At 46.1% G+C, this 144,179-nt stretch overlaps 2 protein-coding genes and 1 pseudogene across 2 annotated transcripts; 2 read left to right on the top strand and 1 right to left on the bottom strand.

The window, feature by feature from the left end:
* Positions 1-50,739: 50,739 nt before the first annotated feature.
* LOC125537014 (L-type lectin-domain containing receptor kinase SIT2 pseudogene) lies at positions 50,740-52,965 on the top strand (annotated as a pseudogene).
* Positions 52,966-63,423: 10,458 nt separating this feature from the next.
* On the top strand, positions 63,424-66,361 carry LOC125537013 (L-type lectin-domain containing receptor kinase SIT2). The gene has a single exon (XM_048700296.2). It carries the CDS (start codon positions 63,626-63,628, stop codon positions 65,669-65,671), a length of 2,046 nt encoding a protein of 681 aa, XP_048556253.2. The 5' UTR covers positions 63,424-63,625; the 3' UTR covers positions 65,672-66,361.
* A 399-nt stretch (positions 66,362-66,760) lies between these two features.
* On the bottom strand, positions 66,761-87,907 carry LOC147984554 (uncharacterized). The gene is made up of 3 exons (XM_087541153.1): positions 87,755-87,907; positions 67,515-68,161; positions 66,761-66,779 (listed from the first exon to the last, which is right to left on the bottom strand). The coding sequence occupies exons 1-3, from the start codon at positions 87,905-87,907 to the stop codon at positions 66,761-66,763; spliced, it is 819 nt and encodes a 272-aa protein (XP_087397279.1).
* Positions 87,908-144,179: the final 56,272 nt, after the last annotated feature.

Below are 144,179 nucleotides of genomic sequence, written 5' to 3'. Positions count from 1 at the left end.
GAAAATAGCTTATTGAAGGGAATTATAGAGAAAGGAGTGTACAAAAGCCTTGCCGAGAGTAAGCAATTCGAGGAAATTGTGCGCAAGCAAGGAATGCACCGGAAGAATCAAGGTGTTGGTTTTGAACGAAATTTCAATGCCAATGGAGTTGAGTGGGAAGAAGATCAATACCCCAAGACAAAGTTTGTTCCTCAACAAGAGAAGTATGATACTTCTTTCAAGGGGACACAAGCTCAAGATGATCTTCCACCACAAGACTACAAGCAAAAAGGAAAGGACAAGCTTCAAGAGGAAATTGATGCATTTGAAGAAGCTCCTAAGACCTTAGTCAAGTGGATTCCCAAGACTACTTCAAGTTCCACTTCATCAAGTACGACTACAACTCCAAGGATTCCCATCAAGATGGTGTGGATCCAAAAGAAGAAGAACTAGAGAGTTCTTGAGGGTGACTCCGCCAACATACTTCACTCTTATCATTTTGGCAAGAACAAGTGCAATCAACTTCCACATCTTGCACTAGTTCAATGAGTCACAAACCCTCTTGTTGGTAAGACAAGGGACAAGGTAACCTAAAAGTTTTCATGGACATCATCTTGTGTGTGCATCACTCTATGTCTATGGATATCCTTGTTTGTTCCTTGTGGGACTAACCCATGTAGGTATTGAAAGTGCAATTCACTCAAATGGATAGCTCCAAGTGATCTACATCAACATTGAGCATCCACATCTTCAACATCTACATGAAGTCATCATCGACAAAACCCGAGGTTAGTTCATCCCTCTAAGGGGGGATATCACATCTAGGGGGAGCTTTACTCTAAGACTTGAGCTAAAGCAACTCTAAAGATGTGAACACAACAATGCTTTATGTAAAAGTGGTAACCCCACTTGAGCTTAAACGATGAGTATGACCTATGATCAAGTGTTCTCACTTGACTCCTAAGTCAATATACTCATATATAGATGACCTTGTCATCGCAAATTGCTTGATAGATGCTAGAATTGGTTGTGCATGCCTTGTCACATATTTCATTTGCCATCTTATTGTGTGAGCATGCTGGTTGCATATTTTACTCATTCGAGGACATCCACTTGTTGTTTTGATTGTTTGGTTTTATTTCCTTTTGCCAAGTGGATGGACAAGAATGCCTAAGAACCTCCTCTAGCTATCTATGATTTTCTTGTCTCAAACTCTATTCATGCTACATCACAAAATTTGATCAAGTCAGATTCGAACCACTCTGTGTGAGGAGCGCTCGGAGTCCCCGATTCGTCATAGACTTAAACTTCCAAAACCTCTTTATGATTCTCGGTCTGACCGATACCCCACTTTCGGTCCTACCGAGATCATTAAGTTGATCTAGGTTTTCGATCTCGGTGCAACCGATTTGAACCATTCGGTCACACCGAGTTGCAACAACTATATACAGTTTTGCATCTCGGTGCCACTGAGTTGTTCCACTCGGTCACACCGACAGGGTCGGGCTATATATAGTCACGAGCAAAAATTTGGAAATTTCTCCGAACCCCTTCGCCCGCGCGATAGCCTGCTCTGCCAACTTGGTCTCTGGATCGTCTCCTCACCGCCAGCCGCCTCCAGTCGCTGGTCTCCGTCGCCGTCAACGGAAATTCAACCCCGCCGTTGCCACCGTAGCGAGTCTCCGCCGAACTAGGGTATGGACTCGATCACAGTGCTATTCCCCGTCCGATTCCTAGCACATTGTGTTCTTAATGATTCTTGCCACGATTGAAACACTCCTATCCAGTCAATGCGTTCGTAGATTAGTTTTGATTCGAAAATTTTAGGGTTAGGTTTCCGCCGAAACCATCTCGGACCCACCGAGTTCAAAAACTCGGTCCCACCGATTTGGCTTATGCCATTGCACAAGTGAGACTCGGTCTGACCAAGAATTACTTATCGGTATGACCGATTTTGGAACTTTGTGAAACCCTAGCAGTCTCGGTGCCTCCGAACCGTGACTCGGTCTGACCGGATTCACTAGTTTAGGTTCCAAAACTGCTTCGGTATCACCGAGTTTAAAAATCGGTAGATCCGAGATGATTTCAGTGGGAAACTAAAACTAAGTTTTTGGATCATTCTTTTGCAAAAATCTCTGCATTTTGTGATGCTCATCCACTCTATCTCATCTATAACCAATTCACAGGGTCAGCAGTCAGAGTTTGCAACATGTCTGATTAGAGTGACAGCCAGAACATGTCAGAACAGCAAGTGCAGATGAGTGAGGGCACTAGTCCCTCAAGTTCTTCAGATGATGGCAGCAGAAGTACTCCTAGCAATCTGCCTAAAGCTGCCACCAGACAGAGAAAGAAGAGAACCTCAAAATCAGAGGATGAGGACTATGTGGCAGAAGAGGAAGCAACTTCCAAGAGAGTTGAGCCAGCACAGGGCATAAAGCCAGGGTTAAAAATCAAAAGGCCAGCAGGCAGGCAGCCTATGTCAAAGGCCAGAGCTTCAACTGAGAAGCCCACTCCCATAGAGCCAGTTGCTGCTGAAGGCAAGAAAAGAAAGGAAAGGGTGAAGAAAACCGTAGCCAGAGTGCTTGGCAAGGCTTCCATCATGGAAGATGAGGAGGAAGAAGAAGAGGTAGCTGCACCAGCACCTAAGGCACCCAAGCTGATGGGTGATGCCATAAGATCAGGGGCAGCTGCTTCGAGGGCCAAGCCACCTCCAAAGCCAAAGCCAAAGAGAAATACAAGAAGCATCCCAGCTGCTGAGAAGAACAAGGCCCCAGTGCCTGACATTGCTGAAGAAGATGAGGAAGAGCAAGTACTTAGAAAACTCAAGCCCAAGATCCCAGACCATAATGATGCTCATCCTGTGGCTGAGGATATGAAGCTCAGGAGAGACTCAGGGCTGAGGAAGTGGAGAGAAGCAGATCCGTATGCTTCAAGGAGGAGGACTGTTGTTGACTACAGATTTCACACCAAGGAACAGCAGGACTTCTATGAGACAGTGCTGCTTGATAAGAAGCCAATAGTCTATGATATGAGATGGGTCGACTGGGAATACATCAAGGAAAACGAAGAGTACTACCCTGGAGTGCAGGACAGCTTCAAGGCATGTGGAGTAGAGGACTTTGTTGGGCAGAAGCTCACAAAGTGGAATGAGGAGCTTATCATGCAGTTCTACTCCACAACACATTTTTATCCAGATGGTAGGATAACATGGATGTCTGAAGGTACGAGGTACCAATCTACAGTTGCTGAATGGGCTCAGCTGATTAATGCCCCAGAAGAGCAGGAAGATGACTTGGATGTATATGCCAAGAAGAAGATGAATCATAACTCAATGTCAAACATGTACAAGGAAATTCCAAATGAAGCACTTGACACTTTCAAGTTTGGCTCAGTACACTATCTTCTGTTAGGGCTGCCAACCATCAATTGGATACTGAGGCACACCTTGTTGCCCAAGTCAGGTGATCACAAGATGATTAGAGGCCATGCGATCAATTTGCTTCATATATTTGATGTGCCACAGAAGTTCAAGGTGATGAGCCTCATGGTAGAGACCATTAAGAGGACAGCAGCTGATCAGAAGAGGAGTTGTGGATATGCCCCACAAATTCAGGAATTAATCAACTCCAAGATGGGCACGGGCATATACTTATTGGACAAGGAACACCTGCCCATCCGTCCAGATTTTGAAGATAATCAAGTTGTCATGACTGAGAATGAACCATCATCTGCACAAGCACGAGCAAAGAAGGAGAAAGCAAGGAAGGAGAAAGCTGCCAAGATGCCAACTCAAGAGGAGGCATCTGAGTATTTCTTGAAAACCAAACAAGAGCAGCTTGGTTACTTGATTGCATCCACCATGCGGATTGAGCAAGGACTAGCCACCCTAACTCAGAACCAGGCAAGCTTAGAGAGGATCATGGAACAAAAGTTCTATGACTTGGATGTCAAAGTAACAGAGATTCAGACTGCAGTGGAGCAGCTCCAGGATGACATGCAGGAGAGGAGAGGCAATACTACAACTGATGCATTTGCCAGAGTGCCAAGAGCTCAGAGATCACATGCAGTGCCAGTTGCTGACACCAGAGCCACCACGTCTGCACCAGCTACAGCCTCAGTTCCACCAGCTCCAGCATCTACTTCAGCCTCAACTCCGACCACGTCTACAGAAGGCTTCGTCCTTGGAGTGCTCCGGACTCCACCACCACCTGAAGATCAAGCCTGAGTGTCGATCTAGCACTATGCATTTTCTAGGAACTTTTTGGTAACTTGTTGCCGAAGGGGGAGAAAAATGTATAGATCATAGGCTTCGAGAGAGAGAGTGTTGCTTTTTTTCTCTCTTGCTTTATTTGGTGGTTTTTCGAACTTTGTTTGCTTTTATGTGAGATACTATGTCATTGCTCTGTGAGACATTGATGATCATGTGTTTGATCATAAGCTACACTTAATGCTTGGTGAATGCTATTATCTTATCTATCTTATGTGATCATTCAATTTTCTTGGTGATGAGTGCATGTATTTCATTCTTATCATTTTAAGTGCTCCACCAAGATGTATGTGACATGGAAGAGTAACCCATGACTCTAACTCTTTGTGCATTTGCAGTCCAAAGCAAATTTTAAATATGCACAAATATAGGGGGAGCTCTTACTTGTCACATACTTCTCAAAGCGACGATATATTTCATGCTTATTATCATTTGTCGAAGCTTTGATCTATATGTTGTCATCAATTACCAAAAAGGGGGAGATTGAAAGTGCAACTATCCCTAGGTGGTTTTGGTAATTCATAACAACATATAGCTCATTGAGCTAATGCTATTCCAAGATGACTATTCCAGGAAAGCTCAATGATTGGCATGGCATGGATGTGAAAGTGGAACCCTCAAAATGCTAAGGACAAAGGATTGGCTCAAGCTCAAAAGCTCAAGACTCTTCATTTTATATTTTAGTGATCCAAGATCACATTGAGTCTTTAGGAAAAGCCAATACTATCAAGGAGGGATGAGGTGTTGCTTAATGAGCCTCTTGCTTCATGTGCTTAGTGATATGCTCCAAAACCCTCAACTACTTTCCCATATCCACATATGACCTAAACCCAAAGCCAAACTCGGTCCTACCGATTCTTTCTATCCGGCACCACTGAGTTTCACTTGTCATAAGCCACTGCCAAACCCTAGCAATTCGGTTCTACCGATAGGGATCTCGGTCTCACCGAGATGGGATTGCAAACTCTCTGTTTCCCTTTTGTAACTTTTCGGTCTCACCGAAAGAGCGAATCGATCCCACCGAGATTGCAATGTAAACTCTATGTTTCCTTTTTGTAACTTTTCGGTCTCACCGAAAGAGCAAATCGGTCCCACCGAGTTTGCCTGACCAACTCTCTGGTTAGCTTATTACCAAACTCGGTCTCACTGAGTTTGTGTAATCGGTCTCACCGAGATTACGTTATGCCCAAACCCTAACCATATCGGTCCTACCGAGTTGCATGTCAGTCCCACCAAAAATCTCTAACGGTCACTAGGTTTACCTTTTCGGTCCGACCGAGTTTGTTGATTCGGTCCCACCGAGATTGGAAAACTGTGTGTAACGGTTGGATTTTGTGTGGAGGCTATATATACCCCTCCACCTCCTATTCATTCATGGAGAGAGCCATCAGAACACATACACAATTCCAACTCATATGTTCTGAGAGAGAACCACCTACTCATGTGTTGAGACCAAGATATTCCATTCCTACCATATGAATCTTGATCTCTAGCCTTCCCCAAGTTGCTTTCCACTCAAATATTCTTTCCACAAAATCCAAATCCTATGAGAGAGAGTTGAGTGTTGGGGAGACTATCATTTGAAGCACAAGAGCAAGGAGTTCATTACCTACACACCATTTGTTACTTCTTGGAGAGTGGTGTCTCCTAGATTGGCTAGGTGTTACTTGGGAGCCTCCGACAAGATTGTGGAGTTGAACCAAGGAGTTTGTAAGGGCAAGGAGATCGCCTACTTCGTGAAGATCTACCGCTAGTGAGGCAAGTCCTTCGTGGGCGATGGCCATGGTGGGATAGACAAGGTTGCTTCTTCGTGGACCCTTCGTGGGTGGTTGCTTCTTCGTGGACCCTTCGTGGATGGAGCCCTCCGTGGACTCGCGCAACCATTACCCTTTGTGGGTGGAGCCCTCCGTGGACTCGCGCAACCGTTACCCTTCGTGGGTTGAAGTCTCCATCAACGTGGATGTAGGATAGCACCACCTATCCGAACCACGGGAAAAACATCCGTGTCTCCAATTGCGTTTGAACTCTCCAAACCCTTCCCTTTACATTCTTGCAAGTTGAATGCTTTACTTTCCGCTGCCAATATACTCTTTGCATGCTTGCTTGAATTGTGTGATGATTGCTTGACTTGTCCTACAATAGCTAAAATCTGCCAAGAACTAAAATTGGGAAAAGGTTAAGTTTTTATTTGGTCAAGTAGTCTAATCACCCCCCCCCCTCTAGACATACTTTCGATCCTACAACCATTCTGGAGTTCCTCGTCATGTCCGTGATCTTATCCGAAACACCGAACAACATTCGGTTACCAACATACATAACTCATAATACTACATCATCAACGAACGTTAAGCGTGCGGACCCTACGGGTTGGAGAACTATGTAGACATGACCGAGACACTTCTCTGGTCAATAACCGATAGCGGAACCTGGATGCCCATATTGGCTCCTACATATTCTACGAACATCTTTATCGGTCGAACCACATAACAGCATACGTTGTTCCCTTTGTCATCGGTATGTTACTTGCCCGAGATTCGATCGTCGGTATCTCAATACCTAGTTCAATCTCGTTACCGACAAGTCTCTTTACTCATTCCGTAATGCATCATCCCTCAACTAACTCATTAGTTACATTGCTTGCAAGGCTTATAGTGATGTGCATTACCGAGAGGGCCCATAGATACCTCTCCGACAATCGGAGTGACAAATCCTAATCTCGATCCATGCCAACTCAACAAGTACCATAGGAGACACCTGTAGAGCATCTTTATAATCACCCAGTTACATTGTGACGTTTGGTAGCACACAAAGTGTTCCTCCAGTACTCGGGAGTTGCATAATCTCATAGTCATAGGAACATGTATAAGTCATGAAGAAAGCAATAGCAACAAACTAAACGATCATCATGCTAAGCTAACGGATGGGTCAAGTCGATCACATCATTCTCTAATTATGTGACCCCGTTAATAAAATGACAACTCATGTCTATGGTTAGGAAACATAACCATCATTGATTCAACGAGCTAGTCAAGTAGAGGCAAACCAGTGACACTCTGTTTGTCTATGTATTCACACATGTACTAAGTTTCCGGTTAATACAATTCTACCATGAATAATAAACATTTATCATGATATAAGGAAATATAAATAACAACTTTATTATTGCCTCTAGGGCATATTTCCTTCAGTCTCCCACTTGCACTAGAGTCAATAATCTAGTTCACATCATCATGTGATTTAACACAAATAGTTCACATCTTTATGTGATTAGTTCACATCTCCATGTGACTAACACCCAAAGGGTTTACTAGAGTCAATAATCTAGTTCACATCTTTATGTGATTAACACCCAAAGATTGATCATGTTTTGCTTGTGAGAGAAGTTTAGTCTACGGGTTTGCAACATTCAGATCAATATGTATTTCAAAAATTTCTATGTCTATAATGCTCTGCACGGAGCTACTCTAGCTAATTGCCCCCACTTTCAATATGTATCCAGATCAAAACTTAGAGCCATCTAGATCGATGTAAAAAGCTTGCATCGACGTAACTCTTTACGATGAACTCTTTTATCACCTCCATAACCGAGAAATATTTCCTTAGTCCTCTAAGGATAATTTTGACCGTTGTCCAGTGATCTACTCCTATATCATTATTGCACTCCCTTGCCAGAATCATGCTAAGGTATACAATAGGACTGGTAAACATCATAGCATACTTTATAGAACCTATGACTGAGGCATAGGGAATGACTTTTCATTCTCTTTCTATTTTCTGTTGTGGTTGGGTTTTGAGTCTTCACTCAACTTCACACCTTGCAACACAGGCAAGAACTTCTTCTTTGACTGTTCCATTTTGAACTACTTCAAAATCTTGTCAAGGTATGTACTCATTGAAAAAACTTATCAAGCGTCTTGATCTATCTCTATAGATCTTGATGCTCAATGTGTAAGTAGCTTCATAGAGGTCTTTGTTTGAAAAAATCTTTTCAAACACTCCTTTATGCTTTCCAGAAAATTCTACATTATTTCCGATTAACAATATTCACATATACTTATCAGAAATGCTGTAGTGCTCCCACTCACTTTCTTGTAAATACAGGCTTCACCGCAAGTCTGTATAAAACCATATACTCCGAGATGCTTGCACCAGTCCATAGATGGATCGCTGGAGATTGCTCGCTTTGTGAGCACCTTTAGGATCGACAAAACCTTCTAGTTGCATCATATACAACTCTTCTTTAAGAAATCCATTAAGGAATACAGTTTTGACATCCATTTACCAGATTTCATAAAATGCGGCAACTGCTAACATGATCCAGACAGACTTTCAAGCATCGAAACGAGTGAGAAAATCTCATCGTAGTCAACACCTTGAACTTGTTGAAAACATTTTGCGACAATTCGAGCTTTTAGATAGTAACACTACTATCAGTGTCCGTCTTCCTCTTGAAGATCCATTTATTCTTAATGACTCACCGATCATCGGGAAAGTCAATCAAAGTCCATACTTTATTCTCATACATGGATCCCATCTCAGATTTCATGGTCTCAAGCCATTTTGCGGAATCTAGGCTCATCATCGCTTCCTCATAGTTCGTAGGTTCATCATGGTCTAGTAACATGACTTCTAGAAAGGATTACCGTACCACTCTGGTGCGGACCATACTCTGGTTGTCCTATGAGGTTCGGTAGCAACTTGATCTGAAGTTTCATAATCATCAGCATTAGCTTCCTCACTAATTGGTGTAGGAATCACTAGAACTGATTTCTGTGATGAACTACTTTCCAATTCTGGAGAAGGTACAATCACCTTATCAAGTTCTACATTCCTCCCACTCACTTCTTTCGAGAGAAACTTCTTCTTTAGAAAGGATCCATTCTTAGCAACGAATAACTTGCCTTCGGATCTGGTAGAGGCAAAGGTGTCCCGTCTTTCGATGAGATGGTGGTTATCGTTTTGGAGGAAATCGACTTTGACGATCCAACTACGAACATGCGAGGACGTCGCGCCTTAGCAGTCGCTAAACCAACTCCGAGAGGTTATTGACCACGCCGGAGCACGATCAACCTGACCACGAAGGTCTGTTTCCTGCAGGCAAATGAAGAACAAGCAAGAAACTGAGATTGCAATCTGGATATTGCGAATATAAGATGAAAGCTTTATTGATCAAGGTGGGGTTCTGTGACGCCTTTGTCTGGTCGTTGAACACAAACGAAGTACGCAAAGTTGCAGCTATGGCGAACTTTAATCTAAACAAAACCCAAAGTCTAAACAATGCCCTAAAGGGTTGTATATATGGAGGAAGAGGGGGGGATTTCGTGGCCCTTGGAGGAGGGGTCTGAAACCAACCCTAACTCTTGTTTCCCCACACATACGGACTCTAAAAACAGCCTATACTTAAGTATTTCGAAAATAGATGGGTCTGGCCCAATAATAAGGTGACGCATCACCTAAAATAGCCTTTGGACAAAATTTATGAAGTGGCATCTTGTATATTTCGTCCAAGGCTTCATACACTCCTTATGGTGGCTTCAAAGTCCTGAAATCATCACTTGAACTCCGTTCTTGATCCCGTTGCGCCTGCCATCATCTCCATGCTTGAACTTGCTCCAAGGTTCATCTTTCTTGTCCAAGCTAGGCCCTTCATTTGTAAGCAAAACAAATGTATCCAATTTAGGCAGCATCATATTATCATGAACATTACAATCGTTACCAAGAAACATAAGTACCTGATAATTCAATTGGCGTGCGCGAGCTCTAGTAATTGGTCCAGTACGTATAGCAGCAGGGGCTGTGGGTGTAACAATGGTATTGATGTCCTCATCAGGATCTGTGATAGAAGGTGTACCCAACAGTTTCCTTTGGGTATCCTATGAAGACGCATTTCTCCGATTTGGGTTCGAGCTTATCAGGTTGAAACTTTTTCACATAAGCATCATAGCCCCAAACTTTAAGAAATGACAGATTAGGTTTCTTACTAAACCATAGTTCATATGGCATTGTCACAACGGATTTAGATGGTGCCCTATTTAACGTGAATGCAGCTGTCTCTAATGCATAACCCCAAAACGATAGTGGTAAATCGGTAAGAGACATCATAGATTGCACCATATCTAATAAAGTACGATTACGATGTTCGGACACACCATTATGCTGTGGTGTTCTAGGTGGCGTGAGTTACGCAATTATTCCACATTGTTTCAAATGAAGACCAAACTCGTAACTCAAATATTCTCCTCCACGATCAGATCGTAGAATGTTTTTTCTTGTTACGATGATTTTCCACTTCACTCTGAAATTATTTGAACTTTTCAAATGTTTCAGATTTATGTTTCATCAAGAAGATATACACATATCTTACTCAAATCATCTGTGAAGGTCAGAAAATAACGATACCTGCCGCGAGCCTCAACACTCATCGGACTGCATACATCAATATGTATTATTTCCAACAAGTCTGTTGCTCGCTCCATTGTTCCGGAGAATGGAGTCTTAGTCATCTTGCCCATGAGGCATGGTTCGCAAGCATCAACTGATTCATAATCAAGTGATTCCAAAAGCCCATCAGCATGGATTTTCTTCATGCGCTTTACACCAATATGACCTAAACGGCAGTGCCACAAATAAGTTGCACTATCATTATTAACTTTGCATCTTTTGGCTTCAATATTATGAATATGTGTATCACTACGATCGAGATTCAATAAACCATTCACCTTGGGTGTATGACCATTGGAAGTTTTATTCATGTAAACAGAACAACAATTATTCTCTGACTTTAACTGAATAACTGTATTATAATAAACATGATCAAATCATATTCATGCTTAACACAAACACCAAATAACATTTATTTAGGTTCAACACTAATCCCGAAAGTATAGGGAGTGTGCGATGATGATCATATCAATCTTGGAACCACTTCCAACACACATCATCACCTCACCCTTAACTAGTCTCTGTTCATTCTGCAACTCCCGTTTCGAGTTACTAATCTTAGCAACTAAACTAGTATCAAATACTGAGGGGTTGCTATAAACACTAGTAAAGTACACATCAATAACATGTATATCAAATATACATTTGTTCACTTTGCCATCCTTCTTATCCGCCAAATACTTGGGTCAGTTCTGCTTCCAGTGACTAGTCCCTTTGCAGTAGAAGCACTTAGTCTCAGGCTTAGGTCTAGACTTGGACTTCTTCACTTGAGCAGAAACTTGCTTGCCGTTCTTCTTGAAGTTCCCCTTCTTCCCTTTGCCCTTTTCTTGAAACTAGCGGTCTTGTCAACCATCAACACTTGATGCTTTTCTTGATTTCTACCTTCGTCGATTTCAGCATCACGAAGAGCTTGGGAATCCTTTCCTTATCCCTTGCATATTATAGTTCATCACGAAGTTCCAGTAACTTGGTGATAGTGACTAGAGAACTCTGTCAATCACTATCTTATCTGGAAGATTAACTCCCACTTGATTCAAGTGATTGTAGTACTCAGACATTCTAAGCACATGCTCACTAGCTGAGCTATTCTCCTCCATCTTGTAGGCAAAGTGCTTGTCAAAGGTCTCATACCTTTCGACATGGGTATGAGTCTGAAATACTAATCTCAACTCTTGGAACATCTGATATGCTCCGTGGCATTCAAAACATCTTTGAAGCCCCGATTCTAAGCCGTAAAGTATGGTGCACTAAACTATCAAGTAGTCATCATATCGAGCTCGCCAGATGTTCATAACGTCTGTATCTGCTCCTGCAATCAGTCTTTCACCTAGCGGTGCATCAAGGACATAATTCTTCTGTGCAACAATGAGGATAATCCTCAGATCACGGATCCAATCCGCATCATTGCTACTAACATCTTTCAACTTAGTTTTTCTCTAGGAACATATCAAAATAAATGGGGAGCTACATCACAAGCTATTTATCTACAACATAGTTATGCAAATACTATCAGAACTAAGTTCATGATAAATTAAAGTTCAATTAATCATATTACTTAAGAACTCCCACTTAGATAGACATCCCTCTAATCATCTAAGTGATCACGTGATCCAAATCAACTAAACCATGTTCGATCATCACGTGAAATGGAGTAGTTTTCAATGGTGAACATCACTATGTTGATCATATCTACTATATGATTCACGCTCGACCTTTCAGTCTCCAGTGTTTTGAGGCCATATATGCATATGCTTGGCTCGTCAAGTTTAACCCGAGTATTCTACATGTGCAAAAACTGGCTTGCACCCGTTGTATAAGAACGTTGAGCTTATCACACCCGATCATCACGTGGTGTCTCGGCACGACGATCTTTTGCAACGGTGCATACTCAGAGAGAACACTTGTACCTTGAATTTTTTTAGTGAGAGATCATCTTATAATGCTACCGTCAATCAAAGCATAATAAGATGCATAAAGGATAAACATCATATGCAATCAATATAAGTGATATGGTATGGCCATCATCATCTTGTGCCTTTGATCTCCATCTCCAAAGCACCGTCATGATCACCATCGTCACCGGCACGACACCTTGATCTCCATTGTAGCATCGTTGTCGTCTCGCCAACTATTGCTTCTATGACTATCGCTACCGCTTAGCGATAAAGTAAAGCAATTACATGGCAATTGCATTTCATACAATAAAGCGACAACCATATGGCTCCTGCCAGTTGCCGATAACTCCGTTACAAAACATGATTGAGGGAGTCCTGGATTAGGGGGTGTCCGGATGGCCAGACTATACCTTCAGCCAGACTCCTAGACTATGAAGATACAAGATTGAAGACTTCGTCCCGTGTCCGGAAGGGACTTTCCTTGGCGTGGAAGGCAAGCTTGGCGATACGGATATATAGATCTCCTACCATTGTAACCGACTTTGTGTAACCCTAACCCTCTCCGGTGTCTATATAAACCGGAGGGTTTTAGTCCGTAGGACAAGATACAGAACAACAATCATACCATAGGCTAGCTTCTAGGGTTTAGCCTCTCCGATCTCGTGGTAGATCTACTCTTGTACTACACATATCATCAATATTAATCAAGCAGGACGTAGGGTTTTACCTCCATCAAGAGGGCCCGAACTTGGGTAAAACTTCGTGTCCCTTGCCTCCTGTTACCATCCGGCCTAGACGCACAGTTCGGGACCCCCTACCCGAGATCCGCCGGTTTTGACACCGACATTGGTGCTTTCATTGAGAGTTCCTCTGTGTCATCGCCGTTAGGCTTGATGGCTCCTACGATCATCAATAGTGATGCAGTCCAGGGTGAGACCTTCCTCCCCGGACAGATCTTCGTCTTCGGCGACTTCAACTGCGGGCCAATTCACTTGGCCATCTGGAGCAGATCGAAAGCTATGCCCCTGGCCGTCAGGTCAGATTTGGAAGTTTAAACTACACGGCTGACATCCGCGGGGACTTGATCCTCGACGGATTCGAGCCACTGCCGAGCGCGCCGCACTGTCACGACGAGCATGATCTAGCTCTGCCGCTAAACAGTGCCCTGGAGGCCGCACCCGCATCGGCTTCGACCCTTAATTCGGAGCCAACTGCGCCGATCGAGGATGGGTGGTTGGACGCCGCCTCGGGGGCTGCGATCCCAACGGCGATCGAGCCGAACGCCAGCCCCACACTCCGCGACACTCATGACTCCAAGGAGCCGGACTCCTCTCCGGACTCCAAACCCTCCGCGCCCCTGCCGATCGATTGGGCGCCGATCATGGAGTTTACTGCCGCAGACATCTTTCATCACTCGCCTTTCGGCGATATTCTGAAGACACTAAAGTCTCTCTCTTTATCAGGAGAGCCCTGGCCGGACTACGGCCAACAAGGTTGGGATATAGACGATGAATAAATTCAAAGCCCACCCACCACCCACTTTGTAGCCATTGTCAACGATTTAACCGACATGCTCGACTTCGACTCCGAAGACATCGACGGTATGGACATCGATGCAGGAGACGATGAAGAACCAGCGCCTATTGGGCCCTGGAAAGCCACCTCGTCGTATGACATATACATGGTGGACACCCCAAAAGAAGGAGATGGCGATGGAACAGCGGGGGATGACCCCTCCAAGAAACAGCCTAAGCGCCGGCGTCAGCGGCGCCGCTCAAAATCCTGCCAAAGCAAATACGGTGATTCCAGCACGGGAGATAATAATACTCCGGAGAGTGCCGAAGAAAACCACCTCCAGCAAGATTCAGCACAGGAGGATGAAGAAGCCAGCCCTCATGAGAGAGCGGCAGACAGAGAGGTCGAGGACGATAATTGTATGCCTCCCTCCGAAGACGAGGCAAGCCTCGACGACGACGAATTCGTCGTGCCAGAGGATCCCGCCGAGCAAGAGCGTTTTCAACGCAGGCTTATGGCTACGGCAAGAAGCCTCAAGAAAAAACAGCAATAGCTTAGAGCTGATCAAGATTTGCTAGTCGACAGATGGACTGAAGTCCTTGCGGCCGAAGAGCATAAACTCGAACGCCCCTCCAAGAGCTACCCAAAGCGCAGGTTGCTACCCCGATTAGAGGAGGAAGCACTTAAACCTACATCACCAGCACTTGATACGGCCGACCGGCCACCTCGTGGCCACGACAGAGAGGCCTCTCGGCCCTCCACTCAAGCCGCACCCCGTACCAAGGCACGGGAAAATGCGCCAGACCTGCGAGATATGTTGGAGGACAAGGCAAGGCAGACAAGATCGATCTATGGATCGCGTGGGCGCCCCATGACTCGAGACGGTAACCGTCACGCCGGACACAAATCCGGTAGGGCCGAACACAGTAGACAAAGCTCATTGGAGCTACGACGTGATATAGCCCAGTACAGAGGCGCCGCACACCCACTATGCTTCACAGACGAAGTAATGGATCATCAAATCCCCGAGGGTTTCAAACCCGTAAACATCGAATCATATGATGGCACAACAGATCCTGCGGTATGGATCGAGGATTATCTCCTTGATATCCACATGGCCCGCGGCGATGATCTCCACGCCATCAAATACCTCCCACTCAAGCTTAAAGGACCAGCTCGGCATTGGCTTAACAGCTTACCAGCAGGATCAATCGGTTGTTGGGAGGACCTAGAAGCCGCATTCCTCGACAATTTCCAGGGCACTTATGTGCGACCACCAGACACCGATGACCTAAGCCACGTAATTCAGCAGCCAGAGGAATCGGCCAGGCAATTCTGGACACGGTTCCTAACAAAGAAAAATCAAATAGTCGATTGTCCGGACGCTGAGGCCCTAGCAGCCTTCAAACACAATATCCGTGACGAGTGGCTTGCCCGGCACCTTGGACAGGAAAAGCCGAAATCTATGGCAGCACTCACGACACTCATGACCCGCTTTTGCACGGGAGAAGACAGCTGGCTTGCTTGTAGCAACAATATGACCAAGAACCCTGGTAATTCGGATACCAGGGACAGTAGTGGCAGGTCGTGTCGCAACAAGCAGAAGCGCCGCACTAACGGCGACAATGCTGAAGATACGACAGTTAATGCTGGATTCAGAGGCTATAAATCCGGTCAGCGGAAAAAGTCATTCAAAAGAAATCCTAGGGGCCCGTCCAGTTTGGACCGAATACTCGACCGCTTGTGCCAGATACATGGCACCCCCGAAAAGCCGGCCAATCACACCAACAGGGATTGTTGGGTGTTCAAGCAGGCAGGCAAGTTAAATGCTAAAAATACAGACAATGGGCTGCATAGCGATGACGACGAAGAGCCCCGGCCGCCGAACAACAGTGGACAGAAGGGTTTTCCCCCACAAGTGCGGACGGTGAACATGATATACGCAACCCACATTCCCCAGAGGGAGCGGAAGCACGCGTTAAGGGACGTATACGCGATAGAGCCAGTCGCCCCAAAGTTCAACCCATGGTCCTCCTGCCCGATCACCTTTGATCGAAGGGACCATCCCACTAGCACCCATCATGGCGGATTCGCCATTGGTTCTAGACCCAATTATTGACGGATTTCATCTCACTAGAGTCCTTATAGACGGCGGCAGTAGCCTGAACCTGCTTTACCAGGATACAGTGCGGAAAATGGGCATAGATCCCTCGAGGATTAAGCCCACCAAAACGACCTTTAAAGGCGTAATACCAGGTGTAGAGGCCAACTGTACAGGCTCAGTCACACTTGAAGTGGTCTTCGGATCTCCGGATAATTTCCGAAGCGAGGAGTTAATCTTCGACATAGTCCCATTCCGCAGTGGCTATCACGCACTGCTCGGACGAACCGCATTCGCCAAGTTCAATGCGGTACCGCACTACGCATACCTTAAGCTCAAGATGCCAGGCCCTCGAGGAGTAATTACGGTCAATGGAAACACCGAACGCTCCCTCCGAATGGAGGAGCACACGGCGGCCCTTGCAGCGGAAGTACAAAGCAGCCTCTCCAGGCAGTTCTCCAGTCCGGCCATTAAACGTCCGGACACTGTCAAGCGCGCCTGGAGTAACCTACAACAAGACCGCCTGGCACGTTCCGAGCAGGCGTAGCAATGCGGCCCCAACCCCAGCCCTCACAAAAATGCGACACCAGTACTTCGCGTACATAACTACGCTCTAGAAATACCATGGGTACAGGGGGAGGGGCACCATCACGGCACGCCCGAAACACGGCTTAAACCACACCAGGAGCTGTCGATTTTTTAATTTTCTCTTACTTTCAGGACTCCATTCTTCGGAAGGCCTGCGCACAAACGATGCAAGAACCAGGGAAGCAGACAAGCCATGCCGCATTACGGAACTCCCAGGTGGTCTCTATCACGAGCAGTATACCTGTTTCGCATACCATTCCGCAGCCTGCCCCTGGAACGGACGTGTTAAATAGTCCAACCTTTTGCTTATCGCATTATTTGTATCATTCTGCTTTGATCGCAGCCCTTTTTAATAAACAATGCATAGCTTTTGTCTATTTTTGCATTACTCTTTTTTACAAATATATGTTCCTTAACGACATGTTGCACCCGTACACTTTGGTACGGCCAAAATATGTCAGGGGCTTTAGTACCCCTCAATATGGTGTGAGAAGTCCGAACACTTTAACAAGTGTGGCGCCCCGAACTTATAGCATTATATGCATCGGCTCTGAATCATGTCTTGGGTCAATAGTTGGGTTTGCCCGGCTCCTATGTTTTGGTGCCTTACGTTCCGCTATATCGGCTAAGGTAGCACTAGGAGAACTACTGCGATGGTGCCCCAGTTGAGCTGGGTCGAGCACCTCAGTAGAGAAAGCTAAAACTGACTGTCATGATGAAGCGAGAGCTGGTCGCTGTTCGAGAGGTTTTTCGAGTCCCTAAAGACTTATGCCGCTTAGAGCGAGGAGTCGGCTCTGTCCAGCCAAGGCGTGGATAGCGCCCCGAACTCGGTCTTCCGAATACCAGGGGCTTCGCCGAAATTTAAAATTATAGAATTCTATGGCTAAGTGAGAGTGTTCAAGTATTATAGTCCGATTGCGTTGTCCGTTGTGCTGAGCGCCTCCCTCAAAGGACCCAAACATGGGAAAAAGAGCGCTCAGGTTTATCCCCGAACACCCCAGCACTAGCGGCACGGGGGCAGAAGCCGACGACTCGCCATCTCTCAGAATTGATAAACAGCCGCACAGAAGGTAATATTTTAAATTCCAAGAGCATTGCTTAGCGCATATGAACAAGTTTTTAGCGCACAGGACAAAACGAGCAAGTTTTACTCAAAAATTACATCCCTAGAACACTCATCCGCCATAAGGCAGGCACCCTTCAGAACATCCTTATAATAATTCTCGGGCTTGCGATGCTCCTTCCCCGGCGGTGGCCCGTCCTTCACAAGCTTCTCAGCATACAGCTTGCCCCAGTGCACCTTAGCACGGGCAAGGGCCCTACGGGCACCTTCAATGCAGACGGAGCGCTTGATGACTTCGAGCCTTGGATAGGCCCCCACCAGCCGCCGCACCAGCCCGAAATAGCTCCCAGGCAGAGCCTCTCCAGGCCACAGCCGAACTATGAGGCCCTTCATGGCCTGTTCGGCCGCCTTGTGGAGCTCGACCAGTTGCTTCAGCTGGTCGCTCAGGGGCACGGGGTGTCCGGCCTCAGCATACTGAGACCAGAACACCTTCTCTGTCGAGCTGCCCTCCTCGGCTTGATAGAATGCGGCGGCATCGGACACGCTACGAGGAAGATCTGCGAATGCTCCTGGAGAGCTCCGGATTCGGGTAAGTAACAAGTAACTTACGTTTATGTGTTTGCTTTGCATAAAGAATGCCTTACCCGCCGCTATCTTTTTCACCTCATCCAACTCCTGGAGGGTCTTTTGGGATTCGGCCTTGGCAGACTTGGCATTTTCAATAGCCACCGCGAGCTCGGACGGTCACGTCTTTGAGTCAAGCTCCAAACTCTCATGTTTTTCCATGAGAGCCTGGAGCTCTTGCCGCACCTTGCCAACCTCGGCCTCATACTTCTCCCGCTCGGTGCACTCCGTGGCCGCCCTCTTCTCGGCCTCGACCAGCGCTTGCTTAAGGGTCGCCACCTCAGACGTGGCCCCTACAATAGCCACGATAATCCTGTCATTTTTTTTGCAATTGCACCTTTTTTATATATATTTAAAACAAGGTATTTCTTACCTTCCTTCTCCTCGAGCTGCTTCTTGGCACGCCCGAGCTCTTGCTCGGACTGCTCGAGGTTTTGCTTTAGCGTGTCCACTTCCGTAGTCAGTATGACGGACGCCAGCAGAGAAGCCTGCATACGCATATTGACTTCTTTTTGTTAGACTCCTGCGAATTTCATTTTGATCCTCTATTCGGCTTTTCTTCCCGAACGCCAAACAGAGCATCAGGGGCTACTGTCTATGCGGTAATATTATTTACACATTCTTTACTTACCTCAAAGCCTGTTAAAAGGCTAGTACAAGCTTCAGTCAGTCCACTCTTGGCAGACTGAACCTTCTGGACCACCGCACTCATAATGGTGCGGTGCTCCTCGTCGATGGAGGCGCCTTTGAGCACCTCCAACAGATTGTCTGGCGCCTCCGGTTGGACGGGGGTCACTGGCACGGTGGGATTGCTCCTCTTGGAAGGAGGTCGCCCGGCGGACTCTAGAACCTTTGAAGGTTTCGGAGCGGTGTCTGGCCTAGGGCCGGACTTGGAGCCCTGGGGGGTCTTGTCCCCTTTACTCCTGGAGTCCCGGAGGTCGCCTTGCGGCGCCTCCAGGACCACCTCCTCCCGGCTTGGAACCTGTTGGGACAATACTTCGGCGTTGTCCGTAGGGCGGGGGGAGGTAGCCGTCGGAAGCGAGTTCACATCCGACGAGTCCAGTGAACCGCTCGACGATGCGTCGAGCGGGTCTTTGGGTGGGCTGCATAATCATATTCGACATAAGGGAAAGCTGTGCAATAAAGAAATACTATGAATTACTCTGGTATCCGGATACTTACGATTTCGCCAGGGGCTTGGCCCTAAGCGGCCACTCGTCTCTGCCGTCGTCGGCGTCGGTGGAGTAGTCCGAAGGAAGGGTTTTCCCCTTCTTGGACCCTCCGGCCTCCCCAGAGAGGACTGCCTTCCTTTTCTTCTCTCCCCCGCTGAAGGGGGAGAGGTCTCCTCTTCCTCCTCCTCGTCCTCACGGGAGGAGGGCGCCTTGGAGCCGTTGGATGATGAACCCGACACCTCCTGGCGCCGGGCACTTTTTTGAGTCCTCGTGGCCTTCTTCGTGACCTTCTTCTCCGGCACCACATAGAGTGCCGGAACCAGCAGCTTCGCCAAGCGGGCATCGGCTGGGTCTTCGGGCAAAGGAGCCGGACAGCCGATCTGTCCGGACTTCGCCTACCAAACCTGTCAAAGGTAAGGGAGCTTAGATCCCGCATAGAGTTAAACTATGAAAAACTAATACCCTGTAAAAGGTACAAACAACTTACCGCGCTAGCGTGACGCTGCACGCTGAATCCGCGATCCTCGGTAGCAGATGCGGGAGCCTCGGCGCCCTTGAAAAGCACCTTCCAGACATCTTCGTACGTCGTGTCGAAGAGCCTGCTCAGAGTTTGGTGCTGCGCCGGGTTGAACTCCCACAGATTGAAGGCACGTTGTTGACACGGGAGGATCCGGCGGATGAGCATAACCTGGACTACGTTGACAAGCCTGAGCTGCTTGTCCACCAGGGTTTGGATGCATGTTTGCAGTCCAGTCACCTCTCCTTTGCTGCCCCACGACAGGCCCGTCTCTTTCCAGGACATGATCCGCGTTGGGGGTCCGGACCGGAACTCGGGGGCTGCGATCCACTCAGGGTCGCGCGGCTCGGTGATGTAAAACCACCCCGATTGCCACCCCTTCGAGGTCTCCACAAAGGAGCCCTCGAGCCATAAGACGTTGGCCATCTTTCCCACCATGGTGCCTCCGCACTCCGCCTGGTTGCCGCGCACCACCTTCGGCTTGACATTGAAAGTCTTGAGCCATAGGCCGAAATGGGGGCGGATGCAGAGGAAAGCATCGCACACGACGATAAACGCCAAGATGTTGAGGATGAAGTTTGGGGCCAGATCATGGAAATCCAGGCCGTAGTAGAACATGAGTCCCCGGACGAATGGGTGGATAGGAAAGCCCAGTCCACGGAGGAAGTGGGGAAGGAACACTACCCTCTCATGGGGCCTTGGGGTGGGGAGGAGCTGCCCCTCTTCGGGAAGCCGGTACGCGATGTCGTTGGATAAGTATCCGGCCTTCCTCAGTTTTTTGATGTGTCCCTCCGTGACGGAGGAGACCATCCACTTGTCTCCCGCTCCGGACATGGCTGGAGAAGGTTGAGGTGGGGAGTGCGGACTTGGGCGCTGGAGCTCGAGTGCGCAAGAATGGATAGGCAAAGGAGGAAGAAGGCGTAGGTGAAAAGGTGGATCCTTATCCCCTTATATGGGTGGACGCAACTATGTGTCCCCACCAGCCTGGTAAAACTCGCTTATCCCCAAGCGCCGTAATCAATGGCGCGGTTGGGTTACCCATGCCTGTATTGATGAGAATCCCGGAATAAGGGGACACGATCTCTGCTTCGTCGAGACGTGCCAAGAAAACCGCCTCGCATAACACGCTGAGGTGGGACAATAAAATGATTCGAATAAAGACTTGGCCGTGGTGCGTCACACTACGGAATACGTCAGCAGATTAGATTTGTGTAAATATTATTCTCTCTATGGCAATATGTGGAAACTTATTTTGCAGAGCTGGACACTACCTTTGTGTTCACAATCTTCTATGAAGTACTTGGAGGAGGAACCCGCCTTGCAATGCCGAAGACAATCTGCGCGCCGGACTCGTCGTCATTGAAGCCTGGTTCAGGGGCTACTGAGAGAGTCCTGGATTAGGGGGTGTCCGGATGGCCGGACTATACCTTCAGCCGGACTCCTGGACTATGAAGATACAAGATTGAAGACTTCGTCCCGTGTCCGGAAGGGACTTTCCTTGGCGTGCAAGGCAAGCTTGGCGATACGGATATATAGATCTCCTACCATTGTAACCAACTTTGTGTAACCCTAACCCTCTCCGGTGTCTATATAAACCGGAGGGTTTTAGTCCGTAGGACAAGATACAGAACAACAATCATACCATAGGCTAGCTTCTAGGGTTTAGCCTCTCCGATCTCATGGTAGATCTACTCTTGTACTACCCATATCATCAATATTAATCAAGCAGGACGTAAGGTTTTACCTCCATCAAGAGGGCCCGAACCTGGGTAAAACTTCGTGTCCCTTGCCTCCTATTACCATATGGCCTAGACGCACAGTTCGGGACCCCCTACCCGAGATCCGCCGGTTTTGACACCGACAATGATCATCTCAAACAATAAAATATAGCATCATGCTTTGACCATATCGCATCACAACATGCCCTACAAAAACAAGTTAGACGTCCTCTACTTTGTTGTTGCAAGTTTTACGTGGCTGCTACGGACTGAGAAAGAACCGTTCTTACCTACGCATCAAAACCACAACGATAGTTTGTCAAGTTAGTATTGTTTTAACCTTCAACAAGGACCGGGCGTAGTCACACTCGGTTCAACTAAAGTTGGAGAAACTGACACCCGCTAGCCACCTGTGTGCAAAGCACGTCGGTAGAACCAGTCTTGCGTAAGCGTACGTGTAATATCGGTCCGGGCCGCTTCATCCAATAATACCGCCGAACCAAAGTATGACATGCCGGTAAGCAGTATGACTTGTATCACCCACAACTCACTTGTGTTCTACTCGTGCATATAACATCTACGCAAAAACCTGGCTCGGATGCCACTGTTGGGGAACGTAGTAATTTCAAAAAAATCTATGCACACGCAAGATCATGGTGATGCATAAAAACGAGAGGGGAGAGTATGTCTACGTATCCTCGTAGACCGAAAGCGGAAGCTTTTATCAACGCGGTTGATGTAGTCGTACACCTTCACGACCCGTCTCGATCAAGTACCGAACATACGGCACCTCCGCATTCAACACACGTTCAGCTAGATGACGTCCTCTCCTTCTTGATCCAGCAAGAGGAGCGAAGTAGTAGATGAGTTCCGGCAGCACGACGGCGTGGTGACGGTGTTGGTGAAGAACAATCTCCGTAGGGCTTCGCCTAAGCACTACGAAAACTATTACGGAGGATAAAATAGAGGAGACGGGGTTGCCGGCACACGACTTGGTGTTTCTTGATGTGTCTTGGGTGCTAGCCCTACCCCTCTATTTATATGTTTAGCCTTGGGGTCGAAACTTGGAGTAAAAGCCTCCACAAAGTCAGTTTCACCCGAAAGGCAAGAGTCCTTCTCAGACTCCAGGGCCAGACGGCAGGGTTCCCGGCGTCTGGACCCAGACGCCAAGGACCCTCGCGTCTGGCCCCTGGACTCCGCAAAACTTCGTTTTGCGCTTTCCAAAAACCTTGTGGGCTTTCTCCTTTGTCCCAAATAAAGTGTTCTCGTACCCAAACATTTTGGGAAACATCCAGAACCCCTTCCGGTGAATTCCGGAACCCTTCCGAAGACCAAACACTATTATCCCATATATCAAACTTTATCTCCGGACCATTCCGGAGTTCCTCGTCATGTCTGTGATCTTATCCAGAACTCCAAACAACATTCGGTCACCAACATACATAACTCATAAATACTATATCGTCAACGAACGTTTAGCGTGCGGACCCTACGGGTTCGAGAACTATGTAGACATGACCGAGACACTTCTCTGGTCAATAACCAATAGCGGAACCTGGATGCCCATATTGGCTCCTACATATTCTACGAAGATCTTTATCGGTCGAACCGCATAACAGCATACGTGTTCCCTTTGTCATTGGTATGTTACTTGCCCGAGATTCGATCGTGGGTATCTCAATACCTAGTTCAATCTCGTTACTGGCAAGTGTCTTTACTCGTTCCGTAATGCATCATCCCGCAACTAACTCATTAGTTACATTGCTTGCAAGGCTTATAGTGATGTGCATTACCGAGAGGGCCCAGAGATACCTCTCCGACAATCGGAGTGACAAATCCTAATCTCGATCCATGCCAACTCAACAAGTACCATCGGAGACACCTGTACAGCACCTTTATAATCACCCAGTTATGCTGTGACGTTTGGTAGCACACAAAGTGTTCCTCCAGTACTCGGGAGTTACATAATCTCAGTCATAGGAACATGTATAAGTCATGAAGAAAGCAATAGCAACAAACTAAACGATCATCGTGCTAAGCTAACGGATGGGTCAAGTCAATCACATATATGTTCAAAAATTTAAAAAGTGTTCGTGAATTTAAAAAATCATGAACCTAAAAAATGATCATGAATCTAGAAAATGTTTCTCAATTCCAAAAAATATTCATGATATTTAATAATGATTGTGAGCAAAGCGAAATAAATTGTGGCAAAAAATGAGAGCCGAGTTAATAGTATAGTTTCTCGGGCCAATTGACAAGAGGGTTCCTAGCTCGGCTGTGACCTCGTAGTCAGCATGTAGGACACGGAAAGGCGACCCAATAAAGGAATAACAAGCTAATGGACATAGGCATTCTCTGCTTTTCCAAGGTTTTGCAGTCACCTTTTTTACTTTGGGTTGATTTCTTATTAAAATACTTTCTAGAAATGTAAAAAGAAACTATCATTTTAGAAAAACACAAAAAATGAATTTTTTTGCCAATTTTAGAAAAAAATGTTCCTGAGTTTAAAATCACGAATCCAAGAAATATACTCGGATTTCCAATTATGATCAGGAACTAAAGAAACTGTGACTTTAAAAATCAATGATGAATTTAAAAAATCTTTCTATTTTTTAATATTCATGATTTTTAGAAATGTTCATGAATTTTAAAATTTTCCTTGAATTTCAAATAATGTTGCGAATTAAAAAATATCTCACTATTACAAAAACGTTAAGGGATTCTAAAACTATGTTCGCAAACTGCAAAAATACATTGAAGAATTGTAAGATAAGTACCCGAAGGAAAAAATATAAAAAATAGGTAAAACCGAAAAGAAAGAAAAAAGAAAAAAATGGTTTAGAAAGCACAATAAAGGCCGTAAATGCACCAACTCATATAGGTCGTATGCCACGGCATGGGCATGCAGAGCCAGCGCCTGAAGGGATGTGTAATGCCCCGAGACTAATGTGAGGTCTCCTCCAATTATTCTCTGTTGTTGCCTTGCCTTTGCTTGCGTGTGATGCATTTTATGTCATGTCATCATGTGCATGGCATCATCATGTTTTCGAAACTTGCATCCGTCCGGGTTTCCTCCAATTCCGTCCGTTGTCCGTTCTGAGCCCAGCCACACTTGCACGCGCCCGCGGCATGTCCGAAATATTATTTTATAAGTGGCCGGAAAATGTTCTCGGAATGTGATGAAATTTGGCGTGTGGTCTTATTATAGTGTAGATAGACCGCCTGTCAAGTTTCATCGCATTCGGAGATCGTCTGATGCCCCAACGGATAACTATAGCGGCAGTATAGCCGGTCTAACGTCGGACGTTTTCGGTCTCCGGAAACAGTTGCCGGGTCTCTCTCTCTTCTCTCTTCTCAGCCCTTTGCCTTCTACACTACATCTCACCACCAGGCCCAGCCTAACGTCTCTCATCAGCCCGCGGCCCTCCTCGCGTGCGTGTCCGAAAAGCTTCCCCGGACGCGACGCGGACAGTCATCACCGTTGGATCCGGATCAACCCCAAACATCTACAAAACGTCTCCGTTTTGTTAATTGGACTTCCTAACATATATTTTTTCCCTTGGGAGTCATGCATCCCGAGGGTCATCTTTATTTTTAAACCCCCGAGCCAGTGCTTGTCTAAGTGTTGGTCCAACCCAGAGCACCATGCGGGGCCGTCCCTGTTGGGTTTCGTAGTAATTTCAAAAAAATTTCCTACGCACACGCAAGATCATGTGATGCATAGCAACGAGAGGGGAGAGTGTTGTCTACGTACCCAACACAGACCGACCGCGGAAGCGATGACACGACGTAGAGGAAGTAGTCGTACATCTTCACGATCCAACCGATCAAGCACCGAAACTACGGCACCTCCGAGTTCGAGCACACGTTCAGCTCGATGACGATCCCCGGACTCCGATCCAGCAAAGTGTCGGGGAAGAGTTCCGTCAGCACGACGGCGTGGTGACGATCTTGATGTACTACAGCAGCAGGGCTTCGCCTAAACTCCGCTACAGTATTATCGAGGAATATGGTGGCAGGGGGCACCGCACACGGCTAAGGAATAGATCACGTGGATCAACTTGTGTGTCTAGAGGTGCCCCCTGCCCCCGTATATAAAGGATCCAAGGGGGAGGGCTGGCTGGCCAAGGAGGAGGGCGCAGGAGAGTCCTACTCCCTCTGGGAGTAGGATTCCCCCCCCCCCAATCCTAGTCGGAATAGGATTCGCGGAGGGGGAAAAGAGGAGGAGGGGGCCGGCCACCTCTCCTAGTCCAATTAGGACTAGGGGAAGGGGGAGGCACACAGCCCATCTAGGGCAGCCCCTTCTCTTTTCCACTAAGGCCCACTATGGCCCATATAGCTCCCGGGGGGTTCCGGTAACCCTCCCGGTATTCCGGTAAAATCCCGATTTCACCCGGAACACTTTCGATATCCAAACATAGGCTTCCAATATATCAATATTTACGTCTCAACCATTTCGAGACTCCTCGTCATGTCCGTGATCACATCCGGGACTCCGAATAACCTTCGGTACATCAAAATGCATAAACTCATAATATAACTGTCATCGTAACCTTAAGCGTGCGGACCCTACGGGTTCGAGAACAATGTAGACATGACCGAGACACGTCTCTGGTCAATAACCAATAGCGGGACCTGGATGCCCATATTGGCTCCTACATATTCTACGAAGATCTTTATCGGTCAGATCGCATAACAACATACGTTGTTCCCTTTGTCATCGGTATGTTACTTGCCCAAGATTCGATCGTCGGTATCCAATACCTAGTTCAATCTCGTTACCGGCAAGTCTCTTTACTCGTTTCGTAATACATCATCTCACAACTAACATATTAGTTGTAATGCTTGCAAGGCTTATGTGATGTGTATTACCGAGAGGGCCCAGAGATACCTCTCCGACAATCGGAGTGACAAATCCTAATCTCGAAATACGCCAACCCAACATCTACCTTTGGAGACACCTGTATTGCTCCTTTATAATCACCCAGTTACGTTGTGACGTTTGGTAGCACCCAAAGTGTTCCTCCGGCAAACGGGAGTTGCATAATCTCATAGTCATAGGAACATGTATAAGTCATGAAGAAAGCAATAGCAACATACTAAACGATCGGGTGCTAAGCTAATGGAATGGGTCATGTCAATCAGATCATTCAACTAATGATGTGACCTCGTTAATCAAATAACAACTCATTGTTCATGGTCAGGAAACATAACCATCTTTGATTAACGAGCTAGTCAAGTAGAGGCATACTAGTGACACTTTGTTTGTCTATGTATTCACACATGTATTATGTTTCCGGTTAATACAATTCTAGCATGAATAATAAATATTTATCATGATTATAAGGAAATAAATAATAACTTTATTATTGCCTCTAGGGCATATTTCCTTCAGTCTCCCACTTGCACTAGAGTCAATAATCTAGATTACACTGTAATGATTCTAACACCCATGGAGCCTTGGTGCTGATCATGTTTTGCTCGTGGAAGAGGCTTAGTCAACGGGTCTGCAACATTCAGATCCATATGTATCTTGCAAATCTCTATGTCTCCCACCTGGACTAGATCCCGGATGGAGTTGAAGCGTCTCTTGATGTGTTTGGTCCTTTTGTGAAATCTGGATTCCTTTGCCAAGGCAATTGCACCAGTATTGTCACAAAAGATTTTCATTGGTCCCGATGCATTAGGTATGACACCTAGATTGGATATGAACTCCTTCATCCAGACTCCTTCGTTCGCTGCTTCCGAAGCAGCTATGTACTCCGCTTCACATGTAGATCCCGCTGCGACGCTTTGTTTAGAACTGCACCAACTGACAGCTCCACCGTTTAATGTAAACACGTATACGGTTTGCGATTTAGAATCGTCCGGATCAGTGTCAAAGCTTGCATCAACGTAACCTTTTACGGTGAGCTCTTTGTCACCTCCATATACGAGAAACATATCCTTAGTCCTTTTCAGGTATTTCAGGATGTTCTTGACCGCTGTCCAGTGATCCACTCCTGGATTACTTTGGTACCTCCCTGCTAAACTTATAGCAAGGCACACATCAGGTCTGGTACACAGCATTGCATACATGATAGATCCTATGGCTGATGCATAGGGAACATCTTTCATATTCTCTCTATCTTCTGCAGTGGTCGGGCATTGAGTCTTACTCAACTTCACACCTTGTAACACAGGCAAAAACGCTTTCTTTGCTTGATCCATTTTGAATTTCTTCAAAATTTTGTCAAGGTATGTGCTTTGTGAAAGTATAATTAAGCGTCTTGATCTATCTCTATAGATCTTAATGCCTAATATGTAAGCAGCTTCACCGAGGTCTTTCATTGAAAAACTTTTATTCAAGTATCCCTTTATGCTATCCAGAAATTCTATATCATTTCCAATCAGCAATATGTCATCCACATATAATATCAGAAATGCTACAGATCTCCCACTCACTTTCTTGTAAATACAGGCTTCTCCGAAAGTCTGTATAAAACCAAATGCTTTGATCACACTATCAAAACGTTTATTCCAACTCCGAGAGGCTTGCACCAGTCCATAAATGGATCGCTGGAGCTTGCACACTTTGTTAGCTCCCTTTGGATCGACAAAACCTTCCGGTTGTATCATATACAACTCTTCTTCCAGAAATCCATTCAGGAATGCAGTTTTGACATCCATCTGCCAAATTTCATAATCATAAAATGCGGCAATCGCTAACATGATTCGGACGGACTTAAGCATCGCTACGGGTGAGAAGGTCTCATCGTAGTCAATCCCTTGAACTTGCCGAAAACCTTTTGCGACAAGTCGAGCTTTGTAGACAGTAACATTACCATCAGCGTCAGTCTTCTTCTTAAAGATCCATTTATTCTCAATTGCTTGCCGATCATCGGGCAAGTCAACCAAAGTCCATACTTTGTTCTCATACATGGATCCCATATCAGATTTCATGGCTTCAAGCCACTTTGCGGAATCTGGGCTCACCATCGCTTCTTCATAGTTCGTAGGTTCATCATGATCTAGTAGCATGACTTCCAGAACAGGATTACCGTACCACTCTGGTGCGGATCTTACTCTGGTTGATCTACGAGGTTCAGCAGTATCTTGATCTGAAGTTTCATGATCATTATCATTGGCTTCCTCACTAACTGGTGTAGGTGTCACTGAAACAGTTTTCTGTGATGTACTACTTTCCAGTAAGGGAGCAGGTACAGTTACCTCGTCAAGTTCTACTTTCCTCCCACTCACTTCTTTCGAGAGAAACTCCTTCTCTAGAAAGGATCCATTCTTAGCAACGAATGTCTTGCCTTCGGATCTGTGATAGAAGGTGTACCCAACAGTCTCCTTTGGGTATCCTATGAAGACACATTTCTCCGATTTGGATTCGAGCTTATCAGGTTGAAGCTTTTTCACATAAGCATCGCAGCCCCAAACTTTAAGAAACGACAACTTTGGTTTCTTGCCAAACCACAGTTCATAAGGCGTCGTCTCAACGGATTTTGATGGTGCCCTATTTAACGTGAATGCGGCCGTCTCTAAAGCATAACCTCAAAATGATAGCGGTAAATCAGTAAGAGACATCATAGATCGCACCATATCTAGTAAAGTACGATTATGACGTTCGGACACACCATTACGCTGTGGTGTTCCGGGTGGCGTGAGTTGCGAAACTATTCCACAGTTTTTCAAATGTACACCAAACTCGTAACTCAAATATTCTCCTCCACGATCAGATCGTAGAAACTTTATTTTCTTGTTACGATGATTTTCAACTTCACTCTGAAATTCTTTGAACTTTTCAAATGTTTCAGATTTATGTTTCATTAAGTAGATATACCCATATCTGCTTAAATCATCTGTGAAGGTGAGAAAATAACGATATCCGCCACGAGCCTCAATATTAATTGGACCACATACATCGGTATGTATGATTTCCAAGAAAATCTGTTGCTCTCTCCATAGTACCGGAGAACGGTGTTTTAGTCATCTTGCCCATGAGGCACGGTTCGCATGTACCAAGTGATTCATAATCAAGTGGTTCCAAAAGTCCATCAGTATGGAGTTTCTTCATGCGCTTTACACCGATATGACCTAAACGACAGTGCCACAAATAAGTTGCACTTTCATTATCAACTCTGCATCTTTTGGTTTCAACATTATGAATATGTGTATTACTACTATCGAGATTCAATAAAAATAGACCACTCTTCAAGGGTGCATGACCATAAAAGATATTACTCATATAAATAGAACAACCATTATTCTCTGATTTAAATGAATAACCGTCTCGCATTAAACAAGATCCAGATATAATGTTCATGCTCAACGCTGGCACCAAATAACAATTATTTAGGTCTAATATTAATCCCGAAGGTAGATGTAGAGGTAGCGTGCCGACCGCGATCACATCGACTTTGGAACCGTTTCCCACGCGCATCGTCACCTCGTCCTTTGCCAGTGCCCGCTTATTCCGTAGTCCCTTTGTTCACCTTGCCATCCTTCTTATCCGCCAAATACTTGGGGCAGTTCCGCTTCCAGTGACCAGTCTGCTTGCAGTAGAAGCACTCAGTTTCAGGCTTAGGTCCAGACTTGGGTTTCTTCTCTTGAGCAGCAACTTGCTTGCCGTTCTTTTTGAAGTTCCCCTTCTTCTTCCCTTTGCCCTTTTTCTTGAAACTAGTGGTCTTGTTAACCATCAACACTTGATGCTCCTTCTTGATTTCTACCTCCGCAGCTTTCAGCATTGCGAAGAGCTCGGGAATAGTCTTGTTCATCCCTTGCATATTATAGTTCATCACGAAGCTCTTGTAGCTCGATGGCAGTGATTGGAGAATTCTGTCAATGACGCAATCATCCGGAAGATTAACTCCCAATTGAATCAAGTGATTATTATACCCAGACATTTTGAGTATATGCTCACTAACAGAACTGTTCTCCTCCATCTTGCAGCTATAGAACTTATTGGATACTTCATATCTCTCAATTCGGGCATTTGCTTGAAATATTAACTTCAACTCCTGGAACATCTCATATGCTCCATGACGTTCAAAACGTCGTTGAAGTCCCGATTCTAAGCCGTAAAGCATGGCACACTGAACTATCGAGTAGTCATCAGCTTTGCTCTGCCAGACGTTCATAACATCTGGTGTTGCTCCAGCAGCAGGCCTGGCACCCAGCGGTACTTCCAGGACGTAATTCTTCTGTGCAGCAATGAGGATAATCCTCAAGTTACGGACCCAGTCCATGTAATTGCTACCATCATCTTTCAACTTTGCTTTCTCAAGGAACGCATTAAAATTCAACGGAACAACAACACGAGCCATCTATCTACAATCAACATAAACAAGCAAGATACTATCAGGTACTAAGTTCATGATAAATTTAAGTTCAATTAATCATATTACTTAAGAACTCCCACTTAGATAGACATCCCTCTAATCTTCTAAGTGATTACGTGATCCAAATCAACTAAACCATAACCGATCATCACGTGAGATGGAGTAGTTTTCAATAGTGAACATCGTTTATGTTGATCATATCTACTATATGATTCACGCTCGACCTTTCGGTCTCCGTGTTCCGAGGCCATATCTGCATATGCTAGGCTCGTCAAGTTTAACCCGAGTATTCTGCGTGTGCAAAACTGGCTTGCACCCGTTGTAGATGGACGTAGAGCTTATCACACCCGATCATCACGTGGTGTCTGGGCACGACGAACTTTGGCAACGGTGCATACTCAGGGAGAACACTTCTTGATAATTTAGTGAGAGATCATCTTATAATGCTACCGTCAATCAAAGCAAGATAAGATGCATAAAAAGATAAACATCACATGCAATCAATATAAGTGATATGATATGGCCATCATCTTGTGCTTGTGATCTCCATCTCCGAAGCACCATCGTCATCGGCGCGACACCTTGATCTCCATCATAGCATCGTTGTCGTCTCGCCAATCTTATGCTTCCACGACTATCACTACCGTTTAGTAATAAAGTAAAGCATTACATCGCGATTGCATTGCATACAATAAAGCGACAACCATATGGCTCCTGCCAGTTGCCAATAACTCGGTTACAAAACATGATCATCTCATACAATAAAATTCAGCATCATGCCTTGACCATATCACATCACAACATGCCCTGCAAAAACAAGTTAGACGTCCTCTACTTTGTTGTTGCAAGTTTTACGTGGCTGCTACGGGCTTAAGTAAGAACCAATCTCACCTACGCATCAAAACCACAACGATAGTTTGTCAAATAGACTCCGTTTTAACCTTCGCAAGGACCGGGCGTAGCCATACTTGGTTCAACTAAAGTTGGAGAGACAGTCGCCCGCAAGCCATCTATGTGCAAAGCACGTCGAGGGAACCGGTCTCGCGTAAGCGTACGCGTAAGGTTGGTCCGGGTCGTCTCGTCCAACAATACCGCCGAACCAAAGTATGACATGCTGGTAGGCAGTATGACTTGTATCGTCCACAACTCACTTGTGTTCTACTCGTGCATATAACATCAACATAAATAACCTAGGCTCGGATACCACTATTGGGTTTCGTAGTAATTTCAAAAAAATTCCTACGCACACGCAAGATCATGTGATGCATAGCAACGAGAGGGGAGAGTGTTGTCTACGTACCCAACGCAGACCGACTGCGGAAGCAATGACACGACTTAGAGGAAGTAGTCGTACATCTTCACGATCCAACCGATCAAGCACCGAAACTACGGCACCTCCGAGTTCGAGCACACGTTCAGCTCGATGACGATCCCCAAACTCCGATCCAGCAAAGTGTCGGGGAAGAGTTCCATCAGCACGACGGCGTGGTGACGATCTTGATGTACTACAGCAGCAGGGCTTCGCCTAAACTCCGCTACAGTATTATCGAGGAATATGGTGGCAGGGGGCACCGCACACGGCTAAGGAATAGATCACATGGATCAACTTGTGTGTCTAGAGGTGCCCCCTGCCCCCGTATATAAAGGATCCAAGGGGGAGGGCTGGCCGGCCAAGGAGGAGGGCGCAGGAGAGTCCTACTCCCTCTGGGAGTAGGATTCCCCCCCCCCCAATCCTAGTCGGAATAGGATTCGCGGAGGGGGAAAAGAGGAGGAGGGGGCCGGCCACCTCTCCTAGTCCTAATAGGACTAGGGGAAGGGGGAGGCGCACAGCCCATCTAGGGCAGCCCCTTCTCTTTTCCACTAAGGCCCACTATGGCCCATATAGCTCCCGGGGGGTTCCGGTAACCCTCCCGGTATTCCGGTAAAATCCCGATTTCACCCGGAACACTTTCGATATCCAAACATAGGCTTCCAATATATCAATCTTTACGTCTCGACCATTTCGAGACTCCTCGTCATGTCCGTGATCACATCCGGGACTCCGAACAACCTTCGGTACATCAAAATGCATAAACTCATAATATAACTGTCATCGTAACCTTAAGCGTGCGGACCCTACGGGTTCGAGAACAATGTAGACATGTGTAACGCCCCGGATATAACTTTCCCTATTTGTATCCAACTCTTGCCATTTCCGGCGTTAAGTTATATTTATTCCTCGGGTTCGGGTCTTTGTCTCCGTGTGTTGTTTTCGTTTTCTTGCATCTCATATCATGTCATCATGTGCATTGCATTTGCATACGTGTTCATCTCATGCATTCGAGCATTTTCCTCGTTGTCCGTTTAGCATTCCGGCGCTTCGTTCTCCTCCGGTGGTCATCTCTAGCTTTCTTTCGTGTGTGGGGATTAAACATTTCCGGATTGGACCGAGACTTGTCATGCGGCCTTGGTTTACTACCGGTAGACCGCCTGTCAAGTTTCGTATCAATTGGACTTCGTTTGATACTCCAACGGTTAACCGAGGGACCGAAAAGGCCTCGTGTGTGTTGCAGCCCAACATCCCCCAAATTTGGCCCAAAACCCACCAAACTCTGCTCCATGTCCTAGAGCGTTCGATCACGATCGCGTGGGCGAGAACCGCACCTCATTTGGACTCTCCTAGCTCCCTCTATGTCTATAAATACCCCCTCCATTCGGATCTCTTCTTCCCCCGTCCGAAACCCTAGTTAAAAAAAAACAGATCAACCCCCGCCACCGACGGACGTGTCCGGATCGGACCGGACAGCGTCCGCCGCCGCCCCTTGTCCACTCACGCGCCGCCACGTGGGCCGCGCCCACATCCCCGCCGCCGGCCCGGGAGGCCCAGGAGGGGCCCCCGCGAGCCCGATCCGCCGCCGCCCTTCGTCCCGCGCCCCGCCGCCGTCCTCTTCCCGGCCGGCCGCCGCCGCCGCCGCGGGCACCGCCACCGCCCCAGCCGGAGGTCGCCGCCGCCCGTGAAGACCGGCGCCGCCATGCCCGGCCCCGCCACGGGCGCCGCCGCCGCATGGCCACGCCGCCGTCGCCGCCCCGGTCCGGCCGGCCCCATCCTCCTCCGCGGCGCCTCCTCCTCTCCGGCGAGACTCCGGCGAGATCCTGGTCATCCTCGGTTCGCGCGCCCGTGAACAGTGCCGAAACCCTAGATCTGGGTTGACTTCCCTCTTCTCCCCCTTAATTTTTATGCAATCTTTGCCTGCCCGTAACTATGCATCCGTAGCTCCGATTTGGACATATGATATATCAAAATCTTCGTCTCGATGAGTACATCATTTCATTCCATCGCATCATTTTCATTTGAGTTCATCTTGATGCCCTAAATGCTGTTAGAAGGAGGCTTCGTGAGTTAATTGTCAGATCTGCTAGTTCATCTTAGACTTTTGTCATTTTTGCCATGATTAATGTGTGCATGCTATGCCTTTGAGTCCTTCATATGTTTTGTTAAGCATTTTGTCTTCTTTCCAGAGGTGCAACCCATACATTTTTAGGATGTGTGTGGTGACTTGTGCAAGCTTTTAGTTCATGATGCCATATGTTCAGCTTGTTTCCTAGTGATCCGTGCCTCTTTTGAGGATGATCAGTAAAGGAGTTTTGTTAATCATTTTATGCTCTATCCATCCATGTCTTTGTTTGCAATTATGGAGCAACATAGCTTGAGTCAATCGAGCTCTACTTTTGCTTCGTGGTGAATCTGGGCAGATCGTCAACTCGTTTGCGATTTTGTCGGCGTTGTCGTAGTTGATCCGTGTATGCTATGCCATTGTTCTTGCCATGTCTAGCTTGTATTTTGTGCCTTCTTAATGGCTGTATGCTTGCCTTGCCATGACTTGCACCGTGGTGAGTGCATCGAGCTCGTTTACATGCCTTCGTGAGTTATATTTCAGCATGTCTCAGTTTTCACTAAGTCTGAAAACTGATTATGTTTTAGCTATGTTCGTGTGCCCGTTAATATATTTTGTGATCCCTTTTGGCCCCAGGTCACTTTGGGACTTTTGTTAAGATTGTTGAGTAGCTCCATGCCATGTTCTTACTTGTCTTAATCAGGTCATGTATCATGTTGTTTTGCTGCTCCGAAGAGGGCTTCGTGATCTGAAATTACAGACTAGTGTTAATTTCACTAAGTCTGGAATCTGTTTTGCATTTGCGTTTTTGCCATGCTTGTTTGAACCTCTTAATGGATGAATTGGCCGTGGCTCAGTGCTAGTATTTTGTTAAGCATCTTGTGTGCATCCCTTCCATGTATTTTGTTGTCATGTTTGGTGGCTGTAGCATGTTCATTTCGTTGCATTTAGATGCCTACTTGCTGTAAATCGCAGACCGGTGTCATATCTTAAAACGCTTGCCATTTCCAAACCGTAACTACGATTCCAATGATCTTTATATCGTTTTCAAGCGATTTCATCCCCTCTATCCAGTGGCACCCTTGGAATTCCAAGTTGGGGCCAGGTTCATGCATTTCCTGTCATATCTTGCATTTTGCATCCCGCATAGCATATCATCTTTTCATCATATTGCTTGGTCTTGCACGTGGTTGATTGTATCCTTGTTGCTTGTTTGTCTTGTTGGGTAGAGCCGGGAGACGAGTTCGCTACCGAGGAGCCCGTTGAGTTTGCTTGTGAGGATCCAGTCAACTCTGACAACTGTGCAGGCAAGATGATCATACCCTCGAAATCACTACTATCTTTGCTATGCTAGTTTGCTCGCTCTTTTGCTATGCCAATGCTACGATGCCTACCACTTGTTTGTCAGCCTCCCAATTGCCATGATTGAACCTCTAACCCACCTTGTCCTAGCAAACCGTTGATTGGCTATGTTACCGCTTTGCTCAGCCCCTCTTATAGCGTTGCTAGTTGCAGGTGTAGTTTGGAGGCTATTCCTTGTTGGAACATCTTTTATTTACTTGTTGGGATATCATTATATTGCTATGTTATCTTAATGCATCTATATACTTGGTAAAGGGTGGAAGGCTCGGCCTCTCGCCTAGTGTTTTGTTCCACTCTTGCCGCCCTAGTTTCCGTCATATCGGTGTTATGTTCCCGGATTTTTGCGTTCCTTACACGGTTGGGTTATAATGGGAACCCCTTGATATTTCGCCTTGATTAAAGCTTTTCCAGCAATGCCCAACCTTGGTTTTTACCATTTGTCACCTAGCCCATTCTTTCCCTTGGGTTCTGCAGACTCAAGGGTCATCTTATTTTAACCCCCCCCCCCCGGGCCAGTGCTCCTCTGAGTGTTGGTCCGACCGAGTAGACTGCGGGGCCACCTCGGGGCAACTTGAGGGTTGGTTTTACTCGTAGGATGTCTCATCTGAGTGTGCCCTGAGAAAGAGATATGTGCAGCTCCTATCGGGATTTGTCGGCACATTCGGGCGGTGTTGCTGGTCTTGTTTTAACCTGTCGAATTGTCTTTTTGTACCGGGTTACCGAGTCTGATCGGTGTGTCTCGGGTGGAGGTCTATTCCTTCGTTGACCGTGAGAGCTTGTCATGGGCTAAGTTGGGACTCCCCTGCAGGGATTGAACTTTCGAAAGCCGTGCCCGCGGTTATGGGCAGATGGGAATTTGTTAATGTCCGGTTGTAGATAACTAAAACCTTAATTAATTAAAATGAATCAACTAAGTGTGTTGCCGTGATGGCCTCTTCTCGGCGGAGTCCGGGAAGTGGACACGGTGTTGGAGTTATGCTTGCGCAGGTTGCTCTTCTAGATTCTCGCTCGCGCTTTGCCCCCTCTTCTCGCTCTCTTTTGCGTATAAGATAGCCACCATATATGCTAGTCGCTTGCTGCAACTCCACATATATTTGCCTTATCCATTCCTATAAGCTTAAATAGTTTTGATCGCGAGGGTGCGAGATTGCTGAGTCCCTGTGGCTCACATATACTATAATTCCAGATGCAGGTCCAGGCGATTCCGCTCCAGGTGACGAGTACGAGATCAAGTGGGAGTTCGACGAGGACTCTCAGCGTTATTATGTTTCCTTTCTCGATGATCAGTAGTGGTGCCTAGTTGGGGATTGATTCAGGGCCTTGTCGCTTGTTGGGTTCTTTTCCATTTTGGCGCCGTAGTCGGGCCATGAGTGTTTGTTTGATGGATGTTATTTATGTACTCTGATGTGACGTGGCGAGTGTAAGCCAACTATGTTATCTCCCCCTTTTATTATGTATTACATGGGATGTTGTAATGATTGCCTGACTTGAGACATTGCTTTCAATGCGGTTATATCTCTAAGTCGTGCCTCGACACGTGGGAGCTATAACCGCATCGAGGGTGTTACAAGTTGGTAATCAGAGCCTTCGCCGACCTTAGGAGCCCCATTGCTTGATCGTTTTTAGCAGCCGAGTTGTGTCTAGAAAAAAATATTTTGACTCCTTAGGAATTATATATCGGAGAGTTTAGGAATTATTTTTACTTCCCAGTCTCCTCATCGCTCTGGTAAGGCATCCTGACGTAGAGTTTTGACTCTTCTCTTCTCAAATTTCACTAAAAAAAATTTAGGATCACGCGAGTATCTTGGATTTGTTCCGATGGCTTATGATGAAAATACTGTCTTGGTGCCTCCTGTCAGGGGTTTAGTGGAAGTGTCCCGGGGTGTTGAGCTCTGAGGTGTTGTCATCATAATTTTATCGTTGCAATTCTAGAATACTTGAGATATGTTCGCCGACATCGAAAATCTCTTTTATGCAGTTCGTTGGTGAGATAACCTCGACGCCACCCAGTACTGGGGCGGGAGTTCGGGAGTATCGCCATAACTTGTATAACGGATGCTTTTCGAAGGTTGAGGTAGATGGTTTCCGAAGTTTTCTTGGTTATGTGTTGAAGGATGGATACAGCTGGATGTAGGATTTGCTAGTTTGGGTGAGATATTATGCTTCCCCTGTATCCCCAACACCTGATTGCATAACCGGAAAGGTTCAGGAATTTCATAGGTGGGAATTCAAGTAGCCTTAGGATATCTTTCCGACAGATGTATGATATGAAATTGGGGTTCGACGTCTAGTGGTTCGTCTATTCACGGTCGATTTTACAGTGATCTCGTTGTGTCTTAAAGAGTCCTTGGCTATGCTGACTCGGGGACGCTTCGTAGGTCATGTGCACTGCCTTGTACATGATGGTGCTATACGATCGAGCCCGTGTAGGTCCCACCACGAAAACTTCGGACGAAATTTCTATCATATGTGTGTTCCGGCTTATTCCGCAAGCCAACCCTTGGTTTTATTTCGAGTTGTGGCTTTCGTTTTGCTTCGACGTCATATGTTGATTCCATCCCCCATTGATGTACCCCTTCTACCTGATTCTTCGTGGCTTCGCAATTTAGGAATATGTGACCACTTCAAGAGAAATGCATTCGTTCATTTTGTTCGGATGTGAAGACTATATGTTGCAATTTTTCATTCCGTTGGATTCAGCTTCAATATTTATATGTCAATGTGCTAATGGTGGTCAACCTCTTCAGGATGGCTCCTCCAACGCGCATGACTCCGAATCCTGATCCGCCACCGCCTCCACCTCCAAGCTTTTGGTGTTTGATCTTATCCTTTCCTCGTTTCAATGCTTTCTCATGCAGGTGCAATTCTTAATCTTTCACTTCTCGCTATTCATTTGTTCCGGCGTGCTCAAGCTATCTCTAAAGGCTCGTCTTGTCATTCAAGGTCCGTTCAACCTATTTCAAGGTTGTTTATCTCATTCAAGCCATTTAATTCAACAGGTGTATTCTCCTTTTCAAATAATCATTTCAACGGTGTTTCTTTTGAGTGGGCCCTAACCCACAGGTCTTTTCCCAGGATCTTACCTGACTCTTCTAATTCTCCCGGAGATATCCTTAAAATTCTTTTCGAAGTTTGACGTAAGAATGAATTATCATCAGTCATATGCCTTTCTCCAAGATCTTTCAAATTTTTTTCCATAGTTGGCTCAACCTCTTCGCTTTTGATTCATTCCGGAGTGTCTCAATAATTCATGGTGGTGTCTCTCATCGTCTTTCATAACGCTTGAAGACTGAAGAAGAGTTTCCCCTTGAATCTTGTTTCGATCTATCAAAGATTCGTGATTCTAGCCTGTTGCCATCCTCTCATAATTGTTCGATTGTGAGAATTCTTTTTATCCATCCGGAGCAATTCAGGAGCCTTTTCAGTTTGTTCATCCAGAGTCCATCATTTCAGATTTATTCATTCTCAGCTTTCAGTAATCATTAAATGATTTTACCGGTGCTTCACTCAAGCGATCTTTAATCAGCATGTGAACTCTTCGTTTCAGTTGTATCTAAATTCTCTCAAGTATATTCGTTCATTTCATATTTCTTTCCAGTGTTTCTTTATCCTTACTTCGTTCATAACCAATTCTTACGGTGGTTTGTGCAAGATTCCTATTCTTTCGTATCATATCAATTCATTCATTGTTTTGATCCTACCGGTGGTTCGTTGAAGACTTTCCCAAGTTTGCGCCATATCTATCCTAATCTCTCTACGAGAATAAGTGGTATGCCAAATCCGTTGCTTGTCATCAATTTAATTGGTGAAGGATACGCATAACGTAATTCTTACTCTTGTTTCATCCTGATGTTAATCTTTTCTTCCGGAGTTTGTTCACGATGATTAAATTCTTGGGTTCAAGTGCTCATCCTTCTTTCCCGGAGTTCCAAGCTCTAATTATCACGGAGATCCATCTAAATCATTACAAGGTTTCACCTTGTGTTTTCAACTTCTCTTTCTTTTCGGTATCTTTTGTTTACTGGAGTTCTTCATGGATGTTCTACAGGACGATTCATCAAGGATTTAATTCCTTCTCAAAGTTTTCATCAAGATTCATTTCTAGGGAGCTCAAGCTTTCTTCATATTGTAATCCGGAGTGCAATTCTTTCTTCCGTATCATTGGAGATGGTATTATGTCATCCTTGATAATTTGAATTCATGTTTCTTGATTCACATGTTGTCATGAATGAGATATTTCAAATCCATCAATCTCGTCTTTGGAGTTATCTTGGGTTATATTTCACCTTAAGCCCTCCCTAAGGATGGTTGTTATTATGGTGCTTATAAATGATCCAAGTTTCTTCTTCTATCCTCCCGGTGATTTAAGTTTCTCGTCTCCTTGTTCATTCCATTCCAATTCTTTTTCCCGTTAGTGGCGGAATTTCACCTCATAATTTTTAGATGTATCCATAAGACCATATCAAGCTTATTCTTTTTGTTGTGGATTGTTCCAACAACTTCGTTCGAACCTTCTTCCAAAGATGCCTTGTCAAGCCTTTTGTGGTAGATGTTGGTATTTTCTTCTCCTCTCTCCTATCTCAATTATCTATATTCTATTCTTTTGTTCCAGAGGCATTTTGATGTTGCTCTTTTCAAGGAAGATCATGCCAAGCATTTGCGTTTGGTTCTCGATAAGCTCAGGGAACATCAGTTCTACGCCAAGTTCTCCAAGTGTGAATTTTGGCTCGATGAGGTTCTTTATCTTGGTCATATCATCTCTGCCAAGGGCATTTCCGTGAATCCCGAGAAGGTATCCGCAATTGTGAATTGGGAACCTCCTCAAAATGTGAAGCAACTCCGCAGTTTTCTCGGTCTCGCAAGTTACTGCCGAAGATTCGTTGAAAACTTTTCCAAGATCGCAAAGCCTCTCTCAAATCTTCTTCAGAAGCACGTCAAGTATGTTTGGTCTCCAGAGTGTGATATTGCTTTCAACACTTTGAAAGAGAAGTTGATCACTGCTCCAGTTCTGACTCCGCCTGATGAATCCAAGCCGTATGAGGTCTTTTGTGATGCCTCTCTCCAAGGTCTTGGCGCAGTTTTGATGCAAGAGAAGAAAGTGGTTGCGTATACATCTCGCCAGTTGAAGCCTAATGAGAAGAACTACCCCACTCATGATCTCGAGTCGGCTGCAGTTGTGCATGCTCTTTTGACTTGGAGACATCTTCTATTGGGAAGAAAAGTGGACATTTTCACTGATCACAAGAGTCTCAAGTACATCTTCACTCAGCCTAATCTCAACCTAAGGCAAACTCGATGGGTCGAGATGATTCAAGAGTATAATCCGAGTATTGGGTATACTCCAGGCAAGGCCAATGTGATTGCTGACGCTTTGAGCAGAAAGGCCTACTGCAACAGTCTGATTCTCAAGCCTTATCAACCCGAGCTTTGTGAAGCTTTCTGCAAGCTGAATCTGCAAGTTGTTTCTCAAGGTTTCCTCGCCAACCTTCAAGTCTCTCCTACCTTAGAAGACCAGATTCGCCAAGCCCAACTTCTTGATGCTATGGTGAAAAAGGTGAAGATTGGGATTGCCAAGAGTCAGTCCAAGTACAAGTGCTACCGCCTTGATGACAAGGACACTCTCTTCTTCGAGGATCGTATTGTTGTGCCCAAAGGTGAACTTCGTAAAGTGATCATGAACGAGGCTCACAATTATCTCCTCTCCATCCACCCTGGGAGCACGAAGATGTATCAGGACCTCAAGCAAGCTTATTGGTGGACTCGAATGAAGCGCGAGATTACTCAATTCGTGAATGAATGTGATGTCTGCAGAAGAGTGAAGGCAGAACACCAAAGGCCAGCTGGTCTCCTCCAACCTCTTGCCATTCCAGAATGGAAGTTTGACCACATTGAAATGGACTTCGTGACTGGGTTTCCAAAGTCCAAGCGTGGCAATGATGCTATATTCGCCGTCATCGACAAGCTCACCAAAGTGGCTCATTTTCTGCCTATCAAAGAGTCAATTACTGCAGCTCAATTGGCGGAACTCTATACCTCTCGCATTGTCTCTCTGCATGGTATTCCTCAAGTGATATCTTCAGACCGTGGCAGCATCTTTACCTCCAAGTTTTGGGATTCTTTTCAGAAGGCCATGGGCACCAACATTCGCTTCAGCACTGCTTTCCATCCTCAAACAAGCGGTCAAGTCGAGCGTGTCAACCAGATTCTTGAAGATATGCTCAGGGCTTGTGTGATCTCCTTCGGCATGAAGTGGGAGGATTGTCTTCCTTATGCTGAATTCTCATACAACAACAGTTTTCAAGCAAGTTCGGGCAAGGCCCCATTTGAAATTCTGTATGGCAGGAAGTGCCGTACCCCTCTCAACTGGTCTGAAACCGGTGAACGTCAGCTGCTGGGTAATGACTTAATCACAGAAGCAGAAGAAATGTGCAAAGTCATTCGTGATAACCTCAAAGCAGCCCAATCCCGCCAAAAGAGCTACTATGATAGTAAGCACCGTGATTTGGCTTTCGAGATCGGAGATCATGTTTACCTCCGTGTCTCTCCTATGAAAGGTACTCGTCGCTTCGGTATCAAAGGGAAGCTTGCCCCTAGATACGTGGGACCTTTCAAGATTGTCAGCAAGAGAGGCGACCTCGCCTATCAACTCGAGCTTCCTTCAAACTTTGCAAATGTTCATGATGTGTTCCACGTCTCTCAACTTCGAAAGTGCTTCAAGACTCCTGACCGCACCGTCAACTTCGAGGACATTGAGCTCCAAGAAGATCTCTCCTATCGTGAGCACCCAGTTGCTATTCTTGAAGAGACTGAACGCAAGACTCGCAACAAGTCAATCAAATTTCTCAAAGTCAAGTGGTCTCACCATTCCGACCGTGAAGCTACCTGGGAACGCGAGGATCACCTCCGTTCTGAGTACCCGGAGTTCTTTCAGTCCTAGATCTCGGGACGAGATCTTTTCGTAGTGGTGGAGTGTTGTAACGCCCCGGATATAACTTTCCCTATTTGTATCCAACTCTTGCTGTTTCCGGCGTTAAGTTATATTTATTCCTCGGGTTCGGGTCTTTGTCTCCGTGTGTTGTTTTCGTTTTCTTGCATCTCATATCATGTCATCATGTGCATTGCATTTGCATACGTGTTCATCTCATGCATTCGAGCATTTTCCCCGTTGTCCGTTTTGCATTCCGGCGCTTCGTTCTCCTCCGGTGGTCATCTCTAGCTTTCTTTCATGTGTGGGTATTAAACATTTCCGGATTGGACCGAGACTTGTCATGCGGCCTTGGTTTACTACCGGTAGACCGCCTGTCAAGTTTCGTATCAATTGGACTTCGTTTGATACTCCAACGGTTAACCGAGGGACCGAAAAGGCCTCGTGTGTGTTGCAGCCCAACATCCCCCAAATTTGGCCCAAAACCCACCAAACTCTGCTCCATGTCCTAGAGCGTTCGATCACGATCGCGTGGGCGAGAACCGCACCTCATTTGGACTCTCCTAGCTCCCTCTATGTCTATAAATACCCCCTCCATTCGGATCTCTTCTTCCCCCGTCCGAAACCCTAGTTAAAAAAAACAGATCAACCCCCGCCACCGACGGACGTGTCCGGATCGGACCAGACAGCGTCCGCCGCTGCCCCTTGTCCACTCACGCGCCGCCATGTGGGTCGCGCCCACATCCCCGCCGCCGGCCCGGGAGGCCCAGGAGGGGCCCCCGCGAGCCCGATCCGCCGCCGCCCTTCGTCCCACGCCCCGCCGCCGTCCTCTTCCCGGCCGGCCGCCGCCGCCGCCGCGGGCACCGCCGCCGCCCCAGCCGGAGGTCGCCGCCGCCCGTGAAGACCGGCGCCGCCACGCCCGGCCCCGCCTCGGGCGCCGCCGCCGCACGGCCACGCCGCCGTCGCCGCCCCGGTTCGGCCGGCCCCCTCCTCCTCCGCGGCGCCTCCTCCTCTTCGGCGAGACTCCGGCGAGATCCCGGCCATCCTCGGTTCGCGCGCCCGTGAACAGTGCCGAAACCCTAGATCTGGGTTGACTTCCCTCTTCTCCCCCTTAATTTTTGTGCAATCTTTGCCTGCTCGTATCTTTGCATCCGTAGATCCGATTTGGACATATGATATATCAAAATCTTCGCCTCGATGAGTACATCATTTCATTCCATTGCATCATTTTCATTTGATTTCATCTTGATGCCCAAAATGCTGTTAGAAGGAGGCTTCGTGAGTTAATTGTCAGATCTGCTAGTTCATCTTAGACTTTTGTCATTTTTGCCATGATTAATGTGTGCATGCTATGCCTGTGAGTCCTTCATATGTTTTATTAAGTATTTTGTCTTCTTTCCAGAGGTGCAACCCATACATTTTTAGGATGTGTGTGGTGACTTGTGCAAGCTCGCAAAGAGAGGCACCCGGGAAATCTGTTTTCAGGGACTTAGTTGTTTTCACTAAGTCTGGAATATTTTAGTTCATGATGCCATATGTTCAGCTTGTTTCCTAGTGATCCGTGCCTCTTTTGAGGATTCTCAGTAAAGGAGTTTTGTTAATCATGTTATGCTCTATCCATCCATGTCTTTGTTTGCAATTATGGAGCACCATAGCTTGAGTCAATCGAGCTCTACTTTTGCTTCGTGGTGAATCTGGGCAGATCGTCAACTCGTTTGCGATTTTGCCGGCGTTGTCGTAGTTGATCCGTGTATGCTATGCCATTTTTCTTGCCATGTCTAGCTTGTATTTTGTGCCTTATTAATGGCTGTATGCTTGCCTTACCATGACTTGCACCGTGGTGAGTGCATCGAGCTCGTTTACATGCCTTCGTGAGTTATATTTCAGCATGTCTCAGTTTTCACTAAGTCTGAAAACTGATTGTGTTTTAGCTATGTTCGTGTGCCCGTTAATATATTTTGTGATCCCTTTTGGCCCCAGGTCACTTTGGGACTTTTGTTAATCTTGTTGAGTAGCTCCATGCCATGTTCTTACTTGTCTTAATCAGGTCATGTATCATGTTGTTTTGCTGCTCCGAAGAGGGCTTCGTGATCTGAAATTACAGACTAGTGTTAATTTCACTAAGTCTGGAATCTGTTTTGCATTTGCGTTTTTGCCATGCTTGTTTGAACCTATTAATGGATGAATTGGCCGTGGCTCAGTGCTAGTATTTTGTTAAGCATCTTGTGTGCATCCCTGCCATGTATTTTGTTGTCATGTTTGGTGGTTGTAGCATGTTCATTTCGTTGCATTTAGATGCCTACTTGCTGTAAATCGCAGACCGGTGTCATATCTTAAAACGCTTGCCATTTCCAAACCGTAACTCCGATTCCAATGATCTTTATATCGTTTTCAAGCGATTTCATTCCCTCTATCCAGTGGCACCCTTGGAATTCCAAGTTGAGGCCAGGTTCATGCATTTCCTGTCATATCTTGCATTTTGCATCCCGCATCGCATCCCGCATAGCATATCATCTTTTCATCATATTGCTTGGTCTTGCACGTGGTTGATTGTATCCTTGTTGCTTGTTTGTCTTTTTGGGTAGAGCCGGGAGACGAGTTCGCTACCGAGGAGCCCGTTGAGTTTGCTTGTGAGGATCCAGTCAACTCTGACAACTGTGCAGGCAAGATGATCATACCCTCGAAATCACTACTATCTTTGCTATGCTAGTTTGCTCGCTCTTTTGCTATGCCAATGCTACGATGCCTACCACTTGTTTGTCAGCCTCCCAATTGCCATGATTGAACCTCTAACCCACCTTGTCCTAGCAAACCGTTGATTGGCTATGTTACCGCTTTGCTCAGCCCCTCTTATAGCGTTGCTAGTTGCAGGTGTAGTTTGGAGGCTATTCCTTGTTGGAACATCTTTTATTTACTTGTTGGGATATCATTATATTGCTATGTTATCTTAATGCATCTATATACTTGGTAAAGGGTGGAAGGCTCGGCCTCTCGCCTAGTGTTTTGTTCCACTCTTGCCGCCCTAGTTTCCGTCATATCGGTGTTATGTTCCCGGATTTTTGCGTTCCTTACACGGTTGGGTTATAATGGTAACCCCTTGATATTTCGCCTTGATTAAAGCTTTTCCAGCAATGCCCAACCTTGGTTTTTACCATTTGTCACCTAGCCTTTTCTTTCCCTTGGGTTCTGCAGACTCAAGGGTCATCTTATTTTAACCCCCCCCCCCCGGGCCAGTGCTCCTCTGAGTGTTGGTCCGACCGAGTAGACTGCGGGGCCACCTCGGGGCAACTTGAGGGTTGGTTTTACTCGTAGGATGTCTCATCTGAGTGTGCCCTGAGAAAGAGATATGTGCAGCTCCTATCGGGATTTGTCGGCACATTCGGGCGGTGTTGCTGGTCTTGTTTTAACCTGTCGAATTGTCTTGTTGTACCGGGTTACCGAGTCTGATCGGTGTGTCTCGGGTGGAGGTCTATTCCTTCGTTGACCGTGAGAGCTTGTCATGGGCTAAGTTGGGACTCCCCTGCAGGGATTGAACTTTCGAAAGCCGTGCCCGCGGTTATGGGCAGATGGGAATTTGTTAATGTCCGGTTGTAGATAACTAAAACCTTAATTAATTAAAATGAATCAACTAAGTGTGTTGCCGTGATGGCCTCTTCTCGGCGGAGTCCGGGAAGTGGACACGGTGTTGGAGTTATGCTTGCGCAGGTTGCTCTTCTAGATTCTCGCTCGCGCTTTGCCCCCTCTTCTCGCTCTCTTTTGCGTATAAGATAGCCACCATATATGCTAGTCGCTTGCTGCAACTCCACATATATTTGCCTTATCCATTCCTATAAGCTTAAATAGTTTTGATCGCGAGGGTGCGAGATTGCTGAGTCCCTGTGGCTCACAGATACTATAATTCCAGATGCAGATCCAGGCGATTCCGCTCCAGGTGACGAGTATGAGCTCAAGTGGGAGTTCGACGAGGACTCTCAGCGTTATTATGTTTCCTTTCCCGATGATCAGTAGTGGTGCCTAGTTGGGGATTGATTCAGGGCCTTGTCGCTTGTTGGGTTCTTTTCCATTTTGGCGCCGTAGTCGGGCCATGAGTGTTTGTTTGATGGATGTTATTTATGTACTCTGATGTGACGTGGCGAGTGTAAGCCAACTATGTTATCTCCCCCTTTTATTATGTATTACATGGGATGTTGTAATGATTGCCTGACTTGCGACATTGCTTTCAATGCGGTTATATCTCTAAGTCGTGCCTCGACACGTGGGAGCTATAACCGCATCGAGGGCGTTACAACATGACCAAGACACGTCTCTGGTCAATAACCAATAGCGGGACCTGGATGCCCATATTGGCTCCTACATATTCTACGAAGATCTTTATCGGTCAGACCGCATAACAACATACGTTGTTCCCTTTGTCATCGGTATGTTACTTGCCCGAGATTCGATCGTCGGTATCCAATATCTAGTTCAATCTCGTTACCGGCAAGTCTCTTTACTCGTTCCGTAATACATCATCTCACAACTAACATATTAGTTGTAATGCTTGCAAGGCTTATGTGATGTGTATTACCGAGAGGGCCCAGAGATACCTCTCCGACAATCGGAGTGACAAATCCTAATCTCGAAATACGCCAACCCAACATCTACCTTTGGAGACACCTGTATTGCTCCTTTATAATCACCCAGTTACGTTGTGACGTTTGGTAGCACCCAAAGTGTTCCTCCGGCAAACGGGAGTTGCATAATCTCATAGTCATAGGAACATGTATAAGTCATGAAGAAAGCAATAGCAACATACTAAACGATCGGGTGCTAAGCTAATGGAATGGGTCATGTCAATCAGATCATTCAACTAATGATGTGACCTCGTTAATCAAATAACAACTCATTGTTCATGGTCAGGAAACATAACCATCTTTGATTAACGAGCTAGTCAAGTAGAGGCATACTAGTGACACTTTGTTTGTCTATGTATTCACACATGTATTATGTTTCCGGTTAATACAATTCTAGCATGAATAATAAATATTTATCATGATTATAAGGAAATAAATAATAACTTTATTATTGCCTCTAGGGCATATTTCCTTCAGTCCCTTGGCAACTTGGGTTACGTTGGCTCCCGTACGCTTAGCTTATCCGGTGTGCCCTGAGAAGGAGATATGTGCAGCTCCTATCGGGATGTCGGCGCATCGGGTGGTTTTGCTGGATTTGTTTTACCATTGTCGAGGATGTCTTGTAACCGGGATTCCGAGTCTGATCGGGTCTTCCCGCCAGAAGGAATATCCTTCATTGACCGTGAGAGCTTGTGATGGGCTAAGTTGGGACACCCCTGCAGGGATTTGAACTTTCGAAAGCCGTGCCCGCGGTTATGGACAGATGGGAATTTGTTAATGTCCGGTTATAGAAAACCTGAAGTTGATCTTAATTAAAATACATCAACCGCCTGTGTTACCGTGATGGTCTCTTCTCGGCGGGGTCCGGGAAGTGAACACGGTGTTGGAGTAATGCTTGACGTAGGTTGTTCTAGGATCACTTCTTGATCATAGTTGTTCGACCGTGCTTTTGCCTTCTCTTCTCGCTCTCATTTGCGTATGTTAGCCACCATATATGATAGTCGCTTGCTGTAGCTCCACCTCATACCTTTTCCCTACCTATAAGCTTAAATAGTCTTGATCGCAAGGGTGTGAGATTGCTGAGTTCCCGTGACTCACAGATACTTTCAAAACCAGCTTGCAGGTGCCGTTGAACCATGCAGATGACGCAACCAAGCTCAAGGAGGAGCTCTATGAAGATCGTGTTCTTTATGTTGTTCCGTTTTCCAGTTGATCAGTAGTGGAGCCCAGTTGGGACGATCGGGGATCTGTGTACCTTTTGGGGTAGTCTTATTTTATTTTGGTTCCGTAGTCGGACCTTGATTGTATCTGGTTGATGTAATGCTTTTTTCATGTATTGTGTGAAGTGGCGATTGTAAGCCAACTATGTATCTTTTTCCCTTATGTAATACATGGGTTATGTGAAGATTACCTCACTTGCGACATTGCTTTCAATGCGGTTATGCCTCTAAGTCGTGCTTCGACACGTGGGAGATATAGCCGCATCGAGGGCGTTACAGGATGGCAATGGATAATTATTCCCCGTGTACCTGGTGGTTAAACAACCTATTAAGGTAAGAACATGAGACAAAATTACGTCAAACTTTATTGTAAGTTCTTTAACTCAAAATGGATAAATGTATGTTGTTGTTTACGTGTAAATGATGTTGTTTATGAGAATGTGGTATTTTTTTATGATATGTTGCTCTTTATAAGTATGCAATGTTGTTATGATGCATTGTTATTTATAAATTATGATTATACATTGTTTTTTGTGACTATGTGATGCTCATGTTGATGTATTGCAAATGTGGATATTTTGCCTACTGGTCCCCCTTTACCGTGTTGAGTGGTGGATATGAAAAAAAAAATATACTCATTGGCCGATATGGGTATGGGTGATGCATATGCTCAGGGCGGAACAGGTAAGGGCTCCACGCATACCCAAACTTAGCGGGTGCCATCCCTTGCCAATGGTGAACTGGTGATGCGCGGATGGGGAGTTTAAATGATTTGACTGTCGCGAAAAATTACTAGATGAACCCGGGTACATTTTCATGACCACACCCACTTCAGAAACACATTTCTAAATGCCATTTTTTGGAAAAAAGTTCCATACGTACATTTCCATGTTATATGTGCACACGCACACACGCAAAGTTTCACCGAAAAACGACTTTTTTTGGCCCGTGCAAAAAGATCAAAAAAATATCGCGACACACTAATTTTCAACACTGAAATTTGTTTTTTTGTGGAGGCAAAATATCTTTTTTGCAAAACTTTATGACATGCGTATGATTTTGAGGAGATGCACGCGTGAAATATTGTTTTAGATTTTTTTTTTATATTTTAAAATATATTTATAATGCATTTTATTAAAATAGGTGCATATGTACCTAGGTTCAAGTCGTCCTTACTCTGTATGTGTCTAGGTTTTAGGGCATCTACAACCACATTGAGCAAATTTGGCCTCTCAAATTTCTGCGGACGCGTCCGGTCAATATCCAAGTATGTCCATTTTAAGCCCTCATTTATGCATGCATTGCAATCATGCATGCGAATGGTGGGGATGTGCAGAGAGAAAATAATGAATAAAAAAAGAGAATATGTGGTACGGAATGGGCTGCATTCTACTTGATAACTGTCTGGACACGCCCGAATATTGTGATCCCTATTTGGCACCCTTAGTGCCAATTATTGGTTTAATCGCAAAAATGGTGCACACCCCCTCCGAGTGACATCGCCAGCCCATTTAAGAGCGCAATAACGTGAATTCTTTGCCATTTTTGGGAAGCTTCCGGAACTTCCTGGGAGGACTCGGGAAGCTTCTGGAACGGTGTTTATTATGTTCTATTTATTTTTTATTTTTTTCCTTTTCTTTATTTTTCTGATTTTGTTCAAATGCACAAACTTCTTTAAAATCCAAACAGTTTTCCCAATTTGTGAACTTTTCTAGATTTTATGAACTTTTACAACTTCGCAATTTTTTTTCAAATTTCGTTAACTCTTTTAAAATCCACGAAGTTTTGTCAGTTTTTGCTAAGTTTTTTCAAACTTTCTTGAACTTTTTCAGTTTGCCAACTTTTTTTAGTGAACTTCTTTCAAATCCATGGATATTTATTCATTATTTCACAAACCTCTTTTAGTGAACTTCTTTCATATTCATTAACTTTTCTAATGTTCACATACAGTTATCCCAATTAATTTCGCAATCACTAATTTTCATCTTGTATGGCTGATGGGTCAAAGAATATATTTGGTCGACCCACCCCTGCCCCCGCATGATTTTCCTGCGTAATTGGTAGAGCAGCTGAGCGGTCAGCAAGTCAGCAGTCAATTCATTCTCAGGCTTCGCCTTTCTCCTCCGCGTACGAGCAAAGCAATACCGGCTATGCCTCAGGCTCACAAGAAGCTCAGCTGCTTCCTCCTCCTCCTTCTCGTCGCTGTTAGCCTTGCTATCTGCAGCGTCGGCCAGCAGTTCGTCTACTCCAGCTTCGCCGGCGCCAACATCACCCTCGGCGGCGCGGCCGCGGTCACTCCAACCGGTCTTCTCGAGCTCACCAACGGCACGCTCCGCCAGAAGGCCCACGCCATCCACCCGGCGCCGTTCCGCTTCCGCGAGCCGGCGGCGCGGAACCGGACGGTGCGGTCGTTCTCGGCCTCCTTCGTGTTCGGCATCCTCTGCCCCGACGCCAACAACTGCGGCCATGGCATCGTCCTGTTCGTCGCCCCTGGGGGCTACAACTTCTCCGCCGCGTTCCCGAGCCAATATCTCGGCCTTGTTAACAACAGCACCAACGGCGCCGCCGCGAACCACATCTTCGGCGTCGAACTCGACACCGACCAGAACAACGAGTTCCGCGACATCGACGGCAACCACGTCGGCATCGACGTCAACGGGCTCACGTCCCTCGCGTCCAGCAGCGCCGGCTACTTCGCCGACGACGGCATCCTCCACAACCTGACGCTCGCAAGCGGCACGGCGATGCAGGTGTGGGTGGACTACGACGGCGAAGAGAAACTGATCACCGTGGCCATGGCTGCCCTGGGAACGGCCAAACCCGTGAAGCCGCTGCTCTCCAAGACCTGCGACCTCTCAACTGTGCTCACGGACACGGCGTACGTGGGCTTCTCGTCGGCCACGGGTTCCTTCAACTCGCAACACTACGTTCTTGGCTGGAGTTTCGCGATGGACGGACCTGCTCCGGCCATCGACATCGCCAAGCTGCCAAAGCTCCCCCGCTTTGGCCCGAAGCGCCATCCCAAGCTCGCACAGATCATCCCACCCGTAGCGACGACAGCGTTCATCTTTGCCGCGGGCACCCTCATCGTCCTCCTAATACGACGGCGGCTCAAGTACAGCGAGCTCCGGGAAGATTGGGAGGTCGAGTTCGGGCCGCACCGGTTCTCCTACAAGGATCTGTTCAGCGCCACCGGCGGGTTCAAGGAGAAGAATCTGCTCGGTGTGGGAGGGTTCGGGAGGGTATACAAAGGGGTGCTACCGGCGCCCAAACTGGAGATCGCCGTCAAGAAGGTGTCACATGACTCAAAACAAGGCATGAAAGAGTTCATCGCCGAGGTTGTGAGCATTGGGCGACTACAACATCGCAATCTCGCTCAGTTACATGGTTATTGCAGGCGTAAAGGTGAACTGCTCTTGGTATACGAGTACATGTCAAATGGGAGCCTTGATAGGCACTTGTATGGCGATGATGAGAAGCCGGTTCTAGATTGGGACAAAAGGTTCCGGATCATCAAGGGAATTGCTTCCGGGTTGCTCTACCTCCACGAGGAGTGTGAGAAAGTAATCATCCATCGGGACATCAAAGCTAGTAATGTCCTCCTCGACAATGAGATGAATGGTCGACTCGGTGACTTTGGGCTGGCAAGGTTGTACGACCGTGGCGCCAACCCACAAACCACACATGTGGTTGGGACCATAGGATACCTAGCTCCAGAGCTCGGTCGCACTAGCAAGGCAACCCCCCTGACCGACGTGTTCGCCTTCGGCATATTCCTTCTTGAGGTCACATGTGGACAAAGGCCCATTAGGCAAAATTTACAAGGCGAACAATTAATGCTGGTCGACTGGGTACTTGAGCATTGGCACGGAGGATCACTGGCTGAAACCGTGGATACCAAGCTTCATAGCTACGATGCCGGTGAGGCTTGCCTAGCATTGAAGCTAGGATTATTATGCTCGCATCCTCTCTCCAATTTAAGGCCAGGAATGCGACAGGTCATGAGGTACCTTAATGGAGACGTGCAACTACCGGAGCTTACGTTGATGAATGAGAGCTTCCAGATTCTTGCGATGATGCAGAACGAAGGGTTTGACTCGTACGTCATGTCTTACCCTTCATCGATGGAAAGTGTGACCACCTTGTCCAGCCTTGTAGAGGAAACATGACATCGGTTGTGATGTGTGTGATTTTCCCTATGTACTAATCTGTTTCTCTATGCTCGAGCAAATGCACAAAATTATATGGCTGCTATTCCGGTATGTGTAACACGTCATGTGATAAAGTGCATCTCTTACTTCACTGTCAGAAGCATGTGGATTAAGTTACCGCAAAATAAACTTGGCTATTTGAGATAGTTAGCAAGCTGAGAAAGGCTTTATGTAGAGTTGTTAAAATAGACTGAATTTTCTTTGGTACCTCCCACCCCCACCCCCCAAAGAAAGTTTGCATGAACCTTAAAGATACTTAAAATGAGTAGTTTTGGACATTCACGATCAACTAATTCTAATCCCTATTCTCCCAATGCATCAAATAAGAGATTAGAATAATCTAATATTTTTGATTGAAGGAGTATTTTATAATCTTCGCATTTAATCTGTAAACTATTCTTAGGGGGTGTACCAAAAGAAAACTCAAATAGACTTCTCTCCAAACTCGAGAATAACAGAGAGTTGAACTTTTCTATTTTTAAGAGAGTTCTAGAGTGGGAGAGAGAAGTGGGGCATTTGATAAACAAAATGACCCAAATTTGAGTAATAAAATGGGGATTTTGAGCCTACCTTACTTGTTTGCTTCCACCTTGTACCTTTCATTTCTATAGTGGAAGACATGCTTGTCGGCCCGTGGTTTTTTCTCCGCACCGTGTTTTCATGTAAATCCTTGTGTCTCCCTTTGATTTGGTGTTCACTTGTCATATTTATTGCTGATCAAGTTAATGATTGCTATTTGTATTTGTTGTTCAAGTTTGGTATAGTTTGGTTATGTTGATATTGGAGGTATGCTATTCTTTCATATGTTGATGATTATATTAGGATAATGATGTTGTAGTAAGTTGTTCTTGCAAGTATATTTTGTGGTGAAGATTGGACATTGCAGTACTCGTTGATTCTACTATCTAGATATGTTTCCTTATATGTACCTAAGATACTTGTTGATATGTTCGCGAAGAACTGGCTTGCTGTTTTGGCCGATTCCACTGTCCCCTTTGCCCTCACATGCCCCACTTCAAATCTATGTAAGTCTGTGTTTGCCATTCATATAACAAAAGAAGTACTAAGTTTCACTATCATTGTGATAAGGAACAAACATACAACATTATTGGGTGGAAAAAAAGAAATAACAAGAATTCAACTTCCACAAATTAACTGATTGTGTTTATAAAGGACGTCTCTTATTATCTCTCAATTTTGCATCAAGAGACTTCAAAGACATGAACACATCTAGGCTTTGCATGGCTAGGATGCACACGGCCAATACCAACACATGCACACACAGTATCAAGCTAGCAATAGTAAAGCAAATATGACCCAAACTATGCATGAGGCGGAGTAGGAGGAGAGACAATCCATAGATTTTCCACCACCCATGTCGGGTAAAAAACATCCTCAATCACCTGCTCCAAACGTGTATAAACCTCAATAAATAGTTGTCGGTGTTCCTGTCGCTGAAGAGTAAACCATAAACGAAACTAGTGCGTACATTAGAAAATAACCTGCAGTGGAGAGGAAGTTTTACCATTAAACTTTATATAGTCGAGCTAGTGACCAAACAAGTTGGCAACATTGCATGGTGGACAGAAGTTAAACGTGACTTGGATGACTGGCGGTGTTGTGCACCCAAAATTGCTCTATAAAAGAAGGTTTTTATCATCTATTCGTGGTGGCAGAAACAACACTTTTGACCAATCACGTTGTAAGGTTGTCCTTTCTCATAATCAGGCATCGGTGATGGTGTTACAGAACATTTTGATTTCAGATGTGACGTATTCAACTGAGGAGGTGGCATATGCAACACTTTTACTACCAGACCAATCACTTGCAAAGATTTTATTTCTCCTCATTGGAACATCTTGCCTAAATGATACATTAGGTGATGACATTCAACAGTTGCTCAAGTGAGCCTCTTAGTAAAAATCTTTGCGCAAGAGAGTTTGCCATGTGAAATCTTTAGTAAAATCTTCCTATACATCTGCCGACGCGCCCGAGAATGCCTGCGGATGTAGCCGGATCGCCCCTCATATGCCGTGCCTGGCAGTCACATACCTCAAATCCAGACTCTCAAATACATGCAAATCCATGCATGTGCTTCATACACGGCAATGTCACATGTAAATAACAAATGTTGGTAACAAAAATACATAGTTCTTATATAAAATTTATTTTAAGTACACAACTCAAACATTATCTCTTTGGTTTTCATTATGGGTCACATATGCTCCACAAGATCACTGAGTAGCTGCACGTCTCGAAGATTCTGATGCATCTGTAGAAAGTTCATAAGCTGATTTGCATCTTGATCTTCTGGGATTTGAAGTTGTCCTCCATATGCTTCAAAATTATTGGTTTGGGCTACACCATCACCCTCACCCTCGAAAATCATATTGTGCAAAATAACACAATATGTTATTAGCTTCCACAAAATTTTCGATTCCCACATCATTGTAGCTCCACGAACAATTCCCGAATGAGTTTGAAGCACTACTAATGCTCTTCCTAGTTGTTTCCTGCATTGTTGCAAAGTGTCTTTGTTTGTTGCCTTGTGGTTCAGACATGGTCACAAACACCGCCCACTGAGGATATATGCCATCGGCAAGATAGTATCCCATGTTGCAGCCACGGCCGTTGACAGTGTAGTTTCATGATGGCGATTCCCCATTACAAAGCCTCCTGAACACGGTAGATCGTTGAAGCTAATGTTGATGTCATTGCGAGAACCCGACAGTCCAAAGAAAGCATGTCAAATCCATAAGTCATGTGATGTCACTGCTTTCAGTATGATGGTGTGCTCTTTGATATGACCTTGATACATTTTATTAAGCTCAATCGGTCATACTCCTCATCCGGCGAAGCATCGGAATCCATCGCTTTCCTTATGAATAAATAAAAAAACCGGGTTGGACAATGTGTCGAACACATAGAGCTCAAGGGGCAGCCCCATAATGGTCGGATGTACCGCAGTGCCATCCGGGCCGACGACGATGTCCTCGGCGGCGAGCATGGTAGACAGGACTATTGTGTTGGTGCTGCCGGCCATGAGGCTCAAAACGGCTGCGGAACAAGGATGGTGGCGAAGCTACGAGACGTCCGGCGTAGAGGAGAAAGAAGAAAGGAGAGAGCAAATGGATTCAGTAGGGCAAGGGAGTGGATTTGTTACAAGTTGTGGTGGGGGTAGGCCTGTCAGGTTCGATACGACGGACGCGTCCGACCATCTTTATATCTGCCTTGCATTTGAGTTAGATATAAAAAAATAATGATCTGTATAGACATTTGATGCCCATTTAAGGCACCCGTTTAGATGGATTTTTTTGACTGGTTATCCGGCCCGCGTTTGGGTGGCGCCGGGTTGTAGATGCTCCGAGTAAAACATCTTTTTTAGCTTGAAGGTCCGGTATACAAGTCCACCATGTTCTTTTTTTTTTGAAGTTAGTCCACCATGTTCTTTCCGTACGCAAACAACGTTGCATTTGCCCTCAAAATAACTGCTAACAACAGGCGTACGAAAGCTATGCAAATCCATATAGGAGTATTATCTCATGTCTACACATGTGCATAGCTTTCGTAGCCTGTTGAAGATGAGACCATTTCTCACGTACTATGTCTAGAAGATAAAACAAAAGCATATTCCTTCTCCATTGAAGACCATTTCTCACGTCACCGCCTGCGTGATTGAGCGAAGAAAATGATGGCACTATTGGATGTTGTACTTGAAAGTGAAATTTCACACACTATGACATTGACGGGTCGATGTGAGTAGTCATCTAGATTTACTCTATCATTCTCTTTTTCTTTGTCTTCTTCCTTTGCTTTTATTTTTTCTTCCTTTTATTTTTCTTTCTCAGTTTATATTGCATTTCTTTTATTTATTAAATACGTAAATTGGTAACTGTATAGTTGTGCGTGACCGACACGCGTGCAATTGCACGCGCGCGCGGTCGATGAACAACTTGACCTGCAACTGCGTTCAGTGCGCACCCATGGAACGGCAGTTACACGTGATCGGTGGACATGCATGTGTGGCTCGCGAGCTTACAATTGTAGTGAAAACTAAAAAAAAAAAACATAAAAGCTCACAAGCGGAAACTGCAATTGTGCGCCATGAGTGAACATGTAGTTGTGCAGGCTGGCCAAACTTACTAGTGTAATGGTGCTTTTGGCGTGAAAAAGGATTAAAAAAAAAAGGACGGCGATAACTGCCACATGTGTGGTATATTCGATATGCGTTCACATACCATGTGTAGTGTAAGCAGGAGGCAGCCCACACGGGCTGTGTGTGGACGGACATTAAAATTGTCCACACGTGTGGGCGTGACTATTTCGTGTCACACATCCAACAAGTACTACTTATCTCACATCGCGCGTGTGGCACGAAGCAAAAATGCCCACGTCCTGGCGCAACTATGTTAGGTACCCGCGAGATGACGATTTAGTTACCATCTTGGTTGGCAGATGTAGTTATCCAGGATGTCAAGTGCAGTTGTAAAAGCATGGCAACTCTATCTATTTTGGTTAACTATAATTGCCATGTCTAATTTATGATAGTTGTCGCGTGTAATCAAACCGTAGTTGCCGTGTGTGATTAACTACTTGCCACATATGGTCAAACAGTAGTTGCCGTGTTTATTTACCTAGTTGCCATGTGTGTTTACCTAGTTGCCACATGTGGTCCAACCATAGTTGCCATGTATGGTTAATCACAGATGCCATGTGTGTTTATCTGGTTGCCACTTACGCGCAACTGCAGTTGCCGTCTAGCAAAGAATCACAGTTGCCATGCGTGTTTACCTAGTTGTCACGTTCACGTAACTACAGTTGTCATCCACAACGTAGGAGTGTCGTGTGGGCGAAAAGTAGTTCGCCCACACGCGCATGGACTAGGTGGTGGTTGTATGCGCAGAAACTAGTTCGCCATCACAGTGCAGCTGACAAACAGCGTGGTGCGGGCGTGTGGGCAAACTCTCCAACGTCCACACACCAAACCCATCCTACGTGACATGCAAATTCTGCCTCAATGTGTCAAGATTTGTGTAAACTGCACTGGACGATGATTCACGCGTGTGGGCGAGTTACAAAACTAACACACGTGTGGACGTTAGTGTTTTTGAAAAAAATATTAGTTAGATGGAAGAAAAAGAAAAAGAGAAAGAACATCCACACACACTTGTAAAATAAAATGATACGGGAGCTAAATGAGATTTTGCTTCCAAATCTGTTTTCTATTTGCTTTACTTTTTATGGACAGGAAAGCTAGCGAACTCCCAAATTTTACCGACTTAAATGCCGTCTCAAACCTTTGCTCTCATATTTGAGTAGCTAAAAAACTGGACCTAACCGGGCCACTAAACAACTGCCTAAAATGAATTTCGACACAAATTTAAACTACTTTATTGCATAATTAAAACAACACACCACATCATACATAGAATTACATTAAAACTACATCAACATACTAGATACTCCATTGACACTACTCTTCCTCGTCGTCGTCCTTACAATAGCCTAATAAGTTCGGTTGAGAGGGTATAGGGATCACCCCCGCCATCAGAGGTGTCGACCTCATGGTCATTGGTGACAGGCTGACTCCATGGTATCTCGTCCTCCTTGTTGTCGAGCTCGTCGAATATCTCCTCACGCCTGGCCTTGAGGCTGACGACCTCGGTGCGCTTTCGCTCGATTGTGCATGTGTCCTTCGTGGACTGGAAGAACTTTTGGTTCTCGGGGAGGAGCTACAGGTCATCCAGGATGAGCTTGGCCACCAAGGTGGCATCATCGTGCTTGGGCGCGAGCTATGCCATGGCCTTGCGGTGCTCCTTCTCCTCAGCCAAGGAGACGGCAAAAATGGGAGGCGCGAATGCAACCGCGGAGGAAATGTCGGCAGGGAAGTTAAGCCTCTTCCAACTCCCGAAATAGCGGACCGTCGTGGCGTCGTAGGAGCGCGCCATCTCCTCCACGGTGGCAAACATGCAAAGCTAAACACGCTCCCGCGTGTCCTGATTACTCTGTTGCCCACTTGTCCCGCGGTCACAGTCTCACGTTACGGTACTTCACCGGCGACGGCTGCAACATGAGCTCGAGGAGGTAGTGGCGAATTGTGTGATGGCGGCGACCCGATTCAATAGCACCGGATGCGACGCGGGCACTTGAGGGAACTGCACGGTTCCATTCCTGACGAAACACAACTTTGTAGTGGCGGCTACGGCTAGATGTGGAAACTCCGACAATAGCTAGGACCAGCTAGCAAATCGAAGAGAGGGGGTGGTCGGCGAGGCTGCAGAGTGTCAGCAGGCATGAGGGGTGGCCGTCAGAAGCAGGAAAGACGTCCGACATGGACGCGATCGAACAAGGGACAGAGGCAGTTTGGGGGGGGGGGGTCTTTTGCTTACTCAAACTTGAGCGGCGGCTCACGCTTCTCCTCAAATATTTGAGGAGTAAAATGTTTTGAGGATTTGATTAGAGTGTGCTTAACTCCTTGAAATAAATCTTTTGAAGAGTTAAGGACATCTTCAACGTCGACCCCCAAAATGGACATAGTATTTCTTCGCGGACGCGTCTGGATGTGTCCACGGACAGTGACACGAGAGCCGACCATCCAACACTTCCCCCAAAACTCTGTCCCTAATACAAACAAATTCAGACATAATTCATAGAAACATGGCGAGATTCATGCAAACAGACATAAGTATGATATATTTCACATAAACCGGACCATATTTCATCCGCTCAACTAAAACTAAAAAAACATAAACTAATCTGTACAGGACTGTGACCTCATATGTCTGGCCGGACTAGCCGGTGGCACCTCTGTCACCATCCATGCCATTGTCACAGTCAAAAGTTGTAGAAATGGCCCTTCCGGCGACAGAAGGGCGTGAGGCCGCGATTGCCTTGCGCGAACTCTGCTTGGTACTCGCGGAGGAAGCCGCCCGACTCTCTCCCGTGTCATGCAGTGGGCCACCCCGGTCGACGCCGGCCATGGCCGGGGAGCCATGCCCTTGACCCGTGTCGAAGGTGTCATTGAGCGACCATTCCTCTCCTATCTTCACGAGCTCCCCGTCTAGGCGGCGCACTCCGCGCACGAACATCTCTGCGGTGGTTACCGAGGGGTCACAAGCCCAGGCCTCGCGAGGTTGGGGTCCGCGAGGACCTAGGTTGGCATGTTGTCGGACTTCACGCCCGTCGCCCGATGTGCCACGTTACCTTGTTCCCTCCGCGTCACCTCCCTGGCCACCCTCTCCTCCGTCGACATGATGCTCCGCGACAAGGAGCCACCACCGCCATGACCAATGTAGTGGAGGAGGCCCCCGCACACCTTCATGATCGTCCGGGCACCTCCTGCTTCACGACCTTGTTGCGCCAGGCCCGATGTGGTGGTGGTGCCGACTCGTCGATGCGGGCATACCGGCCCTGCCTTGACTCAATGGAGAGGCGGTGACATCAGCTTTGCCTTGACGCAGTGGAGTGGCGGCGAGGGTGGCGCCAGACCGTGGTCCTTGAGTGACCGCTTGAGAAGGAGCTCCAGGTGCGCCTGATACTTCTCGTCCATTGCTGCCGCCTCTGAGAAAGGCGCAACTGCGGTTGTTGTTGTGGCTCCTGCTCCTTCTCGTCGCCAAAGGAGAGGATGGTCTCCTCCTCCCCGGAGCAGTCGGGTGTCGTGGAGGACAATGGCCTGAGAGAGCGACGGCGGCGGTGCCACGATCCAAAAGGAGATCCGAAGCCACCGCCCGCCGGCACGGAAAACAAGGAATTCAACATCATCGATGACGGTTTGCGAAGATAGAAATGAGTGAATCTGCGGTGACCGGAGAGAAAAGAATGTGAGGTGTGGTGTGGACGGCCCAGAGCCATGCTTAAATAGTCACGGCCAAGGGAACGGACGGGCAATCAACTTCAATGCGATGCATTAGCCGGATATGGTTTTGGATGGGCCGCGCCATCCCCCACCCCCCGTGTGCGCCAAGGTTGCAGATCACACGAACACGTCCATGAGCCGGTGGAGAATTGCTTTGGATGGCTTGCATGTTTCAGACGCGTAGGTCGGGACTTTTGCGGGCAGTTTGATGGACCTCGTGAGATGCCACAAGCCCTTTTGAGCAAAATGTTTTGGTCAAAGATGCCTTAAACTCTGGCCTAGCTATTTTCTACACCAAACGTCGAAACCACAACACACGTACCAAAGCTCAGCGACCGCAAACTAGCCTTAATTAACATTTTCATGCTTGACTTGGTAGCTGGTACTTCCTTTGGTCGTTTTTACTCTGCATATTAGAATTTTCTGAAGTCAAACTTCACAAAGTTTGACCGTGTTTATATAAAAAAATATCAATATCTGCCATGCTAAACTTATATAATATGAAACTTTAAGTCATGACACATCCAGGGCCGGTCCTGAGATTTTGGGGGCCCGGGGCGAGACTAAAACCCGGGGCCCTTAAGACACCAAAACAATAAAAATCAATATACATATATGTGAAATTTTACCAATAACACTTGAAATGCACCCAAAATCAGTATATGTATCAAATAATTTATAAATATTATGTAAAAATGTCCTAATCCATCATGTGCTAAGGATCTCTGATTCCTGCATCCTGCTAATGCTATACTTGGAGACCTTACAACAAAAGCAAAAAACTTTATCGACATCTATTAAATAAAGTAGCCACTTTTTTTGCGGGAAAAACATGCATTACTCAGCTCAAAAGGTCTTTACAGTCAATCACAGCCAGGTGGATAGCATCCTGAGGACCAGAACCAAGCCAAGTCATGGTTCTTGCCTCTAAACAAGCAAACTTTGTTATGCTATCGCTAACTTTATTTTGGCTACGACTTACATGAGCAGTACATGTTTCACGAATAGACATGACATATCTAATCTCCTTGATGAGCGAAGCCACTTTCAATCATGTTCCTTCCCATTGCTTAATTTCCTATGATAATGAGCATATAAAAAAAAGTCTTCCTGCATCATCTAGATGGTATGCTATTTTTTTGTCCTCTCACATAGGCCCTTTCTCAACCAAGATGTCTATTGCTTTATTATCAAGATTATTCCAATTTCTTTCATAAATATTAGCAGTATAAACTGGTTGTTCATCAACAGTAGGCGGACTGTGCATGTGATTTACCTACATGCTCAGGAGCGACATTGATGTTGATGTCGACATTTCTTCTTACTGATCAAATTCTGAACTTCCATTAGTTTGTTGCCTTTCCTCAACTATCGCCAACTCTCTTCAAAAAAAAGTTATGAATATTTCACGCTGTGATTGTACCAAGTCACAATGCTGAAATAAATAATTTACCACCACCAGATGAATAATACTTTCTTTGAGACAATAGAATAAGACACAATGCTGAAATAATTATTATTTTTGCATCAATAGAAAATTGCTCATCCGCAAAAAAAAATCAATAGACAATTGTTGAGCAGTGGCGATGTGCGGCTATTCATCTACGAGACTAGGAACCTCGATATGAATAGACGATATACCTTGGGTGGTCGAATCGTTCATAGACGTAGAGCAAATCAGGATTGCGAGGGCCCACAGGGAATTGAAATTTGGCGGACGATCTGAATTAGGGAGGAAAATTGAATTTAGGAGAAAAGGAAAAAGAAGCGGCAAGCGCGCAATCATGAAGAGACAAGCGTCGGCGGCTGCTGGGAAATTGAGAATCGCTGCCTGAAATGCATGTGTGATGGATTAGGAAAGGATCAATCAATTCCTTTTTTTCGACATGCACTTGCTAGCTAACGAATCGGAAGGATCGATCAGTTCCTTTTTTTTTCGACGTGCTCGTATTAACTAGAAACGAATCAATCGCTGGCTCCTTTCCTGGCTACTAGTACATGGGTACGTTTCAGCGTGCTGCGTGAGGCCGAGCCGTCAAAATTGATGACCGAAAATATGTTTTACCATAGCCTATTTTGTACATACCCTGGCGAGGGGGCCCCTCGATTTGGGAGGCCCGGGGCGGGCGCTCCCCCTGCCCCCCCTCAGGGCCGGCCTCACACATCTAGTGGTACTTTAGATTATGAATGTTGGCACTTTTTTTTATAAAGTTGGTCAAATTTTATGAAGTCTGATTTCAGTCAAATCTTATATACGAACTAAAAAGACCGGAGGAAGTATCTGTGCTTGGTTTCGTCTTGCTTGTTCACATGCATCGATCGCGTCCCAAGAAAGGCTTTACGCGGAGTAGTTTTCTTTCTTTCTTTTGGCCGGGAATTACGCGGAGGACTTGTGCCGTCAGCCGTCCCTTTCACTGCTTGACTTGGGCTATATCCACATATCTTAGATAGAATTTGCTGACCTCGTTGTCGTCGTATAGATTAGGCAAGCTCAAATAATGCGACCCAACAAGGAAATTAGTACGTACTACTAACAAACAGCGATGCGTCCGGAAATTCAGACCGGAGACTGGCAGGCTAGCTGCAAGCCTGCGACACGCGGCAAGGAAATTCCAGACAGCAATGCGTAGTATTCCCTCCGTCTGAAAATATTTGTTAAAAATATTAATAAAAATAGATATATTTAAAATTAAAATATGTCTAGATACATCCATTTCTTCGACGAGTATTTCCGGACGGAGTGAGTACTTCAGTCGTATTCGTACCCCCTCCCGTCCACACAAGATTTAACTTAGCAACTGCACTGCTCCGTCCATCGGCACTTGTAGGGAATCATTCCAGCTTGTAGCTCTGCGCATGGGGATGTTTCACTTGCTGCTGCCGATCCTTCTCTTCCATGGCCTCCATCGCGTGGCCTCGGGTGCCGCCGCTGATGACGACCGCTTCGTCTTCTCCGGCTTCGCCGGCGCCAACCTCACCCTGGACGGCACGGCCACGGTCACGACGGACGGCCTCCTCCAGCTGACCAACGGCACGGTGCAGCTCAAAGGCCACGCGTTCTTCCCGGCCCCGTTCCGCCTGCGCGGGTCGCGCGGCGGCAGCGCGGTGCGGTCCTTCTCGGCCTCCTTCGCGTTCGGCATCCTCACCACCTACCCCAACCTCAGCTGCCACGGCATCGCCTTCGTCGTCGCGCCCAGCAGCAACTTCTCCGGCGCGCTCGCCGCGCAGTACATGGGCCTCGCCAACATCGACAACAACGGCAACGCCAGCAACCGCATCTTCGCCGCCGAGCTCGACACCATGCAGAACATCGAGTTCGACGACATTGACAACAACCACGTCGGCATCAACATCGACGGCCTCCGCTCGGTGCGGTCGCACACCGCGGGCTACTACGACGACGACGATGGCGAGAACGGCACCTTCCATGGCATGAGCCTCATCAGCGGCGACGTGATGCGGGCGTGGGTGGACTACGACGGAGAGGCCGCGCGGATCGACGTCACCATTGCCCCCTTGGAGAGGCCCAGGCCGGCAAGGCCACTCGTCTCTGCAACCTACAACCTCTCGGACGTGCTAACGGAGCCGGCGTACATCGGCTTCTCCTCCGCGACCGGCCCGATCGACTCTCGCCACTACATTCTTGGTTGGAGCTTCGGCGTGGACGCGCCTGCTCCGGCCATCGACATCACCAAGCTGCCAAAGCTGCCTCGTCTTGGCCCCAAGCCACGATCCAGGGTCCCGGAAATCGTTGTGCCAATTGCTATTGCAGCATTTCTCCTGGCTCTCGGCGTGGCTGCGGCCCTCGTCGTGCGGAAGAGGCTGAGGTACACCGAGCTACGGGAAGACTGGGAGACGGAGTTCGGGCCGCACCGGTTCTCGTACAAGGATCTGTTCCATGCCACCGACGGGTTCGACGACAAGCGCCTACTCGGCGCGGGAGGGTTCGGCAGCGTGTACAAAGGGATGCTTCGGACATCTAAGCTGGAAGTGGCTGTGAAGAGAGTGTCCCACGAATCGAGGCAGGGCATCAAGGAGTTCGTCGCCGAGGTTGCCAGCATCGGCCACATCCGGCACCGCAACCTCGTGCGGTTACTCGGTTATTGCCGGAGGAAAGGCGAGCTTCTTTTGGTGTATGACTACATGCCCAATGGCAGTCTTGACAAATATCTGCACTGCTATGACGGCGGGGACAAGCACGAGCCAATACTGAATTGGGCTCACAGGTTTCAGATCATCAAAGGCGTTGCATCTGGATTGCTCTACCTCCACGACAAGTGGGACAAAGTTGTCATTCACCGGGACGTCAAAGCAAGCAACATACTCCTCGACAAGGAAATGAACGGGCGGCTAGGTGACTTTGGCCTGTCGAGGCTATACGACCATGGCACCGACCCCCAAACCACGCATATGGTTGGCACCATGGGGTACATGGCCCCGGAGCTTGTGCGCACGGGCAAGGCGTCACCTCTCACAGATGTGTTTGCCTTCGGCACGTTCCTCCTCGAGGTTACATGCGGACAAAGGCCTATCAGGGAAGACGACGCACAAGGCGATAGTATTCTGTTGGTCGACTGGGTGCTCGAGCATTGGCATGGCGGGACACTCCTGGAGACGATGGACCCAACACTGCAAAATGACTACAATGTCGACGAGGCGTGCCTTGTGCTCAAGCTTGGGCTGCTGTGCTCACACCCACACGCCAATGCAAGGCCAAGAATGCAACAGGTCATGGAGTACCTTGACGGCGACACGCCGGTCCCGGAGTTGGCTTCAACGCATCTGAGCTTCGGTGTACTAGCCCTAATGAAAAACAATGGTTATGACCCGCATGTACTGGCATATCCTCCATCTTCAGTGCTCAGCATCGGCACTATATCTGATCTATCCGGAGGAAGATGACGATATGACGACATGTGCCGGCATTCCTTGTGCTTGACTGCCACATTTTGTGATGTAAAAATATGACAGCGTTAAATCAGAGAGATGCTTGCTGCAAATGCTATTGCCACATGAAATGCATGGGTTGTTCTGTCACAAGATGCAGGTGAAATCGAGCTCGATTGGGGAGCAACACCCTGAGCTAACAAGATCGATAAACGCAAGTCATTTGTTTACTGATGGACTCCCCTGAAGTATACTGACGAACAAGAACAGTAGACATCTTGATTTTGAAATTTGGTGTTGTGCTGTTCCTTCTGAGGAAACCGAAATGGTTGTAGATATGCACTGAAATGGGGACTAGCTACCACTCATGTTTTTCAGATCCACATGGAAACAGTACCGTAGAGAGTCCAATACTATCCCATTCTGCATGATCAATTTCCTCATTTTTCTCTGAATTGAACCTGAGTCTGCAAGCTTACCGAACAAACTTGCAGTGTCTTGTTTGAAAAGGAGAAAAACCTGCAGTGTGCTTCCTGAATCAGCTACAAAGCATCCTGTTAGCGCACTGAGATAAAGGCCAGAGTGTAGTACCATGGGAAAGATACCCTTGTGCACCTAGTTGGTTGCACTCTTCCTTGAATCAACACCATTGATTACTTTGAGATCTATGCAGAAAGTTGTATATAATGTAATTTTTTTATGGTGTAGTACATGAATTTCTTCCAACAATCTGAATAATGATACGGCTATATGATAACGCACGTTCCATTTCAGTTGCCTATGAACGCAGTTGACAGGGGTACTAAGTTAGCACTGACTGAATGCAACAACCTCCGCCATATTTACCACGAGGGGATTTATCAGGTTATTCTTTTAGCACTCCATATTTGCACTAATAATTTGATAGGTAGTGTATCTCCTACATGTCATAATCGAATGTTGAAATCCGAAAATAGTTCCACAACTTCGCATTTTTAAAACTGAATTTGCATTTTTTTTAAATATCAAACTCAAAACTTTCAATTCAACTTCTAATAATTAATACATTAAAATTTAATTTTTTACTTCTTTATTAGTATTTATATAATTTCGATTATTGCCCAATTAGACTTCCAATTCCCACCTGATAAGTCAAGAGCAATTGACTAATAAGGGGAACCAACCAATCAAATTCAATTGCATCCGGCAGGAATCGAATATACTTTTTGACCCAGTTTACCTTTCTAGGTTGGTGGGCTTTTACCCCCATACAAATTCTGGTTTGAAACAGCTTGGTTGTTGAAAGAGAATTGAACCAAAAGGACTTAGATCAACTCCAAGGCGCCGATCCAAACGGGCGTCGATTTTGTCTATTTGGGTCGGCCGCCCACTCGGCGTCCGCCCTGTTTATGATTTGGGGCACCGACCCATATTTGCCGGCGTGGCCGGCTGGCCACCGTTTTTCAACAAATATTCACACATTTTGCATAGTTTTACAAGCAAACAAAAATAGTATAGTTTCGCAACCAAACAAATTTAGCATAGTTTTACAAGCCGAATAAGAATTAAACTGTCTCAAATACATTTAAAAAAAAGATACATCTATTGGTTGCCAACATGAGCCTATATATGCTCAACCAAATCATTTTGCAGCTGCATGTGAGTTTCTCAATCACGCATTTCATGATGAAATTGGATGAACTGTGCAAACGTTGCCGCTCCTACTCCATGCTTAGGCACAACATTCTCACCCTGAAACTGAAACCCTCGATCATAAATACGTTCCGGACACTCATCCTCTATGCTTATATTGTGCATGATCACACAAGCAGTCATCACCTTCCATAACTTCTTGGTGCTCCAAGTTCTAGCAGGATACCGAACGATGCCCCATCGAGATTGCAGAACACCAAAGGCACGCTCGACATCCTTCCTAGCACTCTCTTGCTCTTGGGCAAATATTTTCCTCTTCTCTCCGACAGGGTTGGGGATTGTCTTCACAGTAGTGGTCCACTGAGGATAGATACCGTCACCTAGGTAGTATCCTTTGTCGTAGTGGTCGCCGTTGATGTTAACATTCACCGGCGGGCTGTTGCCTTCGGCAAGCCTTGCAAACACCGACGAGCGTTGAAGCACGTTGATATCATTGTGTGATCCGGCCATGCCGAAGAATGAGTGCCAGATCCAGATATCTTGTGAGGCCATGGCCTCAAGTATGACAGTGCAAACCCTGACATGGCCCTTATACTTCCCTTGCCAAGCAGAAGGGCGGATCTTCCACTCCCAGTGCATGCATTCTATACTGCCAAGTATCCCTGGGAAGCCCTTGCTAGCATTCATCGCCAACAAGCGGGTTGTATCTTGAGCAGTCGGCTCTCTCAAGTACTCAGGGCCAAACACATCAATCACAGCCTTGCAGAACCTGTACATGGACTCTAGGCATGTAGACTCGCTCATACGGACGTACTCATCAATGAGATCATCAGGCACTCCGTATGCAAGCATCTGGATGGCCGCAATGCATTTCTGATAAGATGAGAAGCCAATCTTTCCAAGCACATCCTCTTTGCACTCGAAATAATTGTCTTATCCGACCACCCTCTCTTTAACACGGTTGAAAAGATGCCTAGCCATACAAAAATGCCACCAGAATTTCTGATGTTTGAACAGCGAGTTGGTTGTGCCAAAGTAGTCCTTCCAAAGAAGGAAATGATCTCTCTCTCTCGGTTACGATTCAACGCCGGAATGTGCTTCGGGATCGAGCCCCGGAACAACGGCGCTGCCTATTAAGGTGGTCATGGACCAACACAGCAGCCACCATCCCCTCATCATCGGATGAAGAATCATTGGAGTCACACAGGAAATTGTGGAAGAAGAACTCCTCAACGGAGTCCATTTTGTACCTTGAGGCAAACTGTCGAACAACTTGCGGGCGTCCATGAAGAAGCTGGCCGACGAAGAGATGTGCGTCTTCCCTGGACCAGGTGGCTGGCCTGGCGGCGTCGGACGAAGGAGCTAGCCGGGGCAGGGAGGCGACTTCTTGCTTCCAGCGACGTTGGAGTGGGGTGTGGGAAGCTGCTGTGGCCCGGGGGCGAGGCGGTGGTGGCAACAACGTGGGAGGTGGCGGCGTTGGGGGGGGGGGTGTCGGCACGGGCTGCTGGCAGAGGCACCGGAAATGGGCGACGATGAAGACGGGTCAGGGCGGGCGAGGGCTTGCTGTAGATAGGGGTGGAAGAGGATGGCTAATGTGCCACCGACTAGTGGGCCAGGGAGAGGAGTAGGCGCGCATCATGTCCGCTCCGATGCAAATCAGGTTTAAAATTGGGCCGGGAATGGGTCGGCAGGCGAACAAAAGTGAACGCGCGTCTGTGCCGACCCAAACGGATGTGCACGGATGAAATGGTCGGCGCGTTGGAGTTACTCTTACTATTTGAATAGGAAGATTTGATCCAAATATAAAATGTTCATGATCCGTTGACGAAAAGCAAGAGGGCGATCCCTTGCTCTAAGCAATTCCCATTATGGAATTTCTTTATTTTTGGCAAAAGCGATGGGTGACAACGTGCAAGACTACATAGGTTTGCCTTTGATGAGTCTTTCTTACATTCAAATTTGAAATGTAAACACTTAATTTATGGACCCAAATATTCAGCAAACGTCAGACTTTTAGGCATTACAAATTAAACGTTTTTATGACAAATTATATTGGTCAAGGATGGCAAGTTTAATTAGCGAGCATAGTGAAGCCGCCTTAGTTCATTTTTCGCCAAAAAATTGTCGTGCTTGCAAAATAAATTTACCATTATTGCGCCAATATAAATTGTCATGAAAACGTCATATTTGATTTGTCATGCCTAAAATCGGACATCTTTTTTTTAGCATTTCTGTAATTTACTACTATTTATATTTATCAAAATCATAACATGATACTTTAAATGTTTTGTTCAATTCAAAAACTAGGAGATCGAAATATATTTTCATGGTTACCAAATTTATGTTTAATAACAGAAAACAAAGTTTTGTCCCATTACTTTGACGACGGGACCCGTGCGGTAAGCCCATGACAAGGATACAGCCCAACAAGCGTGAAAGACCCGAGTCCATACGTAGAGATCACTCGACTAGGCCAGGAAAATAAAGCACATCCTACGGACTTGCACCACGACGTTCACCTGGCTGGACTAGACGTTCCTCGAAACATGCTTTCGTCCTGCTTTATGTATAAAGCAACACAACAAATATGCAGTTGAACGATACATAACGGTGAGAAGGTCCTCTCACAAAGCGGATCTGCAAATACCACATGAAAGAAAGAAGTAGACTAGTACCTCGTCGAGGCCTAACTTAAGACGCCTAAGCCGCACAACAACGCATCAGGAGGATGGTGGCGCAGCCGGAGCCCTGGTACAAGCATGAAACGCACGACCACGTCTTCAGGAAGACAATGGCACCCACATGCGTCAAATCACAAACGGTTTGCAGCACTTGTATGTATGCGAAGGGGCTTCTAAACTGTTTGCGATAGAACATTATCGCACACGGTAATTATTGGGAAACATGTGTGATGGAATTTTGCATGGCAGACGGGTTCCGCAGAAAACACGTACGCGATGGGGCACATATTGCACACAGTTCATATGTTAGCTGTGTGCCTTACATATTGTTACCCAAACGGTTCATTACGACACACCGTTTGGTTTCACTACGTCATTAGAAACGTTTAATCACTAATCCTACACTTGCGAAAGAATTTAGTGTGTTGCATCGCACACGATTACACTTTGCAAGGCCTTTGGATCATGGCTTCATATCCCCGACGGTTTCTGGGTTGTGTGGGAAGGACCCCCTATCGCCCACACTCACTTGGCGACGGTTCCAAATGCCGTCGCGGAAAGGGGTTAAAAATCGTGTGTATAGCACCGACGCGTACCAATGAATAATGGTACTAGTACAGTGTATGCTTCTGGCAATCTGACACCAAATTAACTGTTGCACATCCACCGCCTGAGCGAGGAAGAGCTTGCATTAGTCAAAGTTTCTCCCTGTCCTGTGAGCCACTACGCGCAAGCTTCTCCCATCCTACAAGCTTCTCCTCGTTCGGCAAGTTGATGGGACACAAAAAGTAATGCTAGTCCATACTGCCTCCTTTCCAGTTAATATGACTTAATTTGAAACGAGATAAATACATTGTATGTCACTATATATTTGTAAAAATACGGTCAATGGACTTCATAATACGCTCATTGCGCTCAATATATACATTTTCCGGTGTTTATACGGTCACTAGCTCACCCTGGCTGAGTATGTGTGTGCATGCACGTGTAGGTTGAGCACTTGAGCGTGACTGTGTGTGTTCCTCGTGTGCTCGGACATGCATGCATTAGGGCGTCACACGCGTTTTTGCATCCATGTGTACGTGTGACTATTGCATGCATGCAGGAGGTTGTAGTTTCTCACATTCACATGTTCATAAGTCAATGCTTTGTCAAAACGTTACATGCAAGGTTTAATCATTCGTTGTTCACACATGCATTCCAGATATTAATACATTGGTAAAGACAATTTATTAAGGAAAACGAGTCCATGAATTGAGTATAAAGGGACCAATAAAAGCCAGGACGGATGGAGTACTAGTAGTGAACCGGAAAGAGGGAGTAGGTACTAGTAGTACTACGTAACAACGTGAAGTAAAAAAATTCTCTGTGCGCATCATGTCTATGTGTCATGTAAGAAAATAGAGATAAGTACAAGTGAGACTCGGGAACGGTCATACACGTAGGGGAAGTACATGTAAGGGCCACTCAGGAGCAGTCAAATCATACAGTAAGTTAGTCGGAAGAAGCAACCATCATTTCACTCTTCAATGACACATACGCAATATAAAATGGTTGATATAGAGAGAAAAAGGAAACCGCTCCACTATATATACACTAGCAGGAGCCTAAGCTACAAGCCTGCTTGCTTGGGTTGCTCTCTTCACAAGCATAGAACGACGGTGGGCACACAGCTCGTCACAGATCCGGCCTGATCCCGCCGCTGGGGGAAGGGGACGATGTTCTGCGTAGACGCGGTCAACAGTGGCGAGGGAGAAAACCCACAGTCGGTGCGTCCCGATCGGGGGTCCCCGCGATATGGGCTGATGCCGCCTCCCAACCGCCCTTCTAGCTACAGCCCGACGTCCCAGGTACAACTTCCTTTTGGAGCCGGCTTGCTCCACTGCCACAGCTCCCCACGTAGCTCCATCTCCATGTGGACTTTCTCTACTTCTACTGGCTTCTATTTGTGATGAGTTTATGTCTCATGAACTAGTGCCAGTACTATTATTCTAATCACATTTCTTCAATATCTTTGTCAATAGGGATGCTCAGCTCAATTTTAGTGGAACTGCACAAAAGCATCGTATGATCCAAGGGTGCCAGTCGTCTTTCCTTCGACAGGTTCTACCTAGCCAGGAAATTAGATCCTATTTAGGGTTTGGGGTTTACATCGTAGTGACCCCATCCGTAGTTTTTTTGTACACACTCTCACAACTTTTGTCTTTAGTTGTGAAGTAAATATTGGCTATGATCTGTGAATCATTGAGATACATCAGCATGTGTGTTAGTTTTCCTTTGTATTTGATGGAATGTTGTAACGGGGCAACCTTGGAGTAGGAATGAAAATGAAGTGGAAAGTTTCCGTTTTTCTGAAGAAAAAATGGAGACGGAGATAAACCAACGTTTCGTTTCGTTGGATCGCGCCAGCGAGAAAAACCAACGTTTAAATCACATTTGTCGCGTTCGTGTCTCACCCTCCTCCATGGCTCCACCCCACAAGGTCGCTCGGCATGCCACTCACCGCAAACCGAGTATACCATAACTTTTTTGCCTGCTTGTCGATGGATCGCGCCATGGAGTACTAGCACTACTAGAAGAGATTGACGAGGAGGGGGAGGACAGCTAGCTGTAGCATGGACTCCCAAGAACTTTTTACATGCATGTTGTGGCCGGCTATTGCGTTCTTTGAACGCGGAGCAGTTGCGTGCATCGGGAAGCGGCGCTGGCGACACTCTCTTGGCCGGCATGCCGCTTCAATGTCGGCGCCGGTGAGAGGTCGCATCCGCTCTGGCCAGGCATGAATGCGGCACTGACCGTTTTGGGCGGGAAGCACGCGCGGGTGATGAAGAGAGTTCGGGTTGGTCAGGAGCGGGCGTGGCAGCGATCCGAACTCCCGCAAACAAGAGATGTTGTACGTAAATATTGTTGCGTATATAATTAATAACATAAATAATGTGCTAGTTGGACAAATATAATTGGAGATGAAGATGGAGATGGAATTTTACGTAAACACGGATATGCATGTTGAAGGAAATATGCCCTAGAGGCAATAATAAAGTTGTTATTTATATTTCCTTATATCATGATAAATATTTATTATTCATACTAGAATTGTATTAACCGGAAACTTATTACATGTGTGAATACATAGACAAACAGAGTGTCACTAGTATGCCTATACTTGACTAGCTCGTTAATCAAAGATGGTTAAGTTTCCTAACCATAGACATGAGTTGTCATTTGCTAAACGAGATCACATCATTAGAGAATGATGTGATTGACATGACCCATCCGTTAGCTTAGCACTATGATCGTTTAGCTTATTGCTATTGCTTTCTTCATAACTTATACATGTTCCTATGACTATGAGATTATGTAACTCCCGAATACCGGAGGAACACTTTGTGTGCTATCAAACTTCACAACGTAACTGGGTGATTATAAAGATGCTCTACAGGTGTCTCCGATGGTATTTGTTGAGTTGGCATAGATCGAGATTAGGATTTGTCGCTCTGATTGTCGAAGAGGTATCTCTGGGCCCTCTCAATAATGCACATCACTATAAGCTTTGCAAGCAATGTGACTAATGAGTTAGTTGTGAGATGTTGCATTACGGAACGAGTAAAGAGACTTGCGGTAACGAGATTCAACTAGGTATGATGATACCGACGATCGAATCTCGGGCAAGTAACATACCGATGACAAAGGGAATAACGTATGTTGTTATGCGGTTTGACCGATAAAGATCTTCGTAGAATGTGTAGGAACCAATATGAGCATCCAGGTTCCGCTATTGGTTATTGACCGGAGATGAGTCTCGGTCATGTCTACATAGTTCTCGAACCTGTAGGGTCCGCACGCTTAACGTTCGATGATAATATGTATTGTGAGTTATGTGATTTGATGTACCGAAGGTTGTTCGGAGTCCCAGATGTGATCACGGACATGACGAGGAGTCTCGAAATGGTCGAGACATAAATATTAATATATTGGAAGGTTATGTTTGGACACCGGAAACATTTTGGATAGGTTCGGGCATTTTTCGGAGTACCGGGTGGTTACCGGAACCCTCCCCGAGTGGGGGGGGTGTTAATGGGCCTTCATGGACTTTAGTGGAAGAGAGGAGGAGGCAGCCAAGAGGAGATGCGCGCCCCCCAAACCCAATCTGAATTGGGAGGGGGCCGGCCCCCCTTTCCTTCTCTCCCTCTTCCCTTTCCTTCCCCTCCTAGTTGGACTAGGAAGGGTGGAACCTACTGCTAGTAGGAGTAGGATTCCCCCCTTGGGGCGCACCCCATAAGGCCAGCCGGCCCCCTCATGCATTCCTTTATATACGGGGGAGGAGGACACCCCATAGACACACAAGTTGATCTCTTAACCGTGTGTGGTGCCCCCCTCCATAGATTTCCACCTCGGTCATATTGTCGTAGTGCTTAGACGAAGCCCTGCGTCGGTAACTTCATCATCGCCGTCACCACGCCGTCGTGCTGACGAAAATCTCCCTCGGCCTCAGCTGGATCTAGAGCTCGAGGGACATCACCGAGTTGAATGTGTGTAGATCACGGAGGTGTCGTGCGTTCAGTACTTGATCGGTTGGATCACGAAGACGTTTTTACAACATCAACCACGTTACTTAACGCTTCCGCTTTCGGTCTACGAGGGTACGTAGACTCACTGTTCCTGCTCGTTGCTATGCTTCTCCGAGATAGTTCTTACATGATGGTAGGCAAATTTTTGAATTACTACGTTCCCCAACACATGTCTATGTCTATGTGTGTGTGCGCGACGACTCTCGCGACTACTCGTACGCACCATCGATGTCTCGTTCTCCCTACACACACAAACTTAGTACCACCTCATTTTGTTCCTAGGATAGGAATATCATAGGAGTGGGAAAAACAATATGAAGTGAGACAAATGGAGTACGATGTACAAGAAGAAATGTACACGCACTCACTCTGCCTCCGAGATACCCGCGAGTACACGATGGAGCGCATTTGTACACAAAGAGGCAGCTTAGGTACGTAATAATTTGACCCTTTAATTTGTTCATTTAATAATGGAGGGTCGGGGACCACATGTGAGCGATACAAACTGCAACCTTGAAGCGGGGCGTGTTTTTGATCGAGTTTTCTTTCTTAGTACGTTAAAAAATGTCTGCCAGTTTTCATTTCTTTTTTCCAGGAACGCGCATATTCTATTTAAAACCACTACTATGGAGAGATTTTTGTACTCCATTGTATATATAGCCTCTTGTTTGATAGGGTTTCTCGCGTCTTGCTCTCTCATCCTCTCCATATCTAAACAAGATGAAAGTGTCCACTCTATCTCTCTCCTCACCGGTGGTCACAGATCCGGTTGAATCCCGTCCGCTGCGGGAGCTAAGGAGGTGCAGCATTGACGTTGTCACCATCGGCAATGGAGGAAGCCGATGCACACCGTCCTCTCTGAGCCAGCGCTGACGCGGACGAAGGTCCTCCGCGCCCTTGTTCACTGCCGTCGTGTGGGCAGATTCCGCCCGCCTAAGCGACATCTCGCCCACCTAAGGTATAACTTATTTTGGATTTCATGCTTCATTGTACTGGTCCAGCTCCTGAGGTCGCTGCATGCGGGTTTTCTTCTATGCCACTACTCCCTAGCTCCCCATGTACAATAGCTAGGGTTTGTCGGCTGGTCCAACATCACCTATTTTTTTACTATTATAGAGGAAAGGCCACTCGAAAAGTTGTCCTGGTTTATGCCTCGGTGGAGGTATACATGTTTTTCGACAAAAAGTACATGGTGGTTGTGCAGTCATTGTCCATATGCTCCTATTGCTGCTGCTAATCTAATACTATCACTGGTTAAATGAAGCAATGCCCATGGTAAAGTGACGTCCCTTTTAAGTAATGCTGATGTCAATCCAGAGGCGTCGATAAATGCTTCTGTCCTGCTTTTTTCTCAGGTATCCTAATTTAGTTCCCATCAAGATAATCATGATGCTTTTGTTTGTTGGTATACTTTTCATTAATTCTTATTAAAAATTGAGATGTCGATGTTAATCTTGTACCACTGCCAAAACAAAGTAACAACACTATATCCCTTTTTTATATTTTTTGCAAACAGCGATGCGTATCTCCATACACGGGCATGTCTTCCTCAATTTTAGTGGAACTGCACAAAATTGGATGGCCATTGTTGTTCCGCCTCACTGTCCTCTGCCATGTGGTTCTTCCTTCCTCGAGCTTGATTACCGAGAAGAAACATACCACAGTGAGGATTTGTTGAACTTCATTGGTGCCTCACCCAAACTTGATGCCAAATGGATGATGCATCACTACGATGACCTATTGATGCTCATGGTTGCGTATCATGGTTGCATCGGCTGGTGAAGCTAATCGATTTTCGACAAAAAACAAGCTTTCTTCCATCAGTGCTCTTTGCTTGTTACCCACAAAGATGATATCCTTCATCAGTTCACCTTGGTTGCATTGGATACGAGTCATCTTTCACGTTGGTGCAATTTTATCACACAACTGGCTATGAACCAAATGTTTCCTCGAAGAAGGATTGATATTGGTACTAAGAGCATAAGTTTTGTATTGATTTCTAAGCCTTCTCACAACTTTGTCTTCAGCTCCCCTGTAATTTTATTTTTCCAGCTATTAACTAAATATGTGGTCAGACTTTGATTAAAACAATGAAACAATGGTGTGGACTAAAAACCCGGATGTACATAGTAGCCCTCCGTTTTCATTTACTCTGCATATTAGATTTAACTAAAGTCAAACTTTGTAAAGTTTGACCAAGTTTGGTCGAACACAAGAAACCATAATTATTGAGAGAGGGCAAACTGTACATACTCTTAAACCTTTCCGATAATTGAAATTAAAATTCTTTATTTGTACACACTCTCACACCTTTCCGATAATTTGGCGTGTGTGTGGTTGTTCACTTAACAGAGGGTAGTGTACCTCACGTGAAGGACAGGAAGTGCGTCCAAGACGTGTGGATCATTAGTTGATCGTAAGTAGTTTTCTTCACTGGTACGTTAAATAAAGAGTTTTGTTTCGTACTTACACAATTTAAAACGATTGTTATGGAGAGAAAAAACCACTCCACTATATATTAGTAGTATACACAAGTACTATATAAGTACTATATAAGCTGGAGCCTCAAGGCTTGTTCGCTAGGGTTTGCACTCTCCACACTCTCGCCGCACTACATATATACACGTTGGAGGCTTGGTGTTCCTTTGTTAGGGTTTTCTATATTCACAGTCTCTCACCCTCTTCACCAGATCTAAACAAGACTGCATTGGCCTATGTCTCTCTCTCTCTCCCCCCTCACAACTGGTGAAGGAGCCGTCTGGATCCCGTCGCACCGGGAAGGGGAGGAGGTGTAGCGTCCACTCTGTCGCCTTCGGCGAGGGAGGCAATCCACTTCCGGCTGCGTTGTTCTCGTTCACCCAGCGTCTGTGCGGTAGGGCCACTGACCCCTTCTTCCTCGCTGTCGTATGTAGTGTGGGCAGATCCGGCCTCCCGCCGCACACCTAGCCACGTCCTGACGACCCTAAGGTACAACTTTCTTTGAAACCGTCATTGCTCTAGATGCATGAAGATCTTTTTCGATTCTATAGTCGAATCTAGGTCTTGGTTTAAAGAGGAAAGAAGGGTGGGGTGGGGTGGAGCATGAATATAGGACGTGGTTCAATGAGGAAAGGAGGGAGGGAAAGTAGTATAGACTGGCTATCCAGCTGCTTTGTTGGTTGAAAATGGAAAAATGGGGTAACCCAGTACACACATATGTAAGGAACCGATCTCTTTGTTGAAAAAGGAAAGAGACTAGGGGGTCGGGTAGTTTGTGTAGGACTAGATTTGCTGCCCTCACATAGGAAAAAGATTCAAAGAGAACAAATATAGGACCAACGCAGATATGCTGCTTGGCAACATACAATGCCATTGTTAAAAGTAAATTACATTTTTAACAAATGTTGTTTTTAAGAGAATGTCTCTGTTAATATGAATAAATGCAACCGTTTTAGAAATGCTACTGTCCTTCTTTGTTTCCCATCAAGATAAGTTAGATGCTTCTTTTTGTTGTCGTATGTTTCATCCTCCTTTATTGGTCAGTAATTGTTTCCATTTTTGCCTCTATTAAAACAGGGATATCTATTCAACTAATTGCTATAGCGAACTTAAATGTCACACCAGCAACTTTGCTTGATTTTAGTGGAACTGCACAAAATGAGTTTGGATTTCCTATTCGTGTTGGTAGATTTGTATGTTATCTTGTCCGCCTCATGAAAGGTCAGTACAGGCCTTCATCCACATGATTGTGCAGTGTGCTTTGAGATGCTGTGCTACTTGTATTGGTACTATTTTAAATAAATGTTGAATTGAAGCTATTGTATTGATGTATTTTCCCATTAAATAGTTAACAAAAATGGGACCAACCCAGACATGATGCTTGTTGCTTTGTTACAACAAACTCTGCATCAACCCCTTTATGAGTAGATGGAAGCACATGGTGTTGTTGCGCCCACTCTCCCCTGGAACTATTTATGCTTTTTGTTAATCTAATGCCACTGGTAAAATTAAGCAATGCCACTCTCATAATTAACTACTGAATCTTAGTTCAAAACTGCAACACTTGTTAGGGATTGGCAGGAGTACCATTTCTCTTAGGGATCGGCCGGAGTACATGTTTAAGAAATGTATTGTTGAGATAATGTCTCTATTATTATATATCAGTTACAGTGTTTTACAAATGGTACTATCCTGCTTTGTAGTTCTTTCTACATGTTTAACCAAGGTATTGTTAAGATAATGTCTATGTTAATATGAATCGGTCGCATTGTTTTAGGAATGATACTTTTCTGCTTTGTCGTTCTTTATACATGTTGAAACAAGGCATTGTTAAGATAATGTCTCAGTTAATATGAATGAATCACACTGATTGAGAATTGCTACTCTCCTGCTTTGTTTCCCATTAAGATAAGGTAGATGTTTTCTCTTCTAGGAGTATAAGTCATCAACCATTATTTCTCAGTAATTGTTTCCCTTATACCTATTGTTGCATACAGGGATATCAAAACTTTTGCTTGGTTTTATTTCAACTTTGATTTTAGTTGAACTGCACAAAAGGAGCCAATGTGTTTAAGGCAAACAGTTGCATTATTGGGCCCAGTTGGTCTTTTCACTTTGCTGAAAGAAGCAGTCACTATTTGCGCTACATTACACAAGGAATAATCAAGAAGCTTTACAGAGTATTAGTAGACGCTGGTGACATGACTAGTCTACAGAGAGCATGGTCAACTCAACAACACGTGGAGTGCAAAATTCATTCCACAAGGAAAGGTATGACCAAGTCAGTTGCCGACGCAGCTATAACAAACGAGGTCAGTATCGGCCTTCATCCACATGATTGTGCTTTGTTGTGTTGTGCTACTTATATTGTTGTATTGTTTTGAATAAATGTTTAATTCAAGCTATTGAATTACTATCTTTTCCTATTAAGATAATGAAGATGATTATAGTTGTAAGCGTATGTTTAATCAACTAGTACCGCTACTATATTCACCATGTTTTTTCTGTTATGCAGACAGGGATGCTCAGCTTGATTTTAGTGGAACTGCATAAAATGTTCAGATGGTTCGTGTCCTCCATAATACTTCATCATGCACAATACATCGAATGGTTCTCTAATCATTCGTCATCACCTTGAGCCACTGGACTATCTACTTGAATGGAGTTGCCAATGTCTTTAATGCTTTGCAACATATAAATACGAAATCCACCATGCTACTCAAGACATTGTTTGATTTTAGTGGAGCTGCACAAAAATATACGCTGGTTAATCCGGCTCCATGTGCCATTTCAATGTGCAAACTGATGACAAACCATGCCCGTCTGAATGGAGCTACCAACGTCTTCAAGGTAGAAGAATTCCCACAAGTTCCAGGAAAGAACTTTGTCCAGCAGAATACTACCTTTAAGAAGGGTAAGAAGAAAGACAGAAAGAGAGATGGCTATTTTACTTGTGGTTCAGAGGAACACTAGGCAAACAAGTGCCCAAACAAGTACAAGAAGCCAGGACAGGACTCCAAGTCTGTCAATGTCACTCTAAGCAACAATGATGGGGCATCTGGGTATGGTAATCTGTTTACCGTACTTTCAGTTTGTCAGTCCACCGATTGGTGGGTTGACACTGGGGCCAATATTCATGTGTGTCCTACAAACCTCTGCACTTGGAGGCCCAATAACGTCTACAAGAAGAAGGTTGTGTAGTAGACATCAAGCTCTTCTCTGGCGCCGTTGTCGGGGAGGTTAGCACTTGAAGGTATATCTTTAGATCTTGCAATCGAATCTTTTTGTTTCTTGTTTTATCACTAGTTTAGTCTATAAAAGAAAACTACAAAAAAATGGAATTGAGGTTGCCTCATATGCTTCATCTTTTTAATATCTTTCGTGAAAATGATGGAAAGGAAAATTGTGCTCAAGTGTTACAAGAAGAATGCATTAAAATGTTTGGCACTAAATATTTGAATGATGAGCATGATTGCAATGTTGTTAGTACGAACTCTTTGAATATCCATAGTACTAATGATGATTGCACTAGTCATGGTGAAAATGTCTCTTATAAGCATGTCAATTTTTGTGGAGTGCATAGGGTTTGCAAGTACACACCAAATAGGGAAGATAGATTTTGCAAGAGGCATACGTATTTAGAAACTAAATGGTTGCAAGAAAGGCTAGATGTTTGTGCTGAAATTTTAAATTTTCTTAGCCATCCTTGTGAACTTTGCAATGACGTGGTCATTTAAATATCCAATGCAAATTGTTTTATGATCGAATCGTGTCCAAAAATTGTGATGACTTGATTTCCCTTGCACATCATAATGAACTTAGTTTGCTTCTGGGTTATGAAGAAATGAAACGTATAACTAAGGATCTTCCAGAATTTGTCCTTGATAAAGTTCTTGATTTTGATCTAGAGGAAATTTATATGTATTATGCGGTGAATTGCATTGAAAATCCTTATATTTCCAATTACATAAAGACAAGAAAACAAATAGAAGATCAAGAGAATGCTAATGAAAGGGAAGAGACTTCCCAATATCCTCCTATTATTTCTTATGATGAATCAGGTAACGAGGAGGAGCCTTCTATTCAACCAATATCATTAATAAGGAGCTCCAAAAGGAGGATTAAACCCACACATAATGTGAAAAAAAGACGGACAAGCAAAGGTAAAAAGGTATCCCTCCCAAATGATGTTGCTCCTATTACTCATTGTGATGATGATAATTGCTATACTATTGGTGCTATCCATACTATTAATGACGAGAGTGATTATGCTTATGATATGCAAAGGCCCAAGCTTGGGGATGCTATGTTTGATGAGAATGACATGTTTGAGAATTTATTTGCTGCAATTAATGTTTGTTCCAAGCTTGGGCATGCTATGTTTAATGAAAATGACATTTTTAGTCTCCCAAGTTTTGATGAGCAAATTTATTATGATGATAGCATGCCTCCTATTTATGATGATTATATTAATGGAAGTGGGTTTGGAAGAGTGACAACTTTAGGAAGTAATGATCCCACTATTTTGGAGAGTGTTGAATCTTATTATGATAATTACGAAAGTGGATTTGGAGAGGTCATGACTTTATTTAGTAATGATTCCACTATCTTGGAAGAGGTTTCAATTGATTATGATGAGAACAAAGTTGCTACTTATGATGATTATTGTGATGATACTTATGTTATAAAAAGTAGTGATGATTATATTTACAAAACTGGTCATGATTATGATTACCCTTTTTCTGAACATTACTCTTTTAATGTGGAAACAATTTATAGTATTCGAGTTTCTTATGATACTCCCACTATTTCGGATGAGAAGAATTTTGCTTATGTGGAAAGTAATAAAAATTCTATGCTTGTGGATCATGAAAAGAATGCTTTGTGTGATGGTTATATTGTTGAATTCATTCATGATTCTACTGAAAATTATTATGAGGGAGGAACATATGGTTGTAGGAATTGCAATAGTATCAAATTTTCTCTCTATGTGTTGAAAATCTTGAAGCTACGCTTGTTTTGCTTTCCTATGCTAGTTGATTCTTGTTCCCATAAATTGTTTGCTCACAAAATCCCTATGCATAGGAAGTGGCTTAGACTTAATTGTGCTAGTCATATTCTTCATGATGCCCACTTTATGTTTCAAATCTTATCTTTTATGTGAGCATCATTGAAATCATCATGCCTAGCTAGGGGCGTTAAACGATAGCGCTTGTTGAGAGGCAACCCAATTTTATTTTTGTTCTATAATTTTTGTTCCTGTTTAGTAATGAATAATTTATCTAGCCTCTGTTATGATTACGTTTTTTATGTTTTAATTAATGTTTGTGCCAAGTAAAGCCTTTAGGATCTTCTTGGGTGATTGTTGTTTGATCTTGCTGATAAAAACAGAAAGTATGCGTTCACGAAAATAATTTTCATTTCGTACCAGAGAGCGATAAAATACCAATTCCAACTGCAGTAGATCAATATACAAATTATTTAGGTCTTCCTAAGTTTTCAGAATTTTTGGAGCTACAGAAGTATTTGAAACCTCCAGATTACTACAGACTGTTCTGTTTTTGACAGATTCTTTTTTCATTGTGTTGTTTGCTTATTTTGATGAATCTATGAGTAGTATCGGAGGGTATGAACCATAGAGAAGTTGGAATACAGTAGATATACACCAATATGAATTTAGAATGAGTTCACAACAGTACCTAAGTGGTGATTTATTTTCTTATACTAACAGAGCTTACGAGTTTTCTGTTAAGTTTTGTGTTGTGAAGTTTTCAAGTTTTGGGTAAATATTCGATGGACTATGGAATAAGGAGTGGAAAGAGCCTGGGGATGCCCAAGGCACCCCAAGGTAATATTCAAGGACAACCAAGAGCCTAAGCTTGGGTATGCCCCGGATGGCATCCCCTCTTTCGTCTTCATTCATCGGTAACTTGGAGCTATATTTTTATTCACCACATGATATGTGTTTTGCTTGGAGCGTCATTTTATTTTATTTTGTTTTGCTTGCTGTTTGAATACTATACCAAGATCTGAAATTCTTAAATATTAGAGAGTCTTCACATAGTTGCATAATTATTCGACTACTCATTGATCTTCACTTATATATTTCGGAGTAGTTTGTCATTTGCTCTAGTGCTTCACTTATATCCTTTTAGAGCACGGCGGTGGTTTTATTTTATAGAAATTATTGATCTCTCATGCTTCACTTATATTATTTTGAGAGTCTTTTAGAACAGCATGGTAATTTGCTTTGGTTATGAAATTAGTCCTAATATGATAGGCATCCAAGAGGGATATAATAAAAACGTTCATACAAAGTGCATTGAATACTATGAGAAGTTTGATTTCTTATGATTGTTTTGAGATATGAAGATGATGATATTAGAGTCATGCTAGTTGAGTAGTTGTGAATTTGAGAGATACTTGAGTTAAAGTTTGTGATTCCCGTAGCATGCACGTATGGTGAACCGTTATGTGATGAAGTCGGAGCATGATTTAATTTTTTGATTGCCTTCCTTATGAGTGGCGGTCGGGGACGAGCGACGGTCTTTTCCTACCAATCTATCTGCCTAGGAGCATGCGCGTAGTACTTTGTTTAGATAACTAATATATTTTTGCAATAAGTATGTGAGTTCTTTACGACTAATGCTGAGTCCATGGATTATACGCGCTCTCACGCTTCCACCATTGCTAGCCTCTCTAGTACCACGCAACTTTCGCCGGTACCATAAACCCACCATTTACCTTCCTCAAAGCAGCCACCATACCTACCTTTTATGGCATTTCCATAGCCATTCCGAGATATATAGCCATGCAACTTTCCACCGTCCCGTTCATTATGCCACGCTCCATCATTGTCATATTGCTTCGCATGATCATGTAGTTGACATTGTATTTGTGGCAAACGCCACCGTTCATAATTTTTCATACATGTCACTCTTGATTCATTGCACATCCCGGTACACTGCCGGAGGCATTCACATGGAGTCATATTGTGTTTTAAGTATCGAGTTGTAATTCTTGAGTTGTAAGTAAATAAAAGTGTGATGATCATCATTATTAGAGCATTGTCCCATGTGAGGAAAGGACGATGGAGACTATGATTCCCCCACAAGTCGGGATGAGACTCCGAACGAAAAAAGAGAAAAAAGAGGCCACAAAAAAGAGAGAAAATGCCCAAATAAAAATGAGAGAAAAAGAGAGAAGGGGCAATGCTACTACCCTTTTTTCACACTTGTGCTTCAAAGTAGCACCATGATCTTCATGTTAGAGAGTCTCCTATTTTTTCACTTTCATATACTAGTGGGAATTTTTCATTATACAACTTGGCTTGTATATTCCAATGATGGGCTTCCTCAAAATGCCCTAGGTCTTCGTGAGCAAGCGAGTTGGATGCACACCCACTTAGTTTCTTTTTGAGCTTTCATACACTTATAGCTCTAGTGCATATGTTGCATGGAAATCCCTACTCATTCACATTGATATCTATTGATGGGCATCTCCATAGCCCGTTGATATGCCTAGTTGATGTGAGACTATCTTCTCCTTTTTGTCTTCTCCACAACCACCATTCTATTTCACCTATAGTGCTATGTCTATAGCTCACGCTCATGTATTGCGTGAAGATTAAAAAAGTTTGAGAACATCAAAAGTATGAAACAATTGCTTGGCTTGTCATCGGGGTTGTGCATGATTTAAATATTTTGTGTGATGAAGATAGAGCATAGCCAGACTATATGTTTTTGTAGGAATAGCTTTCTTTGGCCATGTTATTTTGACAAGGCATAATTTCTTGGTTAGTATGCTTGAAGTATTATTGTTTTTATGTCAATATTAAAATTTTGTCTTGAATCTTATGGATCTGAATATTCATGCCACAATAAAGAGAATTACATTGAAAATTATGTTAGGTAGCATTCCACATCAAAAATTCTAATTTTATCATTTACCTACTCGAGGACGAGCAGGAATTAAGCTTGGGGATGCTTGATACATCTCCAACGTATCTATAATTTTGATTGTTCCATGCTATTATATTATCCATCTAGGATGTTTTATATGCATTTATATGCTATTTTATATGATTTTTGAGACTAACCTATTAACCTAGAGCCCAGTGCCAGTGTTTGTTTTTTCCTTGTTTTTGAGTATCGTGGAAAAGGAATATCAAACGGAGTCCAATTGACGTGCCAATTTTTGATGATTTTTTATGGACCAAAAGAAGCCCCTGGAGTAAAAGAGTTGGGTCAGAAGAGTCCCGGGCCGTCCACAAGGCTGGGGGGCGCGCCCCCCTATTTCGTGGATGACTCGGAGATCCCCCTGACTTGTTCCCGATGCCAAAAATTCCTATAAATACAGAAACCTCCAGAAAATAACCTAGATCGGGAGTTCCGCCACCGCAAGCCTCCGTAGCCAACGAAAACCAATATAGACCCGTTCTGGCACCCTGTCGGAGGGGAGAATCCCTCTCCGGTGGCCATCTTCATCATCTCGGCGCTCTCCATGACGAGGAGGGAGTAGTTCACCCTCGGGGCTGAGGGTATGTACCAGTAGCTATGTGTTTGATCTCTCTCTCTCTCTCTCTCTCTCTCGTGTTCTTGATTTGGCACGATCTTGATGTATCGTGAGCTTTGCTATTATAGTTGGACCTTATGATGTTTCTCCCCCTCTACTCTCTTGTAATGGATTGAGTTTTCCCTTTGAAGTTATCTTATCGGATTGAGTCTTTAAGGATTTGAGAACACTTGATGTATGTCTTGCATGTGCTTATCTGTGGTGACAATGGGATATTCACGTGATCCACTTGATGTATGTTTTGGTGATCAACTTGCGAGTTCCGTGACCTCATGAACTTATGCATAGGGGTTGGCACATGTTTTCGTCTTGACTCTCCGGTAGAAACTTTGGGGCACTCTTTGAAGTTCTTTGTGTTGGTTGAATAGATGAATCTGAGATTGTGTGATGCATATCGTATAATCATACCCACGGATACTTGAGATGACACTGGAGTATCTAGGTGACATTAGGGTTTTGATTGATTTGTGTCTTAAGGTGTTATTCTAGTACGAACTCTAGGATAGATTGAACGGAAAGAATAGCTTCGTGTTATTTTACTACGGGCTCTTGAATAGATCAATCAGAAATGTAGGATCGAAAGTATGTCTAGAGGGGGGTGATTAGACTACTTGACCAAATAAAAATCTAGCCTTTTCCCAATTTTAATTCTTGGCAGATTTTAGCAACTTAGCACAAGTCAAGCAATCAACCTACACATGCAATTCTAAGAGTATAGCAGCAGAAAGTAAAAAAATTGCATATGAAGGTAAAGGGAGGAGTTTGGAGGGAGCAAACGCAATGTAGACACGGAGATTTTTGGCGTGGTTCTGACAGGTGGTGCTATCGTACATCCACGTTGATGGAGACTTCAACCCACGAAGGGTAACGGTTGCGCAAGTCCACGAAGGGTCCACGAAGAAGCAACCTTGTCTATCCCACCATGGCCGTCGCCCACGAAGGACTTGCCTCACTAGGGTAGATCTTCACGAAGTAGGCAATCTCCTTGCCCTTACAAACTTCTTGGTTCAACTCCACAATCTTGACGGAGGCTCCCAAGTGACACCTAACCAATCTAGGAGACACCACTCTCCAAGAGGTAACAAATGGTGTGTTGATGATGAACTCCTTTATCTTTTGCTTCAAATGATAGTCTCCCCAACACTCAACTCTCTCTCATAGGATAGGATTTGGTGGAAAGATGATTTGAGTAGAATGCAACTTGGGGAAGGCTAGAGATCAAGATTTATGTGGTTGGAATGGAATATCTTGACCTCAACACAAGTGTAGGTGGTTCTCTCTCAGAAAATGTATGTTGGAAGTGTAGGCATGGTCTGATGGCTCTCTCCACGAATGAAGAGTGGGTGGAGGGGTACATATAGCCTCCACACAAAATTTAACCGTTACACACAATTTACCAAACTCGGTGGGACCGAATCGTGAAACTCGGTCAGTGTGACGCCCGGATAATCAAGCTACAGTAAACCTCTGCTAATAAGTGCCACGTCACCTCGGTTACTGTTGACAAACTCAAGCTAGTTCAAAAAAATGATTCAAATTAAAATTTAAAATATAGGCAAACAGTAAAATTCTCAGATATCAAAACTAAAATGTTCGGGTCGTGTCAAATAAATCGTAAGTAATTAAGGTGGAAAAACCAAACTTTGATAAAATGTTTAAAGGCTCTAAAACAATTAAAACAGTAGTGAAAACAATTAAACAAATTCCTATTGAATTTATAGAATGCTAAAACTATTTTATTATGGGTTAAGAATTAATCTCATAGTAGTTTGCTGATAAATACAAATTTAGGCACTAGTGGTAATTTTTATAAAACTAAAAATAAAAGAAACTCCAAATAAGAAAGAAAAGAAAATATAAAAACAGAAAACAAACTAACAAAGAACAAAAAAGGGAATAGAAGAACCCCCCCCACTGGGCCACGACCCAGCTAGCCTCTGGACCCACTAGGCCGGTCCAATCGGCCCAGCCGCCGCCTGACCTAACCCTAGACGACCGACCCCCCACTCCCCTCGTTCCCCACTACCCTCGTTCCCCACTCCCCTCGTTCCCCAATCCCCCCACTCGTTCCCCCCGCACACCTCTCTCTCCTTCCTCGATCTGGATCGGGGGGCAACGACCTCGACCCCGATCCCGCGTCGCCTCGCTCGCCCCTCGACACCGACCGCTCCGCCCGACGCCGCCCGCCCCTGACCACGTCGGACCTCCTCCCCGCCGTCGCTGTGGCTCACGGCCTTGACGCGCCGGGCCTCGTCACCGTCGCCTCCCCGCCTTGCCCCCGACACCCGCGGCGCCCCGAGGCCGACGTCACCACCCATCGCCAATCCTCGCCGCCCGGAGCTCGATGGACCTCCGCCTCGCCGTCCTCTCCGGCGTCGCAGTCGTCCCCGTCCTCCTCCCCACGCCGCTGCCCAGTCCCCTACGGCCCCTGTGAGCTTCCCCCTCCCCTTACCTTTTCACCTGTGTCGCCTTCGCCAGCCCCGCCTCACCATGCCGCTGCTCATTGCTCCCCCTGCCTGCTGCCATGGCCGCGTCCTCCTGCCGCCCCGTCACCGCGCATCTTGGCCATCGTCCGCGCCCGGACGCGCCTCGCAACGCGCTCGCCGCGCCCGGTTGCGTGTGTCGCGCGCCCCTCGCACATCCAGGCCTAGCTCCCGGTCGCGCCTCTTCCCCCAGCTCCTTGTTGCGAACTGCGGCTGTTGCTGCTGTGTTGCATCATTGCCGCTGGCAGCTCATCCCGGGCGCCTCCCCTGGCCCGTTGGCTCTAGCCGCCGCACCCCTTTTGCTGCTGCCGCCGCGCGCTCACGAGCCCTCGTCGGCCATGAGCCCACTCACCCCAGCTGCTCCCCGCCGACCTGCTGCTGCCCCGCGGCGCTGCCCGGACCCGGCATCCCCTCGGCTCCATTCGCCCGCCCCTTGTTAAAATGAAAACGTAAAAAAGAATTAAAAAGAATTAAAAATATATAAAATAAAAATAAAAATAAAAACAATTAATTAATTAATTAAAAGATTAATTAACTTAATTAATTGTATTTAATTAACCTAATCATTTAAGTAAACTAATTAACCTTGTTTAATTACTTTGTTAACAAACAGCCAATGACAGTGGGACCCTCCATTCAGTTTGACTAAGTCAATTGACTGGTTGACTGATGACATCATGCTGACCTCATGATGACATCATAATGGCATTTTCTAAATTAAACTAATTCTGTTAATTCTAAAAATGCTTTAAAACTTTAGAAAATCATATAAAATAAACCGTAGCTCAGATGAAAAAACTTTGTACATGAAAGTTGCTCAGAACGACGAGACGATTCTGGATACGCAGCCCGTTCGTCCGCCACGCATCCCTAGCATAGTGAGCACGCAACTTTCCTCATACCGCGTTAGGGCACCCCTAGCACCGCTACTTGTCGTGTCATGCATCGCTATGCATCTGTTTGCTTAATATTTATTGTTTCTCCCCCCTCTTCTCTCGCTAGACAACGAGATCGATGCCGCTGCTACCCAGTACGACTACGGTGTTGATGACCCCTCTCTCTTGCCAGAGCAACCAGGCAAGGCCCCCCTTGATCACCAGATATCGCCTACTCTTCTCTATACTGCTTGCATTAGAGTAGTGTAGCATGTTACTGCTTTCCGTTAATCCTATTCTGATGCATAGCCTGTCCTTGCTACTACTGTTGTTACCTTTACCTGCAATCCTAATGCTTAGTATAGGATGCTAGTGTTCCATCAGTGGCCCTACACTCTTGTCCGTCTGCCATGCTATACTACTGGGCCGTGATCACTTCGGGAGGTGATCACGGGCATATACTATATACTTTACACTGTTACATTGCCTGTGGTACTATTCGGAGTTGGGGGCTGAAGGGGCAGATGGCTCCATCCCGGTAGAGGTCGGACTGGGTTCCCGAAGGCCCCCGACTGTTACTTTGTGGCGGAGCGACAGGGCAGGTTGAGACCACCTAGGAGAGTGGTGGGCCTGGCCCCGGTCGGCGTTCACGGATACTTAACACGTTTAACGAGATCTTGGTATTTGATCTGAGTCTGGCCACTGGCCTATACGCACTAACCATCTACGCGGGGACAGTTATGGGCACTCGACGTCGTGGTATCAGCCGAAGCCTTCATGAGACTGAGCGGCGCGCCCCGGATTAGACTGGAACGCGTGCTAGGTTGGGTCTGCTTCTGGCCGCGTTCGCAACGTGCAGGTGTGCAAAGGGCGAAGGGCCCAGACCCCTGCGCCATAGGATTTAGACCGGCGTGCTGACCTCTCTGTTGTGCCTAGGTAGGGCTGCAACGTGTTGATCTTCTGAGGCCGGGCATGACCCAGAAAAGTGTGTCCGGCCAAATGGGATCGAGCGTGTTGGGTTATGTGGTGCACCCCTGCAGGGAAGTTGATCTATTTGAATAGCTGTGTCCCTCGGTAAGAGGACGACCTGGAGTTGTACCTTGACCTTATGAAAACTAGAACCGAATACTTAATAAAACACACCCTTCCAAGTGCCACATACAACCCGGTGGTCGCTCTCTAACAGGGCGACGAGGAGAGGATCATCGGTTAGGATTATGCTATGCGATGCTACTTGGTGAACTTACCATCTACTCTCTTCTTCTGCTGCAAGATGGAGGTGGCCAGAAGCGTAGTCTTCGATAGTACTAGCTATCCCCCTCTTATTCCGGCTTTTTGCAGTTCAGTCCACATATGATACCCTTATTCCATTTGATACCAATGCATACATATGTAGTGTAGCTCCTTGCTTGCGAGTACTTTGGATGAGTACTCACGGTTGCTTTGCTCCCTATTTTCCCCCTTTCTATACTCGATTGCTACAACCAGACGTTGGAGCCCAGGAGCCAGACGCCACCGTCGACGATGACTACTACTACTCGGGAGGTGCCTACTACTACATGCAGTCAGCTGACGACGACCAGGAGTAGTTTAGGAGGATCCCAGGCAGGAGGCCTGCGCCTCTTTCGATCTGTATCCCAGTTTGTGCTAGCCTTCTTAAGGCAAACTTGTTTAACTTATGTCTGTACTCAGATATTGTTGCTTCCGCTGACTCGTCTATGATCGAGCTCTTGTATTCGAGCCCTCGAGGCCCCTGGCTTGTAATATGATGCTTGTATGACTTATTTTATTTGTAGAGTTGTGTTGTGATATCTTCCCGTGAGTCCTTGATCTTGATCGTACATGTTTGCGTGTATGATTAGTGTACAGTCAAATCGGGGGCGTCACAGTCAGATCGATTTAGTTCATAATGTGACTGTTAGGATTTTCGGTGGGACCGACATGTCAACAGGGTGAGACCGATTTCGTTAGGGTTAGGGCATAACGTAATCTCGGTGAGAGCGATTACACAAACTCGATGGGACCAATTCTGGTAATAGACAAATAGAGAGTTGGTCAGGCAAACTTGGTGGGACCAATTCGCTCATCTCGGTTGCACCGAAATGTTACGAAAGGGAAACAGAGAGTTTACATTGCAATCTCGGTGGGACCGATCGCTCATCTCGGTTTGACCGAAACATTACGAAGGGAAACATAGAGATTACAATCCCATCTCGATGAGACCAAGATCCCTATCGGTAAGACCGAAAAGACTAGGGTTTCTGGCAGTGGCTATGTCAACTAAACTTGGTGGCGCCGGATAGACAGATTCGGTGGGGCCGAGTTTGACTTTTGGTTTGGGACATATGTGGATGTGAGAAAGTAGTTGAGGGTTTTTGGAGCATATCACTAAGCACTTTCAGCAATAAACTCATTAAGCAACACCTCACCCCCTCTTGATAGTATTGGCTTTACCTATGGACTCAATGTGATTTTGTATCACTAAAAATGAAAAATGTAGAGTCCTGAGCTTTGAGCTTGAGCCAATCCTTTGTCCTTAGCATTTTGAGGGGTCCACATTTCTCATCCATGCCATGCCAATCATTGAGCTTTCCTGAAATGTTTATCTTGAAGTAGCATTAGCTCAATGAGCTATATGTTGTTAGGAATTACCAAAACCACCCAGGGATAGTTGCACTATCAAGAAAGGATAACTTTGAGGTGGTTTCGCACCCTACAATAATCTCTTCGTTTGTTCTCCGCTATTAGTGACTTTGGAGTGACTCTTTGTTGCATGTTGAGGGATAGTTGTATGATCCAATTATGTTATTATTGTTGAGAGAACTTGCACTAGTGAAAGTATGAACTCTAGGCCTTGTTTCCTAGCATACCAATACCATTTACGCTCACTTTTACCACCTGCTACCTTGCTGTTTTTATATTTTCAGATTACAAAAACCTATATCTACCATCCATATTGCACTTGTATCACCATCTCTTCGCCGAACTAGTGCACCTATACAATTTACCATTGTATTGGGTGTGTTGGGGACACAAGAGACTCTTTGTTATTTGGTTGTAGGGTTGTTTGAGAGAGACCATCTTCATCCTACGCCTCCCACAGATTGATAAACCTTAGGTCATCCACTTGAGGGAAATTTGCTACTGTCCTACAAACCTCTACACTTGGAGGCCCAACAATGTCTACAAGAAGAAGGTTGTGTAGTAGACATCAAAGACATATATCCTGTGCCTGCCAAGGAGCCTGTTCGTGAAGACAATGTTGCCTTCCAAAGCTTCACTCAACCACTTGAAGGCGTTCATGTGCCTAATCCTCCTGCTACTGCTGGTGTCGGTGTCAAAACCGGTGGATCTCGGGTAGGGGTCCTGAACTATGCGTCTAAGGTCGATGGTAACAGGAGACAGGCGACACGATGTTTACCCAGGTACGGGCCCTCTCTATGGAGGTAATACCCTACGTCCTGCTTGATTGATCTTGATGAATATGAGTATTACAAGAGTTGATCTACCACGAGATCGTAATGGCTAAACCCTAGAGGTCTAGCTTGTATGGCTATGGTAATGAATCTATCTCCCTCCGGACTAAGTCCTTCGGTTTATATCGACACCGGGAGGATCTAGGGTTGTGATACGTCTCCAACGTATCTATAATTTTTAATTGCTCCATGCTATTATATTATCTATTTTGGATGTTAATGGGCTCATTTTTACACTTTTATATTATTTTTGGGACTAACCTATTAGCCGGAGGCCCAGCCCAAATTGTTATTTTTTTTGCCTATTTTAGAGTTTCGCCGAAAAGGAATATCAAATGGAGTCCAAATGGAATGAAACCTTCAGGAGCGTTATTTTTGGAATAAACGTGATCGAGGAGACCTGGAGTGGATGTCAAGAAACAATCGAGGAGTCCATGCGGCAGGGGGGGCTCCCACCCCCTAGGCACGCCCTCCACCCTCGTGGGCCCCTCGTTTCTCCACCGACGTACTTCTTCCTCCTATATATATCCATATACCCCGCAAACATCCAGGAGCACCACGAAACCCTATTTCCACCGCCGCAACCTTCTGTACCCAAGAGATCCCATCTTGGGGCCTTTTTTCGTAGCTCCGCCGGAGGGGGCATTGATCACGGAGGGCCACTACATCATGTCATCTTGCTTAAGGCGTTACTCTGTTCTTATGAACTTAATACTCTAGATGCATGCTGGATAGCGGTCGATGTGTGGAGTAATAGTAGTAGATGCAGAATCGTTTCGGTCTACTTGTCACGGACGTGATGCCTATATACATGATCATGCCTAGATATTCTCATAATTATTCGCTTTTCTATCAATTGCTCGACAGTAATTTGTTCACCCACCGTAATACTTATCCTCTCTTGAGAGAAGCCACTAGTGAAACCTATGGCCCCGGGTCTATTCTCCATCATTACAAGTTTCCAATCTACTTTATTTTGCAGTCTTTACTTTCAATCTATATCATAAAAATACCAAAAATATTATCTTATTATTATCATCTCTATCAGATCTCACTCTTGGAAGTGGCCGTGAAGGGATTGACAACCCCTTTATCGCGTTGTTTGCGAGGTTGTTATTTGTTTGTGTAGGTACGAGGTGACTCACGCGTGGTCTCCTACTGGATTGATACCCTGGTTCTCAAAAACCGAGGGAAATACTTACGCTGCTTTACTGCATCACCCTTTCCTCTTCAAGAGAAAACTAACGCAGTGCTCAAGAGGTAGAAAGAAGGATTTCTGGCGCCGTTGCCGGAGAGGCTTACGCAAAGTCAAGTCAAGATTTGATCTCCCGTCAACAAGCCATTTCTGGCGCCGTTGCCGGGGAGATCTACGCCAAGTCAAGACATACCAAGTACCCATCACAACTCTTATCCTTCGCATTACATTATTTGCCATTTGCCTCTTGTTTTCCTCTCCCCCACTTCACCCTTGTCATTTTATTTGCCCTCTTTTTCTGTTCCCCTTCTCTTTTTCTATTTGCCTCTTTTGCCTGTTTCTTGTTTGCTTGTGTGTTGGATTGCTTGCTTGTCATGATGGCTCAAGATAATACTAAATTGTGTGACTTTGCCAATACCAACAATAATGATTTTATTAACACTCTGATTGCTCCTCTTACCGATGCTGAATCTTGTGAAATTAATACTGCCTTGCTGAATCTTGTCATCAAAGATCCGTTTTCTGGCCTTCCTAGTGAAGATGCCGCTACCCATCTAAACAACTTTGTTGATTTGTGTGATATGCAAAAGAAGAAAGATGTGGATAATGATATTGTTAAACTTAAGTTGTTTCCGTTTTCACTTAGAGATCGTGCTAAAGCTTGGTTTTCGTCTTTGCCTAAAAATAGTATTGATTCATGGAATAAGTGCAAAGATGCTTTTATCTCTAAGTATTTTCCTCCCGCTAAGATCATCTCTCTTAGAAACGATATTATGAATTTTAAGCAACTTGATCATGAGCATGTTGCACAAGCTTGGGAGAGGATGAAATTAATGATACATAATTGCCCTACACATGGATTGAACTTATGGATGATTATACAAAAAATTTATGCCGGATTGAATTTTGCTTCTAGAAATCTTTTAGATTTGGCCGCGGGAGGCAGTTTTATGGAAATCACTTTAGGAGAAGCTACCAAACTCCTATATAATATTATGGTTAATTATTCTCAATGGCACACGGAAAGATCTACTAGTAAAAAAGTGCATGCAATTGAAGAGATTAATGTTTTGAGTGGAAAGATGGATGAACTTATGAAATTGTTTGCTAATAAGAGTGATCCTACTGATCCTAATGATATGCCTTTGTCTACTTTGATTGAGAATAATAATGAATATATGGATGTGAATTTTTTTGGTAGGAACAATTTTGGTAACAAAGCGTATAGAGGTAATTTTAATTCTAGGCCGTTTCCTAGTAATTCCTCTAATAATTATGGTAATTCCTACAACAATTCTTATGTAAATTATAATAAGATGCCCTCTGATTTTGAATCTAGTATTAAAGAATTTATTACTTCGCAAAAGATTTTCAATGCTTTGATTGAAGAAAAATTGCTTAAGATTGATGAGTTGGCTAGGAACGTGGATAGAATTTCTCTTGATGTTGATTCTTTGAAACTTAGATCTATTCCACCTAAGCATGATATTAATGAGTCTCTCAAAGCCATGAGAATTTCCATTGATGAGTGCAAAGAAACAACCGCTAGGATGCATGCAAAAAGAGATTGCTTTGTGAAAGCGTGTTCTTCTAGTTTTCATGATAATAAGGATGAAGATCTAAAAGTAATTGATGTGTCCCCTATTAAATCTTTGTTTTGCAATATGAATCTTGATAATGATGGGACTGGAGATGAGTCAACTTTAGTTAGAAGGCGTCCCAAAAATTCGGAGTTTTTAGATCTTGATGCAAAAATTGTTAAAAGTGGGATTGAAGAGGTTAAAACTTTAAATAGCAATGAACCCACTATCTTGGATTTCAAGGAATTTAATTATGATAATTGCTATTTGATAGATTGTACTCCCTCTATCCCAAAATATAAAAACGTTCTTATATTTTGGGACAGAGGGAGTATTTCCTTGTTGCAATCCGTGCTAAATTCTCCTCATGCTTATAGTCAAAATAAAGCTTTTACTAAACATATCGTTGATGCTTTGATGCAATCTTATGAAGAAAAACTTGAGTTGGAAGTTTCTATCCCTAGAAAATTTTATGATGAGTGGGAGCCTACAATTAAAATTAAAATTAAAAATCATGAATGATTTGCTTTGTGTGATTTGGGTGCTAGTGTTTCCACGATTCCAAAAACTTTGTGTGATTTGCTAGGTTTCCATGAATTTGATGATTGTTCTTTAAACTTGCACCTTGCGGATTCCACTATTAAGAAACCTATGGGAAAGATTAATGATGTTCTTATTTTTGCAAATAGGAATTATGTGCCTGTAGATTTCATTGTTCTTGATATAGATTGCAATCCTTCATGTCCTATTATTCTTGGTAGACCTTTCCTTAAAACGATTGGTGCAATTATTGATATGAAGGAAGGGAATATTAGATTCCAATTTCCGTTAAGGAAAGGCACGGAACACTTTCCTAGAAAGAAAGTTAAATTACCATATGAATCTATTATGAGAGCCACCTATGATTGCCTACCAAAGATGGCAACACCTAGATCTATCCTTACTTTTATGCCTAGCTAGGGGCGTTAAACGATAGCGCTTGTTGGGAGACAACCCAATTTTATTTTTATTCCTTGATTTTTGCTCCTGATTAGTGATAAAAAATTTATCTAGCCTCTGCTTTGGTTGTGTTTTTTTGTGTTCAATTAGTGTTTGTGCCAAGTAGAACCGTTGGGAAGACTTGGGGGAAGTCATTTTGATCTTGCTGTAAAAAACAGAAACTTTAGCGCTCACGAGAATTGCTGTCATTTTTATAGGAGAGTGCTATTTTGTTAATTATTTTTTAATATGATTAATAGATAAATTCCTCACTTCCAGAAATTTATTTTAGAATTTTGGGGGTTCCAGAAGTTTGCGTTAGTTATAGATTACTATAGACTGTTCTGTTTTTCACAGATTCTGTTTTTCCTGTGTTGTTTGCTTATTTTGATGAATCTATGGCTAGTAAAATAGTTTATAAACCATAGACAAGTTGGAATACAGTAGGTTTAACACCAATATAAATAAATAATGAGTTCATTACAGTACCTTGAAGTGGTGTTTTATTTTCTTTTGCTAACGGAGCTCATGAGATTTTTCTGTTAAGTTTTGTGTTGTGAAGTTTTCAAGTTTTGGGTAAAGATTTGATGGATTATGGAACAAGGAGTGGCAAGAGCCTAAACTTGGGGATTACCATGTTAACCCAAGGTAAAATACAAGTACACCAAAAAGCCTAAGCTTGGGGATGCCCCGTAAGGCATCCCCTCTTTTGTCTTCGTTCACCGGTAACTTTACTTGGAGCTATATTTTTATTCGCCACATGATATGTGTTTTGCTTGGAGCGTCTTGTATGATTTGAGTCTTTGATTTTTAGTTTACTACAGTCATCCTTGCTGTACACACCTTTTGAGAGAGACACACATGAATCGGAATTTATTAGAATACTTATGTGCTTCACTTAGATCTTTGAGCTATATAGTTTTTGCTCTAGTGCTTCACTTATATCTTTTAGAGCACGGTGGTAGTTTTATTTTATAGAAATAATTGATCTCTCATGCTTCACTTATATTATTTTGAGAGTCCTTTAGAACAACATGGCAATTTGCTTTTAGGCATAATAAAGGTTTCATATAAGTGTATTGAATACTAAGAAAAGTTTGATACTTGATGATTGTTTTGAGATATGGAGATGGTGATATTAGAGTCATGCTAGTTGAGTAGTTGTGAATTTGAGAAATACTTGTGTTGAAGTTTGTGATTCCCATAGCATGCACGTATGGTGAACCGTTATGTGATGAAGTCGGAGCCTGATTTATTTATTGATTGCCTTCCTTATGAGTGGCGGTCGGGTACGAGCGATGGTCTTTTCCTACCAATCTATCCCCCTAGGAGCATGCGCGTAGTACTTTGTTTCGATAACTAATAAATTTTTGCAATAAGTATGTGAGTTCTTTATGACTAATGTTGAGTCCATGGATTATATGCACCCTCACCCTTCCACCATTGCTAGCCTCTCTAGTACCGCGCAACTTTCGCCGGTACCATAAACCCACCATATACCTTCCTCAAAATAGCCACCATACCTACCTATCATGGCATTTCCATAGCCATTCCGAGATATATTGCCATGCAACTTTCCACCGTTCCGTTTGCTATGACATGCTTCATCATTGTCATATTGCCATGCATGATCATGAAGTTGACATCGTATTTGTGGCAAAGCCACCGTTCATAATTCTTTCATACATGTCACTCTTGATTCATTGGCTATCCTGGTACAATGCCGGAGGCATTGACATAGAGTCATATTTTGTTCTAAGTATTGATTTGTAATTCTTGAGTTGTAAGTAAAAAGAAGTGTGATGATCATCATTATTAGAGCATTGTCCCAGTGAGGAAAGGATGATGGAGACTATGATTCCCCCACAAGTCGGGATGAGACTCCGGATGAAAAAAAAAGAGGCCAAAAGAAAAAAGAAAGAAAGAAGGCCCAAATAAAAAATGAGATAAAAAGAGAGAAGGGACAATGTTACAATCCTTTTTCCACACTTGTGCTTCAAAGTAGCACCATGATCTTCATGATAGAGAGTCTCCTATGTTGTCATATTTATAAACTAGTGGGAATTTTACATTATAGAACTTGGCTTGTATATTCCAATGATGGGCTTCCTCAAATTGCCCTAGGTCTTCGTGAGCAAGCAAGTTGGATGCACACCCATTTAGTTTCTTTTGTTGAGATTTCATACACTTATAGCTCTAGTGCATCCGTTGCATGGCAATCCATACTCACTCACATTGATATCTATTAATGGGCATCTCCATAGCCCATTGATACGCCTAGTTGATGTGAGACTATCTTCTCCTTTTTGTCTTCTCCACAACCACCATTCTATTCCACCATAGTGCTATATCCATGGCTCACGCTCATGTATTGCGTGAAGATTGAAAAAGTTTGAGAACATCAAAAGTATGAAACAATTGCTTGGCTTGTCATCGGGGTTGTGGATGATTTAATATTTTGTGTGATGAAGATAGAGCATAGCCAGACTATATGATTTTGTAGGGATAACTTTCTTTGGCCATGTTATTTTGAGAAGACATGATTGCTTAGTTAGTATGCTTGAAGTATTATTATTTCTATGTCAATATTAAACTTTTATCTTGAATCTTTCGGATCTGAACATTCATGCCACAATAAAGAAAAAATACATTGAGAAATATGTTAGGAAGCATTCCATATCAAAAATTCTGTTTTTATCATTTACCTACTCAAGGACGAGCAGGAATTAAGCTTGGGGATGCTTGATACGTCTCCAATGTATCTATAATTTTTGATTGCTCCATGCTATTATATTATCTATTTTGGATGTTAATGGGCTTATTTTTACACTTTTATATTATTTTTGGGACTAACCTATTAACCGGAGTCCCAACCCAAATTGTTGTTTTTTTGCCTATTTTAGAGTTTTGCCGAAAAGGAATATCAAACAGAGTCCAAACGGAATGAAACCTTCGGGAGTGTTATTTTTGGAACAAACGTGATCTAGGAGACTTGGAGTGGACGTCAAGAAACAATCGAGGAGGCCAAAAGGCTGGGAGCGCACCCACCCCCCCTGGGCGCGCCCTCCACCCTTGTGGGCCCCTTGTTGCTCCACCGACGCACTTCTTCCTCCTATATATATATATATATATATCCATATACCCTGCAAACATCTAGGAGAACCACAAAACCCTATTTCCACCGCCGCAACCTTCTGTACCCAAGAGATCCCATGTTGGGGCCTTTTCCGGAGCTCCGCCGGAGGGGGCATTGATCACGGAGGGCCTCTACATCAACTCCATGGCCCCTCCGATGATGCGTGAGTAGGTTACCTCAGACCTTCAGGTCCATAGCTAGTAGCTAGATGGATTCTTCTCTCTCTTTGGATCTCAGTACAGAGTTCTCCTCGATTCTCTTGGAGATCTATTCGATGTAATCTTCTTTTGCGGTGTGTTTGTTGAGATCCGATGAATTGTGGGTTTATGATCAAGTTTATCTATGAACAATATTTGAATCTTCTCTGAATTCTTTTATGTATGATTGGTTTATCTTTGCAAGTCTCTTTGAACTATCAGTTTGGTTTGGCCTACTAGATTGATCTTTCTTGCAATGGGAGAAGTGCTTAGCTTTGGGTTCAATCTTGCGGTGCTCGATCCCAGTGACAGAAAGGGAACCGACACGTATTGTATTGTTGCCATCGAGGATAAAAAGATGGGGTTTACATCATATTGCGTGAGTTTATCCCTATACATCATGTCATCTTTCTTAAGGCGTTACTCTGTTCTTATGAACTTAATACTCTGGATGCATGCTGGATAGCGACCGGTGTGTGGAGTAATAGTAGTAGATGCAGAATCGTTTCGGTCTACTTGTCGCGGACGTGATGCCTATATACATGATCATGCCTAGATATTCTCATAATTATTCGCTTTTCTATCAATTGCTCGGGAGTAATTTGTTCACCCACCGTAATACTTATGCTATCTTGAGAGAAGCCACTAGTGAAACCTATGGCCCCCGGGTCTATTCTCCATCATACAAGTTTCCAATCTACTTTATTTTGCAATCTTTCACTACAAAAAAATACACTTCCGTGATGATATGTGTTTGTCATAGTAGGTCGCTTTTTTGTCATGCATGTACATCCATGACAAATTTATGACAGAATCAAGATAGTCATACCTGTGCTGTCGTAGAAGTGTTCCATGACATTACCAAAATTATCATCACGGAAGTGTCCACTTCCATGATGATAAATCGCGCGTCACAGAAGTGCTTTCGTCAAGGGTGACCGACACGTGGCATCCACCGTAACGGAACGCCGTTAAGTTATCGGGTCGGGTTTTGGATCCGATAACCTGTTAACAGCCCCGACCAATGGGAAATTTCCACGTGTAAAATTCTTATTGGCCGGACGAAACACGTGTCAGCTCATCAGTGGGTCAGATAGGCGCCTATGATACGTCGACACGTGGCATGGCCCAACAGAGGCCCATTCCTGTGAAAAGGCTGGTCAGTTTGACTTGGTCAAAAGGTGGCGTGCCGGCCCATGAAAAGCCTGTTAACGGCTTGTTCGCATATAGCCCATTTACAGCCCGCTAATCCAAGGCCCATTACACCCTATCCGAATTAGGCCCAGTAGCGTCATCTAGGCCATCCAATATGTTTCAGCCCGTTTTCACTTCTGGCCCATGTATGGCCCATGACGTCTTTCGGCCCATATGAGGCCCTATGTAACTCTTGGCCTATTAACGGCCCTTGGTGAAACTGGCCCGTAATGAACAGTGTATCACTTTACACCCATTAATGGCCCGTGGTGAAACTGGCCTGTAATGAACAGTGTATCACTTTATACCCACTAACGGCCCGTTATTCCATTGGGCCGTTTCCAGCCCATGTTATCTTTCGGCCTTCTCAGAGCCCATTTATTCTTGGGCTCATTTCCAGCATTCGTTTACTTACGGCCCGTTACTGTCATTTTCTGCTTGTGGGCCAAATACAGCCCGTGGTTACAGTCGGCCCATTTGTGGTCTGTTAATACGTTGGGTCGTTTTCATAGCATCATCAAATACGGCCTATTAACGATGGCCCGTTACGGTCGGCCCATGAACGGACGATTCCAACTCTAGCCCGTTTACGACCATAATGCGGTCTGTTATTGGCCCATGTTTGGCCAATCAATCATACAGCCCATATAAGGCCCATTGATGATACGGCCTGTAGAAGGCCCATTGTTTCTACGGCCCGTAGAAGGCCTACTGTTTCTACGGCCCGTAGAAGGCCCACTGTTTCTACGGCCCGTAGGAGGCCCAGTGTCACTACAGTAAATATTAGCCCATGGTTATTGTGGCCTAGTTTTAAAAAATAGGTTATTGCAGCCACTAGTTAACCGCAGAAAAAGAACTACAATGACTACAAGCAAACAAATAAACAAGACAACAAGGAAATAAATAAGCAAGCAACTAATGCTAGGCTATCACGGCTATTACACATATTACATCCACTGGGCATCAAAGTTCGCCACCAGTGCAAATATAGGGAACAAAGCAGCATATCCTATACACTGGCCGTCAAAATTGGCCACCAGTGCAAATAAACGCGGCAGCAAAACAAGAGCATAACTGAAACAACTTCAGAAGAGCTCAAGAAACGTTATCCTGGGCATCCACCATGCTGGCAATAAGCTTAGCAAGCTAATTAGCTTTGTCCTATTTGGCGCTAAAATCCTCCAACGCTTGCTGTTGCACCAGAAATTATGTATCTGAATGCTCCAGGGACTTCCGCAGTCCTTCCGCTTCTTGTCGCAGCACAGCTGATCGATGTCTTTCAGCTTGTAGTTGAGACTCAAGAAACCGAACTAATTCAGACAGTGAGTTTGAATAGCTTGTGCAAGTGGTAGTGGCTAGTAACTCCAACACTAAACCAAGACAGGATGTGTCACTATCCTGAACCTTATCTGCATTACTTCCTTTACTGTTGCTTAATAAGGCACTCTTCCCCAATATTCTGTCAGCATTCTAAAAGAAGAAACAAGCAGACACATAACAAGTTTAGCATGTACTAGTATATGAAACTCATTTCGGTGAACCCGTTCATTAGTAAGGTGGACATGATTAAATTACCAAGTCTTCTATTGCCAAGTACTAGTACATAATAAAAGCATCAAACAAACATATATATATATATATGTCCTATGGTAGCAATGGAATCTTAAATTAGAACAGTTGTTCTTCAGGTTTAGGCACTTGTTCTACATGAATAGAGTACAGTAAGACGCAAGAATATAATACTTAAAAATAGAAAATGAGCTCATAGACCTTACCACATTCTTGGTTCGGGACCAGTACAGAACAAGGCGTTCCCAGTCATCGTCCAGTAAATGTGTCTCAGGAGAACGTAAGGGAATTTGATGAGTTTCTTTACCGGTGAAGTATGTTTTCTTCAGGTAATTCCGATACTGCCACCAAGCATTCTTGAATATAGCAGAGCTATTAGCACAGGTTACCTCATCCTGAGTTTCCAAATCGGTCCTTCTTTATAGAGAAAAATGGGAAAATTTGCTGTATTATAACCATCATGGAGGTAGGATGTATGGGACGAAGCAAAGTAATTGCCATGAATAACATTACTTACACATAACTCCTGGACAAACACCTGCAACTGGCATTTTCCTTCATCTTCAGTATAATATTTCCAAGATGGCAAGATACGCACATACGATTTAACAACATCAAATGCGATAGATGCTAAACTACGACTAGCTGGTTGTGCTTCCTCCACAGGAATAGGCGTACTAACTGGTGGAGTTGGGGTTCGCCGTGATAGTACTGGCCCTTTGGGCACTGGAGCTGCCTTACCAACTGCTCTTGTTTGGGAGCTCTATGGTGGAGATGGTTTTGTGTCAACATGAACTGGGTTACTATCGGCTGGGGTTGGGGTTAGATTGGGTGAAGCTGGTTCTCTGTCCATCGTACTAGGGGTACAATCTGTGAGAGTTTGGGTTATGTGTGGTAGGGCTGGTTCTTGTGCATGTACAACCGGGGTGCTATCTCCACCAAGAGGTAGCACTGTTTTATTTGAAGACCGTGTTTTTAGTCCGCTAGATACTGACATCACCCGCTCCAATTCAAATGGCTGATAAACAGGAAACATAGTTGAATGTACAGACATTGTATGAGAGACAGATGCAATAGATAGTGTGAAAAAAGAGGGCATGAAATAGTTGACATGTATAGGACGCGGTGCTTCTGTGCGCGAGCACGCTTGGTCTCTTTATCTGGGCTGTTGGCGATGGCCTTGTGATTCGGTGCATTTATTTCCCGTGTTAGTGTACTAGTCCTAATAAATCAATATGAGGCAGAATACGGGGTACGAGCGCTGACGGTTCGCTGCCGCTGTCACCAGGCAAAATCAGAGCCGCGGCTCATGACGTCAAGAAACTTCTGATCTGTGGATCAGGAAACTTGCTTTCCGGTTCGTGCGGTAGGTGCAGAGTAAATGAAGGATGGAGGGCTGGTTCGCCCCGGCTCTTCCATTGCTGACTGTAGCTTACATGGGGCAGATTTTACAGTGGAATACGAATCAAAGGAAGGAGATGGAGTTCCTAATGCAGCCATTCGAATCGAAGGCATCCTCTGTTTTGTCCCTCCCTTCTAGGCTGTTTTGGTATACATTCTTCTTTGTGATCTAGCAGTATTTAAGCATTTGGTGACGCAGGAGTATGGGCGCTGGGAGAGGTGAATGACAATGACGTTGCCATGGAGCCACTGCACTACCCAGTGGTAATGGTGGTTGCAGTTCTGCTGCCGCCCATGGCAGGGGCGAGCGACGACGGCCAGATCTATGCAGCAGAAGGGGCGGCTCGTGGTGGGAGGTATGACCAATCTATTAGTCATATAGATAGACCCAACGACGGCCAGAACCGCAAGCTTCTGACCAATCTATTGGTTAGATAGACCCAAAATCTCCTTCATTGATGCGCAGGTATGAACTTGTTTTATACCAAGTGCGATGGTAAGTTTGATGTGTGGATTGATGAACTAAAAGTTTCAACGGAAAAGAGTGGAAATTAGGAGCTGCTGAGTATTCTGCTTGGAGTGATTCAATTTCTTATGTGCACTACATTGCATTTACAGTTCTTAGTGGTTAAATGTGTACTGGGGTAAAAACAAACAATCTGAACTTATTGTTTGCATTGCAAGATAAATGGTTTTTCATGGATCATTGGTAACACTTTGAGGAACATCATCGCTTAGTACATGGAACGGTAGTTCAGTAGTTTGTTGTTGAGAGATACATTTGGATTTGGGCAGTGGGTTAAAATGCAGAATGGGGAAAACATTGGTGGGGTGCAGTGAAAAAGTTCAGAACTATGGACTGTAAATGCTATCGCAATTCGACAGGGTTCAGAAGTACATCCTGCATCATAATTTAAAATAGTGAGAATCTCTGTGGGTGTAGTAAATTTTAAAGTAAAATTAGTACTCGGTTGGATGTCCTTTATTAGGTTTTTGATGTGAGCGATCATTAGTCTGTTCTTGAGGTACATTTGCAGTTTGGACATGGTTTAATAAGCAGTATGGGGTAAAATCCGTGGTGACATAAGCGAAAACGTTCAGAGAATATAGACTGTAAATGCTTTCGCAGTTCGACAGGCTTCGGAAGTATGACCTGTAACATAATTAAATAGACCGATAATTGGAGATTCTATGAATGCATATAAAAATTTGGATTAAGATGGATGTCATGGGTTCTGTTTTTAATGTGTGTGGTGCTGGGTTTTTGTTGCGTATGATGCAGACGATGTTGGATTTGTTGTGTACATGATCGTAATGGCAATGTTTTAGTTGTACCAAATTCTTTTTTTTGCAAGTCTGAAAGCGTTGGAGCTTGTGTTTTTTGAGTGCAGAGTGAGGATTGGGGCAGCAACTCCAGGAAGAACGACCATCCCTGGTCGCACTAGTGCACTAGAGAAGGCAATCCGTGGTTTGCATAATACCCTGGAGACAATGTCATCGTGCCAACATTGTGGGCAAGCTTTGATTCTTTAAGCGAGGCTTACAACTTTTACAATCTTTACTCGTGGGAGAGGGGATTTGGCATTAGGTACGGGAAAAGTCGTCTAAATGTGAAGAGGACAAGGTGTGGCTGTGCATTAAGTATATCTGATCTGCATTGTGTTTGTATACTGATCATAACTAGTTGGGAATTGATACGATGGTAAATGATTGATGGTCCTGAAGGAATTCAGAGCTTACATTTAACAGGGAACAAGGAAAAAATTTAGGATTATGTTTGCTATGGCATGCTTGTTCTCTTAATGGAGAAAAAGGGTTCACTCCAATTACTTGTCACATATCATCATTTCTAAACATCTAACAGAAGAGCTCAATGGAAGATGACTCCGATGCATATACTCACTGCATAATGAGAAATTATGGTCTTTTCATTGTATTTGTTTATGCATCTTTCTCCAATTCCCTTAAAATCTTCTATGCTACTATTTAACTAGAATTTTTCATTGTCATTCAGGTGTCACAACATTAATTAAGCAACTTTGGTTTGGCTACAAATGATGCGCTGAATTAGCATTGCTAAGAGAATGCATTCTATTATTTTGGTATGACTAACTATAGTAACGAGGTTTCACTAGCATAAATAATTTTCCTGGTTGCACTAAGTGATTGAATCCTTACCGTACCGGTAGTAGTTGGTTGCACCATGTAATTGGATCTTTAACAATTGTATTAGCAGGACTAAGTCATGGAGCTCTGTATTTTGTTAATGGAGATCTGTTTATCTGGTCGCTAACTGGTAATAGTAACTAAGTGCCGGGGTGCTGATCCACGGGCACCTATGGGACCGGCGGACCGGGTCCCTTTCGGTTCGGCGGGGGCGGAGATCGTGCAAAGAGTGGATCGAGGCGATGCACGCGAGCAATTTACCCAGGTTCGGGCCGCACGGATGCGTAAAACCCTACTCCTGCTTTGTGGTTTGTATTGATTTCTTGCTCGGGAGCGCGGAGTGCTACAGTACACACCAACAGCTAACAAGACCGAGCGTGAGTGTTCGAACTAGCTAACCCCCCTCTACATTGCACACGGGCCTCCTTTTATATGCTCAAGGGGTTTCCGACAGGTGGCAACGGAGGTAAAGGGCAAAAATGGAAAGGTGCTGTGGTAGGCACAGCTACCTGCTATAGTGTATCATACCTAACCCTGACGGCAGGGGACAAGGGCCTTAAATGCCCGTCTGTGTCGCCTAAACAGTGCGAAAAGGGACCGCCAGGGACGCCACCGTTCGCCACGATGGCGATCTTGTCAGCGCCGCTTGCCACCGCATGCCGCTGGCTGCACAGCCTCCCGCCACGTACGCCTGGAAGGGCTCCAGAGCGACACGTTGGTGGATGTGCTGGAGCGCGGGCCCAGGGAGGTGGCTTGCCGCGGCAAGCGCCTTGCCGATGTCGTTGTCTTGTCGCGTCCGGGAGCTTGTCGCTCATCGGGCCTTGTCGGGGCGCGTGGTGTGCCGTGGCAAGTTCCTTGCAATGCCTTGGGTGGCCTTCCCGGCAAGCTCCTCTTGCCGGGGTCTTGGGATGCTTTTGTTAGCCTTCCCGGCAAGCTCCTCTTGCCGGGGTCTTGTCTTCTTGGCTTGGACACTTTGTTCTTGAATGGCTCCAAAGGAACCACGGAGGACCTTGGCGGTCACCCGGCAAGCCTTGCCGCGGGATACTGTGACTGCCCGTGCACAAGTTCGGGATACTAGGGTACCCCTACTCTAGTACACCGACAGGAGCCCCCGGGCCTGGGCCATACACGGTGCCGAGCGCTGTTGGGCCAGGCCCAAAACAGGGCACGGGCACGTGTACGCCGTATCTTACTCCGTATCCACCGCGCCCTCCCCGAACGGCACGCGTTGAATGCGGCGTCATGGGCGAGATCGTGGGTGGTTATTTTATTCGGAAATGCGGAACGTCCGCCCCCTCCCCCTTTATAAGCAGGAAAAACGGGGGCAGTTCGCACATTCGCCCGTTGCTGTTTCCAATCTCAGAAATCTCCGCCGCTCCCTCGCCTTCCCAGAGCAGAGAGAGAGAGCAGCGCCCCGCCCCCATCGCCGCCAGCATCACCAACGCCGTCGACCTCCTCCACTGCCTCCGCCATGGCTCCAAAAGCCGATAAGGGGAAGGCCGTGAAGTCGACCGAGGCGCAGCGGCTCGCGGCGCTGCGGAAGGAGCGGGCAGTTCCCCCCCCCCCCCAAGCTTGCCGCGAAGGAGCTGAGGGAGAACTACTACCTCTTCTGGTCGGCGGAGACACAAGCGCATCCGCGCACAAAGGTACTCCCCGCTGTCGCTTGGAAGAAGGCCCCGAATGGATACCCCTTCTTCGCTCTGTTCTTCTACTGCGGGCTCTGCCCGCCTTTCTCTGATTCCTTCTGTGACATTATGAATATCTATGGATTCCATCTCCTTGACTTCACCCCCAATGTCGTCCTGACCATGGCAGTTTTCGCACATCTCTGTGAAAACTTTGTCGGAGTCCTTCCCAACGTAGCCCTCTTCCGCCACTTCTTCATACCCCGAGTAGAGAGAGGAGAGCCTCTATCCGGCGGAATTGCCTGGATCTCAAGGGCCGGCAAGAAGGAAACCTATCTGGAGGGAGAGTTCCGCGGCAAGTGGGAGGAGTGGAGGGCAGATTGGTGCTGGATTGACGAGGAGAATCCGCAGCCATTCACCACCCGGCGCCAAACCCCAGTAGCACGCGGCAGCGATTGGAGTGACGTGGCCCCGGAAGACGACAGGCTGAAGATTGCCGTCACCAGGATCCTGCGCCTCAGGCTTGCCGGGCTTACTGTTGGCGCTGTTGGCGCAGACTTCCTTCGCCGCCGCATCGCCCCCCTGCAGGAACGGGGGAGGCCCACTTGGGAGTTCAAGAACGTGGCAGACATTATGAGGCTGCGGCCGGGCCTCAACTACAACTTCACAGTCCTGGAGCTCAACGCAATGCTGCAGGAGCTGTTCAAATATGACCCCCAACATCCCGAGGTGTTCAGGTTGTTGGGTTTCGTAGTAATTTCAAAAATTTCCTACGCACACGCAAGATCATGTGATGCATAGCAACGAGGGGGAGAGTGTTGTCTACGTACCCAACGCAGACCGACTGCGGAAGCGATGATACGACGTAGAGGAAGTAGTCGTACGTCTTCACGATCCAACCGATCAAGTACCGAAACCACGGCACCTCCGAGTTCGAGCACACGTTCAGCTCAATGACGATCCCCGGACTCCGATCCAGCAAAGTGTCGGGGCAGAGTTCCGTCAGCACGACGGCGTGGTGACGATCTTGATGAACTACAGCAGCAGGGCTTCGCCTAAACTCCGCTACAGTATTATCGAGGTATATGGTGGCAGGGGGCACCGCATACGGCTAAGGAATAGATCACGTGGATCAACTTGTGTGTTCTAGGGTGCCTTTACCTCAGTATATAAAGGAGCCAAGGGGGGAGGAGGGCGCCGGCCAGGGAGAGAGGCGCAGGAGGAGTCCTACTCCTTCCGGGAGTAGGACTCCCCTCCAATCCTATTCCAACTAGGATTCCCCAAAGGGGGAAAGAGGGAGAGGGGGGCCGGCCACCTTCTCCTAGTCCTAATAGGACTAGGGGAGGGGGAAGTGGCGCAGCCACCTTGGGCTGCCCCTTTCTCCTTTCCACTAAGGCCCATGAAGGCCCATATGGCTCCCGGGGGGTTCCGGTAACCTCCCGGTAACCCGGTAAAATCCCAATTTCACCCGGAACACTTCCGATGTCCAAACATAGGCTTCCAATATATCAATCTTTACGTCTCGACCATTTCGAGACTCCTCGTCATGTCCGTGATCACATCCGGGACTCCGAACAACCTTCGGTACATCAAAATGCATAAACTCATAATGAAACTGTCATCGTAACCTTAAGCGTGCGGACCCTACGGGTTCGAGAACAATGTAGACATGACCGAGACACGTCTCCGGTCAATAACCAATAGCGGGACCTGGATGCCCATATTGGCTCCTACATATTCTACGAAGATCTTTATCGGTCAGACCGCATAACAACATACGTGGTTCCCTTTGTCATCGGTATGTTACTTGCCCGAGATTTGATCGTCGGTATCCAATACCTAGTTCAATCTCGTTACCGGCAAGTCTCTTTACTCGTTCCGTAATACATCATCTCACAACTAACATATTAGTTGTAATGCTTGCAAGGCTTATGTGATGTGTATTACCGAGAGGGCCCAGAGATACCTCTCCGATAATCGGAGTGACAAATCCTAATCTCGAAATACGCCAACCCAACATCTACCTTTGGAGACACCTGTAATGCTCCTTTATAATCACCCAGTTACGTTGTGACGTTTGGTAGCACCCAAAGTGTTCCTCCGGCAAACGGGAGTTGCATAATCTCATAGTCATAGGAACATGTATAAGTCATGAAGAAAAGCAATAGCAACATACTAAACGATCGGGTGCTAAGCTAATGGAATGGGTCATGTCAATCATATCATTCAACTAATGATGTGACCTCATTAATCAAATAACAACTCATTGTTCATGGTTAGGAAACATAACCATCTTTGATTAACGAGCTAGTCAAGTAGAGGCATACTAGTGACACTATGTTTGTCTATGTATTCACACATGTATTATGTTTCCGGTTAATACAATTCTAGCATGAATAATAAACATTTATCATGATTATAAGGAAATAAATAATAACTTTATTATTGCCTCTAGGGCATATTTCCTTCAGTCTCCCACTTGCACTAGAGTCAATAATCTAGATTACACTGTAATGATTCTAACACCCATGGAGCATTGCTGCTGATCATGTTTTGCTCGTGGAAGAGGCTTAGTCAACGGGTCTGCAACATTCAGATCCGTATGTATCTTGCAAATCTCTATGTCTCCCACCTGGACTAGATCCCGGATGGAATTGAAGCGTCTCTTGATGTGTTTGGTCCTTTTGTGAAATCTGGATTCCTTTGCCAAAGCAATTGCACTAGTATTGTCACAAAAGATTTTCATTGGACCCGATGCATTAGGTATAACACCTAGATCGGATATGAACTCCTTCATCCAGACTCCTTCGTTCGCTGCTTCCGAAGCAGCTATGTACTCCGCTTCACATGTAGATCCCGCTACGACGCTTTGTTTACAACTGCACCAACTGACAGCACCACCGTTTAATGTAAACACGTATCCGGTTTGCGATTTAGAATCGTCCGGATCAGTGTCAAAGCTTGCATCAACGTAACCTTTTACGGTGAGCTCTTTGTCACCTCCATATACGAGAAACATATCCTTAGTCCTTTTCAGGTATTTCAGGATGTTCTTGACCGCTGTCCAGTGATCCATTCCTGGATTACTTTGGTACCTCCCTGCTAAACTTATAGCAAGGCACACATCAGGTCTGGTACACAGCATTGCATACATGATAGAACCTATGGCTGATGCATAGGGAACATCTTTCATATTCTCTCTACCTTCTGCAGTGGTCGGGCATTGAGTCTTACTCAACTTCACACCTTGTAACACAGGCAAGAACCCTTTCTTTACTTGATCCATTTTGAACTTCAAAATTTTGTCAAGGTATGTGCTTTGTGAAAGTCCAATTAAGCGTCTTGATCTATCTCTATAGATCTTAATGCCTAATATGTAAGCAGCTTCACCGAGGTCTTTCATTGAAAAACTTTTATTCAAGTATCCCTTTATGCTATCCAGAAATTCTATATCATTTCCAATTAGCAATATGTCATCCACATATAATATCAAAAATGCTACAGAGCTCCCACTCACTTTCTTGTAAATACAGGCTTCTCCGAAAGTCTGTATAAAACCAAATGCTTTGATCACACTATCAAAACGTTTATTCCAACTCCGAGAGGCTTGCACCAGTCCATAAATGGATCGCTGGAGCTTGCACACTTTGTTAGCTCCCTTTGGATCGACAAAACCTTCCGGTTGCATCATATACAACTCTTCTTCCAGAAATCCATTCAGGAATGCAGTTTTACATCCATCTGCCAAATTTCATAATCATAAAATGCGGCAATCGCTAACATGATTCGGACGGACTTAAGCATCGCTACGGGTGAGAAGGTCTCATTGTAGTCAATCCCTTGAACTTGCCGAAAACCTTTTGTGACAAGTCGAGCTTTGTAGACAGTAACATTACCATCAGTGTCAGTCTTCTTCTTAAAGATCCATTTATTTTCAATTGCTTGCCGATCATCGGGCAAGTCAACCCAAGTCCATACTTTGTTCTCATACATGGATCCCATCTCAGATTTCATGGCTTCAAGCCACTTTGCGGAATCTGGGCTCACCATCGCTTCTTCATAGTTCGTAGGTTCATCATGATCTAGTAGCATGACTTCCAGAACAGGATTACCGTACCACTCTGGCTCGGATCTTACTCTGGTTGATCTACGAGGTTCAGTAGCATCTTGATCTGAAGTTTCATGATCATTATCATTGACTTCCTCACTAACTGGTGTAGGTTTCACTGAAACAGTTTTCTATGATGAACTACTTTCCAGTAAGGGAGCAGGTACAGTAACCTCATCAAGTTCTACTTTCCTCCCACTCACTTCTTTCGAGAGAAACTCCTTCTCTAGAAAGGATCCATTCTTGGCAACGAATGTTTTGCCTTCGGATCTGTGATAGAAGGTGTACCCAACAGTTTCCTTTGGGTATCCTATGAAGACACATTTCTCCGATTTGGGTTCGAGCTTATCAGGTTGAAGCTTTTTCACATAAGCATCGCAGCCCCAAACTTTAAGAAACGACAACTTTGGTTTCTTGCCAAACCATAGTTCACAAGGCGTCGTCTCAACGGATTTTGATGGTGCCCTATTTAACGTGAATGTGGCCGTCTCTAGAGCATAACCCCAAAACGATAGCGGTAAATCAGTAAGAGACATCATAGATTGCACCATATCTAGTAAAGTACGATTACGACGTTCGGACACACCATTACGGTGTGGTGTTCCGGGTGGCGTGAGTTGCGAAACTATTCCACAGTTTTTCAAATGTACACCAAACTCGTAACTCAAATATTCTCCTCCACGATCAGATTGTAGAAACTTTATTTTCTTGTTACGATGATTTTCAACTTCACTCTGAAATTCTTTGAACTTTTCAAATGTTTCAGACTTATGTTTCATTAAGTAGATATACCCATATCTGCTTAAATCATCTGTGAAGGTGAGAAAATAACGATATCCGCCACGAGCCTCAATATTCATCGGACCACATACATCGGTATGTATGATTTCCAACAAATCTGTTGCTCTCTCCATAGTACCGGAGAACGGTGTTTTAGTCATCTTGCCCATGAGGCACGGTTCGCAAGTACCAAGTGATTCATAATCAAGTGGTTCCAAAAGTCCAGCAGTAGGAGTTTCTTCATGCGCTTTATACCGATATGACCTAAACGACAGTGCCACAAATAAGTTGCACTTTCATTATCAACTCTGCATCTTTTGGCTTCAACATTATGAATATGTGTATTACTACTATCGAGATTCAATAAGAATAGACCACTCTTCAAGGGTGCATGACCATAAAAGATATTACTCATATAAATAGAACAACCATTATTCTCTGATTTAAATGAATAACCGTCTCGCATTAAACAAGATCCAGATATAATGTTCATGCTCAACGCTGGCACCAAATAACAATTATTTAGGTCTAATATTAATCCCGAAGGTAGATGTAGAGGTAGCGTGCCGACCGCGATCACATCGACTTTGGAACCGTTTCCCACGCGCATCGTCACCTCGTCCTTTGCCAATGCCCGCTTATTCCGTAGTCCCTGTTTCGAGTTGCAAATATTAGCAACAGAACCAGTATCAAATACCCAGGTGCTACTGCGAGCTCTAGTAAGGTACACATCAATAACATGTATATCACATATACCTTTGTTCACCTTGCCATCCTTCTTATCCGCCAAATACTTGGGGCAGTTCCGCTTCCAGTGACCAGTCTGCTTGCAGTAGAAGCACTCAGTTTCAGGCTTAGGTCCAGACTTGGGTTTCTTCTCTTGTGCAGCAACTTGCTTGCCGTTCTTCTTGAAGTTCCCCTTCTTTTTCCCTTTGCCCTTTTTCTTGAAACTAGTGGTCTTGTTAACCATCAACACTTGATGCTCCTTCTTGATTTCTACCTCCGCAGCTTTTAGCATTGCGAAGAGCTCGGGAATAGTTTTGTTCATCCCTTGCATATTATAGTTCATCACGAAGCTTTTGTAGCTTGGTGGCAGTGATTGGAGAATTCTGTCCATGACGCAATCATCCGGAAGATTAACTCCCAATTGAATCAAGTGATTATTATACCCAGACATTTTGAGTATATGCTCACTGACAGAACTGTTCTCCTCCATCTTGCAGCTATAGAACTTATTGGAGACTTCATATCTCTCAATTCGGGCATTTGCTTGAAATATTAACTTCAACTCCTGGAACATCTCATATGCTCCATGACGTTCAAAACGTCGTTGAAGTCCCGATTCTAAGCCGTAAAGCATGGCACACTGAACTATCGAGTAGTCATCAGCTTTGCTCTGCCAGACGTTCATAACATCTGGTGTTGCTCCAGCAGCAAGCCTGGCACCCAGCGGTGCTTCCAGGACGTAATTCTTCTGAGCAGCAATGAGGATAATCCTCAAGTTACAGACCCAGTCCGTGTAATTGCTACCATCATCTTTCAACTTTGCTTTCTCAAGGAACGCATTAAAATTCAACGGAACAACAGCACGAGCCATCTATCTACAATCAACATAAACAAGCAAGATACTATTAGGTACTAAGTTCATGATAAATTTAAGTTCAATTAATCATATTACTTAAGAACTCCCACTTAGATAGACATCCCTCTAATCTTCTAAGTGATTACGTGATCCAAATCAACTAAACCATGACCGGTCATCACGTGAGATGGACTAGTTTTCAATGGTGAACATCGTTATGTTGATCATATCTACTATATGATTCACGCTCGACCTTTCGGTCTCCGTGTTCCGAGGCCATATCTGCATATGCTAGGCTCGTCAAGTTTAACCTGAGTATTCCGCGTGTGCAAAACTGGCTTGCACCCGTTGTAGATGGACGTAGAGCTTATCACACCCGATCATCACGTGGTGTCTGGGCACGACGAACTTTGGCAACGGTGCATACTCAGGGAGAACACTTCTTGATAATTTAGTGAGAGATCATCTTATAATGCTACCGTCAATCAAAGCAAGATAAGATGCATAAAAAGATAAACATCACATGCAATCAATATAAGTGATATGATATGGCCATCATCATCTTGTGCTTGTGATCTCCATCTCCGAAGCACCGTCATGATCACCATCGTCACCGGTGCGACACCTTGATCTCCATCGTAGCATCGTTGTCGTCTCGCCATTCTTATGCTTCCACGACTATCACTACCGTTTAGTAATATTACATCGCGATTGCATTGCATACAATAAAACGACAACCATATGGCTCCTGCCAGTTGCCGATAACTCGGTTACAAAACATGATCATCTCATACAATAAAATTCAGCATCATGTCTTGACCATATCACATCACAACATGCCCTGCAAAAACAAGTTAGACGTCCTCTACTTTGTTGTTACATGTTTTACGTGGCTTCTACGGGCTTAAGTAAGAACCAATCTCACCTACGCATCAAAACCACAACGATAGTTTGTCAAATAGACTCCGTTTTAACCTTCGCAAGGACCGGGCGTAGCCATACTTGGTTCAACTAAAGTTGGAGAGACAGTCGCCCGCAAGCCATCTCTGTGCAAAGCACGTCGAGGGAACCGGTCTCGCGTAAGCGTACGCGTAAGGTTGGTCCGGGTCGTCTCGTCCAACAATACCGCCGAACCAAAGTATGACATGCTGGTAGGCAGTATGACTTGTATCGTCCACAACTCACTTGTGTTCTACTCGTGCATATAACATCAACATAAATAACCTAGGCTCGGATGCCACTGTTGGGTTTCGTAGTAATTTCAAAAATTTCCTACGCACACGCAAGATCATGTGATGCATAGCAACGAGGGGGAGAGTGTTGTCTACGTACCCAACGCAGACCGACTGCGGAAGCGATGATACGACGTAGAGGAAGTAGTCGTACGTCTTCACGATCCAACCGATCAAGTACCGAAACTACGGCACCTCCGAGTTCGAGCACACGTTCAGCTCGATGACGATCCCCGGACTCCGATCCAGCAAAGTGTCGGGGCAGAGTTCCGTCAGCACGACGGCGTGGTGACGATCTTGATGAACTACAGCAGCAGGGCTTCGCCTAAACTCCGCTACAGTATTATCGAGGTATATGGTGGCAGGGGGCACCGCACACGGCTAAGGAATAGATCACGTGGATCAACTTGTGTGTTCTAGGGTGCCTTTACCTCAGTATATAAAGGAGCCAAGGGGGGAGGAGGGCGCCGGCCAGGGAGAGAGGCGCAGGAGGAGTCCTACTCCTTCCGGGAGTAGGACTCCCCTCCAATCCTATTCCAACTAGGATTCCCCAAAGGGGGAAAGAGGGAGAGGGGGGCCGGCCACCTTCTCCTAGTCCTAATAGGACTAGGGGAGGGGGAAGTGGCGCAGCCACCTTGGGCTGCCCCTTTCTCCTTTCCACTAAGGCCCATGAAGGCCCATATGGCTCCCGGGGGGTTCCGGTAACCTCCCAGTAACCCGGTAAGATCCCGATTTCACCCGGAACACTTCCGATGTCCAAACATAGGCTTCCAATATATCAATCTTTACGTCTCGACAATTTCGAGACTCCTCGTCATGTCCGTGATCACATCCGGGACTCCGAACAACCTTCGGTACATCAAAATGCATAAACTCATAATATAACTGTCATCGTAACCTTAAGCGTGCGGACCCTACGGGTTCGAGAACAATGTAGACATGACCGAGACACGTCTCCGGTCAATAACCAATAGCGGGACCTGGATGCCCATATTGGCTCCTACATATTCTACGAAGATCTTTATCGGTCAGACCGCATAACAACATACGTGGTTCCCTTTGTCATCGGTATGTTACTTGCCCGAGATTTGATCGTCGGTATCCAATACCTAGTTCAATCTCGTTACCGGCAAGTCTCTTTACTCGTTCCGTAATACATCATCTCACAACTAACATATTAGTTGTAATGCTTGCAAGGCTTATGTGATGTGTATTACCGAGAGGGCCCAGAGATACCTCTCCGACAATCGGAGTGACAAATCCTAATCTCGAAATACGCCAACCCAACATCTACCTTTGGAGACACCTGTAATGCTCCTTTATAATCACCCAGTTACGTTGTGACGTTTGGTAGCACCCAAAGTGTTCCTCCGGCAAACGGGAGTTGCATAATCTCATAGTCATAGGAACATGTATAAGTCATGAAGAAAAGCAATAGCAACATACTAAACGATCGGGTGCTAAGCTAATGGAATGGGTCATGTCAATCATATCATTCAACTAATGATGTGACCTCGTTAATCAAATAACAACTCATTGTTCATGGTTAGGAAACATAACCATCTTTGATTAACGAGCTAGTCAAGTAGAGGCATACTAGTGACACTGTGTTTGTCTATGTATTCACACATGTATTATGTTTCCGGTTAATACAATTCTAGCATGAATAATAAACATTTATCATGATTATAAGGAAATAAATAATAACTTTATTATTGCCTCTAGGGCATATTTCCTTCACAGGTTGCCGGGGGGCGTTGTTCCGTTGTGCAACAATTCCTTGCTCGACCGCATCCGTGCAATGATGCTGGAATGCGACTCGCACGGGATTGTGCCAACTTGGCAGGAGCCTGCCGACGAGGTCGTTCAGCAGTTCTTCGACGACTTGGTGGAAGTGCCAGTCCGCCCCGACGAGAAGGACGGCCTCACCCGCGACACCACGGATGCGGAGTTGGCGCTCATCGCCACTAGGCTGGAGGAGGCAGCGGCAGCCGCAGCTGCGGGCGAGTTCGGATTCACTATGGAGGAGGCTGATGCAGCGGAAGCGGCAAGCCGTGCTGAGCGAGGGGAGCCCGCCGGCTAGAAGGATCTTGCCGGGCGTGACGCCAAGCCGAGCGAGCCCGCCAAGGACACGAGCGGCTCGTTGGAAATCAACTCTTCTTCCTCCTCATCTTCGAGCAGCTTGCCGCAAGCAGAGCTTCCATCCCCACCAAGAAGGCGTCTCCGCAAGGCCGGTGACGTGGCGGAGCGGCAAGCGGGTCAACAGTCGCCGCGCCGCGTGACACGCTCTACCGCGGCAAACACCGTTGCCGCGGGAGCACCTCATGCTGCGACGGCAACTGGAGCGGAGTCTAGCCGGACCACCGCTTCAGTCCCTGCCGCTACTCACGCCGCGCCGACAGCCGGAGCGGGGTCGTCTCAGACCGCCGCCATCGCTCCCGCCAAGCGGCCAAGGGAAGCTACCCCTCCGCCTCCTCACGCCGGGCGCGCGCCGGACTTCGACTTCTCCGCGTTCAGCTCCGACGAGGAAGAAGAAGAAGAGTAAGCTTCTCTTGCTGTACTTATAGTTCTTCGATTCTTGCTGTTTTGTCTTGTTTCTCACTTGCTTTTCCCTGAACCTGTTCCTCTTCAGGACTCTGGCCCAGAGAGCGGCGAAGAGAGCTAAGGCCCCGGTGATCGTCATCGAGGACGAGCCCACTGCGACAGCAGGTGGCGCGCCCGAGACAACCTTGCCGGACCCGGCGACTTTTCTCCAGGGCAGCCCCCAGCGTAAGTGTATGATTTACTTTCTGCTGCGAGGCGCGCTTGGGTACTTGTCTTTGCTGATATCTGCTTGTTGACTTGTGTAGGAGCCGAGCAGCCTCACCAGGAGCCAAGGGAGAATCCCCCGATGAGGGAGAATTCTCCGGCAAGGGAGGGCTTCCCGGTAAGGGAGAAGTCTCCGGCAAGAGAGGGTTCTCCGGCAAGGGGGAAGTCTCCGGCAAGGGAGGGTTCTCCGGCAAGGGAGGGTTCTCCGGCAAGGGACAGCACCAGCGGCCCCCCGACGGCGGAGACCACAACTGCAGAACCTGGTGCAGGTACTCCTCTTGCTTCAAAACTTCCCTTGGGTTCTTCTTCTTCTGATCTTCTTGAGTTTTTGCTGGATTTTGCTTGACTCTTCCCCCTTTTCCGGCCGTCAGATCCATCCGCTGCGGAGCAGATGGAAACCAGGTCACCGCCGATGAGGCAACTGGTGCTGGAGATGCCGCCGATGCAGAGGCCGCGAAGGCTGACGCCGCGGCAACTGGCGAGGGGTCCGGCGATCGCACTGATGGCCCTGAGGCCGCAGGAGCGCCAGGCGCTACACCGACCGCCGACCCATCCGCCGCTGCCGCCGCGCCAGGCTCCGGAGAGCCCCAGCCAGGCGTCTACCTGAAGGCTGGCGACGACGTCTTCATCAATCTTCCCTGGGCATCAAGCTCCAGAGCGCCGGTCGAGGGGGAGATCTTCGACGGAGAAGTGCTTGCCTCCGCGGGGTTGACGCTGGTCGATGCGCCAAGCAGCAACAGCAACGAGCCCGAAGAAGAGCGGCTGCTGCGGAGGTTGATGTCGCTCTACCGCGCGCGACAAGCCAAGCTGGAGTCCCGCGAGGCGCTTGTCGTGAAGGCGGGAGCAGACATTGAAAAGCGCGCGGAAGAGCTCGGGGGTTTCCACCGGGAAGCCCTCCGATCCCTGGCGGAGGAGCGAGAGCAGCTCGTTGAAGCGCGGAAGGCCTTTCTCCTCGAGAAGGCCGAAGCCGAAGAGCGCCAGCGACTTGCCGCTGTGAAGCTAGCCGCGGAGGAGGGCGAGCTGGCGCAGCGGAAGGTCAATCTTGACGCCCACGAGGAGGATCTTGCCTCGCGCGAGGAGAAACTTGGCGGAGCCCTCAAGCAAGCGGAGGACGCTACCGCCGCCGCCGAGGCCGCCAAGGAGGAGTTGAAGACGAAGGTGGCGCGGCTGGAGGCCGATCTCTCCGAGAAGGGCAAGGAGCTCAGCGCCGCCAAAGTCTCCAACGTGGATCTTGAGTTGAAGCTAACCACTTTGACCAAGACTTTGGACAGTGCCAAGAAGCGGGAGGCGGCCTTGAAGGAGGAAATCAAGGCCGACAAGGCGCTGCTGGAGAGTGCTGCCACCGCCCAGAACGCCTTCAGGGAGACCGTGACGCACTGGACGGAGAGTCTTGTGAATGCCTCCACGGACATCGACAAGGAGCTGGCGCAACTGGGGATGGAGGATCTCGGGTATCCCTCCGACGACAACCTCCAACCCAGCGCCAAGCTCATTCTGTTCTTCAAGGGCGTGGCGACGGCCCTTCAGCGACTCCGGGAGAGGATCCCCAAGCAACTGGCTGACGAGTCGCGCAGGGTCTGCGCGGGGGCCCTCCAGAAAGTATTGATGAAGGTGGCCTTCCGCAATCCAGGCCTCCGCCTCACCAACATCCTCAGGACCTTGCCGCCAGAGGCTGATCTGGAGGAGCTCAAAGCCCTTGTCGCACCCATTGTGGACAAGGTGAGCGGGATCAAGAGGGTTGAAGGCGATCGCGTAGATTAGGCCGCCCATTTCTTCTTTCCTTGTCGCTGTTTATCTTGTCATGAAAACAATCTGTTAGAGCCTCGACAAGTTATTTTTGTAATATAACTCTATCCTGGGCAATGATTCGCAACATTATTCCCTTTACTTGATTCCTCCCTTTGTATGTCTTTTTACCCTACGCTTTTAGGGAACTTGCCGGTGCAGGCACCAGAACCGCGAGCACTGAGTGCGGAACGTCAGCAGCCTGCTGGCGGTGCCGCTACCGGCAAGAAACCTTGTCGCAACTAGTTGCAGCTCACTTAAGTTGTTGAGCGGATTCGAAACAAAGTAAGGGCGCTAGCAGCTCACTTAAGTTATTGAGCGGACTCGAAACAAAGTAAGGGCGCTACTAGCTGCGAGTCGGTTCCTCTGCGCACAAGTTTTCCATACAAAGTGCGGTCGTTCAAGGGAGATAACTTAAAAATTTTAAAAATTTGATTGCTCAAACTTTGGCAACTTAGCTTTTCTGTTGTTCGCTTCCCGGCAAGGCGAAACTTTCTTGAACGACGCCTGGTCCATACCATCATCTTCTCCTCTCCCCCCCGGCAAACTTGTGGGCGAGGGGAACCTTCCTTTCAAAAGAAAGAAGAGACAATACAGATATGGAGCTTTACGGCTCGTTATTGCTTACCGTGGAGTAGGTGCTGCACAAAGTGTTAGATCATATATGCCAAAAAATAGAAAGCATAAAATCGACAAAATGCGTGGGGCACATGAGCTTTATTTATGCACGGGTTCTGCGCCCGGCTTTGTACAAAGGATTACATGCAATAGCGTAAGACTTGTACAAAAGGTGGTTGCCGGAACAGGTTCCGGCAACCGCGCCTTACGGGTAAAACTTACGAAGATGCTCAATGTTCCAGGAGTTGCTCACCGGAATTCCATCTTCGGTCTCAAGGCGGACAGCGCCAGGCCTAGTGACTCATTTCACCCGGTAAGGGCCTTCCCACTTCGGCGTCAACTTGTTGGAATTCTTGGCGGACTGAACGCGCCGAAGAACAAGGTCGCCTTCCTCGAGACTTCTGCCATTAACTTTGCGGCTATGGTAGCGGCGCAAAGCTTGCTGGTAGCGAGCAGCTCGCACAGCAGCCTGAAGACGGTCTTCCTCAAGGAGCAGCGCGTCATCTTGTCGCAGCTGCTCTTGCTCAAGCTCATCATAAGCGAGCACTCGAGGTGACCCGTATACGAGTTTCGTGGGGATAACTGCCTCTGCTCGATAGACTAGAGCGAAAGGTGTCTGGCCAGTGGCTCGATTTGGTGTCGTCCTGAACGACCAAAGAACCACCGGCAGCTCCTCAATCCAGTTTCTTCCGCACTTGTGCAGCCTGTGGAAAGTTCTGGTCTTGAGCCCGCGCAGCACTTCAGCATTTGCCCTCTCCGCTTGACCGTTGCTTCTCGGGTGAGCAACAGAAGCGAAGCAGACCTTGGCGCCAAGATCTTGGACGTACTGCATGAAGGTGCGGCTCGTGAATTGTGTACCGTTGTCAGTGATTATCCTGTTAGGGATCCCGAAGCGGCAAACAATCGACCTGAAGAACTTGACGGCTGACTGTGCGGTCACCTTCCTCACTGGTTCCACTTCCGGCCACTTTGTGAACTTGTCGATTGCGACGTACAAGTACTCAAAGCCCCCGACAGCTCGGGGAAAGGGGCCAAGGATGTCGAGCCCCCAGATCGAAAATGGCCAGGATAAAGGGATCGTCTGGAGAGCTTGAGCTGGTTGGTGTATCTGCTTGGAATGGAACTGGCACGCTTCACACTTGGTTACTTGTGCAGTTGCATCCTAGAGGGCTGTTGGCCAGAAGAAACCTTGCCGGAATGCTTTGCCGACAAGTGCTCTTGCGCCAATGTGGTGACCACATATGCCTCGATGTATCTCTGCCAACAGCTTTTGTCCGTCTTCCCGGTGAATACACTTCAATTTCACACCGTTGAGTCTTCTTCTGTACAGTGTCTTGTCGACAAACTGGTACATACTTGACTGCCGGGCTACTCTTTCCGCTTCTTCTTGTTCTTCGGGAAGTTCTCCTGTCTGAAGGAAACGGACAATCTGCTGCGCCCATGCTGGAGCCTGTGGCTCGACAACAAGGACTAAAGGCAAATCTGCTGCTGCGGGAACATCCGCTTCTACGGCAAGAACCTGCGGTTCTGCCAGAGCTTGACGTTCCCCGACAAGCTTGCCGGAGCAAAACTTGTCAGGAGCTTCTGCTTCAACGGAACAAACCCTAGGGCTTGCCGGAGCATCTTGCTCCTTAGCGCTCTTGGTGTTGGTCTCAGCTGCTGCGGGAACATCCGCTTCTATGGCGAGAAGCTGCGTCTCTGCCGGAGCTTGACGTTCCCCGACAAGCTTGCCGGAGCAAAACTTATCAGGAGATTCTGCTTCAATGGAACAAACCCTAGGGCTTGCCGGAGCAGACTGCTCCTCAGCGCCTTCGGCGTTGATCTTAGGGACCTTCTTGGCGGCGGCTTCGGGAAGCTCTGCCGGCAAATAGTCACCAGAAATCAACTTCATCTTTTTGCTCTGTCCAGTTGATGGCGTTACAGACGGCTGAGTCAGCTTGAGCACAAAGATCCCTGGTTCCACAGGTAGCTTAAGTGCGGCGCACTTTGACAGGCCATCAACAATGGCGTTCTGAGCTCTTGGAACATGTTCCATTTGTAGGCCGTCAAAGTGCTCTTCTAGCTTTCTTACTTCGTCGATGTAAGCTTCCATCAACGGACTCTGATAACTCTTGTTTACTTGGCGGACGACAAGCTGTGAGTCACCCCTGACAATGAGCTTCTTGATCCCAAGGTCTGTCGCGATCCTGAGACCGGCAAGCAATCCTTCATACTCTGCAGTATTGTTTCTTGCTTGCTCCTTGGGAAAGTGCATCTGGACTACGTACTTGAGGTGCTCTCCGGTGGGTGCGACAAGCAGCACACCAGCGCCGGCGCCTTGCAGCGAAAAGGCACCATCAAAGTACATCAGCCATTCTTTGCTTGCTTCCTTGACGGGGATGCTCGTTTCTGGAATTTCCTCATCTGGTGTTGGCGTCCATTCTGCTATAAATTCTGCCAATGCTCTGCTCTGGATAGTTGAAGTACTTTCAAACTTGAGGCCAAAACTTGACAGTTCCAGTGCCCACTCAACAATCCTGCCTGTCGCTTCTGGATTCTATAATATCCTCTTCAGCGGGAAGCGAGTGACAACTGTGATCTCATGTGCTTGGAAGTAATGGCGCAGCTTTCTCGAGGCCATGAGAAGGCCGAAAAGCAATTTCTGCACACCAGAGTACCTTGACCTAGCCCCCTGCAGAAGGGAACTGACAAAGTAAACTGGGCGCTGCACCATTTTCTTCTGTGTCTCCTCGTGCATCTGCGCAGATCCATCTTTGTCGGGACCAGAGCTTGCCGGGGAAGCCCCTTGCTTGTCGCTGGATGCGCTTGCCGTGGTTGCAGGCTCGTCATCTGCCTCCCTCTCTGCTACTAACGCAGCACTAACCACTTGATTGGTTGCCGCTATATACAGCAGCAACTTCTCTTGTGGCTTAGGTGCGACAAGTATTGGAGGGGAGGACAGGTATCTCTTCAAGTCTTGCAGCGCAGCCTCCGCTTCCGGAGTCCATCTCATTGGGCCTGCCTTTTTCAATAATTTGAAAAACGGCAGGGTGCGCTCAGCAGACCGAGAGATAAACCTGCTGAGAGCAGCCACACAACCGGCAAGTCTTTGTACATCCTTGACGCGCTTGGGTGCTTCAATCTGCTCTATGGCCTTGATCTTGTCGGGATTGGCTTCAATTCCCCGCTGAGACACGAAGAACCCGAGAAGCTTGCCGGAAGGAACTCCAAACACACACTTCTCTGGGTTGAGCTTGAGGCTGATCTTGCGCAGATTTGCAAAGGTTTCGTCCAAATCTTGAATCAGAGTTGCCCTGTCCCTGCTCTTGACCACTATATCATCCATGTAGGCTTCCACATTTCTGTGTATTTGCGGCTCAAGGGCGACATGGACTACTCTTGCAAATGTTGAACCAGCATTTTTTAATCCGAAAGGCATTCGTACGAAACAGTACGTGCCACATGGAGTAATAAATGCGGTCTTCTCCTCATCCTCTTCTGCCATGAAGATCTGATGATATCCTGAATATGCGTCAAGAAATGAAAGCAAATCACATCCGGCTGTGGAGTCAACAATATGGTCAATGCGCGGCAAAGGAAATGGGTCTTTGGGACAAGCTTTGTTAACATCAGTAAAATCGATACAAAGTCTCCATTTCCCGTTTGCCTTGCGCACGACTACAGGATTGGCCAACCACGTAGGATGGAGCACTCCTCTGACAAGGCCTGCTGCTTCCAACTTCTTGATTTCTTCTGTTATGAACTCTTGGCGCTCCACTGCTTGTTTCCTAACTTTCTGCTTGACGGGCCGCGCATGAGGACAAACGGCAAGGTGGTGCTCAATCACTTTCCTGGGAACACCGGGGATGTCAGACGGTTGCCATGCAAACACGTCGACATTCTCCCGCAGGAAAGCAACGAGCACGTTTTCCTATTTAGGGTCGAGAGTGGCACTGATGGTGAAGGTACCACCAGTGCCGTCCTCCTTGGCGGACACCTTTTTCATCTCTGGCGGAGCTGCCATCGTCTTCTTACACTTGCCGGTGGAGCTCGATGGTGCGTCCTCGACGGCAGCGCAGCACTCCGAAGAGGTGCGCATGCCGGAGTGGGCATCAGAACTCTTGCCGGACTTGGTCTTCTTCCCCCCGGGAGCTTCAGCGGCAAGTGACTCGCGCTCTGCTGCGGCTGCTGCTTCCCGGTAGATCTTGTCGGCACAAATAAGAGCATCTTTCTTGTCGCCAGGGACAGAGATGACGCTTATCGGGCCTGGCATCTTCAGCATGTTATATGCGTAGTGAGAGGCTGCCATGAACTTGGCGAGTGCTGGACGGCCAAGTATTCCATTGTAAGGTAATGGAATATCGGCAACGTCAAAAGTGACCCTCTCAGTTCTGAAGTTCAGCTCGCTGCCAAATGTTACGGGCAGCGTGACCTTCCCCTTCGGCTTGCTCCTTCCCGGGTTAATTCCTTGGAATGTGCCGGTCTCTTCGAGCTCGCTGTCAGGGATTTGGAGTTTCTGGAGTACAGCGGAGGAGATCAGGTTCAAGCCGGCCCCGCCGTCAACTAACATCTTAGTGACCTTGAGGTTGCGGATAGTTGGTGAAACCAACATCGGCAAGCACCCGACCGCAGTTGTGCGATCAGGGTGGTCCTCAATGTCAAAGATGATAGGCGTGCTGGACCATTTCAGAAGTTTGCGCGATTCGACAGGTGGTTCCGCAGCATTGACTTCCCGCACCCACTGCTTGAGTTGGCGGTGTGAAGTGTGCAAAGAAGCACCGCCGTCAACGCACAAGACCTCTGTGGCTTTCTGAAACTCCTGCTCACTGGTCTCAACATCATCCATGTCTTCGTCGTCGTCGTCTTCATCGTTGTCGCGGCCGCAGGGAGGTCTGTCTCCTTGCCGCTGCTTGGCCTTGCCGCGGCGTCCTCCCCGGCCGGCGCGCTTCTTGCCGGATTCTCCAGCACCTCCTTGGGCCCTCTCCTTGTCGCGTCGCTCGTACTCAGCCTTTTGCTGCTGGACAAGCTGCTCGACCTTCTTGCAGCTCTGGAGGTCATGGCCCTTGGTGCGGTGAATCTTGCAGTACTGCTTGTCGGAGCCGTCCTGCTTGTCGGTGACCGCCATAGCCTGGCAGTTGGCGCACGCGGCAATCTCCTTGCCGGAGCTACCAACTTTGGCCTTCTTGGCGCCACCTTCGTTGCCGGACTGCTCAACGACTAGCACCTCTTTGCCTTTCTTCTTCCTGTTCCGCCGCCGGTTTCTCTTTGTCGGGGCAGCATCCTCACTGTCAGATCCTTCTGCTCCGGTCTTCTCTCCGGGGAGTTTCCTCCCTTCCTCAGCACGTGCACACTTGTCGGCCAGGGCATACAGCTCACTGACGTCTCTGATCCTGCACATCGCCATCTCCTCCCGCATCCTGCGGTTACGCACGTTCTGACGGAACGCGCTGATGACCGCGGCGGGGTGGACGTCTGGGATGTTATACTGTACACGGCTGAACCTCTGAATGTACTTGCGCAGGGGCTCTCCTTCCTTCTGGGCGAGCAGATGAAGGTCACTCTCTTGGCCATGAGGTTTGTGGCCGCCTGTAAAGGCGCCGACAAACTGATGGCATAGATCAGCCCAGGAGGATATGGAGTTGTCCGGCAAGTGCATGAGCCAGGACCTGACGTTGGGCTTGAGTACCAGCGGGAAGTAGTTGGCAAGGATCTTTTCGTCCTGCCCCCTGGCAGCCTGCACCGCGATGGTGTAGATGCTGAGGAACTCTGACGGATGCGTCTTGCCGTCGTACTTCTCTGGTACATCTGGTTTGAAATTCTTCGTGCTGGGCCACTGGACTTGCCGCAGCTCACGAGTGAACGCAGGGCAACCTACCGCGTACGGCAAGTCGCCTGGTTCCCCTGGCGCATGCATGTCAACAGAGGGCCCAGCGCGCTGGTCTGATTGACGTCGCGCTTCCCTTCAGCGCTCGATGCGAGTACGAGCGTCTTCTTGTTGTCGTTCTTGAAGAACTTGGCGCTGATCGCGACGAGCTCGCGGATCTGACGACGCGGTGGAGTCGCTGTCGAGGTGGATCCGGTGAGTCGGCGATCTCGGCCTTCGGGGCGGAGAGTGCACAATAGTTGCACCCCCACCAGTCTTGTCGTCTCCGGCTCGTGCCTGGCTGGCTTGCCGTGGCTGCGACGTGCTCGGTTGCCGTTGGCGAAGCCGGTGAGACTCTGGATGGTGGCCCTCCAATCGTCGATCTTGTCCGTCGTTGGAGGGTAGTCTAGGAGCAGCTGAGCTCGCGCCAAAGCTTCTGCTGCAGTGGCGGGCGGTGGTGGCGAACGGTGCGAGGAGCGGGATATGCTCGGACTTCTAACCACGTTAGAAGGAGCAATATCCTGTCCAGGTGACCGTGCCTCACTCGTGCCAGCATGTTGGCGTGCATGGTGGTCCTGAGCGCTCCGAGATCCACCAGCCCGATCTTGGTCTAGCAAATGCATGGTACCGTGAGTACCATGACGCTGTCGGTCCCGCGCCTCCTGAGACAGGCGCGGTGCATGTACGGACGCCGAGGTCTTGGAGTGCGCCCGGTCGTTGTGGGAGCCGGCTACGCCGCCGATGGGCAGCGCAGCCTCGCCCTTGGACCCGGCAGCACCGTGAGCTCCCTCGTCTACGCCCGTTCTTCCGCCGGCGCCCGCCCCATCAGCCGTTTGTCCCGGCGGTGGTGGGTAAGGCGCGGACGGAGCAGCCGCCTCCGAAACCTTCTTCTTCGGCGGCATGTTGATGAAGATGATGAAGATCTAGCTCGCGAGAACGCCGGATCTGGTTCACACAACTTCGACGCCCCCTCCCTGGCGCGCCAAAGATGCCGGGGTGCTGATCCACGGGCACCTATGGGACCGGCGGACCGGGTCCCTTTCGGTTCGGCGGGGGCGGAGATCGTGCAAAGAGCGGATCGAGGCGATGCACGCGAGCAATTTACCCAGGTTCGGGCCGCACGGATGCGTAAAACCCTACTCCTGCTTTGTGGTTTGTATTGATTTCTTGCTCGGGAGCGCGGAGTGCTACAGTACACACCCGCAGCTAACAAGACCGAGCGTGAGTGTTCGAACTAGCTAACCCCCCTCTACGTTGCACACGGGCCTCCTTTTATATGCTCAAGGGGTTTCTGACAGGTGGCAACGGAGGTAAAGGGCAAAAATGGAAAGGTGTTGTGGTAGGCACAGCTACCTGCTATAGTGTATCATACCTAACCCTGACGGCAGGGGACAAGGGCCTTAAATGCCCGTCTGTGTCGCCTAAACAGTGCGAAAAGGGATCACCAGGGACGCCACCATTCGCCACGATGGCGATCTTGTCAGCGTCGCTTGCCACCGCATGCCGCTGGCTGCACAGCCTCCCGCCACGTACGCCTGGAAGGGCCCCAGAGCGACACGTTGGTGGATGTGCTGGAGCGCGGGCCCAAGGAGGTGGCTTGCCGCGGCAAGCGCCTTGCCGCTGTCGTTGTCTTGTCGCGTCCGGGAGCTTGTCGCTCACCGGGCCTTGTCGGGGCGCGTGGTGCGCCGTGGCAAGTTCCTTGCAATGCCTTGGGTGGCCTTCTCGGCAAGCTCCTCTTGTCGGGGTCTTGGGATGCTTTTGTTAGCCTTCCCGGCAAGCTCCTCTTGCCGGGGTCTTGTCTTCTTGGCTTGGACACTTTGTTCTTGAATGGCTCCAAAGGAACCACGGAGGACCTTGGCGGTCACCCGGCAAGCCTTGCCGCGGGATGCTGCGACTGCCCATGCACAAGTTCGGGATACTAGGGTACCCCTACTCTAGTACACCGACACTAAGATTTTTTATTCTTATATACTATGCTTGATTCACTTCACGATGTCAATACATGGCTGCTACCGGTAGTTCCCAGTTAGTTGTGTTCTTGTGTATTCTAAGAATATATGATATTTACTTCTCTTTTTGTCCAGTTAGTTTTTTGAAATAATATACATAAACATGTACTATTAGGTTATGAAAGTAATTTTAATATTTGCTCAAAATATTTATTGTACATTTTCTCAATTGCTAATCTCTCTGCACAACCTATGTGCATCAACAGGCTCACTAGTTTGTTGGCACCAAAAAAGCGGAAGGAAATGGGGCGGCAAACAACTAGCCAAGAGAAGGCGCCATACGAGGGTGTCAACAAATGGATGCACGATATGTCGCCAGCAGGGGCATAAGAGGACAACCTACCCGGGCCGGGGTGATATCTCGAAGCCTGTTCGTAAATCGGCTAGGTGCAAAAACTGTGGCACTGAAGGCACAGGCGAAACAATTGCAGAAGAGTAGGCGATTTGTGGATAAAAAGCACATGAGGACCGACGACAATGTTCCTTACTAAGCTATCTGTTTGATCGTTTCTTTACTGTAGACCATTGTGTTGTGTAGCTAAGTGTGTGCGGGAGAATGTGTTGGATTTCCTATAAAATCTGTATTGTTTGCATGCTTGTTGAATGTGTTGCAGTGCTAATGGACGTGTTAATGACTCGTTTCTAAATAAAAATGAAACTCCTCTATGTGTATGTTCAAATTAATACCAAGCTTGGTATGGATGATGTCTGTTACTGAATTGTTTGTCAGCATGGGCATGCATTCTGAATTTTTTGACAGTATGCTGATGTATTCTGAATTTTTTGACAGTATGATCAGTTCATTCTGATTTTTTTGGTCAGTATGGGCCTGCATACTGAATTTTTTATTGAATGTTTGTGCAAAGAGAGTAGCGAGCATATTCTTGTTTGAGCTGACTTATATATTCAAACAACTGTATTGCAAGCATGGTTCTTGTTACCTGAAATTTAAAACTGACGTAATCCAATGTTTGCCTGCTGGAATGGGGCACGGGATTGAAAGTTAGACACGTAGTAGCAGTGTGCAGCTGTGACAAGTGCATGCATCTATGAGGTCGCGCACCAGTGTTATGTGGATCCTATCCTATTCAAAATTCAAACTGAACGAGCGTCCAGAATCTGCAAGCTGACGGCCCACCCTGTTACAGACCGGCTGAGCCGGAGCCATTTGGTTGACGTCGTAGCAGTGGCCGTTTGACAGAAATGGGCCAGTGGAACTATTCATTAATAGATATACGGGAGAAATACCTGGGCTTTTTCACGTCAGCTTGTGGATCACGAGGGCCACAGGCGGGAGGGATACCACCAGCAGGTGTGCTCGCGCTCAGAAGATCACTTTTGACATGTATATTGTTTAACTAAAACGGATAGCATGACATAATTTCACATATATGATGTCTATCTAAACTGGATAGCATAGCATAATATAATTCAAAGATATGATGAATAACTAAACATGATCGCATGACATAATTCACCTACATGTTATCTAAGTAATCAGGATCACATCATTTAATTCACATATGTGATTTATATGCTAAACAGAGGGCATTCGATATGATGTCTGAACTAAGAACATGGTGTTGAATATTGTGTATATGATGTCTAAACTATGCAATGCAAGACGCCGTATGCATGATATGAGTAGTATAACCGTGCCAAGTTAGAGCATACATCTCAGTGGGGGAATAGGACTGGTCATCTGTCTCTGAATCCATCTCTCAGGAGCTATCGGGACCCAACAAAAGATCTGCTTCGACAGGTAGCGTTGTCTGCTCTAAAGGCCTTGTTTTCACTTCAGATTTTTCCATCTCCCACCCAAATGGCTGATTCACAGGAAGAGTAGTTTAATGTACAAACATTGTCGACAAATGGAAATGTAATGAAGAAAAGGATGGGCAAGATATCATTCAAATATATGATGCCTGGTTAAACAGGATGGCATTGCACATTTCACATATATTATGGTTGGCTAAAAGACATGAGACTGCATAATTCCCATATATGATATAGAAACTAAACAGGTGGCATTACAGAACATGTCTAAACTAAGCAGATGACATATATGATGTCAAGAGTAGGCACTGCAAGGCAACATATGCATGATATGACTAACATCATCATGACAAGGTAGAGCAAACACCTTGGGGGTAAATAGGAGTGGTCAGCGGCGTCCGAATCTGCCTCAGAACAAATATCTTCCTCTGGATTACAATCTGGAGAGGGGTGGGGAGGGTTTGCCATTGAACCCACCATGGAGCGATGTCTGCATGACATTGTATTGCCGCGCAAAACTCTTCTCTTTTTCTCTACATGTTCAGCATGATTGTGTACAATATCTGACATCATACGAAAAAATATGGTGAGATTATGTGTAAGGAGAGCATGCAGAAATTTAGAGTGATGGTAACAACCAGTGGATCGATGTTTTTTCGTTGAACCAAAATAGCCCTAATGGATCGACGTGAATGTATAGTAATAAGTGATGCAACAAGTGTACAACCTCTTTGCCGTAGCCGTGTCGACCTCAACATCATTGGGTTGGTCGCTGAAGCAGTTGAGGCAGAGGTGGCTGTCGAAGGTGTGGAGGAAGATCTGAGGAATCTGTAGACGACGTCCAGGGCACTGCTCTGTTGTGATGGGTCGTTCTGTCGTTGGAGCAGCTCCGGTGAGCCGTAAGACGTCAAGGCTGAAGCAGCACAAGACAGACATCGTCAATCTCAAGTGGGATTCCAATAGCATTTCCAATAGATGATGTAAAATGGATGTAAAATTAACATCACCAAAAACCACCTAACTACAACAGATGAGGTAAAAACTGTTGACTCTGAACTTAACTGTCGAAACTGAATGCTACTGTCAAAACTGAATGCAATGGTAGCAGAGAGGCACTTGACATGTAGTTTAGGGAGGGCCTGCAGTTCATCTTCAACCTGCACCCCCCTGAGCCGCCAGCCACCACCGTCCGAACCGCTGGCCCCAGCGCCGCCTCGCCGCCCCGAAACAACTCGCCACCGCCGCCCCGGCCAGCCCTCTAGGCCCCCACCCTGAACCCTAAGATAGATAGTGGGGTACCTCTCCGGCGAGCCCCCATCCCCGCTGCGGGTGGTTCTTCCTTAACTCCGACGAGCCCCCCAACCCCTGAAAATCGACTGACCCAAAAGTTGATTCAGTCGACTAAAGTGTGGCTTAATCAAAGCAGAGCAGCAGCACGAGCAAGGGGGAGAGCAGCAGCAGCAGCTGGGTGAGCGAGCGATCGAGCGAGAGCCGGAGCAGCAGCGGCAGATCCGCTTGGTATGGACGCCGCCGCCGAAGGGGCCTCGCACTGGGGGAGAGCCGCCATGGAGATGTCACCCGCGGCACCGGCTTCAAGGTAGCCGCTCCATGGGGGTGCGGGATGGAGCACCGTCGGTGCCGGGAGGTCGAGTTAAGGAGAAGGTGCGACGCGATGAGTGTACAACCTCTTTGGTGGCGCCGAGTAGGCCTCGGCTTCGTCCGAGGAGTCGGTGAGGATGTTGCGGTTCCGGTGGAGCAGGTTAAGGCGGCGCTGTGGGGATGGAGAAGCCGTGATAGACGAGGCGATCATCGGAGCAGCTCCTTGGAGGTGGAGGACGGGGCGGCTGAACCGGCGGGACAGCGAGATGGACGACGGATCCTCATCCGGGGAGGTGGACGAGGGACGTCGAGCTGTTGCGGTGGATGACATCATCCGGGAAGAGGCTCCGGCTGGGCAGCTGTGACGTGGCGGATGGAGGAGGGTGGGGTTTCACGGCTGGAGCGGAGAGGTTATGGCGGCCTGGGATTTCGAATGGCGAAAAGGGGGCGATGGGAGGGGGTGAAGCATGACTTAGGAACGCGCTTGTCCAAAATGTAGGGTGTGTTACAAAAGTACCCCCCCCCACCGATTTGAACTAGCGGCCCTTTCGGCTCAGGGTTAGAAGGGGGATTTCGCGTGTCGGGATTTGGCAGCTGGAGGGAGTTTTCGCACGCGGTGTAATTTCGGGATAGCAAGGTGCGGGTTGTGAAGGCGCTAGTTTTGGGAGCACGATATCTGAATTTTCGGGATATAACAAGACGCGGGTTGAATTTTAGGGACAAGCCTAACGTGTAGTAATATTGTACTTGTACGTACCAAATCAATTCGCACTTCTCTCAACCAAAAAGAAAACGAAAAAAATAAAACTATTCACACCACACAAAGAGAGAGTCTTGCCCCGTTTTACTATACAAATGCTATTCAAAGCTACTCCCTCCTTCCATCTATATAGGGCCTAATGCGTTTTTCGATGCTAACTTTGACCAAATATTAGAGCAATGATATATGACATGCAACTTACACAAAGCACACCGTTAAATTCGTCTATGAAAGGTTCTTTCAATGATATAATTTTTACATTGTGCATGTCATGTACTATTAATCTTGTCAATAGTCAAAGGCGGTCTTAAAAATCTCATTACGCCCTATATAGAGGGAAGGAGGGAATCCATGTTATGTCTGATTAAATTTTTTCGCTTGCTGTATAATGCATGTAACCTACTCATACCAACATTTTAGTGCATTCCAAATGTTTATACTACCGCTGCAATTCGAACTAAATTTGAATTCGTTTCTCTGTTTCAATAAGAATCTACAATCATGATTGTTGCCAACTTCAACCATCATAGTTTCCTTGCTATCTGGCAGATATAAATCAGACGGCCTATAATGCAGGATGGCAGGCACACCATCATCAACAACTCTGTTTTTTATAAGAGTAGAGATAAAATATATTAAATTTAGTATACCATGTTCATAACCACACCATGTGTATCACCGTTATATATATTCACACATCCGTCGGTTTGAAACACTATGATAAATTCTTAAAATATCCGAATTCGCTTTTTATAATGAAGTATATATGATCTCTATTCGTCTTTTACACCCACACAACCCTCTTATCTTTGTAGCTAGCGCTAACTTTCTCTTGTGCATGCACACGCCCGCATCCCTCTCACCCTCCATCAGCATTCTCTAGCTCCATCGCGCAAATTCGTCTTTTCACTTTAGGTCGTTCACCCACTGTGTGTGTAGGCCCCCCAGCTCCTTCTTTACGGCACACATCGATCGATATGCCTCTCTAGCCAGGTGTGCCTAGCACAAACACAAGCTTCCCCTCTTCTCTTGTCACCGTCCATATGCCTCACTCCCACCACTTTTTTCATCATTCTCGTACTCGCACACTCCTCCCCCTCGATATAGTATGCCTCTCGTACCACCTCCTACATGCATCCCTCTCTCTCTATCCTTCTCCTCGTGCCTCATTTGTTCTAACACACACATGCATGTATACCGATCGATCTCCCAACATATACCTAGATCGACTTTAACTACCCCCCCCCCCATCGATCGACGTACCTCACAAGTTATGTCTCTCCTTTCTCTTACAAAGGGCGATTGATCTTCATATGTAGTTACGTCTGCTTACCATAGCCACATCATCCCCCCTCATCATTCGTGCATGCCTCCTGACCCATCTCTCACACGCACGTGCACAGACAACAAGCAGCCATCTCCTCTCTTATTGATATTGCGGGCGTGCCCTCCGTTTGTCTAGCAAGCCTATCCCACCATTTGTTAGAAGCAACTCCACTACCACCCCCTCCAACACTCTAGCTCTGTCTCTCTCCCAACCTTATTCATCTCCTGCACATATGCATGGATGCCAATCGATCTCCCTTAATACATGAGGTAGATCGATCTCCTTAATACATGAGGTAGGCCTCTCTCCTCCTCCACACATATACTAGCCATTGTACCTCTATAGTTAATTGGGCCTCCCTCTTCCCCCACCACACATCGATAGTCGAGCGCTGCAGGTAGGTATCCATGCCACAGAGACAAACTGCACATGTCCCATCTCACGTTCCAGTAGGCCAGCCACTCTATATCTTTGACGTGGGCACACACAAATTCGATGGCACTCTTTATCGATCGCGCGCGCACACACACACATCATCCCTCTCTTCGATTCTATGGACACCTCAAGCCGATGATACCTCCACTCTCTTCTCGTGGATCGCCCCCTCTATATATATTTTATATCCAGGACTCTATTTCACACACACTGCATATGTTAAATATTTTGATTGACCCTCCCCCCCACAAAAAAAACTCTCAAGAACCCACACACTATATCTCTCTAGGTTTGTATCTCTCTCACACGCAACCCCACGTAGGTGGTGTACGTATACAAGAAGAGAATAGGTGCATTGTGCATGTACTCACGCTTCGTGCCCAGCCACACCCGCGCGGGTACACGGTGGAGCTCATTTCTTTACGAAATGGCAGCCCACGTGCTAATTTGAACGCTTGTAGCGGTTGTTTACCTAGGGAGGTCATGTACCACGCGTGCACGAAACAAAGTTCGACTTGACGTGTTGCCGCATTATTTTTAAATAAAGTTATAGCGCTCAATGGCACGTACACAGAATATAAAATGATTTTTATGGAGGAAAAGGTAGTCCGCTCTTTAGAGTATCTCGCACAAGGCTCCGGTGGCCTCTCTCTCTCTCACCGTTGGTCACTGATCCGGCCGCATCCTGTCCGCCAGGGGAAAGGGAGTGCGGTGGCCTCTCTCTCTCTCACCGTTGGTCACTGGTCCGGCCGCATCCCGTCCGCCGGGGGAAAGGGAGTGCAGTGTCCTCTCTCTCTCTCACCATTGGTCACTGATCCGGCCGCATCCCGTCCACTGGGGGAAAGGGAGGAAGTGCATCATTTCTCCGTTCGACGGCGCCGAGGCAGCACGTCCCGATCTGCAGTACACGTCGTTCTCTCTGACCAAGCTCTGGCGCGGCAGGGCCTACGCCACCTGCTCGCAGATTCCGCCCGCCGCCACTCACCTAGTTACATCCCGACGACCTCCAGGTATCCCCTCCGGCCTTGCTCCACTGCCCGTTTTCCCACGTTGCTGCATGTGGATCTTCCATACTTCTTTGCCCAAAATGTAGCTCGTCTGGCGTACTTTCCATATTGCATTCTCGTCCTCACACCGTTTTAGACAAACACAACCGTGTTGTTATCTTCCCTTAGGACAAGGAATATGCTTCTTTTTTGTCGTCGCATGTGTCATCAACTGTTATTGGCCAGTAATTGTTTGCTTTCTACCTCTTTTTTGCAAACAGGGCTATCCATTCCACCTTATTGCTATTACGACCTTTTGGTGAACTTCACAAATCTCTTTTTTCTTAAGAGTGTTTTGTGCAGTTGTACTAAAATGTCACACAGGCAACGTCTCTACATTTCAGTGCAACTGCACAAAGGGAGATTGGTTTTGCTCTATCTTCCTCATCCAACTCCGAGCCTAATCTTCTCCAACTAGTTAGTCTTAAGAGAGACTGCAAAGGTGACCGGCTTCTATTTGTGTGTTTATTGTTTCATCAGCAGTCCTCTATTATCGTAATCACACTTGATATCTTTGGAACAGGGACGCTCAGCTCTATTTTAGTGGAACTGCACAAAATGATCGGAATGTTGCATGCTCCAGACAGCTACTTTTTTCCCAACATGCCTTGTTGATTTAGACATAGCTGGGGGGACATTGCTGCCAATGAAAGCATGGATCAATTTTAATTTAACACCTTCTCACAACTTTGTCTTCAGTTGTGATGTAATTATTAGCTCTAATCTGCTAATAATTGACATGCATTAGCAAGGAAGTTAGTTTTTTATTGTTTCCGAAAGAGCATCAATGGCAAGACACGCGAAACAAAAGCTGAAAGCTCACACCATTGTACAATTTCATGTCACTGGAAAATTATTTGTATAGTACGTCAATTATGTAAACAAATGATGGAAGCTTGATAGCATTGCCAGAAGCCTCTTCATCATCCGGGTCCATGTGCCATGCACAAAATTATACTCCTTCGTTCCTAAATATTTGTCTTTTTACAAATTTCAAACGGGCATATTTTAGAGTGTAGATTCACTCATTTTGCTTCGTATGTGTACTCCCTCCGTTCCTAAATATTCTATTCGCCTTAACAGAGATTTCAACAAGTGACTACATACGGAGCAAAATGAGTGAATCTAGACTCTAAAATATGTCTATATACATCTGTATGTGCCAGTGCATTTGAAATCTCTAAAAAGACAAATATTTGAGTAGTCACTTGTTGAAATCTCTAGAAAGACAAATACTCCGGAGTATATTTAAGAACCGAGGGGGTAGTGCACAACCGCATGGGAGACTCGGCCCGGTCGTTGCGCCGCATTAATAGTGAGTAATGAGCAGTCAAATCATAAGCCCCACCTTTCCCACTATAAGTTGCTCTGAAGAAGCAACCATCAATACGCTCTTCTTTGAATCCGCTCATACTACTCCATTCGTCACAGTTTATACAGGCGCTTCAGAAAAAAGAAAAAAATATGTGGGACCAAGGTGACTAGCGATCGGCCTGAAAAATAGCATTGGTAGGTATAGCACGGTGTCTATTACTAGAGGGAATACTGCGTACACACATGCATGCAGTGCTTCCACCCCGGGTACACACATGCATGCACTCCGTAGTAGTACAGTACATGGAGAGAAAATTATGGACTTGATTGCGGTTACCACGCCCTAATTAATTGAGCATTAAACCATACGCGTCTAAAGTCTCTCTGGTGGTGGAAATGCATTGAGAGAAATGCATCATAATGAAGCGCGCCCTGTAAACTGTGACGGAGGGTGGAGTAGTATGAAGGTGCAAAACCAAGTACGCGTACTACTGCGCTTGGCTCTTCGCCCCTTCGTGAAGTCGAACAATGATGGTACTCTGCATGTTGGGTACTACAGTGTATGCCTCTGACAATCTGACACCGAATGGACTGGTGCATGTCCACTGAGGGTAGGTTGCATTAGTCAAAAGGCGTAAGCGAGCTTCACCTTGTCCTGCAAGCTTCTCCTCGTTCTGCGAGTTGATGGGACACACCAAAAAGTAGTGCTAGTCCATACTCCCTCCTTTCCGGTTAATATGGCTTAATCTTTTTGCGAGTAAATGAGAGAGCTTTATTCATATATAAGCATTCTTAGGACGATCAGCCAAGACACTGGTCACTAGGAAGCGAGGTACCCCGCAAAAAAAGAAGTAGGAAGCGAGGTGTTTCATCAAGCCAGCTCTCATCCACATTCAAAGTGCAGCAAGCACGGTTCGCACGAAGATGCGCCGCAAGGTTTGCTGACCTGTTTACATGCTGAATAACAAAAAAAGAGGAAATATTACTGACCGCTACTATTTGTAACAGGATATGAGCCAGAATTAAGCGAGAATTGTGGCGAGTGTTCCATGCAATCAACTTCCATTATCACATGCGAGAACCCTCAAAGAGAACCAAATGTGTTGAAGATTGCTTTATCACATTTTAAAATTATAATAAGAGTGCAGACGCTCCTCCATCCGGTTCCTAGTACTAGTATAGTACGTACCTTTATGGACTATAGTAGTAGTACTAGTAAACTTTGCGCTTGGCTGTTCGGGAAGTCGAACAATAATAGCACTAGTAGTATAGTGTATGCTTCTGGCAATCTGACACTGAATTAACTGTTGCACGTCCACCGCCTGAGCGAGGGAGAGCTTGCATTAGTCAAAAGTTTCTCCTTGTCATGCGAGCCACCGCGTGCAAGCTTCTCCCGTCCTGCAACCTTCTCCTCATTCGGCAAGTTGACGGGACACAGCAAAGTAATGCTAGTCCATGCTGCCTCCTCTCCGGTTAATATGGCTTAATTTCAAACGAGATAAATACACTGTCTGTCACTGTATATTTGTAAAAATACGGTGAGTGGACTTCATAATACGCTCATTGCGCTCAATATATATATATATATATATATATATATATATATATATATTCCGGTGTTCATACGGTCACTAGCTCACCCTGACTGAGTATGTGTGTGCATGCACGTGTAGGTTGAGCACTTGAGCGTGACCGTGTGTGTTCCGTCATGTGCTCGGACATGCATGCATTAGGGTGTCGCGCGCGTTTTTGCGTCCATGTGTACGTGTGACTGTTGCATACACGTAGGGGGAGTACGTGTAGGGGCCACTAAGGAGCAGTCAAATCACACAGTAAGTTAGTCGGAAGAAGCAACCATCATTTCACTCTTGAATGACACGTACGCAATATAAAATGGTTGATATGGAGAGAAAAAGAAAACCACTATATATACACTAGCAGGAGCCTAAGCTACAAGCCTGCTTACTTAGGTTGCTCTCTTCACAAGCATAGAACGACGGGCCTGATCCCGCGGCTGGGGGAAGGGAACAATGTTCTGCGTAGATGCAGTCGACATCGGCGAGGGAGAAAACCCACAGTCGGTGCGTCCCAATTGGGGGTCACCGCGGTATGGGCCGATGCCGCGTCCAAACCGCCCTTCTAGCTACAGCCCGACGTCCCAAGTAGTCCATCTTCCTTTTGGAGCCGGCTTGCTCCACTGCCATAGCTCCATCTCCATGTCGATCTTTCTCTACTTCTACCGGCTTCTACTTGTGATGAGTTTATGTCTCATGAACTAGTGCCAGTACTATTATTCTAATCACACTTCTTCAATATCTTTGCCATCAGGGATGCTCAGGTCGATTTTAGTGGAACTGCACAAAAGCATCGTATGATCCGAGGGTGCCAGCCGTCTTTCCTTCGACAGGTTCTACCTGGCCAGGAAATTAAATCATGTTTAGGGTTTAGGGTTTAAGTCGTAGTGACCCCATCAGTAGTTTTTCTATCGTACACGCTCTCACAACTTTTTTCTTTAGTTGTGAAGTAAATATTGGCTATGATCTGTGAATCATTGAGATGCATCAGCATGCGTGTTAGTTTTCCTTTGTATTTGATGGAATGTTGTAACGGGGCAACCTTGGAATAGGAATGAAAATGGAGTGGAAAAGTTTCCGTTTTTCCGAAGAAAAAATGGAAACGGAGAGAAACCAACGTTTCGTTTCGTTGGATCGCGCCATCGAGCAAAACCAACGTTTAAATCATGTCTGTCGTGTTCGTGTCTCACCCTCCTCCACGGCTCGACCCCACACGGTCGCTCGGCATGCCACTCACCGCAAACCGAGTAGTATACCATAACTTTCCTGCCTGCTTGTCGATGGATCACGCCATGGAGTACTAGCACTACTGAAAGAGATTGACGAGTTGGGGGAGGACAACTAGCTGTAGCACGGACTCCCAAGAACTTACTACTGGAAGAGATCGCGCATGTTGTAGCTGGCTATTGCGACCTTTGAATGCGGAGTAGCCGCGTGCACCCGGAAGCGGCGCGGGTGACGCTCTCTCGGCCGGCGGGCCGCTTCAATGCCGGCGCCAGTGAGAGGTCGCGTCCGCTCTGGCCGGGCATGAATGCGGCACTGACCGTTTCGGGCGGGAAGCACGCGCGGGTGATGAAGAGGGTTCGGGTTGGTCAGGACCGGCCATGGCAGTGGTCCGGACGTGCGCAAACAAGAGATGTTGTACGTTAATATTGCTGCGTATATAATTAACAACGTAAATAATGTGCCAGTTGGACAAATATGATTGGAGATGGAGATGGAAATGGAAATGGAATTTTACGTAAACACGGATATGCATGTCTATGTCTATGTGTGTGTGCGCGACAACTCTCGCGACCTGGAAGCGGGGGCGTGTTTTTGATCAAGTTTTCTTAAGGGAGGGTAGCGTACCACACGTGAAGGACAGGAAGTGCGACCAGGACGCGTGGGCGTGGAGCGTTAGTTCATCGGAAGTTGTACTAGTTTTCTTCACTGTACATTAAATAAAGAGTTTCGATTCGTACTTACACAATTTAAAACGATTGTTATGGACAGAATAAGAAAACCACTCCACTATATTTTAGTCGTATACACGAGAGTACTATATGGACGAAGCTTCATTGACTTAGTGCACCTGCCTTTGGATTTACGACAGGTGGGCCCAAAATGTGGCTGGCTCACCTGTCATACATCCAAAAGCAGGTGCAGTGAAGGCACCGGAGCTCAGTCCGTACTACAGTAGTATATATATAAGCGGGAGCCTCGGCGCTTGTTCGCTAGGGTTTGCACTCTCCACACGCTCACCGCACTACATATATGTTACACGCTGGAGGCTCAGCGTTCATTTGCTAGGATTTTCTATATTCACAGTATCTCACCCTCTCTTCACCAGATCTAAACAAGACTGCGTTGGCCTCTTGTCTCTCTCTCCCCCCTCACAGCTGGTGAAGGAGGTGTCTGAAGGAAATATGCCCTAGAGGCAATAATAAAGTTATTATTTATTTCCTTATATCATGATAAATGTTTAGTATTCATGCTAGAATTGTATTAACCAGAAACATAATACATGTGTGAATACATAGACAAACAGAGTGTCACTAGTATGCCTCTACTTGACTAGCTCGTTAATCAAAGATGGTTATGTTTCCTAACCATGAACAAAGAGTTGTTATTTGATTAACGAGGTCACATCATTAGTTGAATGATCTGATTGACATGACCCATTCCATTAGCTTAGCACCCGATCGTTTAGTATGTTGCTATTGCTTTCTTCATGACTTATACATGTTCCTATAACTATGAGATTATGCAACTCCCGTTTACTGGAGGAACACTTTGGGTACTACCAAACGTCACAACGTAACTGGGTGATTATAAAGGAGTACTACAGGTGTCTCCAAAGGTACATGTTGGGTTGGCGTATTTCGAGATTAGGTTTTGTCACTCCGATTGTCGGAGAGGTATCTCTGGGCCCTCTCGGTAATACACATCACATAAGCCTTGCAAGCATTGTAACTAAGATGTTAGTTGTGAGATGATGTATTACGGAACGAGTAAAGAGACTTACCGGTAATGAGATTGAACTAGGTATTGGATACCGACAATCGAATCTCGGGCAAGTAACATACCGATGACAAAGGGAACAACGTATGTTGTTATGCGGTCTGACCGATAAAGATCTTCGTAGAATATGTAGGAGCCAATATGGGCATCCAGGTCCCGCTATTGGTTATTGACCGGAGACGTGTCTCGGTCATGTCTACATTGTTCTCGAACCCGTAGGGTCCGCACGCTTAAGGTTACGATGACAGTTATATTATGAGTTTATGCATTTTGATGTACCGAAGGTTGTTCGGAGTCCCGGATGTGATCATGGACATGACGAGGAGTCTCGAAATGGTCGAGACGTAAAGATTGATATATTGGAAGCCTATGTTTGGATATCGGAAGTGTTCCGGGTGAAATCGGAATTTTACCGGAGTACCGGGAGGTTACCGGAACCCCCCGGGAGGTTGCCGGCGCCCCCCTCCCCCTTGGCTCCTTTATATACTGAGGCAGAGGCACCCCAGAAACACACAAGTTGATCCACGTGATCTATTCCTTAGCCATGTGCGGTGCCCCCAGCCACCATAGTCCTCGATAATACTGTAGCGGAGTTTAGGTGAAGCCCTGCTGCTGTAGTGCATCAAGATCGTCACCACGCCGTCGTGCTGACGGAACTCTTCCCCAACACTTTGCTGGATCGGAGTCCGGGGATCGTCATCGAGCTGAACGTGTGCTCGAACTCGGAGGTGCCGTAGTTTCGGTGCTTGATCGGTTGGATCGTGAAGACGTACGACTACTTCCTCTACGTTGCGTCATCGCTTCCGCAGTCGGTCTGCATGGGTACGTAGACAACACTCTCCCCTCTCGTTGCTATGCATCACATGATCTTGCGTGTGCGTAGGAATTTTTTTGAAATTACTACGAAACCCAACATTGGCATCCGAGCCTAGGTTATTTATGTTGATGTTATATGCACGAGTAGAACACAAGTGAGTTGTGGGCGATATAAGTCATACTGCCTACCAGCATGTCATACTTTGGTTCGGCGGTATTGTTGGACGAGACGACCCGGACCAACCTTACGCGTACGCTTACGCGAGACCGGTTCCCCCGACGTGCTTTGCACAGAGGTGGCTTGCGGGCGACTGTCTCTCCAACTTTAGTTGAACCAAGTATGGCTACGCCCGGTCCTTGCGAAGGTTAAAACGGAGTCTATTTAACAAACTATCGTTGTGGTTTTGATGCGTAGGTGAGATTGGTTCTTACATAAGCCCGTAGCAGCCACGTAAAACTTGCAACAACAAAGTAGAGGACGTCTAACTTGTTTTTGCAGGGCATGTTGTGATGTGATATGGTCAAGGCATGATGCTGAATTTTATTGTATGAGATGATCATGTTTTGTAACCGAGTTATCGGCAACTGGCAGGAGCCATATGGTTGTCGCTTTATTGTATGCAATGAAATCGCGATGTAATGCTTTACTTTATTACTAAGCGGTAGTGATAGTCGTGGAAGCATAAGATTGGCGAGACGACAATGATGCTACGATGGAGATCAAGGTGTCGCGCCGGTGACGATGGTGATCATAACGGTGCTTCGGAGATGGAGATCACAAGCACAAGATGATGATGGCCATATCATATCACTTATTGCTTGCATGTGATGTTTATCCTTTTATGCATCTTATCTTGCTTTGATTGACGGTAGCATTATAAGATGATCTCTCACTAAATTATCAAGATGTGTTCTCCCTGAGTATGCACCGTTGCCAAAGTTCATCGTGCCCAGACACCACGTGATGATCGGGTGTGATAAGCTCTACGTCCATCTACAACGGGTGCAAGCCAGTTTTGCACACGCAGAATACTCAGGTTAAACTTGACGAGCCTAGCATATGCAGATATGGCCTCGGAACACGGAGACCGAAAGGTCGAGTGTGAATCATATAGTAGATATGATCAACATAACGATGTTCACCATTGAAAACTACTCCATCTCACGTGATGATCGGTTATGGTTTAGTTGATTTGGATCACGTAATCACTTAGAAGATTAGAGGGATGTCTATCTAAGTGGGAGTTCTTAAGTAATTTGATTAAATTGAACTTAAACTTATCATGAACTTAGTACCTGATAGTATCTTGCTTGTTTATGTTGATTGTAGATAGATGGCTCGTGCTGTTGTTCCGTTGAATTTTAATGCGTTCCTTGAGAAAGCAAAGTTGAAAGATGATGGTAGCAATTACACGGACTGGGTCCGTAACTTGAGGATTATCCTCATTGCTGCACAGAAGAATTACGTCCTGGAAGCACCGCTGGGTGCCAGGCCTGCTGCTGGAGCAACACCAGATGTTATGAACGTCTGGCAGAGCAAAGCTGATGACTACTCGATAGTTCAGTGTGCCATGCTTTACGGCTTAGAATCGGGACTTCAACGACGTTTTGAACGTCATGGAGCATATGAGATGTTCCAGGAGTTGAAGTTAATATTTCAAGCAAATGCCCGGATTGAGAGATATGAAGTCTCCAATAAGTTCTATAGCTGCAAGATGGAGGAGAACAGTTCTGTCAGTGAGCATATACTCAAAATGTCTGGGTATAATAATCACTTGATTCAGATGGGAGTTAATCTTCCAGATGATTGCGTCATTGACAGAATTCTCCAATCACTGCCACCAAGCTACAAGAGCTTCATGATGAACTATAATATGCAAGGGATGAACAAGACTATTCCCGAGCTCTTCGCGATGCTGAAAGCTGCGGAGGTAGAAATCAAGAAGGAGCATCAAGTGTTGATGGTTAACAAAACCACTAGTTTCAAGAAAAAGGGCAAAGGGAAGAAGAAGGGGAACTTCAAGAAGAACGGCAAACAAGTTGCTGCTCAGGAGAAGAAACCCAAGTCTGGACCTAAGCCTGAAACTGAGTGCTTCTACTGCAAGCAGACTGGTCACTGGAAGCGGAACTGCCCCAAGTATTTGGCGGATAAGAAGGATGGCAAGGTGATCAAAGGTATATGTGATATACATGTTATTGATGTGTACCTTACTAGAGCTCGCAGTAGCACCTTGGTATTTGATACTGGTTCTGTTGCTAATATTTGCAACTCGAAACAGGGACTACGGAATAAGCGGGCAC

This window comes from Triticum urartu, chromosome 2A, assembly GCF_056163025.1.
Source record: "Triticum urartu cultivar PI428250 chromosome 2A, HENAU_Tu73, whole genome shotgun sequence".
Taxonomy (NCBI): Eukaryota; Viridiplantae; Streptophyta; class Magnoliopsida; order Poales; family Poaceae; genus Triticum; species Triticum urartu.
The sequence above is the reverse complement of the archived record's forward strand: the minus strand, read 5'-3'. Positions and strand labels throughout refer to the sequence as shown.

Bases quoted from the DNA above. Each gene is read 5' to 3' on its own strand.
- LOC125537013 (XM_048700296.2), top strand. From the start codon at position 63,626: ATGGGGATGTTTCACTTGCTGCTGCCGATCCTTCTCTTCCATGGCCTC.
- LOC147984554 (XM_087541153.1), bottom strand. From the start codon at position 87,907: ATGGGTGGTGACGTCGGCCTCGGGGCGCCGCGGGTGTCGGGGGCAAGG. The intron at 68,162-87,754 runs GTCGGTGTCGAG...TCATCTTATCAG, and splicing joins GGGCGGCGTCGGGCGGAGCG to AAATGCATTGCGGCCATCCA.